Raw genomic sequence first — 132,441 nt, 5'->3', positions numbered from 1 at the left:
TCACCTAGCAAGTGCGAGACCCTGGGTTCGATCCTCAGCACCACATAAAAATAAATAAGTGAAATACAGGTATTTTTTTTTAAAGTATCATGTTTAAAAAAAAATGTGAAGTTGCTAGGTGTGGTGGCACATGCCTGTAATCTCAGCTGCTGGGAAGGCTGAGGCAGGAGGATCACGAGTTCAAAGCCAGCTTCAGCAAGGGCGAGGCACTAAGCAACTCACACAGATCCTCTAAATAAAATACAAAATAGGGCTGGGGGTGTGGCTCAGTGCCCCTGAGTTCAATCCCCCATACTGTCCCCTTCCCTGCAAAAAAACTATGACATTTGCGTTGGTCCTTCACTTCAATAGGTTTAAGACAGCCAATGGCTGGATGTAGATATTCAGCTTCATCTGGAAGCAGCTGATTGCCACCAATACCCCCCAAAAAGAGTGACTTATTCCGTTTGAACATACACTGCTATAAGGAAAAATTTAGAGGCTATTTCAATTTTTGTGGACCCTATCTTAAATAATTAATCAGTGGCATTAAATATTATGATACGCAAAGAGCAGCAGAAAGTTTTGTAATGCTAAAGCACCACAGGCATTGTATTGACTATGTTTTCTTAATTTTTTTTCTTTTTGGCACCGGGAATTGAACTCAGGGGCTTTCAACTATTGAGCCACATCCTCAGCCCTATTTTGTATTTTATTTAGAGACAGGTTCTCACTGAGTTGCTTAGCAACTTGCAGTTGCTGAGGCTGGCTTCGAACTCACTATCTCAGCCTCCCTAGCCGCTAGGATTACAGGCGTGCGCCACTGCACCTGGCTATTTTTCTGTATTTTTGATACAATTAGAAGCTTTCTGACTTGAGGAATCACTTCTCCCAGGGTAAAAAATTCCTAGAGAGAGCTGGGGTTGTGGCTTAGTGGTAGAACACTTGCCTTGCATGTGTGAGGCTCAGGGTTCGATTGTCAGCACATTTAAAAAAAAAAAAAAAGGTATTGTGTCTATTTACAACTGAAAAAAGATTTTAAAAAATTTCTTCAGAAAGCATATTTAACTTTTCCCTATGCAAAGCAACCGATCCCTTGTCCATAGCCCTCAAACATCTCCTTTAATTAGACCTCTACCATCAGGGCACTATCCTCTGCCCAAAGGACTTCAAGCCAGGGGCTGAGATGTAGCTCAGTGGCAAAGCACTTGTCTTGCAAGCTCGAAGCCCTGGGTTTGTTCCTCAGTTCCAAAGGAAAAAAAAAAAAAAAAAAAGAAGACGACGACTTCAGACAAGGTTCCAGACAACTGAAGATTTACCCTATAACCTTGGGGCTAATGAAATTATACAAACTATGCTGTTCTAAATTTGTATTGATTTGTACCACTTGCTTACCTTACTCATCGATCCATGATCCATTTGGTGAAACGAAGAAGGTGATAAAGGTTCCCACCCTCAGTTCCCCTCTCTGCCTGTTCATCTCATTTAGGCACTTCCCTGGCTGTCCCTGTGAAGTGCCATGCCTCCCTTGTCCTGGGGATCCTGAGCATTAGAAAACGGAAAAAACGGGAGTTCTGGCTCAGCAGTAGTGTGTTCATCTAGCACATACGAGGCACTGGGTTCGATCCTCAGCACCACATAAAAGTAAATAAATAAAGGTTAAAAAAAAAGATGCAGTCATCGCCTTAAAAAAATTTTTTTCCGTCCTTTTTGGCTATCATTTTTGAGTCTGTGTCTGCGTTATATCTGCCCAAGTCAAATTCTGTGTATATTGTTAGAACAATTGGGACAATGAGCCAGGTAGTTGGAACCAGGGATGATGAATTAAATTCTTCCATTGCTCTGGGCTTTATTGTAACTGGCCCCACAGACAGTGGCCACTGCCTGACAAGGTACCGCTGGTGTGCGCAGGCTTGCTGGTTGATGGCTACTGATCATGTTGTTTCTTATTGAGTATTGCACTATTTTCCCAACATCCAATTGGGTAGCTGGAATAGCTGAGTCCTCCCTGAAGTGCTGCTTGGAGCTATGCTAGAGTACACATAGTCCAGGCCTAGAGGAATGCCACTTGTAGCATGGCACAAGATACAGGACCATCTGCAATGCCATGAAGCATTCCAGGAAAATGCTAAGTACTGGGATAGCCCAGGGTGAACCATACACAAGAAGACTCCCCTAGAGAATGACTGCTCAAAGTATCTGACTGCGGAACTTCAATGCTTCCAAGAAAGTTGCTTATTTTGTTTGTTTGTAGTTGTAGATAGACAGAATGCCTTTATTTGTTTATTTTTGTATGTGGTGCTAAGGATCGAACCCAGTCAGTATTAAGGATTGAACACTGCGCCTCACGCAAGGCAAGCGCTTTACCACTGAGCCCCAGCCCCAGCACGTTGGCTATTTATTTGTTTTATCCAATACACCTGATAAGGTACTTACTAAAACAGGTTTATATTTACAAATACATAACTCTTGCAACTCAAAAGCTTCTCTATCAAAAACTTGAGAGTCATTCATGTAATCAAGAGTGATAAAGCCTTTATCTCCCAGTCTCTCTGGGAGGATAGGATCCTAACTTAGAGAACCGCTGCTGTCTTTTTTTTTTTTTTTTTTTTTTTTTGGTGCTGGGGATTGAACCCAGGGCCTTGTGTTCCTTCTTTCTTTCGCATGGAAGTCATGTGTTTGGAAACATTATGCATTGTATATACTTAAATTACAAGCCACCTGCTCACATTTGTTTCCTGCTTAAAAGACTGAAGAGTCAAAAGTTATCTAACTTGCCGGGCATGAAGGCGCACATCTGTAATCTCAGCAGCTGCGGAGGCTGAAGCCAAAGGATTGCAAGTTTGGGGCCAGCTTGGGAAATGTAGCGAAACCCTGTCTCAAAATATGTTTAAAAGCAGCCAGGCACGGTGGTGCACGCCTGCAATCCCAGTACCTTGGGGGACTGATGCATGAGAGTAAAGCCAGAGGATAGCCAGCCTTAGCAATTTAGCGAGGTTCTGAGCAACTCAGCAAGACCCTGTCTCTAAATAAAATACAAAAGGGCTGGGGATATGGCTCAGTGGTTACACGCCCCTGGGTTCAATCCCCAGTACCCCCCCCCAAAGAAAAATTACATGATTTGGTAAGAATCAAATGAAAGAAGAACATTAAGCTCAATATTCCTAGAATTAGAATGAATTCTAGAACAATACAAGAGTTAACAGCAGAGGTAGCACAACACCTGAAATCTTACTCAGGAGGCTAAAGTAAGAGGATTGCAAATTTGGAGCCAGCCTGGGAAATGTATGGAAAGCCTGTCTCAAAATACGTTAAAAGCAACAGGTGGGGTGGCCCATGCCTGCAATCCTAAACAGCTCAGGAGGCTGACTCAGGAGAACCAAAAATTCAAACCCAGCTTAGCACTTAGCGAGACCCTGTCTCAAAATAAAAAACATAAAAAGTGCTGGTGATGTGGCTCAGTAGTTAAGCGCCCCTGGGTTCAATTGCTGGTACCAAAAAAAAAAAAAAAAGGCAGTGGCAGCAGAGGGGCGCATTGTTGGGGATGTAGCTCAGTGGCAAAGCACTCTTGGTTTGATTCCCAGTACTATTAAAAGAGTTAGGGAATTATATTACTATGACTAACAATACTAAAATACCGGCTGGGGATGTGGCTCAAGCAGTACCGCACTCGCCTGGTTCGATCCTCAGCACCACATAAAAATAAAAATAAAGATGTTATGTCCACCGAAAACTAAAAAATAAATATTAAAAAAATTCTCTCTTGGGGCTGGGGATGTGGCTCAAGCGGTAGCGCACTCGCCTGGCAAGCGTGCAGCCCGGGTTCGATCCTCAGCACCACATACAAACAAAGATGTTGTGTCCGCCGAGAACTAAAAAATAAATATTTAAAAAATTCTCTCTCTCTCTCTCTCTCTCTCTCTCTCTCTCTCTCTCTCTCTCTCTCTCTCCCTCTCTCTCGCTCTCTCTTTAAAAAATTCTCTCTCTAAAAAATAAATACTAAAATATATATTAACATGCCAGCACTGACTAATAAAATATACTACCAATCAGTATCTCAATCAGAAACAAAACTTTCTGATGTTGAAGAAAATTCTTAAGCCTTTTTCCCTTGCAGTTCTAATTTGGTACAAATGCTCTAACTTAGAACATTTAGGTCCTGAGAAATATGACAAATCTGTCCTTCTATGCTCGCTGCTGCAACTACTGATGGTTTGTCTGATTTTTTCCTCAAGGACAGTTCGTAATGTTGATTTGTTTACAGTAATAATTAAACTCATATATTGACCTGAAAGACACCATTTCATTCCTTACAAAATTTTTATTGATTCTAAATTATTTATAACTACTATATAAAAGTATGTATGCAATTTCTGTGTCAGCCATTTGAGGACTTTCATGCAAAATATAAGCATCCTTCTGATTTGCAACATACTCTAATAATACAAAGGTAAAATAATTTTCTTTCTTTCTTTTTTTTAAAGAGAGAGAATTTTTTGACATTTATTTTTTAGTTTTCAGCAGACACAACATCTTTGTTTGTATGTGGTGCTGAGGATCGAACCCGGGCCACACGCATATCAGGCGAGCATATGCGAGCACTCTACCGCTTGAGCCATATCCCCAGCCCCTGTAAAATAATTTTCAATAAATATTGTCCTTCAACTTTTACGGTATCTCTTGGGATTCAGTGTCAGAGTTCTGAACATACATCAAATCCAAATTCGTCTCCAACAACTTGAGGATATCTCCCACTGCAAGTTGGACATTTATAAAATCCTTTTATCAAGTGTTTCAAGCAACTGTGTAACTGTTACTGCGACAACTAAAACATGTCCACTATGAAAAGGACTGCCAAGCAATCCTGCGAAGTGAAATCCTTCACTGGATGTACTCAGATTTAAAGCACCTGAATTAAGTAGCACACTATCAGAGCAAACAGCACGACGTAATGCTAGTTATTTCCAGTGGCTCTTGGCTCATCTTATAGTAATTTCATGACCATCTAATTTCACATCAACTCGGAAAGAACTAACATACATAACCTACAAACAGAAGAATGAGAAATTAAACTCCATTTATGTATGATGTGTCAAAAAAAAGGTTATGTAGAAACAGGAAAATATTTATGACCCATTGTAGTATAATAATATATACTTTATAACTACGTATAAATAAATTGAGTGAAAATGGAAAGTAGTGAGCATACATAAAAGAAAAGAATTGTTGTAGTTGGGTAAAAGTATTTTTTAAAATAATTTTTTAATGGTAGTTGGACACAATACCTTTATTTAATTTATTTATTTTTATGTGGTGCTGAGGATCCAACCAAGGACCTCGCATGTGTGAAGCCAGCGCTCTATTGCTCAGCTTACCCCAACCCCGCTTTTTTTGTTTTGTTTTGTTTAACATAAAATCATTCATTAAAAAAAAAAAAATTCTCTCTTGGGGCTGGGGATGTGGCTTAAGCGGTGGTGCACTCGCCTGGCATGCGTGTGGCCGGGGTTCGATCCTCAGCACCACATACAAACAAAGATGTTTTGTCTGCCGAAAAACTAAAAAATAAATATTAAAAAAATTATAAAAAAAAATAAAATAAAGATATTGTGTCCACATGAAACTAAAAAATAAATATTAAAAAAAAAAGACGTGGGCACAGTGGCGCATGCCTGTAATCCCAGCGGCTGGGGAGGCTGATGCAGGAGTATTGGAGTTCAAAGCCAGAATGGCAATGGCAAGGCACCAAGCAACTCAGTGAGGCCCTGTCTCTCAATAAAATACAAAATAGGATTGAATATGTGGTTCAGTGGTTGAGTGCCTCTGACTCTACTCCCAGGTACAAGAAAGAATGAAAGAACAAAAGAAAGAAAGAAATCTGTCATGGACATTCCTGGAAACCCACATAAAGGGCACTTGTTTCATATATTCTTCCAAAATCAAACTCAGTTTCCAAGCCCGTAAAATGTACTCCCAATTCATTTTATATGGGAATCTTACAGTTTTTCTGTTCATTGTGGTGCTGGGAATCGAACCAAGGGCTTTTCACATGCAAGGTCAGCTCTCTACCAACTGAGCTATATCCCCAGCTTGTGTTATCTTTTTGTTATAATTTAAAGGAAGCATTTAAGCAATCACCACTAAAAATCAAAGGTGAATTCACAAAAAGGTTTTCATGGCTTTTGTAAATTGATATTTATCAATTCACCGTGAAAGATATTGCAACGGGTACAAATGAACAGCCAGTGGGAAGCTGTGCGAGGGGCCAAGAGTGAGGTGGGAGTGCAGAGCCCCTGCCCTCTCTGATGCCACAGTCCAGGCACCCCTTGCCTTCAGCTGTACCTAATTGCCTTAGCACATCTTCACTTCTCTGACTCTCCCAACCCCTTTACTCCCTTTTCTCTTATACTCCCTTTAAAACACCCAAATTACCCCTGTTCAGATCATAAGGGAGCTCCGTTCTTTCCCCGATCAGTAGTTACTGGACAAAATATGTTTCCACTACTTCGACTAATGCCATGCTGTGTTATCTTTGACACTTTTCTGGTGTCAAACTCGGTCTGAATCAGAACTACCCTCGGGACCACGGACCTCTCCGCGCACACAGTGTTCGCTTTGGTACCTGGTAGGGAGCCCGACTCCCAGTCTAGTGCTCTGGACAAACATCCACTGAAGTATGGTAAGGAAGGATTTTGATTCTTACCATTCTGGGTGCCCAACATGAGGCTGGGTTTGAGTACTAGGCTTCTTCTGAAAGGTACTTCTGGAGCTAAAGTTCTTTCTTGGGACCCTAGTTTTGAGTGGGATTCATTCCCTGACAGGCTGAACCACATCTCTAATCCTTGTTATTTTGAGACAAGTTCTTACTAAATGTCAAGGCTGGCCTCAAACTTTCGAACAGACTGTCTTAGCCTCCTGAGTCGCCGCTGGGGTTATAGGCACTCAACACCGCACCTAGACTAAAAAACGTTTTCCAGCCTCCTTATGAGGTTTTTCTGTTCTCTGTACACGATCTAGTTTCTCTCATGGGAACTTCTCAGCCCCTCAGGCTCAAAAGAGTCTGGAATCCCTGTGACAATATGCTTCACCACTATATTCGCAATTCTTTCGTTTTCTTTCTTGTTGGCAAAACTTGGAATTATGATCACCCTTCTGGGGCTCCTGATATAAACCCAAATAAACCCACTGAAGGGGAGACTTAGAGCAAAAACAAAACAACAAAAAAAAACAAACAAACAAAAATCTCAGATACACAATTTATTTCAACTAGTATGAGGAAGTTTAAAAAAGTCGGCTTATTTATCCAAACTTCAAAACTGTTGAGGCTTTTTTTAACAATTTTTAAATCGTTGACAGACCTTTATTTTATTCATTTATTTGTATGTGGTGCTAAGAATCGAACCCAGTGCTTTACACAGGCGAGGCAACTGCTCTACCACTGAGCCACAGCCCCAGCCCTGTTGAGGTTTTTAAAGCATATCTTTGGACACCATTTTCTGACTCAGTAATACCTCAGAAACCCCGTATTCCACTCCCAGGTCTCTCCTGAATCTTTCTCTCCAAGGATGTCCTTCACCAACCAAATCACTAGCTCCTCAATTCCTGTAACTGTAGGATTTACCACCAGACCCCCACCTCCTAAAGGAGAAGCCTGGGTACAGCAGGCACCAGCTCCCAAGCCAGGCTGAGAGAAGAAATAACATTTAAACCTTGGTCTAGGTCCAATTTATATGCCACCACCACGGACTTCTAACCCCCAAAGGGCATGAAATAAAAAACTTAATTTAAGGTTGTTCTGGGGGCAAACTTTATGAGATTAACTAACCTATATCAAACTTGTACACATATTGGTGGGACCTAGAAATGCCTCCGTCTAGTTTGAAAAAGCCCAATGTACCGCCATTTCTTGGGAACTTCAAGGGTCTCAAACTGTCCCTGACTCCCAGCAAGGAATGGGGGAACTGAGTGTCGGGGTGCATGCCTCTAATCTCAGCAATTTGGGAGGCTGAGGTAGGAGGATCACAAATTTAAGACCAGCCTCAACAACTTAGAGAGACCATGTCTCAAAATAAAAAGGACCAGTGATGTATTTCAGGGGAAAGTTCAATCTCTAGTACCCACTCCCAAAAAATGAGGGAAATAAGAGAAAAATCATTCGTTACCACTGGATAAGTAGTGACCTCAGGGTCCTCCCCAACTGTTGAGGACTAAGGGATTCTGGACCTAGTGTCACTATTGCACACATTCGTTCCAGTGGTAACAAATGATTTTGGAGCTCACCATGGGTTACACTTTTTAAATTTTTCTAATTGTTTTAATTGCAAGAGCAGAAAGGAAGCCAAAAAGGAGCAGCAGGTAAAGATAAATCTTGAAACAAACAAATGCAAGCCAAAGGGAAAAGAGACTAAAGGAGGATTTCAAGTTTGAGGCCAGCGTTGGCAATTTAGCAATAACCCCTCTCAAAATAAAAAAGACTGGAAGTATAGCCCAGTGGTGGAGAACCACAGGTTCCATCCCCAGTACAAGGGGGAGGAAAAGGGAAAAGGAGAGCAAAGGGAAAATAGGTTGAAACGGCTAACCAGGAACTGGAGACTTTTATCTGCAGAAAATAGAGAAAGCAAAAACAAGGGAGTGCAGCTTCTGTTGAAGCAGGAGAAAAAGAAGCCAAGTATGATTAATATTATATACCGTATCTAATCAATGGTTCCCCATTTCTCTTCTGGTGGAATCCAGAGTAATGCTTTTAGCAACTGCTTTGAAAATACACAAGTAGTTCTGGAAACATTTTTTGAGATGGAGGGAAACATTTTTGAAATGTTCTATTGTTCAAGTTTTAATTTTTTTTTTCCAGTACTAGGGATTGACCCCTGGGCCTCACAAATGCTAGGCAAGCACTCTAACACTGACCTACATCCCCAGCCCTTCTGAAAAATTTCATTTTATTTTGATACAGGTTGCAATAAGTTGCCCATGCGGGCCTTGAACTATGATCCTTCTGCTTCAACCTCCCCAGTAACTGAGGTTACAGGTGAGTGTCATCATGCCAGCAAATACTTTTTTAAAAATCATTCATTGTTATTTCATTTTGATACAATCAGAAAATAGTGAGATATTAAATTATAGGCAGCTTGAACTGTCTTGGGGGTCCTCTTATCATTCTATGGGAGGATAGTGATGGTATCGGGCTTATTTCTTATAATAAAAAGCTGTCATGAATTTTTTATTTATGTCACTGCAGCATCCGTTTTCAGTGTAACTTAGACTTTGTCAAAAGCAGGGCTCAGTCACCATTGACGGTTTCCACTTTTCAATTTCCTCCAAATTCCTGAATGTAGCTGATCTGGATATCGGCCTTATACAAGCATCTCCTAGAGACCACTGCCCTATAAAACAACTGATTACTTGACTTGCTCCACTGATCCCTACACCTGGCCTAGACTGTGCCTCAATGACCACCTGAGTCACGTCGTGCCTCCACAGAATTTGCACTGCTTCCTCTAAAACCAATCAGAACTTTCCATGGGAAACTGGCTTGGGTAAAACCTGGGACCCAACAACCCCTGTGTCGGTCAAGCTCTTTCTTGCTACTCACCCGCTGGTTGAACACGTGTGTTCTAGATGGCTCCCCCTTCCCAGCGGCTCTGCGAGGTTTGCGAGGCTTTCTCCCTGCGCTCCCCTCTTCTCTTCTCTCTGGGATCTGCAATTAATACAATGATTTTATTATTTCATGTGCTTTGTTGTAGTACCTTCTGTGTTACACCTGAATCAAATTCTCCACTGGATCAGGGCTCTCCAGAGAGTGGCTATCTTTATAGGAATAAACTGGACAAAAGACAAGAGCTACAAGGACATTGGCCAATACTTACACGGACTCAAATTTCTGATGGTTTGACTATCTGATTTACAATTATTTTTTTAAACCTACAATGGTGGGACAGCAATGCGCACTGGGTAGAAACTATACTTTATATTTTGAATTTAAAAATTTCCCCAGGCTAGTGATATGCAGCGTGATCTGTTCTCATAATGCTGGGTAGAGCAGCAAGCCGCAGCTGTCAGCCAGGCGACCACGAGGGAAACAAGTGATACTCTACAGTGTGCTGTGTTGCTAAGATACGATGTTTGGCAGAATGGGTGTGTTAAATGCATTTTTTACTTACATTATTTTCACCTTATAAAGGGTTACTGGAACATACCCCATCATAAATCTAGGGACATCTGCATAAACAAGACTCCTTCAGGAAGGACACCTGGTCACGGGTCAGACACTTAGGCATTAGGTCAGGTTAAAGAAGTATTCTGTGAGAAGCATTGTAACACCCACAACCACCTCCCCTGGAGCCTGCCAGGGCAGGGTTAGACTTCACAGCTCTCTCTCAGAACCAAATTAGGAGATACATGGCACGCCAAAAGGGTTGTGATCACGAGTGCACAACAAAATATCCCTGGCTTGCCTATGGCCTCCTGTGGGGCTCTGCCATAAGGATCCCGTGCCCTGCGCAGGGGAGCAGCCCTGCACACGGAGACCAGTTTTTCTGCCTTACATACAGGCTATATGGTACCTCTGCTGCCTGTTGCCTGCCTTGTTCACCCTAAAGTGTCACTGTTACCAATATGAGAGTAGGTATCTCTTCCAAAGAAAGCAAAACAACTCACATTTCTGGTCTAACAAGGAAAATGGACCACAGAGAAGCCCCATTGACTAAAGACAGGACTAAAAACAGTATCCTCTCCTCTTTCCACCAGAAAGCCAACTAGCCTGGATCAAATTGCAGGGGTATCACCTCCAACCAAAGTAAAACAGGAAGTTAATTCCCATAGCCAGAGAACAGGCAGATGTCTCCTGTGACCGCTGGGCAGGACCGCTGGGCTATGTGCTCTAACCTCACTGAGAATAATCTCACCACAGGAAATCAATGGCACCGCCACAGGGGAAATAAGGCTGAAGACTGCGGTCTCTATTTGGGGGCTTCCTTCGCTTCTGTTGCTTTTTGTTTCCTGACCGTAAAGAGGACACGCTAGAGAAGGAGGCCGCTGACTACAAACAGGACCAGTGGGAACCAAAAATGGAGCCTTCTGCTCACAACGGGGGTACCTAGTATCACTAAAAGTATAGTAGATGAACATTCAAAGAGGGGAAATATTTTAGCCACCTAGAAGTACAAGTCACACTAAAGGTTTTTTTTTTTTTTTTTTTACTTTAAAAAGAAAGAAAAAGAGCCTATCCTGGTGGTGCCCACCTGTAATCCCAGCAGCATGGGGAGGCTGAAGCAGGAGGATCGTGAGTTCAAGCCAGCCTTGGCAAAAGCGAGGCGCTAAGCAACTCAGTGAGACTGTGTCTCTAAATAAAATGCAAAATAGGGCTGGGGATGTGGCTCAGTGATCCAGTGCCCCTGAGTTCAATCCTCAGTACCAAAAAATAAATAAAAAAGAAAGAGAAAAGAAAAAAAAGAAAAGGCAGGGCTAGGGGTATAACTCAAAGGAACAACACTTGCCTAGGATGCCCAGGATCCTGGGTTCAATCTCCAACACCTGAAAAAGGGTAGAGAGACTAATAATCTTGCAGTTGGAGGCTGCCCTACGGAGATGGGCTTGGGACATCAAGTCACTCTCGCTTCACATTTCCTCCTACTGACTAGAGACATAATTGAGAACGACAGCTTCAGATGGCTAAAAGCCTAAAACGAAACAAAAAAGGAGAAAGAAGATGTCAGTCAGGTGACCTCAAAACCAAATTCAAAAAATATATATATGTACAGGAACTCCAGTTGCGAAATCGGTTAGCGTGCGGTACTTAAAAGAATGTATATGTATAATACAAAAGCATACGGAATGGAAATATGGAGACACAATTCTGCAATTAATTGTTGTAAACACCTTTTTCTTTTAGGGGGGATAAGCCCGAAGCATTTAACCACTGAGCTAGATCTCCAGCCCTTCTATTTTTTTTTTATTTGAGACTCACTTTATTTGTGTCTCACTAAATTGCAGAGGATGACCTCAGAATTGTGATGTTCCTATCTCACCTCCCGAGTTGCTGGAAGTACAAGCATGTACCATGATTCCCAGTTTGTCTTGATCATTTAAAATTACTCGGATTCCCATTATTATTATTATTTTTAGTAGAACTGTTTCCTAAAAAACTTCTCCTTAGCCAGGTGTGGGACACCAGCAATTAGGAGGCTAAGAGAGGAGAATCGCAAGTTCAAGGCCAGCCAAGGCAATTTTGTGAAACCCTCAGCAATATAGAAAGACTCTGTCTGAAAATTTAAAAAATGAAATGGACTGGGGATGTAACTGACTGGAAAAGCATCCCTTGGTTCAATCCCAAATACCAAAATAAATTAATATTAAGAATAATAGGGGCTGGGGATGTGGCTCAAGCGGTAGCGCGCTCGCTTGGCATGCGCGCGGCGCTGGGTTTGATCCTCAGCACCACATACCAACAAAGATGTTGTGTCCGCCGAGAACTAAAAAATAAATATTAAAAAATTTCTCTCTCTCTTCCTCTCTCTCTCTCTCCCTCTCTCACTCTCTCTTTAAAAAAAAAAAAAGAATAATAAAAAGAGCTGAAGATGTAGCTAAGTGGTAGAGCACCCCTCAGTTCAATCCTGAGTAAAGCAAAATAAAGAAAGTTAGTTAGTTAGTTAGTTCTGCTTGTTCTTGGCTCTCCCTATAACAAGCAATAGCTCTGTGAACAATTAAAATTTTGAACATGTAGTGTATGTGATTAAATTGTGAATTAACAGCTGACCGACATTTGAAGATATTGATAATCAATATCTAATCTTAAAAAAAATCTGTCTCCAACTTTTAGACTAGAAAATAATGGGGAACCATTACAAAAGAATCACAACTTCATTATGAATGTGATGACAGCGATTACAGAGACTGAGGCAGGAGGATCCCAAGTTCGAAATCAACCTTGGCAATTTAGCAAGAGCCTCGGAGACTTAGGAAGACCATATCTGAAAATAAAAATTTAAAAACTCAGTGGTAGGGCTGGGGATGTAGCTCAAGCATAGCGCACTCGCCTGGCATGCGCGCGGCGCTGGGTTTGATCCTCAGCACCACATACAAATAAAGATTTTGTGTCTGCCGAAAACTTAATAAATAAATATTTTTTTAAAAAAGCCCAGTGGTAAAGTGCCTCTGGGTTCAATCCCCAGTACCCCAAAAAATAAAAATGAGTAAATAAAACTTTAAAATCCTGAAAAGAAAGGATGGCGAGCAGTCCTAAATTTGTACCACTCCTTTACATTTCTTTTCACAAATTCTTTCCCAGGATAACCACAGTCGCGGCTCCTGTGCACCAGTTTCCATCCACCATTTCCTGCTCTCTGCCTATTCATTTCACCTAGGCACTTGCTAGTGCGGTCTTTATGGTGCTGTGCATCCAGGGTCTAGCAGAATGAAAAGCTTCTTCCTTCCTGGCAATCATGTTCATGTATGTGTCTTACCGCACCTGTTCAAATCAAGTCTGCAGGACGTGGTTAGAACAATTGGTGCAGTGGGCAGTATAATCGAACCAGACAGAGATGATGGTGTTTCCACTGCTCTGGGCTTGGTAACTGACCTCACAAATAGCAGCCACTGCCTAACAGAGCCCAACTGGTGGGGCACACTTGCTGTTCGATGGCTACTGCTCAAGTGGTTTCTTGTCAGGCATGTAGTACTTTCCCCACATCAATTCACGGAGTTGGAAGAGTTGAATCCTTCCAGAGCTGCAACACAGTATCCCTATATGGTACCCACACTCAGTCCCAGCCCTGCAGAACATTGCCTGAGGTATAGCACTGCTGCCTGAAGCGTTCCAAGGTATTAGAAGACAAAAATAGGGTGCGCAGTTCCTCCAAAGGGTTTGGAGAGAAAAGATCCAGGGGCTACACTCCCCAAAAGAGTCCAGGCTGTGTATAGTTTAGCTTACCATACAGCTGTGCAATAGGGTACAAAATTCGATAATCCAAACAGTTCCATGACCAAGCAGGGAGAGACCTAATCTCAGGCCAAGGCAAGAGGATTGCAAGTTTGAGGTTAGACTGTGCAATTTAGCAAGAACCTGTCTCAAATTTTAAAAAAATACTAATAAAGGTCTGGGTATGTAGCTCTGTGGGTAGAGTGCCCAGGATTCAATCCACAGTACCAAAAAGAAAAAAGAAAAGAAAAAAAGAAAAAGAAAAGAAAAGAAAAGGAAGGAAGGAAGGAAGGAAGGAAGGAAGGAAGGAAGGAAAAAGAAAAGAAAAAGAAAAAAATGCAACAGATCCAAACTCCCTCCAGTGAGTGCACAGAGGTGCATGCCCCCTTCCACATAGTTTGCTCTATACATCTTTTCTGTCTGTCCTCAAGTTCTATCATTTGTAATAAACTGGTAATCCAAGAAGTAATTGTTTTCCTGAGTTCTCTAACCTGATACAGCAAACCAATGAATGAAATGAAAGGGAATACAACTCTGTGGTAGTGCACTTTCCTAGCATGCAGGAAACCCTGAGTTCCCACACCATCACCAACACCACACACATACACACACACACACACACACACACACACACACACACACACACCACAGCTCAATGGCACGCTACTAAAATCTTAGTGACTCAAAAGGCTGAAGCAGGAGGATCACAAGTTCAAAGCCAGCCTCAGCAATTTAGCAAGGAAGGATGTCTATCTCAAGAATGTGAGGGTAATCTGGCTGCAACATCTGTCACCCCTTGATCGCCAGGGTTGATTTGGCCGACCTTGCTGGCCAGGTAGGTATCACCTTCCTCCCTCACCGCTCCTAGTGCATCCCTCCCAAAGCTGCGTGCTCAGTTGAAGAGGACGATCTTCCCTGACACAGGAGAACCATTACTCGGTCGAGGGTATCCCATAGCTGCACTCCCCTGCTAAAACCACCAAACAAGCTCCAAGGAAGACCCTGTCTCAATTTTTTTTTTTTTTTAAAGAGAGAGTGAGAGGGAGGGAGGGAGGGAGAGAGAGAGAGAGAGAGAGAGAGAGAATTTAAATATTTATTTTTTAGTTATGGGCGGACACAACATCTTTGTTTTGTATGTGGTGCTGAGGATCGAACCCAGGCCGCACACATGCCAGGCGTGCGCGCTACCGCTTGAGCCACATCCTCCACCCCTGTCTCAAAATTTTTAAAAAATGGGCTGGGGATGTGGCTCAAGCGGTAGCGCGCACGCCTGGCATGCATGCGGCCCGAGTTTGATCCTCAGCACTACATACAAACAAAGATGTTGTGTCCGCTGAAAACTAATAAATATTTTAAAAATTATAAAAAGGACTGGGGTTGTGGTTCAATGTCCCTGGGTTCAATCTCCCGGTATATATTAAAAAAAAAAAAAAAAGACTGAAAGGACAAAAACCTCTTTTAAAGCTGGGCACAGTGGTGCACACATGTGTTTGGGAGACTGAGGCAGGAGGTTGTACAATCAAGGCCAACTGGGGCAACTTAATGAGACCCTGTCTCAAAATAAAAATTTTAAAATAGGTAGGCGCTGGGTGTGATGTAGTCCCTGCTACTAAGGAGGCTGAGACAGAAGGATCATAAGCTCAAGATTTACGTTATAGCTCAAGGCTGGAGATATAGCTCAGTTGGTAGGTAGAGTGCTTGCCTCATATGCACAAGGCCCTGGGTCCAATCCCCAACACAACAAAAAAACATTGGGGAGTTAGCCCAGTGATGAAACATTCCTGGGCTCAATCCCCAGTACTGCAAAAACTGAAAACAAAACATACTGGGATGCTAGGTGCGATGGTGCATGCCTGTAGTCCCAGCAACTTGGGAGGCTGAGGAAGAGGACCTCAAATTCGAGACCAGACTCGGCAATCTGGATAGAGCCTCAGCAACTTAGTGAAAGCTTGTCTCAATATTAAAAAAAAAAAAAAATTAAAAGGACGGAAAATGTAGCTTGGTGGCATAACACTCCTTGGTTCAATCCCCAATACCGCCACGCATCCACACATACCAAGTCTGGGGATATCGCTAGCACAGAAGGCCCTGGTGCAATACCTGGTGCTGCAAAAACAAAACAAAACAAAACAAAAAAATTACAAAAGCAAAACAAAAACAAAAAAGGAACCACTTCTGAGATCTCTTAACTATATGTAAATAATTTTGCAAACTGGGGCTGGGGATGTGGCTCAAGTGGTAGCGCGCTCGCCTGGTATGCGTGCGACCCGGGTTCGATCCTCAGCACCACATACCAACAAAGATGTTGTGTCCGCCGAGAACTGAAAAATAAATATTAAAAATTCTCTCTCTCTCTCTCCCTCTCTCTCCCCTCTCTCACTCTCTCTTTTAAAAAAAAATAATAATTTTGCAAACTGTTTACAGCAGTAATTGTATAGTAACTCCCAGTTTTTATCTCTTGGTAATGCCAAAGGCATCACCTCCAACACTCTACCTTTTGCTGTGCGACAGGAGGTCATCTTCAGAGCTGGGACCAATAGACTGAATAATAAGCCGCATGGTAGAAATCGATCTTAACATGATTCTAGGCATCTTGATTATAACCAGCATTTTGCTCACCAGCCGACCCTTGCACATATCACTAATCCTATATGACAAAATTAGGATGGTCAGCTAAGGACAGTGTGCTGGCCAGTGATGCCTGGACTGTTTCTTAACTGATATTGTACATGATAACGCTTTTTCAAAAAGACCAGGTACATATCCGTTGCCGCAGCCCACCTTTGACTAGCTTAATATATAAACTCCTTCATCCTGCTGTGGGGCACAGGGGTCTACTTGTCTTGCTGCCAACCAAGACATGTTTCTGATCATAATCTCCAGTAATTGCACTGGTGCTATCATGAATCTATCTGCCTTCTTCTTCACTCTCGAGCACCTTGCGGCTGGTTTTTCTAAAACCAGCACACCATGGGAACGCTACACTGAACACGGGAGGATGGAGCATTTCGGCTATTTAATTTGAAGTTGGGAAAACGAACAAAACAAACAACAAACAAAAAAACACTAAACGAACAAAAAAACATGAGCAGTAACCATCAAGCAGCAAGTCTGCCTACACTAGGGATTCCCTGTCATGCAGCAGCTGCTGTCTTCGTAGCCAGTTGCTAAGCCCACAACATTCAACGAATCACTGTCTCTGTTTTGTTCCAGTTACCCAGCTTGCTGTGCCAATTGTTCCAACCATGTACACTGGACTTGGTTTAAACAGGTATAACAAGACACACAGATATGAAAATGATTTCCAAGATGAAAGATTTTAAAATTTAATATGTTCGTTTCATACTTGATATTAATCATTTTGACCCAGAAACGAAAGTCTAGTATTTGAGGACAATACAAGTGATCTTCTGGATCTAAGGTGTAGCTCAGTGGTAAAATACTTACCTAGCATGCATGAAAACTGTGCTCTGAGAAAGCCTAGTGGCATGAGGTCCTGAGTTCACTCCTCAGCAATGTTAAAAAAAATAAAGTTTAAAAAATTTCAAATTGAAAATTATTTTCTTTTTTTAAAATTTTTTAGTTGTTGATGGACCTTTATTTTTATTTGCTTATTTATATGTGGTGCTGAAGCTAACACAATGCTTCATGCATACGAGGCAAGTGCTCTACCGCTGAGCTACAACTCCAGCCCCATGAAAGTGATTTTCTAAAGGTCATTAAGCATGGTGGTTCCTAGAAAAGAAGCACATAGGCATATGTCAACAATGTCCTTATAGTCTCAATACTTTAGATGACTCAAAAGCCAAGTGCGTCATCAGGTACTCAATTTCAAAAACCTACTCCGAAAATTACCTTAGTGCCTATACAAGGGATACAATATAACTTCAATGAAACATAATGCAAGTGGTTTATTTCCTGATGAGGGGTTGGGAGAAACTCAGTAACAAACCACTTGATACAATAAAATTTCTTTTTAAGGGTTCTACTTTTAAAATAGTTTCCTGTATCTTTATTGTTAACAGTAGACTTTTTTCAAAAGCAAAACAAAATCACAAAGATGAATCATCTTTGTCCAAAGAATGATTCCTATGTTTAATAACTCTTGGGATTATTTGTTCAAAGGAAAAAAGACTGCAATTCTAAATTCACCTTTAAAAACATCGATGAATTGTCATAGTAATCGTTGTCATAGATATCTTGAGTTGAAGAAAAGCTGCTTTTGCTTGCATTCAAAAATGACAAAAATTTCATCTGGGGATATAGTGCAATGAAAGAGCACTTGTAGCATGCAAGAGACCCTGGGTTCCATTCCCAACACTACAAAAACAAATAAGGTTCTGGAGAGAAAAATCACAAGGGCCAATTATTTCTTTCTTTTTCTTTTTTTTTAAAGAGAGAAAAAGAAGAGAGAGAAAGAGAATTTTTAATATTTATTTTTTGGGGGGCTGGGGATGTGGCTCAAGCGGTAGCGCGCTCGCCTGGCATGTGTACAGCCCGGGTTCGATCCTCAGCACCACATACAAAGATGTTGTGTCCGCCAATAACTAAAAAATAAATAAATAAATAATATTTTTTAAAAAAAAATATTTATTTTTCAACTTTTGGTGGACACAACATCTTTATTTTATTTTATGTGGTGCTGAGGATCGAACCCAGCGCCCCGCTCATGTCAGACGAGCGCACTACCACTTGAGCCACATCCCCAGCCCCAAGGGCCAATTATTTCTAAAAAATGTAGCTCTACCATACTAACCAGGAAATTGGGGGCTGGGGATGTGGCTCAAGTGGTAGCGCGCTCGCCTGGCACGCGTGCGGCCCGGGTTCGATCCTCAGCACCACATACAAACAAAGATGTTGTGTCCACCGAGAACTAAAAAATAAAGATTAAAAAAAAAAAAAAAACAGGAAAATGGGACTGAGAGGCAGTGTCCAAGAGGTTCTGTTGAATTACCTGTTTCTTTTCATTTTAGAATTTACTTATTGAACAACATCAGCGTTGAACTTTTTGTCAGTATAAAGCAAATCCTTTTCTCCAACAGGTTTTCCATGCTGATATTGTGCTTAGGTAGCAATTACGGGTCCTGAATTATTTCCCTAAGATGGATTTGGTAAGCCTACATTAAAGAAGGCTGTAATATTGGCTAATGGCTTATTCAAGCCTGCCATTAGCAGTCAGAGAACGGGACTTCTCCCTTTACCAAGCCATTTCTAGACTTTAATCTCTTTGAAAATGTATGTTTCAGAGAGGAGAGAGATCAGGGGACCATGCTTTGATAAAGCTGGACGGGAGGTGCAGTTGTTCAGGGACTGCGCGCCACCTCCCCTCGAGCTGGGAGTTCACCTCACCTAGGTTTGGGGGTCCAGCTCACCTAGTTACAAAAGAAAACTGCGCTCTGAGGTAGCCTGGTGGCGCAAGGCTATATTTCCAGCTACTTAAGGGGCTGAGACAGGATGGCAATTCCGAGGACACTAGAGAAGACGATGTGGCGAGTCCGTGTCTCAAAATAAAAAATAAAAAAGAAAGACTGAGGATATAAAATAAAAAGAAGGAAAAGGAAGAGAAGAGAAAGGAAAACAAAAGAAAACTGCGCTCTGCAGCGCCTGGCCCGCACCGCACACGTGGTGAACACAGCGCGGATCAAAGCGGGTGACCCCTCCCCACCCCCACCGTCGCACACAGCCCCTGGCGCCAGGTCCCATTGCACCGAGTTCGGTCTCCGCGACCTCCAAAATTCACTCCTGCCCCCGCTCTAATTCTTTCCAGCTATCCAACCCACTTCCTTTACCATAGATAACGGGCCCCTTTCTAGGCACAACCGTGTGTACTCGCTGCCCAAAGTCTCACACAGACGTCCAGGGCTCATTATAAATCATGTCAACAGCCTACTTATCACACCTAGGGGGAGGTTAGACCAAGGAAAGCGACTTAAAATTGCAGTGATCAATGATTCGGTCATCGTGCACCCATATAAATCCTGGAATCTCCAGGTTGGTGAGCACGTGGAGGTCCGGTGGAGTCAGGACAGGGCCCTGAAGTTCTGCAGTTCCAACATGTGGGCATTTCTTCCTGCTGTCTGTTCCTGAGTTCTGTCCTCTGTGACAAACCAGTCATCTTGTAAATAAACAGTTTTTCTGACGACTCCAAGCTATTTTAGTAAACTATGGAACCTGAGGGGTAGTCATGGAAACCTCTGATTTGTAACCTGGTCACATAAGCACAGGTTACAGCCTGCGGCTGGCATCTGAAGTGGGGGTTGGGGGGCGGGCTGCCTCCCGGGACTGAGCTCTTAACCTGTGGGGTCTGTACTATCTCCAGATAGACGGGTCAGAATTCAGTATGACAACCAGTTGATGTCCACTGAGAATTGAAGAATTACTTGATATAGGAGAAACTCCCCAGTCTGGTGTCAGAAGTGAAACACTGAGAATATTGTGAGAGTATAGAAAGCAAGCTGTCTTTTCCTATTGAAACTGAGTCCCCATAACGAAATTAACATTTTTTTTTCCTCTTGTAAGAGCCTGAGTCATTCTCCCTTCCTAGTTAAAATTTAAAAAGCTAAGAGCACATCTTTTCTTTCGAAATTCACGCAGGCAAAACCTGAATGGACCCCTGCTAGCTTTACTATAGATAACACCTCTGATGCACGGTCACCATGGTAACGGCTGTTTTAAGCTTTTCGTTAAGGATTTTGAGGAAGAAGCCTGGTCTGGCTCAAACTGGTTGAAACCGCTACTCCTTCACCTGGACCTGCAGAAAGTGTCTGATAGACGTCCTTTTGACATCATACGGCCCCAAACTCCACCCTCAGGTCAAGTAGTCGCCATTTTCTGAACGTGCAACATATTAAGAGCCCTGAGGCTTGTCTATGCACGTACAGACTAGTGGGTTTTTTTTTTTTTTCACCTTTTCTTATTCCCATTACCTTTTCCAACACCTTTGACTACCCTGTTTTTTTTTCCATCCTATAAATACAGCTAGACCCTGTCCTGGGAGGCACATTTGACTCCATGGATTCCCCCCTCCCCCGCTCTGGCACCTTCTGAATCAAATTCTTTCTCTTTTTCAAAATTCCTCCCCTCTGGGATGAGTGTTTTCTGAGCAGCGGGCAGAGGACCCTGGCTCAGAAACATTGCCAAACACTTGGTGTGACACAGCAAACAATTACTGTAATTTTTTTTCCTATGTCCACTTGTCCTTCCTTTCCCTAACTTTCTATATTTTTAGTGTCCTTGTATTTCCTATTAGTTGTAAATATTACTATGCTTTTTTTTCTCCCCATGAACCCAACATAGATACCCATCAAATATAGTAATTACTTGTACCATACAGGTTTTTCATTCCAAGTGAATCTTGTTTCACTGTGATCTGGGGAGAAAACACATGAATAACCCATTCTTTTTTAAGAATTACATAAAAGAGTCCATGTAAGTGCCTACACAGTACCTGGTTCATAAAAAGAGTTCAATAAATGTGATATAGTGTTTTTGTTGCCTTACTTGATTACTCATTTAATTAGGTGTATTATAAAATAACACACACTACTAGCAATATGACCTGTTGAAAGGTTTGCAAATTCTTCAGCTTCTGGCTAATTTAATGATCAATAGCTCTGTTAACAGAGCACTTTTGATAATATAATTTGTGTGTGTTTGTGTGTGTCTGTGTCTGTCTGTCTTCTGGTGCTGGGGATTAAACCCATGGCTTCAGGCTATGCTAGGTTCCTGTTCCACTACAGAGCAACAACAAACCCTGTTTATTCCGGTTAGTTTTGATAACGATTTTGATTTATGTTTAATCTAAGAGAAAAGATCTGATAAAAGAAACTGCCAAAAGCAACAAGCTAATAGTTTTCCTGCTCTTACAGTAAAGCTTCATTGTGCTCTTTTTTTTTCAAAGTAAGATATTCTGATCTTGTGATAATGCTATAGCAAAATAGTTTATTTATTTTCCATCAAATGATTCCGTATATGAGTTCATTTCTCATGATAAATATCAGTACATTAGTCAAGCTTCTTGCTATGGTCTCCCTTGACCCGCTGTAATCCAAATGGTTTGAGAAACGATTAATTATGTGCCTCATCAAGAGATATTCTGTCTGGGCCCTCTCTTAAGTTTGATGAATACATCATTCACTGATTGCCTGAGAAAAATGTAAAAGGGAAGAAATGGTCATTCTGTAGTAAATCATTGAAGACCACCCAATCAATCTGAAAAGATTCCACATAATAGCTTGAGAATCATCTTTTTTTTTTTTTTTAATATGAAACACTTCATGAATTTGCGTGTCATCCCTTCTCAGGAGCCATGCTAATCTTCTCTGTATCCTTCCCGGTTTAGTATGCATGCTGTGAAGCAAGCACCCATCCTTTTATTTAATTAAGATTTTATTTATTTAAGGCTAAAAGAAATGAGCATGAATAATCTTGTAAATTTTCTAGTGAAAGTTAAAACGGTGAGATACTGTCTATAATTATTTTCTTTCCTCCCTGTGTTTTGAGAGAAAAATTACATTTCTGAGGAAATAAGAAAACACCACTTTATGTAGTGTTTGGTTTATTATAATCCTTCTCACAAATCAAGCAGTTTTAAGTGTGTACTGGATTCCCTCTTCCCCAGTCAACTCCCTGAAAACAAAAGGCAGGGAAGGGAGACACTTCACATTTAGATGTGAAATATCTTTGGAGAGCCAGGCATTCTTCCTGATCAAGAAATAAAGAGCTTTTCTAGGGTCCTCATATAGTCTTCTAAAATTTTCTTAACTTCTAGGTCATCGTATATAAGGATTTATAATTAAATATATATTTATGTGTGTGTGTGTTAGTAATGATAAAATCACTCTAGAGGTGAATGTTATATTTTAAGTACAGTTGATCACATGAAAGTCCTTATGGAGCAGAATAACATTGAGACAAAAGGTCATGTGTAATGTTAAAAATAGAATTAGGGGGCTGGGAAGTAGTTCAGTGGTGGAACACTTTCCTGGCACGTCCAAGGCCCTAAATTCAAACCCCAGTACCAGAAAAAAGGGGGGAGGAGCCGGGCTGGGCACCACCCGCTGGTAATCCCTGCTACTCAGGAGGCTGAGATAGGATGACAGCAAGTTTGAGGCCAGCCTGGGCAACCTATGGATATCCTGTCTCAAAACAAAAAATAAAAAGGGCTGGGGATGTAGTTCAGTGGTAGAGTACCTCTGAGTTCAATCCCCCATACTGCAAAATAAATAAATAAATAAATAAATAAATAAATTCAATTGGTGATAGAATAGTTTATATCAATTTAGCATCTTTTATAAGTTAACCATACAATTTATTTGACAAAGCTTTTATTTTGTGAACTGGCTGATGGTGTTGAAATTAAGGAGGAAAAACACCAGCTCTTCTAAAGGGTAAGTTTGTGTTTGTTTTTTTCAATTAGTTTTACTTATGTACTTTCTTGCAATACTAGAGATTGAACCCACAGCATCATGCATGAGAGATAAGCCCCCTGCCACTGACCAATATCCCCAGCCACCTGTCCAGTTATATTTTTCGATGTTATATACCTAAATGAATTCTTCCCTGACCTTCACAAACCTATAAAGGTTTGCTTACCTTTATAGCTGAAGAGCCTAGTACAGTGCCTCATAAATAGTAGGGCTCAATAATATTATTTCACTGACCATAAAGATTACTCAGTGAGTTTTGGTAAACAACATTCATGCTGGGCACAGTGGTACATGCCTTTAATCCCAGTGACTCAGGAAGCTAAAGCAGGAGGAACAAAAATTTAAGACCAGCCCCAGCAACTTAGTGAGACTGTGTCTCAAAATATAAAAAGGGTTGGGATATGTAGCTCAGTGGCAGGCAGCACAAACCTGGGTTTAATCCCAGTACAAAAAAAAAAAAAAAAAAAAAAGATAAAACCCAGCATTCATGCCCACAGAGAATCTGCTCATAACTAACATTTATTTTTGTATCAGAGGCAAAGGTGGATTGAATGAGGAGGGAAGTAAAGTTCTTATTATCATCAAATCCATAAATTTCTGGGTTCCTCTTAATTATAAAGGCGTTAAAAGAATGTTGAGAACCTGGGAAAGTTAGCCTCATTTTTAAAAGATGTGTAAAATCTGTTCAGCTACTTCACTAGACCAAGACTTTGATTGACAACAGATTCCATTTCCAGGAAAAAGAGGGTGAAATTTTCTCCAAACAATTTTCAAGAGCAAACAATTTCACTATAAACTCTTATGGTTGTCCAATCATGAGTTGCTTATAATTAAACCCAGTTTACCTGACTACATTCAAAAGGAAGCAAGTAACAACCATGCCTAATTACATAAGTTGCATTTAACACATTAGGTAATACTTAACATTTCCTGAGTACTTGTTAAATACAGTGCAATGCTAAGCAACTTCTCATGCATTTCCACAGTTAATTCTCACAGTACTGTGAGGTACTATTATTATTTCCAAGAGGTTGGACATCTGGAAAAGTGGCAAAGCCCAGGGTTATGTGTGCCTCCAGGGCCTGCCTTCTTCACCCCTCCACATGGTCTCTGTGATAATCGCCTATTACAATGCTATCTGCATTAGTGAACTGTGAGAGGCTCATGGACAAGGAGTACATTCCACTTATCTTTGTACCTCAAACTGGAGCAGAGCGCTAGAGACTAACAGGCGCCCAGTCAATGCTGAGTGGATAAAGCAGCATGTGCTTTCCCAGTCATCAAAATTATATTGGCTGGGAGTGGTAGGGCACATCTGTAATCACAGTGACTCTGGAGGTTGAGGCAGGAGGTTTGCAAATTGGAGGCCAGCCTGAGCAACTTAACAAATCCCAGTCAAAATAAAAAATAAAAAGGGCTGGGATGTAAAGCTCAGTGAGTGGTAAAGTGTTACTGACTTCAATCTCCACTACTGGGGGAAGAAAAAAACACCAATGACAACAAATATCCCCCACAAAACTATGTTTAATATGAATTTAATGCTAAATATATTTATATACTATGTAGAAATAAAACAAAGAAGAAACATTTATACAATGACAAATGATTACATATAATTCAATACATGTCTTTTTACATGTATTGAATTATTAATACATGTTTTCTCTTAAAGCATAAGAAACTACCATTGTATTATGTCAGACATAGTCAAAGTCTTGTGACAGTAAATTTTATGTGGTACAACCTAATAAATAAAAAGCTATGTCAACTCTTAGCTATATAATTAAGCAGAATGTTCCATTACCAGACTTTTGGTTCATCATTATAAACTGATAAAGAGAAAATTTTACGATAAGTTAAGGATTTCACATCTATATGGCACTTTCTCCTACATTCAACAGTCAACATGGACCTAATTTTATATTCAATTATTTTTCATGCCATTAGAGAAACTTTGGTCTTAATGAAAATTCAACCAGGCATAATATGTCTTGGACTTGACTTGGATTCTCTCTCTTTTCCAAGCGGCCAGGCTGCATACCTCTTTCATCAAGTTCCCCCTGTTTAATATTAATTCTGCCTTTATCCCAAACCCTGACCCACTCCATAGTTTTCCTTAAGTACTTTAATGTTAGATTACATGTGTTTATAGTGACCACCTTTTGAATAGCATTGGTCTGTACTGTATCTAATTATTGCTTTCTATTGTATCTAATTATGTAAAGCTTTGTAATGGAGGAACTATCCCCAGTTCACTGGGTTATTATATTAGGTGACTGGTTGACTATGGACACTTAATAATCATTTTGTTTTTCAAAACATCAAATGTAAAGAAGGCAAGGTGGCACATCCCTGTAATTTAGCTATTCAGGAGGCTGAGGTTGGGGGATCCCAAGTTCAAGGCCAGCCTCAGCATCTCAGGGAGACTCTGAAAAAATAAAAAGGACTGGAGATGAAGCTTAGTGGTAGAGTACCCCAGGGTTCAAATCCTAGTACCACAAAACAAAACAAACACAATATCAGCACTTCAGAGTGTAACTCTGATACCATTTTAAGCACAGGTGGGAGCTTTGCTTCTGCATGATTTCTAAGAGAAGACTGTGGCTCTCCTTATGGAATTATTTATGTGATGAACTTTATGAAATTAATTACTGCCTTTGTTCCACTTTGCTTGGAACTTTGTCACCTAGGAATTGCCTTTCAGAGGTGTCTTCTAATGATAATATGTTGTGATTCTATAATATCCTCCTAAAAACATGCTGTTGACCATTCCAGGGTTGAAAAGCATAAAACATGGATATTTTTAATTCAGTAACCCTGGTAAAATTAGCATTTTTAGAATTTAAATGTAGCCTAAAGTCATCTTGATCCCTAATTTCATCCTGCACCATTCTGTCTTACATCAGGAAGAAACCATTGTAAATCATATCCAACATATTTTTGTTGTTCCTGCTGACTTGTGAGTTGTTCCCAATCATTTGCCAGGTTTAATTTGTGAGAAGGATGACAAGAAGGAGAAGATTATAGCATAATTGGCTATGTCCACAGCTGAAAAGCCATCTGTTTCCCACTTGTGGTTCAGGGTGATTATACTGAGAGCTGCCTTTTACATTAGGTAGCAAGACAAAGTCCCTTCTCAGATACATATTAGAGAAAGTTCACACCATATCTACAACTTAGGGGAGCTCATTTTATATCCAGTTGTAGTTTAGACTTCATAATACCCCTGGTACCATCTATTTTTAATTGACTTATATTTGGGTGGTGGGAAAAAAAACTGACTTAAAAAAAAAAAACAGAATTTGTGCCTTTCCTTAGAAAAATACAAAAATAAAATACAAAAGTTCTTTTGTTAATGTAAGTTCAAAGATTGTGGGCAATTTTTTAACATTTAAAATTTTTTAAATAGTTGAAAAACTCTGATCTGTGTTTAATTTCTTAAGGGTTTTACAATTACTTAGTTCCTAAGCAGCTATTGGAGCAAAAATTGTTCCGACTGTAAAAATATGTCACCATTCTCATGATGGAAACCATTTACTTTTAAAAAACAATGAAGGAAAAAAAGAAAGAAGGAAAAAAAGACTACCTAAGAAGAAGGATGACAGAAATATAATGAAATAATAACTAAACTTAAGTCACAAGAAAGATAATTAATGGAAAAGGAATAAAGCAAACCTAGTATTTGCCAGATACTTTCCCCATATTATTCAGTAAAGAGAGACTTATCATTACTAAGTAAACTGAAGCACTAACACCACAGAAATAAAAGATCATAAGAGATTACAAGCAGCAATTATGTGAGAATAAATTGGATAACCTAGAAAAAATGGATAAATTCCTAAAAACATTCAACCTACCAAGACTGAATCATGAAGAAATAGAAAACCTGGACAGACTAATAAAAGCAAGGAGATTGAATCAGTTATCAAAAACCTCCCCCAGAACAAAAGCCTGGGGTCCTAGAAGATGATGTCAAGGGTCAATTCTATAAAACATTAAAAAAAATTAACAACAATACCTCTCAAATCCTTCCAAAAGATTGAAGGGAAGAGAACAGTTCCAAACTCACTTTTTGAGGCCTATATTCCTCTGATACCAAACCCACACCAAAGGCAATACAAGAAAAGAAAATTATAGGCCAATATCCCTGATGAATACGGATACAAAAAGCCTCAACAAAATACTAGCAAATCTATTTCAGTAATGCATTAAAAGGATCACATACCAAATAGGATTTCTCTGTCAGTTGCAAGGACATTTCAGTATACCCAAATTAGTTAACGTGATATATCAAATTATCAGAATGAAAGATAAAAATCACATGATCATCTGAACAGATGCAAAAAGAACATTTGACAACATTCAACACCCTTTTATGATAAAAACTGTCAACCAACTGAATACATAAAGTATTGACTTCAACATCATGAAGACCACATATGAAGAGCACACAGCTAACATCAATGGTAACAAACTGAAAGTTTTTCCTTTAAGATCAGGAACAAGGCAAGGATGCACATTTCAGCCATAGCAATTAGACAAAAGAAGAAAAAGAGATAGAAAAGAAATAAAAGAAATCCTCAAAAACAGAAAAGAAATGTTTGCAGATGATACTACCTTACATGTAGAGAACTTTAAAAGAAAGATTCCACTAAAAAACTGTTATAATAAAAAACTTCAGTAATGTTTCAGAGTACAAAAATCAACATACAAAAATCAGATGTATTTCTATATACTAATGCTATAGTTTGTATCTGGAATGTCCTCTATAGGCCCATGGGTTAAAGGCTTGGTCCCAGCTTGTGGTACTTTTGGAAGGTGGCAGAACTTAAAAAGAGGTGCGGCCTAGCAGAAGCACTTAGGTTGTTGGTCGCATGTCCTTGAAAAGGATTATAGGATACTGGTCTCTTCCTCTCTCTCTCTTTGCTTCCCAAATGCCAGGAGGTAAAGCAGCTTTTTCTATCATGTGCTCCCACTTTGATGGACTTACATTGCCATGGGTCCAAAAGCAACAGAAACAGAAACCTCCAAAACTATGAATCAAAATAAATCTTTCCTCTTTTTGTATTGATTTATATCAGGTATTTGTTATAGAAATGGAAAAACAACAACCAGAAACTATCCCAAAAGAAAAGCATTTCCATTTACAATAGTATACAAAAAAAAAAAAAAAAAGAAAGAAAGAAAGAAACCCTTAGTAATAAATTTAACCAAGGAAGTGAAAGATACAAATTACTGATGAAAGAAGGTAAAAATAAGCCATATTTGCAATCTCAACTAATCAGGAGGCTGAGGAAGAAAGATTGCAAGTTTAAGGCCAGCCTTTGCAACTGGGTAAGACCCTGTCTTAAAAAATAAAAAGGACTAAGGGTGTATAAAGAGCCCATAAATTCAATTCCGAGTCTCCCTGTCTGTCTCTGTCTCTGTCTCTGTCTCTGTCTCTGTCTCTGTCTCTCTCTCTCTCTCTCTCTCTCACACACACACACACACACACAAATACAAATATCCCATATTTATGAATTACATTGTTCAAAAATGTATCAAAATATCCACCCCAAGAGATCTTCAGAATTAATTCTATGATTCACAAAGGCATTTTTTACAGAAATAGAAAAAAAATCTAAGACTATAGGGCTTGGGTTATAGCTCAGCGGTAGAGTGCTTGCCTAGCATGTGTGAGGCACTGGGTTTGATCCTCAGCACCATATAAAAATAAACAAATAAAATAAAGGTATTTTCTGACAATCTACAACTACAAAAAAATTTTTTTAAAAGAAAACTACTAAGACTGTAATATAAATAGTCAAAGCAATCTTGAGAACAAAGTGCAAAGTTAGTGACATCACATTTCCTGATTTCAAAATATATTACAAAGTGACAGTAATTAAAATTTCAGAATACTGGCATAAAGACAGACATATAAACAATGGAACAGAATTGAGAAATGAGTTATAAGCTCATATATATATATATATATATATATATATATATATATATATATATATACAGTCAACTGATCTTCAACAAACATGCCAAAAATACACAGCAGGGAATGGATGGCCTGTTTTCCTGAAACCCGTTGCTAAAGGTGTCTGGAAAGCAGGACATCCACATGCATAAAAATGAATCTGGGGGCTGGGGCTAGAGCTCAATGGTAGAGCACTTGCCTAGCATGTGTGAGGTACTGGGTTCAATCCATAGAACCACAAAAAAGTAAAGAAATAAAAAATAAAGGTATTCTGTATATCTACAACTAAAAAAAATTTTAAAAATGAATTTGGACTCTTATCTACACACCATACACAAACATCAACTCAAAATAGTTTTAAAGACCCAAATGTAAGGGGTTGCAGTTGTGGCTCAGTGGTAGAGCACTTGCCTCGCATGTGTAAAGTACTGGGTTTGATCCTCAGCACCACACAAAAATAAATCTATAAAGGTATAAAAAATGAGGTGTTACTATATTTTTTAAAAAGGACCTAAATGTAAGACCTGAAACTGCAAAACTCCTAGGAGAATCAGAGGGAACATTAGCCTGGACAATGATTTCGTGGATATGATACAAATGTACAGAAAATGAAAGCAAAAATAAACAAGTGGGACTGTATCAAACCAAAAGCTTTATGTACTGTAAAGGTAATGAAAAGGTAATCAGTGGAATGAGAGAAAATCTCCAGCATCACAGAAAATAAATAAATAAAAATAAGGAAATAAAGGAAATCCTCTACGTAAAGCAACCTATCAATTCAATGCACTTTCTACCAAATACTAATGACATTCCTCACAAAATTAGAAAGAAAAATTCTAAAATTCATGTGAACCACAAAACACATGGAATAACCAGAATAATCTTGAGCAAGAATAACAAAACTAGAGACATCACACCATCTACTTCAAAATATGAAATAAAATATACTACTGAAAAGGAATATTCCACCTTCTGTGTTATTTATCGCTAATCAAATTAAAAAACCCTAATAGTAAAAGTATTAAGGACTGCAAGACTGAAGAAAATAGGTATTCTCAGATGCTATTGGTGCCAGTCTAATTGGAAATGACTTCCTAGAGAGGAAATTGACACTGTATTTGAAACTTTAATGAACCTTTTGACCAAGAAATTCCATTTCTGAGACTTATGTACAACAATTTTCACATGCACTGAGAAATACATAGTAGTGTTTTTTTCCTCTAACACTGCAATTGGCCAGGTGTGGTGGCACCTTCCTGTAATCCCAGTGATTCAGAGGCTGACAGGAGGATCACAAGTTCTAGGCCAGCTTAGTGAGACCCTGCCTCAAAATAAAAAATAAAAAGGGCTGGGATGTAGCTCAGTGGTAAAGTACCCCTGGGTTCAGTCCCTGGTACTGCAAAATAAATAAAATACTATTTGTAAAAGAAGAAAAAAATCTATAAAGAATCTAAATGATTACAGTAAGAAAATGGCCAAATAAAATTGTGATATATCCATACCATGGAATACTATCCAGTATTAGATCAAAGGTCCGCAAATTATGGTCCATAGGCTAAATCTGGCCTACAGCCTGGATTGTAAGACCCACAACTAAGAGTATTTTTCACACTCTTAAATTATATATATGTATATACATATATATATAATTTTTTACAGCAAGCTTCCTGACTGTTTTTTTGTTTTTGTTTTTTGTTTTTTTGTGAAATTATCTTTTGCCTTGCTCAGTTGCACTTTATTTGGTCTTACTGGGGGCAAATGTAAGCTGCAGCATTGCATTTATCCCAGTAACTTTCATTTTCACCACCTCTCTCATATGTACTCTTTTAGACTCAACTAATGTCTTACTATTTTTATTTTAGTATAAAATATTTTATCAACTTCATCGAAGAATATTTTATATATAATACCTACAGTAATTTAAAGAATTTTGTGGCTCAGTGGCAGAATGCTTGCCTAGCATGTGTGAGGCCCTGGGTTTGATTCTCAGCACCACATAAAAATAAATAAATAAAATAAAGATATTATGTTCAACTAAGAAATAAATATTTTTTTAAAAAAGAATTTTATATACAGATAAGTTTTGACACCAGGAATACCATTGTTAAATTATAGAACATTCCCACCACCCTGAAATGTTTCCTCATGCCTTTCTGCAGTCCAGTCGTCGATGTGCCTTGGCTCCAAGTACCTGCTGATCTGTTTTTTTTGACACTGTAGATCAGTTTGCATTTTCTAGGGTTCTATATAAATAGAATCACCATGTGTACCCTTTGGGTGTACCTTTGCTCAATCACTGTTTGATCTTTATGTCCTAACATGGAAAGATTTCTAAGCAAAGTTATAGATTGGTATTGTTGTATTTATTTATTTTTTAAAATTCTTAGATGTGTGTGTGTGTATTCCTACACATGCACATTAGAAAGACTGGACAAATAGTTTACTATTTTAATAGTCGGTGATTTCCTCTGGGAAATAATGTGAGAACTGAGAGGGTTTAGGGGAACATTCCCTTTTTACTCTACAGACTTGTTTTGTTCTTATCTTCCACTGATGTATTACTTTTATAATTTAAAAATCATAAAAACCAATAATAAGGGCCAGGGTTGTAGCTCCGTGGTAGAGAGCTTGCCTAGCATGCATGAGGCACTGGGTTCAATCCCCATCACCACATACAAATAAACAAATAAAATAAAGGTATTGTGTCTAACTACAAATAAACAAACAAAAAAATAATAACAATAATACTTAAGCAAGGTACTATAGTGCACATGGCAGATTAACCCTCAATACCATTGGAATCTCTCTCTTTTCTCTTTTTCCAGTACTTGGGATTGCATCCAGGGCCACTTTTACCACTGAGCTACATCTGAGCCCTTTTTGTTTTATTCTTGAGACAGGGTCTTGCTAAATTGTCAAAAATTGCCTCGAACTTACATTTCTGTGTCAGCCTCCCCAATCACTGGAATTATGGGCATGTACCCTAGCCATTTTAATTTCTTTCTAGTGTGCTTTCTACTATTGGAGGGAGTGAAAGATTAAACACACACACACACACACACACACACACACACACACTTATATCAGACTACTTTGTGGCTAGAGTTCTAGATGTAATGTGGGTTCCTCAAATCAGATGATTAAGTGGGAGCCTCTCCCGCTCCCTCTCCCTCTCTCTTTCTCTCTCTCCCCTTCCTTCCCTCCTTCCCTCCTTCTCTCTCTCTCTTTCCTATTTCTATTTTTAAAAAGGTCAATAGAAAGAAGAGTCTTCCCCATGCAGGAGTGAGCAGCTCTTGGCACTCACTCCGCCACCTAGAGGCGGGGTAGACTGCAGCAGCTGTGGCAGATTCTGAAGTGGTGGTGGAGGAGGCCAGTTTCTATTCGTGATGGCTCTTGACTGGATCAGTAGTGGGATGACCATGACCAACAACTGTTGTGGCAACTTCCCAACTCAACAAATGGCTTCCTGAAAATAGAATATGCAGCAGTTCCCTTGGTGGCTTGACTGCAGCGTAAGCACTCAGCCTAAGAATGTTTCTTTAGCCCTCCAAATTGTAACTCCTTTCCTTTCTAAACCAGCTTGAGTAGATTCAGTTCTTTAAAAATGAACCCCAGTCAAAACAGTAACCTACATAAGTCCTAAATCAGAGGGTCACAAGAGTAAAGAGGGAATTCCAAAGAGGCCAGATACATTCTTTCTAATACAGCAACATATGAAGCAGGATTCTTATTTTAGAGAAGAGAAAATAGGCTGAACCAGGTGAAGTTCCTAGGTCGAGGTCATACAATGATTAAATAGTAGACCTGGAACTTGAACCCAAATCCTTCTGGGTGCAAAACCCATGTTTCCCACACATGTGAAAGCATGAATGTGAGTTTGGTGATCATGTTCCTCTGGTGAAATATGGAAGCAGTGGTGGCTGTGGTCTTTCTAATCATTGCTCTTCTCTCTCTCTCTCTCTCTCTCTCTCTCTCTCTCTCTCTCTCTTTCTCTCTCTCTCATCTTTTTAAGTAAAAATCCACACACAAATAACAACAAGACAGAGGTTACATGTTGGTAGCTTTACTTGACTCAGGGGCATTTCTCTTCTTAAAGTACACCATAGTCTTTAATTTAGGGGAGAAGTCCAAACCCTATTGAGAATTTGATAGAACTACAAATATATTCTCCAGAAAAAGTGCACATTCACTTTTAGGGAATTTATGTACCTAAGTTAAGAACATACTCATTAAGGAACTGGGGATATAGCTCAGTGGTATAGCACTTGCATCACATGTGCAGGGCCCTGTGATAACCATTATTTCTTTAAGCTTCACTGAATCCTAAGGTTCTAAGAATCTATATGATCATAAAGCAGCTATCTCTGAACTCCATTCTGCCAAATAACTGAGTCACATCATCTCTCTAGTGAACTGCTCTTAGTTAAGATTCATCTCTTCAGATTCTAGTCTTCCATCAATGTGTCAAGAAGCCCTTACTGGGCTGAGGTTGTATCTCAGTGGTAGAACATTTGCCTAACATGCATAAGGTCCTTGGTTCTATCCTCAGTACTGGGGGAAAAAAAAGAAAGAAATAATATCCTTCACTCTTCCCAAATTAAAAAAAAAAAAATAACAGACTCTCCAGTCTCACACAGTGTCCACCACCAGGCTTTCCCTTTATGGGCAAATATCCCTTTGTGCCTGGCTTATCTATGAAGATATTAATATGCCTCTACTTGGTTAAATCCAGCTTTAATGTAATCTTAATATAATGCACATTCTCCAGGCCACATTAAGCCTGGAGGTTACAAATCATCAAAATAGAAATCACCTAAAAGGAGAGCCTAGGGACTGAGGATGTAGCTCAGAGGTACAGTGCTTGCTTAGCATGCATGAGGCCCTGGGTTCCCTGCACTGCAAAAAATATAAAAAAAAAAAAAAAAATTAAAGGAGAGCCTAGATTTCATTCTCATGCAGTGGGACACCCAATCCTCCCTCAAATTTCTCCCAAATGGTGCTGCTTGTCTCTGGCAGATACCTCTAATGCATCATTGAAGCATCTTCCATTTGCCACACTCCATGGCATCAGTGCCAGAGCCTGCTAAGCAACCACACCGTCTCGAGGCCTTATGTCCTTTCTGCTTTATTCTATGAGTAAATTCATCGCATCACTGTGCCCACTTTCTGCTCAACAGCAGAGGAAAATATCCTTCTGGATGGAAGCAAATGTACTTAGAACCAGTCACTTCTGCCTTCCAGGGGGCCATAGCATATGTACAATTCACATGAAGGGGCAAGAAATTTCTTCACTCTCTCTATCTGTAAACAGACGTTGGTGGTGAAGAGAGGAAAAGGAAGATTGAAATCTCAAAGATACAGCTCTTTTGTATTGCTAATCTGTATGATATAGAGTAGGTGGTTCATTGTTTTTGCAATGACATTAATGAGACTTCACCTATAAGATGAAAGACCTGACAAACTAAGAGAAGGCAAAGAATTTAAATCATTAGCAACTCAGGAAAGAAAAAGGGTAGGTATCTTAGTTTTCTCAAAAAGCAGCCCCCGAGGAAGGGCTTCAGTGTAGGCAGTTTGTTTGGGAGGCGTTGCTAGGAAACAGAAGCGAGGGGGTGGGGAAAGTGAAAGGTGGGGAAGGATATTAGTGAAGGATTACTGCTGTGAGCAACCATGGCTCCGTCTTGCTGGGGACCCTCTGAGAAGCAGTGTCCCATGTTATAGAATTGTCCCACTAGGAGCCTGGGAGTATATTATTTAGCTACCTATTTGTGACCCTTCTAATTAAGGCCTAGTATTGAGGCACTAAAACTCCCTGCCCTTGGCCTGGAGTTTCAGAAAACCCTTAATGAAGCACTTAGGGCCTTGAGGTAAGATATGGTCAGCGTGCCTGATAACTAGTCACCAAACTGGTAGGTGACCTTAAAGTGGACAGGTGGTTCTGTAGTGAGACAAAAAGACTCTTCAGTGGAGGCTGAGCAATATTGGTGCTATGATACAATTTCTGGGCTCCTTAATATTCACTCAAATCTGCCACATGTATAAACACCTTACATGGGGGGCATCACTGAAAGAAGGCAGAAAGCCCGGCATGGTGGTGCATCCCTGTAATCCAGCGACTCAGGAGCCTGAGGTAGTAGGACTGCAAGTTCAAGGCCAGCCTCTGCAACTTAGTGAGGCATGCAACTCAGTGAGATCCTGTCTCAAACTAAATAATAAAATGGATGGGGATGTAGCTCAGTGGCAAGAGGAAAAAAGGGCAAAAATCATTGTGCAAAAGTGAGTTCCCAAATGTAAGTCACTGAAAAAGAGAATAGCCAAGAAAGCTAAGAGAGATAAACAAGGGTCAGTGGGAGCAGGACACAGTGGTGACAAGCTACTGAAAGATCAGGGTGCTTTCAGACGAGGCATCCAAGTAACGTCTTTTGGCCCTTTTCTTTTTTTTTTTTTTTAATATTTATTTCTTAGTTTTCCGCGGACATAACATCTTTGTTGGTATGTGGTGCTGAGGATCGAACCCGGGCCGCACGCATGCCAGGCGAGCGCGCAACCGCTTGAGCCACATCCCCAGCCCTTGGCCCTTTTCTTGACTCACAGAGGTTAATAGTGAACAACTCTTGCCATTTTTAGTTGATGTTTACTGCAGCTCATTCTCCTAGGACTCAGGAGTACAACCAGGAAACTGGCACAGAGGGCAGGCTGAGTAACATACACTATGATACTGTCCTCAAATTTTGCCTCTCTTGTCCCCAATACTTGCTCACTCAATGTCTTTGAATCAAACCTATGAACTTCAATTCTTCCTCTCTTAAAATGATTTCTTGCCAGCACAGTGGCTCACACCTGTAATATCAGCAGCTCCGGAGGCTGAGGCAGGAGGACTGTGAGTTCAAAGCCAGCCTCGGCAACTTAGCAAGGCTAAGGTTCTCAGTGAGAGCCTCTCTCTGAATAAAATATAATAAAGGAGTTGGGTATGTGGCTCAGTGGTTTAAACACCCCCAGGTTCAAGTCCCAGTACAAAAAAAAAAAATTATTTTCCATGAGGCTTCAAATGCAAAAAGATCAACCTCCTCATACACATCAGCCCTCCAGATCATGCCCAAGTAAGTCTGAATCATGGGATAAGCCAAGTTTAGGGCATGGAGCAGAGATGCCTACTATAAACTTGCTGGAAGAGTGGATGGCATCAGCCCTCAGGTGACTGGCTAATTGCTGCCTCAGTGAAATACACCACTGTGTTAGCAGTTCCACCAGTACTCAGACACTACAGTGAGCCAGAAGAGCTGCTTTTCTGTGCAGTGGAAAACAGTTGTAAGACAAAGCCCAGTCCTCTATAGCACCGGCCAGGATTTTAGGCCATAGGCAAATTAATCACATTCCCACACAGTGAGGCTCCACAGAGGGAAATCTGGAGAGCTGCTAAGTGGGAAACAAGAGAACAAACTCATCAAGGTTAAGGCAGGGAACAAATTCCCTGTCCCGCCTGAAGATGGGGAAGGAGTCCTTAGTATTCTATCATGCAAGCTTCTCAAGAGTTCCCAGGCTTGGGCTGAGTCAAAGTTTCCAGCCACTTAACTTTCCTTCATAGTATTCTTTGAGTGCTTAATCCTCTACAGACTTAGCCCTAAGTTTGGAGCATCTCATCATGCAGTTGTCACACTGGCCCCAGCCTTTCCTGCTCTAATTTTAGGGATGGAACCTGGACTACCTACTGCTAGGAAAATCATGTTGACTGGGAAGGAAGGGCCGGGCATCATGATCCTGCCTAAAGGGGAGCTATTTTTAACTTTCATTCTTATGAAAAGATAAGTAAAAACCTTTTTCTGGAAACCCAGAACAGAGGCCTAACCAGAAAGAACAGATGCAGGTACTCAAAGAACAAACACAGCCATTCCTGGTAAAAGCCCACTTTTCTGCATAGGAGGCACAAAGAACTGTGAGACACAGAAATGAACACACACACACACACTGGATGGCATTAACTTGGCCATATCACCAGTGTCTTGCTGATTGAAAGCTACTGTCAGAATCCATTACATATATATCTTTTACATTTTGTTATATTAAAAAGTATCCCCAGTAGAACATGGTGGTGCTTGCCTGTAATCTCAGCAACTCAGGGAACCAAGACAGAAGGATTGCTGATTTGAGGCCAGACTACACAATTTATCAAGACCCTGTTTAAAAAAAAAAAAAAAAAAGGTGGGGCTGGGGAGGCTGGGGATATAGTTTGGTGATCTATTGTCCCTAGTTTCAATGCCCAGTACAAAAATAAAATTTAAAAAGTAAAAATAAATGGGTATGGTGGTGCATGCCTATAATCCCAGTGACCAGGGAGGCCAAGGCAGGCGGATTGCAAGTTCAAGGTCAACCTCAGCAATTTAATGAGGCCCTCAGCAACTTAGTGAGATCCTGTCTCAAAAAATAAAAATAAAAATAAAAAAGGACTGCAGGGCTGGGGCTGTAGCTCAGTGGCAGAGTGCTCACCTAGCATGTGTGAGGCACTGGGTTTGATCCTTAGCACCATATCAAAGTAAACAAATAAAAAAATAACTAAAAAATAAATGGCTAGGGCTATGGCTCAGTGGTTAAGCGGCACTGGGTTCAATCCAATAAATGAATAAATATTAAAAAGTCTCCCTAAATCAGATGGGTCAAGCTATGTTGCAATAATAATCCCAAAATGTCAGTTGCTGAAAACCAAGGGCTATTCTCACTTTCTTTTTTTTTTTAATATTTGTTTATTTATTTTTTAATTGTAGATGGACACAATACCTTTACTTTATTTATTTCTTTTTATGTGTTGCTGAGGATCGAACCCAGGGCCTCGCTCGTGCTAGGCGAATGCTCTATTGCTGAGCCACAATCCCAGCCCGTATTCTCAATTTCACTCCACATTAATCTTACCTTGGATAGGGGATGTGCTCCCCCGTTTACTCACTTCAGGAGTCAGGGAGAGGGAACAGACACTCTCAGAATATTGCCTGTCTCTCTGACAAGGAGAAATGGCAAGGAGAAAGAATACAGTGTTATTGACTGAATTCTGAAAATTTAATAAAAAGAACAGGCATCTTCCTTCCCCATGGGATCTCTTTCCATTGGGTGGAGGGGGAAGTCAGCAAGCCAACCTCTTCCAAATCCCTCTAGTTACTATTACTATTTCTATTAGTATCTCTCTAGCTCTTTAAACATATTCAGTGTCTCCATTCGTCCACCGCTTTCCTCTAATGACTGCTCAAACCGTTTGTTCTGGCTTCCTTCTTAACAATTCAACTGTAGATGCCCTTACTAAGGTCACCAATGACTTCCTTGTTGCTTAAACCAAGAAATACTTTTCCCTTTCTACCCTACTGGTCATCTCTGAAGGACTTCAGTCTGACAGCTGTACCATTCTTTAATACTTTTTTGTTTAGCATTAGGACACTCGATTATTTTTAAAACCAGGTATCATTATGATTAAAGCCATAAATACTTCTGTGTTTGTTAACAAGAATGTCTTTAAAAAACATAACCATCTTTCCATTATTACATCTGACAAAATGAATAAGGACTCCTTTATTTATGTCATTTAATATCCAGTACTAAAATTTCCCTGGGAGCTGAGGGTCAATGGTAGACATTTGCTCAGCATGAACAAGGTCCTGGGTTGGATCCCTGGCAACACACTTTCACAGGTTTAACCCACCTCCCTTTCTGCTGGCTCTGCTGCCACCATGGCACCTTTGAAAAAGCTGTCACAGGGGCTGGGGATGTGGCTCAAGCGGTAGCGCGCTCGGTAGCGCGCTCGCCTGGCATGCGTGCGGCCCGGGTTCGATCCTCAGCACCACATACCAACAAAGATGTTGTGTCCGCCGAGAACTAAGAAATAAATATTAAAAAAAAAATTCTCTCTCTCTCTCTCTCTCTCTCTCTCTCTCTCTCTCTCTCTCTCTCTCTCTCTCTTCCTCTCTCACTCTCTCTTTAAAAAAAAAAAAAAGCTGTCACAAAGGAGGACCAAAAAAAAAAAGTGCCAGGCACAGTGGCCCATACCTGTAATCCAGCATCTCAGGGGGCAGAGGCAGGAGGCAAGTTCAAAGCCAGCCTCAGCAATTTAGCAAGGCGCTAAGCAACTGCAACTCAGTGAGACCCTATCTCTAATAAAATACAAAATAGGGCTGGGGATGTGGCTCAGTGGTCGAGTGCCCCTGAGTTGAATCCCTGGTACCACCCCCTCCCCACAAAAAAGTGGGATCTGAAGTTCCACCTTGATTGGTACCACCCCATACAACAAGATATTGTGGATGCTGCCAATTTTGAGGAGTTTCTCCAAGAGAGAATCAAACAGAACAGAAAAGCTGGGAATCTTGGTGGGAGGGGTTGTGACCATCCAAAGGAGAAAAAGCAAGATCACTATAACATCTGAGGTCATTTTTTCTAAAATATATTTGAAATATATCAGCAAAAAATATTTGAAGAATAATCTACATGACTGGTTGCATGTAGTTGCCAGCAACAAAGAGAGTTACACATTATGTTACCTCCAGATTAACCAGGATGAAGAGGAGAAAGAGGAGGAAGATGAGGACTCAAACTCTTTTCTGGAATATTTTGTATAAGTTCTTGAATAAAACTTGGGAACCAAACAAACAAACAAAGACAAAACAAAAAATCCTCCCCAAAATTTTCTTGGATTATCTCAAAGACATTCAAGATTCAAACAAAATCTATACATCAGGGCTGGGGATATAGTTCAGTTGGTAGAGTGCTTGCCTCACATGCACAAGGCCCTGGGTTCCAACCCCAGCACCACTACCAAACAACCAACAACAATACAACAAAATCTATACATTGTATCCAGTTATAATGTCCCTTAAATTTCTCTTATTTTATAACAGTCCCTCCCCTCTCCTTTCATTACCAGGGATCCTTTGAAAAACGACTGATCATTTAGAATGTTCACATTTTGGACATGACTGGCCACTTTCTCTAAAATGTCATTTAACTTTTCCTCCATCCCCTGCATTTCTTGTAAAAGTGATAGTTAGATTTAGAGACTTGGTTAGGTTGGTTCAACTTATTTTAGGCAAAAATATTTTGCGGGCAATGCTGTATACTGTATATTATATCAAATCAAAGAGGCATAGAATCTCTGGTCATCCACTTTCAATGATACTAAGATTGATCAGGGGGTTCGGGTTGTAACAACCTAATTCCTCAATGTCAAGTTCCCCAACAACCTTTAATCTAATTATTTTTGCACCTACTGAACATCCATTATTATGTCCTAAAGGATTGCAATATGCTGATTTTCTAAGTTCATCATTTTCCCTATGATTATTAGGCAGAGTTTTTATATAATAAAGAACACTCCTTTCTAAATTATTTGGTTATCCTGTAATACAGTGGTTCAGAAAATTCAGGGAAGATACTTAATTCTTTCCTTATTACCAGGGTAATGAGACTAAGTGAGCAATGATGCCCTAACAACTTCCAAATCGTGACCAATGAGTTTTTCCTTAAATATCATTATGAACTCAGAGCTTTTAAATATCTGATGGGTTACAGTAATTATTTATCTTGGTCTCTGTCCAAAATGTTCTTTTCAGACCAGAGGAAGACTCTTGGGGATAGCTCTTTTGCCCTTTTGATTAAACCTATAGCAGAAGAGTACTGACCTCATATAATAACTGGATACAATTGTATATTTGCTGTCATTTTCCCAAGGAGCTATGACAGCTTCTTGAAAAATATGGATATCTAGAGACTATAATATAGCCACTGTTGGTGTTCACTGATATTGGTTTTTTGTTTCTCCTTAGTGCCTTGAAGAACAGAGCTAGAATGCACTTTTTTTTTTTCAGTTATAGATATTGAACCCAGGGGTGGTCTACCTCTGAGCTACACTCCCAGCCCTTTTTAATTTTTTATTTTAAGACAGTGTTTCAGTAGGTTGCTGAGGCTGGCCTTAAATTTGTGATCCTCCTGCCTCAGTCTCCCAAGTCACTGGGATTACAGGCTGGAATGTTCATTTTAAAAAGAGAAAAATAATTTTGAACTCATTCTTATATTTCCAATTCAAATTTAAAATTACAATGTGTTAGCTTAACCTCTTTGATTTTCATACATTATGTCTTTATTGTTACACTGAATATCTTCATTCTGAATGATTTTTAGCATGAGCTTTAATTTCACTGTATTTTTAAATAAATCTGTTTCAAAATAATAATACCAATATTTCTACTAAAAACAACTACTAATTGAAGTTTTCAATTTCTTTACCATTCTTTTGTTTCACAAGGATATATAGGATAAATTCTCTATTTTAAAGTCACTTGAAGTAATTGTTTCTCTCTATGGATCTGCTTCACACTTGATATGTATTTAGGTTCATTAGTTTCAGTTTATTTTCAATTTTTTAAGGAATGTCATCTTCATTTGATGTTTGTTCTTTTAATTATATAGAACAAGTATAGCTACAAGGATAAAAATTATTTACCAGGGCATAGTCACAAAGACCGGCCTAGCCTCAAATTTCTGATCCTCCTGCCTCAGACTTGCAAGTAACTAAAAATACAGGAGTACAGTGCCATGCCCAGCTTTTAACTTATTTTTATTTTTATTTTTTTAACTTATTTTTATATAAATACACACATATACATACATTCCATCTTACTAAAAAGTAACACATGTAACAATTCTGAACCCATCTCTTTTTTTGCTACAATATATCTTGTTGAAAAGTGTACATAAATAGTATATAAAGATATTCTTTATTCCTTTTCATCTTCAAAGACTTCATTGCATAGATGTACCATAACCTCTTTGATTTAGGTGTGTCTCTTATATACAACATAGAGTTGATTGCCTCATTTTTTACTGTAACAAACATTTATAATTTCTGAATGTAGTTACCAAAAATATTTCCATTTCAAATTTAAATCATTGTTGGATAAGTGGGGCGGAATTACAGGAAAGTAGTAATTTTACCCTTTGTTGTTTTACACATCACATAGGACACTGTGGCTGTACAACAGGATGTCTGTGACACCAGCACATCCAGGACACTGCTAGCAATGTTCAGAGAAGCTTCTCCTAAATCCAGGGAGAATAAATGTTAGAAGAGACACATATACCTTATCTGGGAGCTGTTGACCATTTTATTGCTCTTTAACAGTTTAACTAAAACCAGTATGAGGCTAAAACAGATTAGACCAATAAAAGACCCTTCTTGGCATGTGAACAGTGACCTCACTCAGATGTCATGCTGGCAGTGATGCCCACCTGAAAGTTTCAAAGTGTTCTATTAATCACTAGTCACCTTCATATTACAAGTTGAGGGCAAGGTCCTTGCCGATGTTTTCACCATTCAAAAACTTCAGGTGGAGCTACTGAGCTCATTCCTACTCTGCACTGATACACTGATTGTATCAATAGCAAATAGGGACAGAAAATAAGGAGATGGTGAGTCAAGCTGTGGGCACCAGTCACAGCCACTTTGCCCTGTTCTACATTCTGCCAGAGCATTGGATGAGAACATATGCAGTTCAGAACTTGAGCACAGTGTACAAGTATATAACTTCTCTCAATTGCAGAAACATAATAGCAAAAGATTACAAATTTGGTACTACCTGGCACTGTCTTCACGTAGAAGCCTACATCTTTTGTGCTTCTCAGTCCCAAAAAAGCTATGGATTTTCCTTTAGGCTTTACTTTCTCCATCACTCTTTTTTTTTTTTAATGTCTTTAGATGTTGATGGACCTTTATTTTATTCATTTATTTATATACAGTGCTGAGAATCAAACCCAGTGCCTCACACATGCTAGGCAAGTGCTCTACCACTGAGCCACAACCAGCCCCTCTCTGTTACTCTTGAGCTGAAATCCTCTTGAACACTGAATCTGTCAAACAAGTTCATTTTGATGAACTATAAAAATGACTACCCCTGTTCTCTACTCCCTGCTTCCCTTGGCGGTAGACCTAAATTAACAGCTACGAAGTGAGTGATCACTTGTGTAACGGCATGATTTAGGCAAACTGATTTATGTGCTTTCTTTTCATTCCCAGTTTACAGCATCTCTGTAAGGTAGAGGTTTCACTCAGTTAAGTTTCCATTGTTTTTTTTTTTTTTTTAATTTTAATATTTATTTTTTAGTTATTGGCGGACACAACATCTTTGTATATGGTGCTGAGAATCGAACCCGGGCCGCATGCATGCCAGGCCAGCGCGCTACCGCTTGAGCCATATCCCCAGCCCTCCATTGTTTAAAAAAAAAAATAATACCCAGGTTACCTCACCCAACAAGACTTTTTTTTTTTTTTGTAATAAAATCTTATATGATGAAGTTGTAATTATTTTTCAAGGGATTTAATATATTGTGGTGTAAATAAATTGCATTTTGGTTTTATGAGAAAGAATAAGGACATATATATCTCTCCAGAAACCAGATGTTTGGAATTAGAAGGTTGATGGCATTACACTTCAATGCCTCAAGAATTTCAAGGTTGAAATCTTTAGGATTATAGACTCCCCCCCCCCCCTGCAACTGTTCTGGGTATTGAGCCCAAATGTGCCCTATCACTAAGCTACCTCCTCAGCCCTTTTTATTTCATTTTTTAAAATTTTGAAACAAGGTCATGCTAAATTGCAGTCTGGCCTCAAATTTGCAATTCTCCTGTCTCGGACTTCCAAGTAGCTGGATTACAGGTGTGCACCATCACACCCTACCCTAAGGAGAGGAGCTTTAAAAGCCCAAAGACAATCAATCGTAACCCATCCCCCAAAAAATATGTGTGTGTGTGTGTGTGTATATTCACTAACAGTCTTTTAAAACATCTTTTAAACTAATACACAAAAACATAAAAACGGTACATATTTATGTAGTATCATGTAACATTTCAATACATATATATTTTTTGAATTAAAAATATTTTTTGTAGTTGTAGAGGGACAGAACGCCTTTTCTTTTATTTGTTTATTTTTATGTGGTGCTAAGAATCAAACCCTGTGCCTCAATACATGCTAGGCAAGGCCTCTGTCACTGAGCTGCAGCCTCAGCCCTATTTGACAGTGTTTAAATCAGGTTAAATACATATCTTCTCAAACATTTATCATTTATGGTAAAAAAAATTCAAAATCCTTTCTTCTAGCTTTTTGAAACAGACATATATTATCGTTATCTATAATCATGTTAATAATTGGCACTAGCTCACCAGTGCTAGTCTATCTAACTATACCTTAGTATAAGCTGATAATTTGTCCCCCTCCCTCCCTCCTACTCTCCCCAACCTCTGTTAACCACCATTCTGTTCTCAACTGCTATGAGATCTACTTTTTAGATTCTGTATAGAAGTGAGATCATGCAGTCAGTACTTGTCTTTCTGTGCCTGGTTTATTTCACCGTACATGATGATCTCCAGTTCCATCTATGTTGTCACAAATGAAAGAATTTCATCCTTTTTTAATGGCTGAATGGTATTCCACTGTGTAATGTACCTCATTTTCTTTATCCATCCATCAGTTGACGGCCACTCAGGTTGTTTCCATTTCTTGGCTATAGTGAACAGTGCTGCAGTAAACATGGGAGTGCAGATGTCTCTCTGACATACTGATTTCATTACCTTTGGATACATGCCTAAGAGTAGGACTGCTGGATCATATGGTAGTTCTATTTCAATTTTTTTGAGGAATCTCCACACCGTTTTCCATAATGGCTGTACTAATTTACATTCCCAACAGTGTGCAAGGGTTTCCTTTTCTTCACATCCTCATAGCTCATGTCCCCCCCAACCCTTTGTCTTTTTGAAAATAGCCATTTTTATCAGTTAAGATGATATCCCTCTGTGGTTTTGATTTGCATTTCCCTGATGATTATTATTGCCACTTTTTGATAGCTAGGATGACAGGAAAGGAAATAAAATATCATGTATGCTCTTTTTATTATGCTGTAAGGTGTCATATATTTGTGTTCATTGGTGAGGACTTGTGGACTTCAACTGAAGCTATACACTTACAATTCTGCTGCTCACCTTCTCTAGAGGATACAAGAGAAGCTTTCATTTTTCCATTTCCATATGTCTTATAATTCAACAAAAATTTCTTCTCATCTTCCTTCCTGAATCTCGTAAAACTTAAATGGAAAATATTAAATAATTCAGTAACAGGGCAAAACTAAGCAGCATGCTGACATGACAACATTTTTAAAAAATAGAGTCTTATTATATTAAATATGTCTCATTATTGTAATTACACTGCTACAAGTACACTGGATAACACACATCACGTCATTATTTAATTTTATGGAAAATCTTGCTAAATTGTTGACAGAAAATACCAGATTCTGTTTCTATTTTGCCTAAATCGCAGCCTGTGCTAGAATTTTGTATTTGACTTTAACATTTCTTAAAATGTGTTTATCCTTTAGGATACAACTTGATAGTACTTTATTTCAGTATAAGATGGATCAGTAATTGCTTAGAAGCCTAGTTTGATAGCACCAAACTTTTGTGTTCTTGGAGAGCAATAAATTTGCCTCTTTTTAAAATGCCTTGAAGAAAATCTGTTGAGAGTAATATTATACAGTCATTAAAAGCATATTTTTGAGTATACTGACATGAAAAATACTCTAGGTGTAAGTAAAATTGGTAGGTTATAAAATTCCATGTACAGGGGCTGGGGTTGTAGCTCAATGGTAGTGCGCTTACCTAGTATTCGTGAGGCACTGGGTTCGATTCTCAGCACAGCAAATAAATAAATAAATAAATACATAAATAAATAAAGGTTCATCAACATCTAAAAATATATTAAAAATAAATAAATAAAATTCCATGTTCAGCTTAATCTCACTTAATTTTTTTTTCTTTTTGGCAGGAAAGGGGGGAGTACTGGGAATTGAATTCAGGGGCACTGGACCACTGAGCCACACCCACAGTCCTATTTTGTATTTTATTTAGAGAAAGGGTATAACTGAGTTGCTTAGGGCCTTCTAAATTGCTGAAGCTGGTTTTGAATTCACAATCCTCCTGCCTCAGCCTTTCCAGATGCTGGGGTTACAGGTTACACCACCATGCTCAGCTAAATATTTTTAAAGTATAGAAATATACCAAAATGTCAAGACTGGTTTCTCTAAATGGTGGAGTTTAGAATGATTTTTTTCTTAATTTTTCTAAATTTATTTTTTAGTTATCGGCGGACACAACATCTTTGTTTGTGGTGCTAAGGATCGAACCTGGGCCGCACGCTTCCAGGCGAGCGCGCTACCACTTGAGCCACATCCCCAGCTAGAATGATTTTAATTGTTATTTTATGTTTGTTGAGATAGTGTCTCACTGTGTTGCTCAGGCTGATCTCAAATTCATGAGCTCAAGTGATCCTTCCACCTCAGTCTCCCAAGCAGCTCAGATAATAGACACACACCACCAGACCTGAAATCCATCCCTTTTTTGTTTCCTAAATGTTCTATGATAAATATGCAACTGTTATAATTAAAAAGGGTTATGATTTTCTTTTCTTTTTTTTTTTTTTTCCAGTGCTGGGGATTGAACCCAGGGCCTTGGACATGTTAGGCAGATACTCTACTGCACAGCTATACCCCCAGCTCTGAAAAAAAAAGTTATTTTAAAAGCTACTTTCAGTATGTGGATGGACGAATGGGTAGTGGTGCTTTGATGGCATAACATTGATCACAGAACAATAAGGCTAAAAACAGCTAATGTGTCTTTCCATGCACACTTTCAGTTTAAAGATACCCAGAATCTTCAAAGTCTGTGGTAAAAGTAATGTCCTGGGCCACAGGAACTGCACCTGAACCTCTGCCATTCCAGACAAATCAGACTACCTCATCAGGACCAGTTTGTATCCTCTATCTGCATTGCCACTGTGCCTTCAATCCCACACTCCCCTCCATTAGATGGCTGGCTAGCCCTGGGTCTTTCCACAGCCTAATGCATCAGTGGAAAGCTTTTAAATATTCAGGAAGTAGTTTAACAAGCACAGGGTATCAGATTGGCAAGGGAAAAAGTTGTAAAGATCTGTTTCATGATAATGTGAAGGCTGAATTACTGAACTGTACATTTAAAAATGGTTAAGATGGTAACATTCATGTCTTTTTTTTTTTTTTAACTATGGTGTTTAAAAAAAGTAAAGTTGGGGCTGGGGCTGTGGCTTGGTGGTAAAGCGCTCGCCTAGCACATGGGAGGCACTGGGTTCAAACCTCAGCACTGCATAAAAATGAAATAAAGCTTTTGTGCCCACCTGCAACGAAAAAATAAAATATATATATTACAAAAAAAGTAAACTTAAAAATATTCAGTTCAGAGGACTGCAACACATAGAAAAAATCCAGTGGACCTGAACATATCTTGCTGAGTTCATGAAGTGGGTCAGAATATACCACTCCCAAACATGAAACTTTTACGTAAGGATTATTTTGAATTAAAGGCAATTAAGAAATAGCAAGGATTGAGGATGTGATAGGCTCTTGCCTAACATGTGTGAGATATTGGGTACAATCCCCAGTACTACACACACAAAAAGATACTTTATTTTCCTGAATTTCAAATATATATAATGATTCCAGAAAATAAAAATAAATAAGTAATATATATCTCCAGCACAAAAAAAGTCAAAGTACAGTGGCACATGCCTGTAATCCCAGCTACTCAGGATGTTGAAGCAGGAGGACTGCAAGGTTGAGGTCAGGTTTGGGGGAGTGGTGGAAAAGATTATTTATTTCTCTAACCGATTTTTTTTTTTTTTTTTTAAAGAGAGAGTGAGAGAGGAGGGAGGGAGGGAGAGAGAGAGAGAGAGAGAGAATTTTTAATATTTATTTTTTTAGTTCTCGGCGGACACAACATCTTTGTTGGTATGTGGTGCTGAGGATCGAACCCGGGTCGCACGCATGCAAGGCGAGCGCGCTACCGCTTGAGCCACATCCCCAGCCCTCTAACCGATTTTTATATCTAACAATTTGACTATAGACCACTTTGTTACACAATGCTATAATAATATTCTATGCAACTGCTTAGCAATTAATAATTGAATTTTTAAAAAGTGGATGAAATGTCTGCAGAAGGTACATTTTATCAAGTACTAATTACATCATTGCTATGTTTTTACTCCCTGATTCAATCTTTAGTTTTGAAACAGATCATTAACAAAAACGATTTTAAATCTTAAAAATATCACCCACATTCAGTAGAAAAAAAATTAAAAATGCATCTAAAAATCATTTTAGATGCATTTAGATGCATCTAAAAGTCATCTAAAAGTCATTTTAGTCTAAAAATGACTAAAATTTACATTTGTGAAATAAAAAATAGTACAACTTGCAGTACTCCCTGTTAAATTTTAGTACTCACTAAAATTTGCAGTACTCACTCTTAAATTTTAAAAACTAAAAACCCCAAGTGATAACATGGAATAAAGAGGAGGAAATCCCTGAAATCCTGTTTTTCATCTCTTTTGGAGGGGATACTAGGGATTTAGGCACCAGGGGTACTTTACCACTGACCTACATTCCCAGTCCTTTTTATTTTTTTATTTTGAGACTAGGTCTCACTAAGTTGCTGAGGGTCTCCCTGTTAAATTGCTCGGACTTGGCATCCTCCTGCCTCGCCTTCCTGAGTCACTGGGATTATAGGCATATACCTCCAATCCTGACTCTGTTTCTTCATCTTTATGGTGATTGTGCAATCACTTTGTATTTTAAATCTTTTGTGTAAATGCAGGCATATGTAGCATCACAGTGGGAAGACAAACTACATCTAAGATCTGGAATGCTTATCAACTTGAATTTGAAGGAAACCTAGCTAAGTCAATGTAAGGCACTCTGTGACTGAGAATATTATTGTCAATAATATTCAATGTAAAAGGCATTGTCTAGGAGCTGGGGTTGTAGCTCAATGGCAGAGCACTTGCCTAGCGAATGTGAGACATTGGGTTCAATTCCTAGCACCACAAAAAAATAAATAAATAAAATAAAGGCATCTGTCCATCTACAACTACAGAAAAAGAAATTTTAAAGGCATTGTCTACCAACAAATAAATAACAAAATAAGAAATATTTTTCAAAATATTTTCAAAATAAGAAAAATCAACTTTTTATAAAATGTCTAGTAAAAATAAATTGCACATAAAATTAAAATTCCCAATAATCAAGCAATTGATCAGAATTTAAACCAACAAAATATCTTTGAAGGGAGGAGTTTTTCATCACATCATGTTCAGAAATGTTGAAACATGGTGATGATCAAAAGCAGAAGGACTTTAGCTGTTTTTATTATTGCTTTTAAATCCCCTACAAGCTGGGTGTGGTAGCACATGCCTCTAATCCCAACCTCTCAGGAGGCAGGCAGTTTGCAAATTCAAGGCCAGTCTGGGCAATCTAGTGAGACCCTATCTCAAAATACATGGGCTGGGGATGTGGCTCAGTGGGAAGGAAGGAAGGAAGGAAGGAAGGAAGGAAGGAAGGAATGAATTCCCTCCATCAAGTGGACATCCTTTTATCCTTTTATCTCCATATCTCCACCTGGATGGACTACTTTCTTCCTTTGGTATACCACTATTCCATAGTTTAACTTCTTAAAGTTGGTTTTGTTAATTTTGTCGTATTTTATAATGCATTTACATTTTGTTAGGAAAACATTAAGGAATCATTTTTCTTTTTCTTTTCTTTCTTTCTTTCTTTTTTTTTTAATTGAACTCAGGGATACTCAGCCACTGAGCCATATCCCCAGCCCTATTTTTTATTTTATTTAGAGACAGGGTCTCACTGAGATGCTTAACACCTTGCAGTTGCTGAGGCTGGCTTTGAATTTGTGATCCTCCTGTCTCAGTCTCCCAAACCACTGGGATTATAGGCCTGTGCTACCGCATCCGACAGGAATCATTTTCTTAAATGAACAAAGCTAAAACCTAAAAATTTTTAAGTAATAAAAATGAACACTTAATGACTTATCTGTGTACTTGAATTTCTTAAATGGAACAAATTCACTGGAAAAGAATTAGAAAGGGACACAAGTGTGGAAAATGTAAACTGTTATAGGATCCAGATGATGGTCCACGAGTGAGCAAGGCAGGGAGAAAGACATGGTGCTGGGAAACAATGCCCAGCCCAAAGTGGGCAGGTGACATGGGGAAGGGCCACTGTTCTACTACTTCCAACCATATCCTTGCCAGGACAGGAGCCCAGTGTACCCAGACCTGCTAAATTTGTTGAGGAGTTGATAATCTAGATGGCAATTTAAGAGTGGATTTGGGGAATGGATGTGGCTTGGTTATACAGCACTTGCCTAACATGTGGGAGGCTCTAGGTTCAATTCCCTGAAACACAGAAAGAAGGGGGTGGGGAATCCTTGATTTTTTAAATGTTGGAAGTTAATTCAAATTCTAGAAAACACTGCAGAACAAACAAAATACATCTACAGCTGCAGTTCGTCCCCAGGCTACCAATTCCCTAATAAAAAATGCAAAACTAGCAGCTGAACCAGTTTAAAGACGTTGAGAAAAATAAGCTTTCTTCTCGGATCTTTTTCCTTTCCTAAAATGTGATGTCTTAAAAAAATTCAGACAAATTTATATCGGATACAAAATTATTGCAGTTTAACAAGAAAAGTAGCATAATTAGGGTAGGTAGCTGAGAATGGCCTGAACTCCCAGAGCAGTCCTTACTCTTGATTCAGGGCCAAGGATGGTGTCACCAAGATGCCTGCTGACTAACTGATGTACAACAGATTTATTTAACCACTGGCAAACCACATTTCCTTTTCCAGGGCAATAAGTTAAAAGAGTATTTACCTCCCTTGGTTAGAAAGGGAGGAAATACTTCTTCCTCCACTCAGGGCAGCTGCGACCAGTTCTCCCAGAGAAATCATTAAACCTCAAGGATTCGGAGCCCAGAGCCCCAGGACTAGGCTGCAACAAGCTGCCCTGCCCCCGAAGCAGGAACAGGCACGCACGTTTGGAGAGGTGAGTGTTTGTTTGCCCCCCAAAGCTTCACCCTCCTACTCCACCACCCCCAGGCATGTGAGTCAGTAGACTGTAGGTAAGAAAGCCAAACTAAATCCTTTTATCTGAATCTCATTTGAATTGGCATTTGGCATATTAAAAGTGAAGGTTTATTCAAATTAGAGAGAAAAATAGAAGCTGTTCTCCACATTTCCGCAGGGAATCAGAGCTTCGTGTATCTTGGTGAAAAAAGATGTAGAGGCTGTCTTCTAACAGACACCTCACCCTACCCCCCCACCCCAATATCCTCAAGGCTCAATTGCTGCAGGGGGTAATACAGAATTAAAAGCAGGAATTAGGATAAGGCTTTGTCCTCAGCGGCCTTTAAGAATTTTCTGCTTTAAGTGAAACGCCCCTTTATGGCTGGGTTGCCATGGCTTCTCGCTGTGAACCCCCAGGGCCACTGAGTCTGCAACTGTGAATCCATTTCCATCCCTGGGAAAAGCTTTACAAGGTTCCAGCCTCACTGTGCAACCAAATAAAGGCCCCCAAAGCTAATCTCTCGCCCTGCCCACCTTGAAGAATCAGGCCCAAGAAGGGCTCTTATACAATAAGATAGTTATCTCCCCTTATGACAAGAGGGAAGAATTTGAAAGTGACTTTCCATTCTTCACAAATCAACTTCTTTGAGAGAAAATGTCCCTTTGTATATCTCTTTTCCAGTGCTTATGTTCTGGTCTGATTTTTTTTTTTTTTTCAAACAACAATAGCAAGATTAGACATGACCATTAACAAAAACTAACATGACCAAGTGTATTCTCCCAAATGTCTATTTCTGAAATTCCTATCAGAGTGTTTGGGGCAAGTATGCTATTTTAACATCAAATGTGAGAAAGAACAGTGATCTCCTTTGTCATATCAAAAGCCAAGTTGCAGACCCTATTTTTTTCCTGGTGGAGTTGAGATGGGGGGAGAGGATAATCCATTTAAAAATAGTCCATCTTGTTCTAACTTTTAAAGCTTCACAGGTTAATACAAATCTTGCAGTGTATAATACAAATTTTGCAGTGTATTCTAAAGAATAATTTTCTAATAGTGAGATTTCAAACATCAGTGGAGAAAAACTATCTTTATGGAATGGGAGATCCTGTTCCCCAAAATATTATGATAGAATTTCCCTGAGCACAGTTGGTCCTACGGATCTGCACATGCACACATACTTTCAAATAACTTGCAATACTAACCATAACAGGCTTCAGAACTCAAATGATTTAAAAAGAGGTGAAGCTATCATAAAATCCTTTATCCTGTAGAAGTTACTGCTATCCCTTCCTTCTATTCGTTCAGTTTTGTAAACATCTCTTCTAGCAAGGAGATGGAGAACTCAATGGGTAAGCCTCTTAAGAGAACAGTTTCTGGAGTCAGAATGCCTGACATTAAACTCCAACTCTACCACTTAGAGTAGAGGTTCTCTTAACAGAGTTCCATTTAACTTGAGTTACCAGATAACCAATGTCCCAAACAACTTGGCTCATGATTATTGCATCCTTAATATTTGGGGTGGCAGATAGGTTATCTCTAGTACACCTGAGACCTTGGCTACTTTTGCACAACTGATCAACTGCAAATCATGCTTAATGACTGTTCAGGAGAGCTCTTCAAACTTACAGCAAACTGGAGTGCACACCAGCAGAGAGATTTTTATGTGCTGTTCCATTTATTTATTTTTTCACAGGCTAATTTCTTTTCTTTCTCCCCCATCCCCAATACTAGCAATTGAACCCAGGGATTACTGAGCCACATCCCAGTCCTTTTTATTTTTTTTTATTTTGAGACAGGATTTCTTTTTAAATTGCTGAGGCTGACCTGGAGTGTGCAATCCTCCTACCTCAGGCTCCTGAGCTCTTGGGATTACAGGTGTGTGCATCACAGTGCCTAATTTGTGGGCTAATTTCAAAACTAAAAAAGCACTTTTCAACTCTGTTGTTTTGGGTAATGGCTACACATCAAAATAAGAATGCATGCAAATTCTTGTGTTTCCACATGTACTATGCTTAAACTATGCTTCACAATCCATGTCATTTCTTTTATGCTTTCTCTGTTCTTTGTTACTTGGTGCTTCCTGCACTATCACCAAAAAGGAGAAAAAGAAAAAAAAGAAAAAACCCCTCAAACCATGTTAAATAACCAAACATTTTGAAATCCTCTTTAAAATTGCCTTTTGTGGATGAAATTGTGCTTTTGTGTAGTTACAAAACATAGAACTATTAATAAATATTAATAATGCTGATGCAAAGGAGTGGAACCAGCAGACAGACCTAACTACCCCCTTCACTGACCACATCGATCCTCAGAGACTATTAATAGTGTTTATCTCTGTTGAACCAAGGAACTCCCCAGGGGCAAGAGTGAGAGCACATACATCCTGCAGGGCAATGGGATACTTTTAGTTTGAAAAAGTGCATTCACCCCCTACCTCCCAACCCCCACCATGAGAATTACTGCTGTAGAATTTTTAGGCAAAAACAAAATCCTGTGCTTCTCTGGCAGCTGACCTTTTTATGGCCTAACAATGTTCAGTTTCAAATATCACATCGTGAAGCTGATATTAACCTTACAAAAATCAAGATAGTTCTGCAGGCTCGCTAAGTACCCAGACTTCTCATCCCTCAACTTTCAGAATTCTGAGTCTTGCCTCAGGTACATGGATGTGTCAACATTTGCCAGGGCCACAGAACGTGAGTGACAAGGGATAAAAATCAAACTTTAATTTCCTCAGTGTTTGTAAAGTTCTCTCTCAATGTATCTGTGTAAAGAAATCAAAAATTAAAATGTCCAATTAACTAAAATGTGATTTCATTTTTTCACTGTCAGAGCACCTAAAACCCAGCGCACTGAACAACTCTCCTTTGACAATTTAAGGCTTCTTTTCATTCCATTGCTGCTAATGTAACTTGACTTTTCATAAGCAAAAGCCTACCCAGACAAAGGAGGGAAGGGGGAGGGGGGAGGCTTCAAATCCCTGCTTTTCCAGCCTGCAGCAGGGCAGCTAATAGGGATGGTTTCCAATCATGAAACAAACCTGTTACACAAACATGCTAAGCAAAATAATTAATTTGTACAGTATGTCCACTGCTTACTTTTTTTCCTGGAATACATGATGAATTTTTTATGAAGGGCGGCGGAGGAAGGGAAGAACCACATTCAAAACTCAACATCATTCTTTTCTACAGTGTCATTTGAAAAGCCAGATAAAAGCGGCATGAGGAGGCTGGAAAAAGAGTGTACGACTTAGCGGTTCAGAAAACCACCCTCCATTTCATTCTGGAGCCCGGAGGTTACACCCAGGCATCACAAAAGCTTCTTTCCTCACAACATTAACTGGTAAGTGCTTTCGTGTTTGTTTTCCCAAACTGACACAAATGTAGCTGACCTGATGAGGATTCCTGCAAATGATTTATTTACAAAACAGCATTCTGACTATCAAATGACAAAAAAGGAAAGGACTCCTGATAGTTTACAAAATGCTCTGTCTGCAAATTTGTATTTTTGGTCTTGCCAAAAAGTGTTGAGGACGGATCATACAGGACTGACTACAGTGCTGATGAATCCTAAAGCATTAAAAGACAGAAAAAAGAAGAAAAAAAAAGATGATTGCTGGGGTGGGGGTGGCAGTACAAAGAATGTTCAGTAATTTTCTCAGCTCTTACTGAGATAATAACAACTCACAACTCATAAACTTGGGTTTTAAGTAGTTGTAATCCTTAGTCAAACATCAGTTGTGGAAAGCTCACTATAGAACAACTAGGAGAAACGGAACTCAGAGATGGAAACTTGCATTACCTTTTTTAGGTTACATGGTAGAAAAAACTTTTTACACTGACTTTGTGTGCTTTCCACACCCACCCGCCGCCTACCCCTTTTGAAAGATTAACAGCTTCTGGTTGATTTACTCTCCCATTTCTTTGTTCTTCCTGCAATTTTTGACATTTCGTTATCAATTACCCTTTAGAATTGATACCTGGGTTTTACTCACCACTCTTCTGTCTTGGAACTCTTTGGGGAACCTTATGTCCCTGTCTCCTCCTACTCTATGCCCCTGTCTTCTCATCTTGTAACTCTGGGTGGGTACTGTGTACCCCATTACTCTTGTGTTAATACACTTTGTGACACCATGTGCACCGTGTGAGTGTGATGGAGCTTCACACTGCAGGAGGGCTCTACACAAATGGGACCTGTGCCTGGTCCCATACACAGCACTCTATGCAGCTGGGACTGTGCCATGTCCCATATGGAGCCTGCCACTCTGTAGCTAACGGAGGGCTCAGCTCTTCTAGCTCCCCAGTTGAAGGCTGAGAAAGCAGGGCAGTACCCGACAAAAAAAAAAAACAAAAAACAAAAAACAAAAAAAAAAACACCACAAGCAACAAGAGCACCACACCAGGAGTGCCCTCTCAGGTAGTGGCCACTATCAGTGGAGGCTTACTAAGCCCAGCGCCACTGGAGGATAATCATCTCTGTGCTCGCTGCTCAGAGCTGTTCTGATCACATCCCCTGGGATTGATCTGACCAGGTATGGTAGGACACATACGCAAAAACAATTGCCAGGAAGAAGAAAAGTGTTTCATTATATGCAGGGTCCCCAAGACACAGGAGGCACGGCACCACACAGGCCACTCAGGGAAGTGAGATAGTGAGCCGGCAGCAGAAGGAAACACAGTGGGTGGGAGACTTGACTGTGGTTTTCTAGGGAATGAATGGGCAAAGCAAAGTAAGCAAGCAGTATAAATCTAGGAATGTTCTCGGTCCCTAATTTTTTCTCATGTTTTTAAAAACTGTAGTAAATAACCCTTAGTGCTGGGGTTGTGGTTCAGAGTAGCATGTGATAGGCCCTGAGTTTAATCCCCAGTACCACCAAAAACAAAAAAAAATTTAAAAGGAAAAAAAAAAAAACACTTTATAGTTATCATATTAACCTTTTTTTTTTTTTTTTTAAGTATCTAGGGTCATTTTACCACTGAGCTACATTCCCAGCCCTGTTTATTTCTTTTTAGTTGACAGGATCTCACTAAATTGCTCCTGCTTGCCTCAAACTTGTGATCCTCTTGCCTCAGCCTCCTGAGTTGCTGGGATTGCAGGCATGTGCCACCGCACCTGGCAACCATATTAACCGTTTTTAAATGCACAGTTCAGTAGAATTAAGCAAATTTACATTGCTGTGCAATCAGTCCCCAGAACGTTTCCAGCTTACAAATTTGACCTTTATAACTAGTCAACCCGGATTCTCCTGCCCTCTCCCCACTTTCTTTAAAAAATTTTTCTTTAGTTATAGATGGACACATGCCTTTATTTACTTATTTTTATGTGGTGCTGAGGAGTGATCTGCCTGTAAGCCACAACCCTAGCCTTTTTTCTGCACCTCTGATTCTGTCTACTTTCCATCTTTCAGGAATAGGAGCGGGAGGGAGGTATTTGTCCTGATCTCGCTGGTTCTTTGTGTTGAGGGCCCTCCACGTTGTTTTTCACAGCGGCTGCCTGGTTTTACATGCCCACCCGGAGTCCTCTTGGGCAACAGCTTCTTCATGTTCTCACCACCTTCTTGTTCTTGTTTTCTTGTATAGTTGGGGTGTTACGGTTGTGCTGGGGATCAGTACACATGAATTTCGATTTGTCCACAGTTTTTAACATACCACACTGAATATTAAGCAGTCATCCAGTCGTGATTCTTTTCTAAATAGTTCCCTATTATTTTCCTCGCCTAAAAGTTGGAGGCATATTTTCCTTAAGATTGGGATACTGATATCAATATCTTCAAATATTGATCAGCTGTTAATTCAGAATTTAATATCATACAGGTTCAAATTTTCAGTTGTCCACAGCGTGCTAATGTGTATTAGGAAAATAGGATTTGCATGATCAAAGATGTAACGGAGCACACACAGCTGTGACAGGCAAGCAGAGGTTTTCTTCAGGAAACAATTCTATTAAAAACAATGTGGGGATGCAAGTAATTTAAAATGTTCACGACACATTAATCGCAGGATTGTGGCTCTGAACTGCCATTTTGTATACTTTTGTTTTATAAATATAAATTTCTTCAAATTTGGTTTTGAGGTTACCTGACCAACACTGTCCTCCCCACACCCCTCTTTTTTTTTTTTTTTCCTTTTTTCTTCCTGTCTTGTTTTAGGCTTTTAGCCACTTAACAGTTCTTATATTCTGTTTCTGGTCAGAAGGAGAAAATGGGGAGTGGGGAGCAGCAGTGGAACTGGCGTCCCTAGGCAATGGCTTCTTCTTCCACCCTTTTATTTCCTTTTGAGTAAAATCTTTAGAACGGTCTAGGCAGCTAAAATACATTTCCTTGTCTCACTGGATGATTGCCTGTCATGCTCGGGGTAATACCAAGCAGCTCCTATGTGAGCAGAAACCTCCATTTTCAGCTGCCACTGGCCCCATTTGTAGTCAGCTGCTGCCCTCTCTAGAGTGTACTCACTGGATTTAGAGGGACAAAGAACTATAGAAGCAAAGCAAAGGCCCCAAATGGAGACTGCGGGTTTCAGCCTTATCTCCCCTTTGCTGGTGCCACTGGTTTGCTGTTTTGAGATCATTCTTATCTAGGTTAGAACACATACTCCTGCTATGACTTCCTGCTCGGTGGTTCCCTTGATATGGGAATTAATTTCCTGCACATTTTCAGTCCTGAGCCTCCCTTTGGGTAGAGGTAATAACCTTGCAAGCTGATCCAGGCTCAAGGGTCCTCCTTCTGGCGAAAGGTGGAAGAGGACACTCTGTTTTTAAAAGTCCTGTCTTGTCAATCATGCCAGGGTGGTACATTCTCCTTGTTAGGCCAGAGGTGTGGGTCACTTTGCTCTCTTTGGGAGGACTTGGTGCTGAAACTGGCAACAGTAACTCTTTAGGGTGGACGCAGCAGGCAACAGGGTAGAGGTGCAGGGCAAGTGTTTGATTGACAGAACTTCAGCACTCAGAGCTGCTTCCCAGCACAGTTAGGACTCCTGGGAGAGCCACACAGGAGGTCAGGGTATTTTGTTGTGCCCCTCATGGCCATAACCACATACCCTGCTGGCTACGCCATTTTATCTCCTCTGATTTGGTTCTGAAAGTGAGAGAATAAGACCTAGCTTTGCCCCTACCAGGGATCCAGGAAGGTGGTCATGGGTGTTACAGTGCTTCACACAATATTTCTTTAGATTGACCTAATGTCTGAGTGTCCAAACTGTGACCAGGTGTCCTTCACAGAGGAAGCTTCTTTGTAAAGATGTTCCTCAAATTATGATGGGGTTACATCCAGATAAACCTATTGTAAGCTGAAAATATCTCATGTTGAAAACAGATTGAATTACACCTCGCCTGCAGAGCATCGTAGCCTAGCAACGCAGCGCACTGCAGAGTATTGATTGTTTCCCCTCGTGATCGCAGGGCTGATTGAGAGCACTGGCTCCTTGCCCTGCCAAGCATCTCAAGAGTGCGAACTGCTGCATATTGCTCATCCAGGAAAAGATCAAAATTAAAAAGACGAAGTAAGGTTTAGATTAAATGCATATCACCCACCATCTTAAAATCGAAATTCTTAAGCGGACATATAAGTTTGGGTCCATAGGTACTGGCAGATATCTTTGCGGCTCTGGTGTGTCTTTTGTCCAGTTTATTCCTATAAAGACATCCCTCTCTAAGACAGCCTTGACCCAGAGGACAGTGTGTCAGGTGGACTGGTCAGGTGAGACACAAAGGAGGCAGCACAACAGTGCATATGAAATAATAGGAGCACTGTATTAATTACAGATCCCAGAGAGAAGAGGCCAGTGAGGGGAGCAAGCCTTGAAGAGCCAACAAGGGGAGGCTGGTATAATACACATGCTCCACCAGTGGGTGAGGAACAAGAAAGACAGCATGAGGGACCCAAAGATTGTTAGGGCCAGGATTAACTCAAGCAGGTTACCTATGTTGTTGTTTTTTTTTTTGTTGTTGTTGTTTTGTTTTTTTGTTTTTGGTGTTAGAGATTGAACCCAGGAGTGCTTCACCACTGAGCCACATCCCAGTCCTTTTTATTTTTTGAGACAGAGTCTTGCTAAGTTGCTGAGGCTGGCCACAAACTTGCAATCTTCCTGCCTCTACCTCCCTAGTCAAAGAATTATAGGTATGGCTACCACATTTGGCTCCCATAGGGAGTTCTAATCAATGGGTTTGGAGCAAGCAGGCATGAGGTCTGTGGAGGCGTCACTATGACTCACAGGTGTTCACTGTGGCACACTATGACTCACAGGTGCTCACTGTGGCATATCTGCACTGCCTGTGGGGTCTTGGGGGTTAGTGTGGAGAATTAAGAAGGTTGTAACTACATATTCCATAGGGAGGTGGTATCCAGGAGATGGCTGTGTAAGGCACATATGTAAATTGCGCATGTTGAGGAACTGAGAGGAGGTTGAGAAGACAGTCACAGCCTCCAGAACTCAGTGTCACATAGTTTCTGATTTTAAACAAACATCAAAAAACTACAACCAAGAAATGATTTCATTTCTTGTACCTCAAAAATGGGATGAGATGGGAATTTTTCAGTCTTAAAAAGATTACTAGACTTAGTAAGACTCCGTCTCCAAAAAAATAAATAAATAAGTAAATAATGATAATAATAAAGGGTTAGGGATGTGGCTCAGTGCACCCCTGGGTTCAATCCCAGCACAAAGCAAACAAATAAACAAAACAGTTTTCAAAGCTACTTGTTTTGTATTTACAAATATTCCTCTGGACTGTACCAGAAGGAAAACAGGGACTACGAGTATATAGTTTTAATCAGACTTAGCTTCCATTGCTTTATCAGAAGCCAGACTCCCCTCGTTTTCAGTTTCTCCGTTTTCTGCAGGTAATTTTCCAGTTCCTTGGTTTGTCATTTCAGCCTATTTGCCTTTGCCACCCTTTTCCCTTCTGCTTGCACTTTGCTGTTTGAAGATTTATCTTTTCCTGCTGCCATTTTTGGCTTCATTTTCACCCTTGTAGCTGACAACTTCGCAGTTCTCTTAGATTCTTCTTCACTTCCCCTTCAAGTACTGTCCTCCTGAGCACTGATAGCAGGAGGGCTATTGAGTGCCTGCAGGCGCCATTTTATATCAGGGACTTGCACATCCAGAGATTTCGATATCCAAGTAGTCCTAGAATCCATCTCCCTCAGACACCAGAATAACCATCTTCCTAGAGAACTCTTCTCAGTTTTAGTATTTTTACTGGGCAATCACAGTGACCAATGTACCAACCTATATACACTAACGAATCCCAAGTTAAAACCACAAGTGCTATTCCATTTGTACTTACAGTCAACTAAAAAAAATTTCAGGTTACAACAAAAAATATACTTACATAGGACTTAACATTTTTCACTACCCCCCTTTTCTCTCTCTCTCTCTCTCTCGCTCTCTCGCTCTCTCTCTCTCTCTCTCTCTCTCTCTCTGTCTCTCTGTAGTACAGAGGATTTAACCCAGCCCCTCATACATGTTAGGCAGGTATTTTATAACTGAGGTATATCCCCATGCCCTTTTAAAATTTTAGTTCGAACAGGGTCCAAGTTGCTGAGACTGTCCTTGAACTTGGGATCCTCTTGCCTCAGCCCCTTGGTGTGCCGACCCTGCCAGCCCATAATATACTTTTGATGACTGGGAAAGCACATGCTGCTTCATCCACTCAGCTTTGACTGGGCACCTGTTAGTGTCTGGCCCTCTGCTCCAGTTTGAGGTACAAAGATAAGTGGAATGTACTCCTTGTCCATGAGCCTCTCACAGTTCACTAATGCAGATAGCATTGTAATAGTTGAATACCACAGAGACCATGTGGAGGGGTGAAGAAGGCAGGCCCTGGAGGCACACATACCCTGGGCTTTGCCACTTTTCCAGTTGTCCAACCTCGTAGCCTCTTAGAAATAATGATAGTAACTCACAGTATTGTGGGAATTAACTGTGGAAATGCATGAGAAGTTGCTTAGCATTGCACTGTATTTAACAAGTATTCAGGAAATGTTAGGTATTACCTAATGTGTTAAATGCAACTTATGTAATTAGGCATGGTTGTTACTTGCTTCATTTTGAATACAGTTAAGTAAACTGGTTTTAATTATAAGCAACTCATGATTGGACAACAATAAGAGTTTATAGTGAACTTGTTTGTTCGTTTGTTTTGGGTGGGGTACCAGGGATTGAACCCAGAGGTGCATAACCACTGATCCACACCCCCAGCCCTTTTTATATTTTATTTTGAGACAGGGGTCTTGCTAATTTGCTTAGAGCCTCACTAAATTGCTGCAACTGGCTTGGAATTTGCAGTCCTCCTGCCTCAGCCTCTTGGGCTGTTAGAATTACAGGCATGCACCAAAGCACCCAACTTGTTTACTCTTTTAAAATTTATTTTTGCATACCAAGGGTAGAACCTAGGACTTTGTACATGCTAGGCAAGTATTCTACCACTGAGCCACATCTGGGACTTGTTTGCTGTTGATAATAATTTGGGGGAAAATCTAACCATCTTTCTCTGGAAATGGGACTTACTGTCAATTGAAACTCTTAGTTTGCACCTGTTAGTGTCTGGCGCTCTGGGATGGCACACATCTGTCATCTAGTGATTCAGAAGACTGAGGCAGGAGCATCACAAATTAGAAGTCAGCTTGGGCAAGTTAGCAAGACCTTGTCTCAAAATAAAAATAAAGAAGAGCTGGGTACAGTGGTACACACCTGTAATCCCAGCACTCTGGGAGGCTGAGGCAGGAGGATTGCAAGTTTGAGGCTGGCCTCAGCAATTTAGCTAGGTGCTAAGAAACTTAGTGAGACCCTGTCTCAAAAGAAAGAAACAAAAAGGGTCTGGAATGTAGCTCAGTGATAGAGTGGTCCTATTCAATCCCTAGTACCATGGGGGATGGGAAGATGAGGTGGTCCTGGTCTAAAAATGGCTGAAAAGATCTAATTTATCTATCAGGAGATGGGCTGGGTTTGTGGCTCAGGGTACAGTGCTTGCCTAGCATATGTGAGGCACTGGGTTCGATTCTCAGCACCATATATAAATAAGTAAAATAAACATCCACTGACAACTCCAATATTTAAAAAAAATATTTAACTGATCTCTCAGGAGTGAGGCTAACTTTCCTAAGTACTCAACATACGTTTAACCCCTTTTATAAAAAAGAGGAAATGAACTCAGAAACTAATTGATTTAATGATATTTAATGACTTCAGCCTGCATGGTGGCACAAAACTGTAATCCCAGCTATTCAGCAGAATTCCAAGTCAAGGCCAGCCTGGAAAAATTAGTGAGATCTTGTCAATAAATAAATAAAGACTACATTAGCTCAGTGGTAGAGTACTTGCCTAGCCTTGGGTTCAATCCTCAGTACTGCAAAGGATATATACACATACACACATACAAACTTCAATGCCCTTCATAATCCACGTTTGCCTCTCAGACAAAAATAAATGTTGGCCAGATGCTCAGGGCCATAAATCTTTTTTTAAAAAATCCACCGAGTAGTCTTTCAATCAATCCGTACATATTATTGAGCACTACTATTTTACAGGCACTGTGCTGGTTCTAGGGTTACAAAGAAGGGCAAAAATCACTGACTGGCAGAGGAGACAGACATTCATCAAATATGCATTCAAATATATTAGTGAAGAGTTTAGAGCAGGACCCTGATTTAGACTGCAACATAGGTTGGTATAGGTCAGAGAAATAGCATCTAAAAATACAACTTACCCTTTAGAAAAACTGGCATTTTTATCCTTGATTTTAATACCACCAGCAAGTTCAGGATATAGAAATTTAGTCAAATCGGTTATATGATTAACTTATGGAAGATGATATATATATACATATATATATTGATATATACATACTTTTTTTTATCACCCAATCCTGTTTTTAATATTACACATGACCTTTCCATTAGTCATTCTGCCCAATATGAGCTTTCATTTCAGTGCACACTTAAAACTGCTTGTCTTGTAGGAAGGATTACAATATACCAAAGAGCATTTAAAATGGTGTTTTCATATTTCCTCGGAAATGTATTATTTCTTGCAAAACAGAGGGAGGGAAGAAAATAATTATAGAAAAATATCTTGCCATTTTAATTTTCACTAGAAAGTTTACGAAATTATTCACTCATAACTTTCAGACTTAATAAATTTGAATTTTTTAAAGGACAGTTTTCTAGCTATCATAAGTGGAATCTGCTCAAATTGTTTAGATGATTTTCAGTGATTTCCTACAGAATGACCATTTGTTTCCTTTTACATTCTTCTCAGGCAACCAGTGAATAACGTATTTATCAAAATTTACGCAAGGCCCCAGACAGCACTTCTTTCTTGCTGAGGCAGATAATTGATCAGTTCTCAAGCCAGCTGGACTGCAGAGGGTCAGGGAGACCATAGCAAGCTTGGCTATGTTGTACTGATATTTGTCACAAGAAAAGAACTCATCTACAGAATCATTTGATACAAAATAAATAAACTGCTTTACTAGAACATTATCACAGGATCAGAATGTCCTCCTTTGGTAAAAAAAGGAATGAGCCCAGTGTAGCTTTACTGTAACAGCAGGAAACCATTATCTTGTTGTTTTTGTCTTAAGGTTAAACATAGATCCAAATGTTACCAAAACTAACCACAAATATTATCATCAAATAAGCTCTCTGATCAAAGTCATTGATCATTAAATTAGCTGAAAGCCCAAGAATTTGCTACCTTTCAACAAAATTATAAGTTAGTCATGTGGATGATTTCACAATCCACCCAATGAACGAACTGAATAAGGCCAGATGAATATAAAATCACATTTATCGAACTCTTACTGTGGCACTAGTCTAGGCCGCTTAAATATACTATTTTTTTTTTAAGAGAGAGTGAGAGAGGAGAGAGAGAGAGAGAATTTTTAATATTTATTTTTTAGTTTTTGGCGGACACAACATCTTTGTTGGTATGTGGTGCTGAGGATCGAACCGGGCCGCACGCATGCCAGGTGAGCGCGCTACCGCCTGAGCCACATCCCCAGCCCCAAATATACTATTTAAATAGGCAATTTTTTTTTTTTTTTTTTGGTAATGGGGAGTGAACTCGTGGGCTCTTAACCCCTGAGTCACATCTTCAGCTCCTTTCTGGATTTTATTCAGAGAGAGAGTCTCCTTGAGTTGCTTAGGGCCTTGCTAAATTGCTGAGGCTGGCTTTGAACTTGTGATCCTCCAGCCTCGGTCTCCTAAGCCCCTGCGATTCCAGGCTCAGGTGAGCCACCTTGCCCGGCTCACTGTAAATTAGGGTTCAGTCCCACAAGACTGACCATCCTGTCGCCCCACTTCCGCTGCCGGCCAAGGTTATGACCCGGTGATTATTTACTTTTTGTCATTATCATCGCTTTTCAATTTGATCGTAATTATTGTTTTATTGATTTCCTTATTTATTGGTATGGTACTAAGGGATTGAACCCAGGGGTGCTCTACCTCTGAGCTACCCCTCCAGAGCTATTGAAAACGTTTATCTGGAGACCGGGCCTCACCTAGTTGCGGAGGCTGGCCTAGGCCTTCCGAGTCGCTGGGCCTAGGCGCCCTGGCACCTCGCTATGTCCGGGTATGAACCGCGGCCTCTCCACGGCTTCCGTGGCCGACTAGGAAAGCTGGGAGTAATCAGGGAGACAGTGTACTTACAAGATGACTGGTTTGCCACAGAGGACACAACTCGGGACCCCAACGGGAAGAGACGTTCACGGTAAGATAGTGGAGGTGGCGCGCGGCCTGCCTGGCGCCACCACCACCACCACCACCGCAGGACCTGTTCACCGACCCGGAAGTCTGGGATATTTATGGCTGCACGAAGCTGAACACGAGTCTTTCGAGTTCAAGTCACTCTCGGGTCAAGCCCTCCCCCTGAGGTGGGGGTGGGTGCGCTCCGTAGGCCGTGTTCAGGATTTATCATTTATGCAAATTAGCGCTGGACAGGTGCGTTGGACTTTGGGCAGCGAGGACAAGGTGGTGCCTAGAAAGGGGCCTGTGAGGTAGGGGAAAGGAGATAGGCTTAGTAGCTGGAAAGAACCAATGTGGGGGTGAGTTTTGGCAGCAGCAGCCATGGCACAGGGCGTGATGGGACTAGGTGACATGGCGCCAGGGAACTTGGCGCGCTGGGCCGTGCGCAGCGGTGGGGCGGGGCAGGGTGCCGTCTGCGGCTTCGGTGGGCGCGTGTGCAGCATGGGCCAAGGTACGGCAGAGCGCAGGGTTCTAACCAGGTGAGCTGGACGCGGCACCCCAGACCTGGGAGAGGGGAGCCCTCCATAGGAGGAGGAGGTGGCGCGTAGGCCCCTAAAAAACTGCACATCTCGTCGGGCTTTATCAAAGCATGGTCTCCTGATCTCTCTCCTCTCTGAAACATGTATTTTCAAAGAGATTAAAGTCTAGAAATGGCTTGGTAAAGGGAGAATTTCCATTCTCTGACTGCTAATGGCAGGCTTGAATAAGCCATTAGCCAATATTACAGCCTTCTTTAATGTAGGCTTACCAAATCCATCTTAGGGAAATAATTCAGGACCCGTAATTGCTGCATAAGCACATTATCAGCCAGGAAAACCTGTTGGAGAAGATGATTTGCTTTGTACTGACATAGAGTTCAATGCTGGTGTTGCTCAATAAGAGAATTCTGAAATGAAAAACAGGTAATTCAGCAGAACCTCCCGGACACTGCCTCTCAGTCCCATTTTCCAGGTTAGTATGATAGAATTACGTTTTTTAAAAAAAGAAATAATTGAATAGTAGTCATAGTTTTCTCTTCAGATTCTTCCAAACTTTATCTTGAATATAAACAAAATAAAAATGACTTCAACTCAAGATACCTATGACTACTACTAATATGAGTATTCTCCTGTGAATTTAAGTGTGAACTTAGCTTGTTATTGTTTTTTGCTTTGAATAAACACTCAAGAGTTATTCAGTCTAGTTGCAGGGAATTATTCTTTGGGCTTAAGATGATTTGTTCGATTTTTCCTTGTCAGAGATAAATGTATGATGAACAGAAAAAATATAGGAAACTATACTAAAAGTAGAATCTTCAAAAATAAATTTTATTCTATCAAGTGGTTTGTTATTGAACTCGGAGTTCCTTGCAAGTTCCTGGTCAGGAAATAAATCACTTGTGTTATACTTCAGTGAAGGTACATTATATTACTGGTATAGCTGCTAAGATATTTTCTGACTAGTTTCTTGAACTTGAGTGCCTGGTGACATCTTTTTTTACTTTTGAGTTACCTAAAATATTGGAACTGTAAGGAGAGTGTTGACATATTCCTATACCCATCCTTTCTATGAACCAACATACTTAACTTTAAAAAATCACTTAGGGGGCTGGGGATGTGGCTCAAGCGGTAGCGCGCTCTCCTGGCATGCGTGCGGCCCGGGTTCGATCCTCAGCACCACATACCAACAAGAATGTTGTGTCTGCCGAGAACTAGAAAATAAATATTGAAAATTCTCTCTCTCTCTCTCCTCTCTCTCTCTCTCTTTTTTTTTTTTTAAATCACTTAGGCTGGGCGCAGGCCTGTAATCCCAGTGGCTTGGGAGGCTGAGGCAGGAGGATAAGGAGTTCAAAGCTAGCCTCAGCAATTTAGCAAGACCCTGTCTGTAAATAAAATATAAAAAGGACTGGGGATGCGGCTCAGTGGTTGAATGCCCCTGGGTCCAATCCCCAGTACCAAAAAGAAAAAAAAAATTACTTTTACTTTCCTCAAATATTAGACCTTTATTTCTAGAACAAAATTAATATCAAATATGAAAGAAAGAAATTTAAAATTGTTCATTACATAATTACTGCTGTATGCCATTTGTGTCCAGAAACAATTTATAAAACAGTATGGTCACTGCCTGCAGTGGTGCAGTCCTGTGATCCCAGTAACTCTGGGGGCTGAAGGAGGAAGATCATAAATTGGAGGCCAGGCTGGACAACTGTCTTAAAATAAAAAATAAAAGGGTTAAGGATGTAGTACCCCTGCATTCAATCCCCAGTACTACAAAAAAAAAATGTATTTTGATACATGTATACACACACACATACACACACACAGTGTGTGTATGTGTGTGTGTATTATATATTGTCAGGGTCTCAGAAGTGTTTCTCGCCCTCCCAGTTCCACCACTGATTAAATAATAAGTAAATGGAAAAGATGCCATAATATAAAATAAGCTTAGAACAGACCAATATTTTACAATTGAAAGAAGATCTTTTCCTTCTTCACTCCCTTCCTCTTTCTCAAGGACAAAGAAGAGGAGAAAAGAACAAGAATGTGGACTATATGTCCAAGTATGTGTTTTCTCTTCTTTCTAATTATGCAAACTGAAATATGAAGGACTTGTTGGGAAGTGAAAGTTCTGTTTCTTCTAAAATTGGACAGCTGTTGGGCATTGCAGTGTTTATAACTTTCTCTCACAGATGTTACATTTTATGAAATATGACTCATAAGGGTGTTACTTGTATCTTTAGATGGGAAGAAATCCCTGAGGGCTCCATAATTACGTAAGTCAGCTACACTCACAACCTGAAATACTTGAAGCAAATATTTCTTGGAAAAAGAAAAGAAAAAAGAAGGGGGGGGGGATAACAAGACTTTGCTGTGCTTAAATGAAACAGAAAGACTACTAATTTCAGATTTTTTCCCCCCTATGGTAGGAATAAGGGAAAGAGTATATATTTTTGTTTGGGAGGTTTCATTTTCATTTGAAAAATGTTTTTAATTTGTGTAAGCTTTTTGTTTTGAATTTCGGTCCCTATTCTTGTTCCAAATGTGCCAAAATTTTGAAAAACCTTATTTAAGGACATTTCAAAAGAAGGCTTTGCATTTCATGTTTATTATCAGTGCTTTAATATAGGCATTTCATTAATCACCAATACTTTAAGTATATACATACATACACATATATATTACACAAACATATGTGTATGTAAATATGTACATAGTATATATAAAATATAAATACAAACATTACACACATGTGTATATATGTATATGTACACACATTCGGAACATTTCATAATGATTAGTCAGTTTTTTTATTGATATTTATTTTTTAGTTGTAGTTGGACACAATGCCTTTATTTAATTAGTTTATTTATTTTTATGTGGTGCTGAGGATCGAACCCAGGCCTTGCACGTGGTAGGTGAGCACTCTACTCCTGAGCCACAGTCCCAGCCCCCATACTCAGAGTTTTTGCAGATACTAAGTACCAGTGTTTTCTAGTGAGTATTGATTTACTCCAGACAAAATAACCAAATATGACTCCATTTTCAGAGATGTTGATACCATCAGAATAATTCACCCAAATTACAAAAAATGGTAATACTTAAAATTGTGCACATTATTTTACCATTTCATGAAACTTCTTAAACTTATTCAAACTTTCCCTGTGTAAAAAGACTCCTCCAAAACTGCATGATAACATTAAATTACAAAATTGAATTTGGAAAAATAGGGAGTTATTTTTCTGATTTTGGTATTAAGGTTTTTAAAAATCTGTTTTAAAATATAGTGAGGAGTGTATTGAGACAGGTGATGAAAAGGAGCTGCCAGTTGATGGATTCAACATTTCTGAGAATATTAAGTTACATAAAGGGAAGACTTCAAGAGCAAGGATATATTATAAATAAGAGTTCTTCTGCAAGATGAGCAGATGGGCAGTTCTTAAGTCAGTTGTATACACGAGAGGTCTTTTTGAAGAATGCTTGTTTATAGAATTTTCTGCAGAATAGAATCAGTGACCCCCGATGATTCATTTATTTTTTTACTAAAACTATATTAGAGTATCTGTGCTTTTCTAAAAGCTCATCCACACTGTAATTTAGACATCTAATTTTCAAAATGTATTCAACATTGACTACTCTATCTGCTTCCTTAAGTCCCTTTACAAGTCTCTCAGTAGAATTATGTTATTATTGTTGTTTAGTTGGCTGAGATATTCTATATTCTTCAAGACACCATTATGTTAGTTAAATATACAAATTAGTTCTCCTTCAAGTCTACTGAGTACCCCATTTTCATCAAAATTTGTGAAATTGGACACTACTTTAACATCTGGATGATAAATAGAAACTCAATGCATAACTTCCTCTAGTAAATCACTAATACCAGCCAAAAATGTGCACACTTTGTTTTTGGAGCTTATCCTAGAAATTATCATACCCTTCTTTGAGTAAAACATCAGATTTTTCTGTAATTTATAAAGTTCAGCTTTTTGGTATAGCTTGTTCAACATGAAAACTATGTGATTTAGTGTACCATTGTAACACCCAAGCATTCTTCTTTTCTACAGTAAGCATACAATCAACTTCAAAAAACATGTTGTTGTTTCTTTACTGGTAATAACCATTTCAACACTCATCTGTAACTGGCTTACAATTGTCAATGATATTATAACATGTTATGCATCTTTTTTCTTTTATATCCTGTCAAAGTCCACTGTTTAAAGTTTGGCAGCTTCTCCTCTGATAAGATCATAGATGATTTCTTCTACTCTTGTTGGTTTTTCTTGCAATCTGAACTTTTCTGAAATTTTGGCACCATTTTCACATGTACAGTAGAATTTTGATTATTCGCTTCTTGGTTATCCAATATTCATCTCCATCATTTTTTTTCTGGCCCATCTTTCTCTTTAAAATATATATGTATTAGACCAGCACCACCCCCAAACATAGCTAGAATGTACATGCTGTCCTCACTATGACTGTCCTATTAACAAGGCTGTCTTATGCCTCCTGGTCAGAAAACAAGAGGACACTATTTGTGGCTGCAAGCCTCCAGAGCATGTGATCCATGCATGTACTTTGGAGCTTGAAGACATTTTCTGAATGTCTACTCAGTGCAAAACATTGGATTGGTGCTACTTAGAGGCATAGAAAGTAATAAAAGAGCTAGGATACATTTTCTTATCATCTTTGAGTTTCTCAGTTAGCTTAGGAAAGCCTAAGGACAGAATCTAAAAATTTAGAACTAGGGCTGGGGGCATAGTTCAGAGGTAGGGTGCTTGCTTGGCATATGTACAACCCTGGGTTCAATCCCCGGCATTGAGAGGGGAAAAAAACAAAAACAAAAAAAACAGGCATAGTGGCACCCTTATGTAATTCCAGCAACTAGGGAGGCTGAGGCAGAAGGATTTTAAGTTCAAGGCTAGCCTCAGCAACTTAGTGAGGTCCTAAGCAACTTAGCAAGACCCTGTGTCAAAATAAAAAATGAAAGAAGAGTTGGGGATATGGCTCACTGATAAAGCACCCCTGGGTTCAATTCCAAGAAAGGAAGGAAGAAAGGGAAGGAGGGAGGGAGGAAGGAAGGAAGAGAAATCTCACAACTTCAAGGCTAATCTGGCAATTTAGTGAGACCTATCACAAAATAAAAAGGGCTGATGATGTAGCTCAATTGTAGAGTAGTACCACCCCACCCCCGCCAAAAAAGTTTGAAACTTAATGTCTTTTACATGTATTTTTTTATGAGCCACCTGGTTCTCAAAGTGGGAAGGTGAGTTATCCAAGTTACACAGCTAGTGACATTCAGAACCGAGTCCTGTAGTTCAGTGCTTTTTCAACACACTAGATTACTTAATATTCTTGGATTTCCGTGGGTTCAAGTGTCATGGCAAGTTAGAACTAAGGTAGAGCAGTTTGAATACACTGCACTTAACCACCCAACCTCTCTTGTCTCACCCCAGTCTGCCCTGGTTAGACAGTCTGAACTTTTGGGAGTACCCAAGGGGAAAACAAACATGGAAAGTATTCTCTTGGCTGGGTTAATTGTAAGCAAGTCCCTGAATGTGTAGAGAGAGAGAGGTGCAGAGGTTTAGAGATGGATCACAGGCCTTTGTCCAGAATAGTGTGCTGAGATAAACTAATTTTGATTTGTTTTAGTAAGAATCTGAGTCTGAAGAATGTTGGTGGAAACTTGAGATGTGATATTGGGTCATACTATTCTCCAGAGGGTGCTGTTCTGGTAATGAAACTGGTTCCTTTTAAGGACTTTGTTAGGTAGAGGACAAAATGGATTCCTCTGAACCCCACAGTGGGTTTTGATTAGTGGGCTTTGATCAGAACAAGAAACAGTTAAAAGTTTTTTTCCCTCTTTGATTTTCTTCTCTCTTATTATGTCATGTGTCTCAAGTATTAACCCAGATAGATATGCAACACTTGAAACTACCCTTGACATTAGAAAGCTAAGGAGAACTGGTGATGGTGGTGGCACATGCCTGTAATCCCAACGATTGAGGAAGCTGAGGCAGGAAGATCACAAGTTAGAGGCAGCTTAGTGAGACCCTGTCTTAAATTAAAAAATAAAAAGGCCCAGGGACTTAGGTCAGTGGCAAAGTGCACCTGAGTTCAATTTCCCTTGGGAAGGGAGACACCAAGAAGAAATCTCATTGGGGTCCCAGAGGAAAGGACAAGTCCTTAGGCAAGTACAATCCAATGGGTTCATATGAGATTTGGGTTACTAAAAGAGAACCAAAGGGCATTTGGAATTTAACCCTCTGAGGAGTAGTAGTAACGCGCAGTTGCCTGAATATCTTCACTTATTTCTCAGAATCCAGTTGCCAAGGGCTGGAAGGGAATTGGGTTAGGTTCCTGGCCTAGAAATTTGGTTCTTCTAAAGTCATCTTCAATGACTTTAACAACAGAGTCAGAAGCAGCCCCAGGAATAGAACAGATCCTGGACAATTCAGGACCTCTGACACAGTACTAACAGAGTTGTGAGAGGAGGGTCAAGTTGAAAACTGTTTTTTAAGCTAGCTCCACTGGGCCTGGAGGTAGAGGTGGGAAGTAGGGAGTAATGAAAAAGAATCTAAGAAGAGCCAGTCAGTTTCTGTTCCTTGTATCATCCTGAGCTTCCTCCTGCTAGTCATTCTCATTTGCACTGAAGAGTCGTGTTTTGTTTTGTTTCTTCATTCAGTCACAGGTGCAGTTCTAGAAAAGGAAAGTATATTTGTTTTCTAAATCCAGCATCATTCTCAGAAACTCTACTGCTTAAGCACCCTTGAAGAAGGGTTCTCATGTCTCAGATGCCTAGTGGTTAAGAACACAGGCATTTACCAGTTTGGATAAGAATTCTAACCATGCCAATTTACCAGCTGAATGGTTTTTGTAAGCACTTTAATTTTGATAATCTTCAATTTTCTAATCTGTAAACAGAATGAAGACTCAAAAATTATATTATCATAGATTCTTGCCCTTGGAGGAGGATGTTAAAAGCCCCCTTAGTGTGTGCATTAGTGCCTTCTAGCATATCCCCGCCCAGCAGCTCCCAGGCTGGGTCTGTATTTCCATGGTGCCTACCCAGCACAGTGGGTTCTGTTTAGTTTATTGGGGGATTGGTAGGCCCTTAACTTTCAATTTTGAACAAAGTAAAGTCTTGCGTTATCTTTCTTTCTCTAAAGTTTCTTTAGGTACTAAGGATTGAACACAGGGTCGTGCACATGCTAGGCAAGCCCTTTCTCCTGAGCCACACCCTCAGCCCCTAAATTCTTGCTTCTCTAAGCCAAATTTTTTCTACTATACTAAAGTTTTCTGCCTTAAAAAAATCAGAATAAATGTATTACCTTTTCAAGTATCCGAAGAAAGCTATCAAGCCTCTTAGGTCTTTCTCACTGGTTGTTTCTACCATTCCAACCAAGTCGCAATATCAAGGCCCTTCCTTCACTTTCCTGAGTCTGTCCTTTTGCACTGCTTCAGTTTTCCATTGGTCTGAAAGTCTGTTTTGCAGAATTCAGCAAAACACTCCTGATATAGCATAGTCATGAGTAAATGGAATGCCACAGTGGCTAGATTTGTTTTCATTACCATAAAATAATTAAAGATGTTTATGATAAATGTCCTTAAGCCCATCACGATAATGAATCTGGCTGCAAAATTGTCTGGTTATGAACAATAGGCATGTTTTTACAACTTGTGCTTTAGTTTATCTTTCAGTTCTATATTTTATCCCATACACCCTCCTACCCTAGGAGAAAAAAGGCCAAAATATGTTCAAGAATAATCATGTATGAATGCAAGGAAGTTCTAGAATTGTCCTTTCTCTTCCCCCTATATTTTTGCTGCTGTGTTGAAGCTGCATTCCTGTTGCCAAAAAAACAAATTTCCTTTCCACCCCCTTCATCAAGTTCACTTTGTATTGCCCTGGATGATGCACAGTATTGTTTTTGAAGGGACTTCAACCTTGATATATTCTGCAGGTTCTTCAACTATTGTTCCTTTTCCTTTAGGAGAATAGCCTTCTCTTTATTTAAGACAGGAAATATCTTGATGTAAATTAAAATAAGAATATAAGATTGCCAATTCAGTTTCCACCCTAAATTCAGTATTCCCTTTGGATTTCTATAAATGTCATTAACAATATGTGATTGAGAACCAAAACATCTTTAGTGCCAAGTAATGATGAAATAGAAATATAGTGGCACAAACCTCCATAACGTGCCCTTGCCTTCTCTGGCACATTATTTTTGTGAAAGAACTTCAGATCATGGTTAAAGATTCTAGTCTCAGACAAGTGTAGTCATTGTTGAGACTTTTTAATTTTTTTAAAACCATGAGAGGTAGCTATTTGTGAGAAGTTATATAATCTGTTAGGTACCCTTCTTCGATCCTTGCTTCCAAAATTAATTCTTCATTGACATAACATTGCCTAGAAGAGACTATGTAAAATAAAGACATTGTGACCACCTGAAACAGAATAAATATTTTAAAAAAAGAGAGATGAAAAAGGATGTTCATATGGATGAACATACCCAACAACAGAAATTAAACAATTCAGATCTCCATTACACATGCCCTACAAAAATAAAATTACAGAAGTCTAGTACATCAAAGTTTTGAAATTCAGTGCTGACTTCTTATAAAAATTATTTGCGGGCTGGGGATGTGGCTCAAGCGGTAGCGCGCTCGCCTGGCATGTGTGTGGCCCGGGTTGGATCCTCAGTACCACATACAAACAAAGATGTTGTGTCCGCCAAAAACTAAAAAATAAATATTAAAATTCTCTCTCCTCCCTCCCTCCCTCCCTCCCTCCCTCCCTCCCTCTCTCTCTCTCTCTCTCTCTCTCTCTCTCTCAGAAAAAAAAAAAATTTGCATGCATAGAAATCCCTCTCCAAGAGAAATGCTGGTTTGGAGAAACTTCTCTCTACAATGACCACGGCTTTGAAACATTACATTATTGATGGCTGTGATTTTTCCCCAGACTCTAGATAAAATTTGCAGAGAAATGAGATGAAGATGTAGACTTTATTTCTTAGTCAAAGGTGAATAAATAGCATTTTGAAAAGTGGGGAGAAGGAGCTGGGAGTATAGCTCACTTGGTAAAGTGCTTGTCTTGTAAGCCCAAGGCCCTGGGTTCAATCCTCAGCACCAAAAGAAAGAAAAGTGGGGAGAAAAATATAGAGTTCTACCTTGTCCTATTTTCTCACTTCTCTTAGCCAGATATGGTGATGGATAAACATGGTATTTTGGGGATAGATGGAGAGGTCCCCAAATCAGATGGTAGGCATATAACAAATGTGTGAACTCCATCCAGATTTTATATTTTAAAAAATGTGAATGAAACCCACAAAAATATATTTCAAAATCTCTACTTAAAATCTTCTCATCTTTTTTCTGGAAGTAACTCAATGAAATGCCACTCACTTTCTACCTTCTCCTTTGTCTTCTTCTTTGACTCCTGAACTGGTAACAATCAAGCAGGCACTGAGTTGACCACCTTTTTTTTTTTTTTTTTTTTGGTACCAGGGATGTGCTTAATCACTGAGCCACATCCCCAGCCCTTTTCATTTTATTAAATTTTGAGACAGGTCTCACTAAGTTTCTTAGGACCTCGCTGAGTTGCTGAGATTGGCTTCAAAATTGCAATACTCCTGCTTCAACCTCTTGAGCCACCAGGATTACAGGGATGTGCCACCAAACTGATCACTTTTTGAGGACATCCTTCTGGGATGATTGTAGTAGCTCTGAGTTAGGCTCTATTACTATTCCTCTTTCACAATGAGAAAAGTAAGGATTCAAAGTAGCAGGTAGTTTGTCCAAGATCCCCCAGGCTGGAAGATGCAGGATTAGGATTTGTTGGAACACTAATTTCTAGCTGGTACATTCATACAACTGGTACATAAGTAGACAATGAATTTCCAAACATGTGCTGCCATCTTTTTTTTTTTAATAATAGGGATTGAAATCAGGGGCACCTAACCACTGAGCCACATCTCCACTTCTTTTTTATATTTTATTTAGAGACAGGGTCTCACTGAGTTGCTTAGGGCCTCAGTAGTTTTCTGAGGCTGGCTTTGAATTTACGATTCTCAAGCCTCAGCCTCCCAAATTGCTGGGATTACAGGTGTTCACCACCGTGCCCAGCATGTGCTGCCATCTTTTACTCAAATTGTCCAAGCATGGGAGTTAGACATTCAGATCATCTGGCAATTTCCTTTTATGAAGAGAACCTGATCCCATCATAATGAAAATAGATGTCATTTCATTTGCACTTGATTCAGTTGTATTTTTTTTATTATTATAAAGGAAAAACTTTCTCTCAATTTCACTGCCTTTAAAAATGGAATAAAACATTTGCGTACTTAAAATGCAAGCTTTCTGTCCCAGGTAGATTTTCAGTGCCAGCTCAATAAAAATGTTATTAGGGAGGTTATACTCAGTTCAGCTAAGCTTCCCGACTCTATTCATTTACTAAATCGATTTCTTTCAAATATGTCTCCCTCTGCCGGGTGGGTGGATCATGTCTGTAATTGCAGCCACTCAGGAGACTGGGGCAAGAGGATCACAAGCTCAAGGTCAATCTGGGCAACTTAGTGAGACAATGTCTCAAAATAAAATAAAAAGAATTGGGGCCAAGCTACAATAATTGTACTCTCTTGGTTAACCAGTTTTTCTAATCTCATGTCAACTAAAAGTTTTTGTAATTAATATTTTCAGCATTTTATTTGTTTTACCGTGTCTTTGAAAGAACAAAAGATACTGCTATTTAAAAGAAATGAATATAGGGCTGGGGGTGTAGCTCAGTGGTAGAGCGCTTGCCTAGCATGTGTGAGGCACTGAGTTGGATCCTCAGCTCCACATGTAAATAAACAAATAAAATAAAGGCATGCTGTCCGACCACAACTACCAAAAATAAAAATAAAAAAAAGAAAGAAATGAATGCAAATTGTTGACTGCTTATCCTAAAAATAAATAAATAAATAAATTAAATAAAAAGGGCTAGGATGTAGCTCAATGGTAGAGCATCCCTGGGTTCCAATCCCCAGTACTACAAAAAATAAAAAGCATCCAAAATAATCAAATATGTATTCCTCATCCCCGTTCTAACTCTTTACTGTAGTAAGTCCTTCCATTTTTATATTTCAGTTGTGGAAATTGTCACCTACCTGATCACCTTACTTCTAATCAAGTTCTTTTCTAGTCTGTCTCCCAAACTACAACCAGATGATTGTTACAAAAACAGATTCAGCCATGTCACTCCCTGCTACAGATATTTTTGTTTACTTCCAACTGGCAGTGGAATAAAATACAAACCCTTAACCATGACAATCAAAGGCCTGCATCATCAAGAACACTCCCTTTTATGTTGTCTCTTTTCCAATGAAACCAAAATAATTTCTTTTTTTTTTTGTACTGGGGATTGAACTCAGAGGTGATTTACCCCTCAGCTACATCCTAATACCTTTTTGTTTTTTATTGTTTTGTATCAGGGATTTCAACCAGGGGCACTTTAACCACTGAACCTCATCCCCAGCCCTTTTTATTTTGAGATAGAGTCTCATTAAGTTGCTTAAGGCTTCACTAAATTGCTGAGGCTAGCTTTGAACTTATGATCCTCTTGCCTTAGCCTCCCAGATCACTGGATTTACAGGCATGCACCGCTGCACCTGGCTATCTTTTATTTTGGACAAGGCCTCACTGTGTTGTTTAGGTCCTTGCTGAGTTGCTGAGGCTGCCCTTGAAACTTGTGATCCTCTTGTCTCAACCTCCTGAGCTGCTGGGATTACAGGCATGCACCATTACACCCAGCTTCATTCTTCATAATACAACAAACAGTATTTTTTCCTTTGTCTTAATGCCTGGCATTAAGCAGTAAATGATATTGGAACTGCAAATAGAGAAAATGCTTCTCTGCTAAAGGATAGGCTGTGCCAGGGCTTGAGGCAGGAGGGTACAATCAGATAGTCACTGTCCTACCACCTCCCAAACAGCAGGAAGGGTATTACCATCTCATGTTCAGTTTCAAATTAAACCCCACTTTGCTCCCCTTGTAAAATATTGCTGTGCCTCAACACCTTCTAAGCAGGGATCATTCATTCAGAATGCAGCAAAATACTGTACTGGTGCCAGACATCTCGAGTACATTCTGGGGTGTGGTATGTAGTTTATTTCTAATTGTTGGCAGAAAACACTGAACAATATTCCAAATACCCTATTCACCCCCACCACAGCACACACACAAACACATGTGCTTTTAAAAATATCTTTCTTCCTTCAGAAGATAACCCTTGAAAAATAGGTTGCAGACCAAATATGTTTGCTGGATCATGGATCTGTGGTTTTCGCCAGTTTCTCTCACATGTCAATAGATTCTTTCTATTCATTCTTGTTATCCACTAAAAGGCAAAATACATGTTCCTCCAAGGACTTCTATGGTTTTAACAGGAGATACATTCTTGAGTTTTTCCCAGGGTTTGTGGGGAGCCCTGCACAGGAAATTTACATAGGCAAAGGTCAGCAGCATTTAATATTTCTCTGTCAAAGTAGGTTAAAGCCAAAGTTTCCCTAAGATTCTGTTAGGTACACATTTTTGCAATGGTCCATGAAAATTCATCTAATTCAACACTATGGAACTAAACCTCTCTGCATTCACCAAACATTCTGCCAGAAGGAATTTTGCATTTTGTCAAGGTAGATGAACAAAATGTTTTCCTCTGTAGCTGAGCCTCATCTAAAGCCACATTTAAAAGTATGATGATGCACATTTCTACCAGATGTCTTTCCCCAAAATCATCTGGATTTTATAGACTGTCACTACACTTTGTGCCAGAACTCTTGCAGTATAATTTATTTGTTCAGGAAAATGTTTTCAGCTTTACCACCTACTAAATCTGAATAAATCAGAAACCAATTTGTTTAATGCAATAAATACTGTTACACTCCAGAACTGGACAATTTGAGTATCTGGATCAACATAACTCAGGAATGTGATAATTTGGGTCCTCATACCAGCTGAATCCCTGAAGTAAACATGTCGCTTCTCATCACAGGAGTCTAAGCACTGACTTTTCAGATTCCTAAACTTGGCTCTACACCAAGCCTTTTCCACACATTTCTAATAGGCTTGGGTGGACCCACTTATATACATGTCCACAGTGCAGCTTGGCCATTATTTAAGTGACTCCTTGGAGATTTTTATGATCATGAATATATTAGCCTTTATTTCAGTCAAACTTATTTATTTGCTTTTCAGCAGCACATATGGTTTAAGACAACTACAGTAGCTATTTCCTATTTTCAGTCAGTCAGGTCTAAAAGCTTCATCCTGGCATTGTTATTATGCTCTTCCAATGAGAAAACTGATGTCTCAATAGAAAGTCACTGCCCGTCAGGACCACTTGACCTTTCCTGTTTAATGAATGACAGTGTTTACTTGAAACCCACATTCAATAACCACAGGTGGTGGCACACACTTGTAATCCCAGCTACTCAGGAGGCTGAGGCAGGAGGATCACAAGTTGGAGGCCAACCTTAGCAACTTAGAGAGACTCTATCTCAAAAAATAAAATAAAAAGGACTGGGAATGTAGCACAGAGATCGAGCACTCTTGGGTTCAATCCTGGGTACTACAAAACAAGTAAACAAAGAACAAAAATCTAGGTCTAAAGATACATATCCATTTACTATCCACTTTAATTTCTGATTACTGCCCAACACAGCTTCTTTCTATAGCCCAGACATCTCTCTAGTCTACCTCTGAGACTGCATTCATAGTTCCTATCACCACTCAAAAAATATATGTATGTGTATATATCTTTCTGTATCTCCACTTGATTAAATTGAAGAAAATTTTCCCATTTTCTTTCTGTGTATTTTTTATCCTTCTTCTCTTATTCCATCAATAATAAGCAGATATATATAACACAATGTGATTGATTATAAGATAATAACAATTTATGTTATTCTATTTTATTTTCTTGAGATGGAGGTCCCCAAACCTGGCCTGGAACTCTTGGGCTCAAGTGATGCTCCTGCTTCAGCCTACTGAGCAGCTGAGACTATGGGCCTATACTACTGTGCATGGCCCAATACCAATTTTTTCTTTTTGGTACCAATGTTGACTCCAGGGGTGCTTAACCACCAAGCCACATTCCCAGCTCCTTTTTTTGGGTCCTGGAGATTGAACTCAGGAGCATTCCACTACTGAGCCACATCCCCAGCCCTGTTTTGTATTTTATTTAGAGATAGGGTCTCGCTGAGTTGCTTAGCGCCTTGCTTTTGCTGAGGCTGGCTTTAAATTCGCTATCCTCCTGCCTCAGCCTCCCTGGCCACTGGCATTACAGGCATACACCACTGCACCTGGCACATTCCCAGCTCTTCTAAATTTTTATTTTTAGTCAGATCTCACTAAGTTGCTTTGGTTGGCCTCAAACTTGTGATCCTTCTGCATCAGCCTTCCAAGCCACTGGTATTACGGGTGTGCACCAACATGCCCTGCTTGATACCAATTTTTTTGAGGAGGAGTTACCAGGGATTGAACTCAATGGCACTTGACCACTAAGCCACATTCTCAGCCCTATGTTGGATTTTATTTAGAGAGAGGGTCTCACTGAGTTGCTTAGTGTGTTGTAGTTGCTGAGGCTGGCTTTGAACTCTCCATCCTCCTGCCTCAACCTCCCAAACTGCTGGGATTACAGGCTTGCACCACCACGCCCACTGTGCCTGGTCCCTATACCAACACCAATTTTTTGTTTTGATTTTAGTTCATTTGAGTTCTTCCTTTTTTGGGAAGTGGAGAGTGCTTAAGATTAAATCCAGGGCTGGAGATGTGGCTCAAGCGGTAGTGCGCTCGCCTGGCATGCGCAGAGAGCTGGGTTCGATCCTCAACACCACATAAAAATAAAAAATAAAAAGATATTGTGTCCACCTAACAAAAACTAAAAAATAAATATAAAAAAAAAAGATTGAATCCAGGGGCCTTATACATGCTAGGTGAGCACTTTGCCACTGAGCTATACCCACAGTTCCTAGTTTGTTTGTTTGTTTTTTGGAACTAGGGATCAAACCCAGGGCCTCACACATGCTAGGCAAGTGCTCTACTACTGAACTATACATCCAGTTCCCTAGTTTTAATAGTTTAAAAACATCTCCATAGGCCCTTAAATTTGGCAGAAATGCACAAGGTAAGTCTTTCTTTGTGAACCACATTTTTTACTTTAAGGTTGCAAATGTTATTTTGAGATTGCATTATCACACACTTCATTTGCATTCCCTCATATATACAAGATCTTAAATATTTTTTTTTAACGGTACTGAGGATGGAACCCAAGGCCTCAGACATGCTAGTCAAGTGCTCGACCATTGAGCTACCTCCACAACCCTCTTAGTTTTTAAAATTTTATCTATCTATCTATCTATTTATCTATTTATTTATTTAGTGATTCTGGGGATTAAACCCAGAGCCTTGTGCATGCAAAGCAGGCACTCTATTAATTGAGCTATATCCCCAGTCCCCTCTTAGTTTTGTTTTTGTTTTTTTTTAACAGTTTTTTTTCCCTTAATGTTTATAAAGTACAGTGTTAAAGATTATAAATTCAATTGTTGGGCTGGGGATGTGGCTCAAGCTGTAGCGCACGCCTGGCATGCAAGCGGCCCGGGTTTGATCCTCAGCACCACGTACAAAGATGTTGTGTCTGCCGAAAACTAAAAAGTAAATATTAAAAATTCTCTCTCTCTCTCACTCTAAGAGATAACATAAATTATCAAAAGAAGCTAAAATTGGAATATTTTTTGTGAAATTTACCAATGTTTAAATCAGAGCACCTTTTCAGCCAAATTAAATACACAGACCACGAGTTTGCAATCTCTATAAAGCACAGTTGCTTGGTAGTCAGTCGGATGAATCATAATAGGCTGAGCCAGGACTCCAAGATGAGAGTACCCACTTGGAAAGAGCAGATACAGCTGCAAGAAATAGAAGAAAGAAGTTCAGGCTGAGATTAATATAATAAGGGTTTCTTAACCTTGGTTCATTGACATTTGCGTCAGAGAATTATTTGTCGTCACTAGCTGCCCCTTATAGGATATTTTGGAGCACCCCCGCCCCTACCCACTCTTTGACAGTAGCATATCCCCACCCATTCTCCCTTGTGGCAATCAACAGTGTTTCTAGACATTACCAGATATCCCCCTGCAAAGCAAAATTGCACTGGATTGAGAACCACAGGTGCAGATTTGGAAGCCATAAAGCATGAAAATTAGTATCTAGGAAATGGGGTAGCATGTGAATGTTCTAACAGGGTGCAGGGGGCACAGAAGCTTGGAGCCTGGGAGGCAGCAAACTAGCAGAGGCAAGAAATGTGATAACAGAGGTCAAGGTTCTCCAGAGGACTGGCAGTCCAAAACTGGAACCTAGGAATAAGGAGCAGCAATAAGACAATAACCCAGTTGCCAAATTAGAGGATAAAGAAGTGGGAGCATGGGTCAAGATGTCTGCCAAGTTAGTTACACTCTGAACAGGGAACATGGCTGAGTTCAAGTCTGGGACAAAGCACAGCTTATAGGTAGGAACTGGAAGACCCAAGCTGTGGGAATCTGAGCAATACAATGAGGCAGGGACAGTCATCTAACCAGTGATGACAGGAAGCAGGATGACGGATATGCATGGGGGCTTGTTATTCCCTCTCAAGGACCAGGAAGGTTGTCACAGCTGCAGAGAACAATTCTGGTCCTGGATGCTGGTTCATTATTATATTTCTACATTATTATATATTTAATTAATGTCCTTTATGTTATTGTAGTAATAGAAACCCAGGAAAGTGAGGGATTTGTCCATGACATTTTTTCCCTGAGGCAGGGGTAAGAATTGTCCCATTTCTCATAGCCAGTCTGCACTACCAATTGAGAAAAGGTTGAAGTGAGAATCTCTGGAAAGACCTCTGAGTAGCACCAAGTCTTGCAATTATCTCCTGGGAGCAAGAACTGAGCATTTATTGTTCTGTATGGGAAAAGTCCAATTTGAGAGTTTTAATGTATAGTTTTCTTCATCACTGTTGAAAATCTCAAAGTCTGCCCTTTGTGTCTCAAATTGGCAGCTGGGATGAATGTGGCCCAGAGCTGTTTTGTTTTAAATCCATAGTTTAAAAGTTAGAAACCTTTCACATTAAAAAACATAAGCCAGGCATTGTGGTGCATACCTATAATCCCCGAGACTCCTGAGGGATTAGGCAGGAGGATTGTAAATTTGGGCTGTGTAGCGAGTCCTTGTCTCAAAATCAAAAAATAAAAAGGGGCTGGGGATGTAGCTCAGTGGTAAAATGCTTGCCTAGCATTTGAGAAAGCTCTGGATTAACCCCCAGTTCCAGGAAAAAAAAAATGTAACCTATTTCTATCTATCTTCAAAATAAATGTAGACTCCAGTAATTTCTTACCACCCTTACTGTTACCACTCTAGTCTAAGTCACTGTTATCTCTAGCCAGGATTCTACAATAATTTTCTAACTGATCTCCTGATTTCTATGCTTTCTACACCACACATAATAGTCTCTTGTTTTTGTTTTTTGTTTTTGTTTTTGTTGTAAATGGACACAATACCTTTGTTTTATTTACTGAGAACCAAACCCAGTGACTCACACGTGTTAGGCAAGTGCTCTAACACTGAATCCCATAAAAGTCTCTTCTAAACATAGCAGAAACAGGCATCTTTCTATAATACAAATCAGATTTATCTTTCTGCTCAAAATCCTCCAACAAACTACAAGTATTTACATGATCTCGCCTCTCACATCCTGTTGAACTGTTTTCCTTCTGTTTGTCCTTTGCTCATTTTTTTCTCACCTCATTCTAGATGTACTGACATCCTTCTGTTTCTGGAAAACATTAGATACCCTTCTGTTGGAGGGATGGCGGTTCCCTTTGCCCAGAACACTGTTGAAGCCTTTGCACTTCTCTTTTCAACAGTCCTACTCAGTCTACCTTATTGAAAATTAAAACCACTCCCATCTCCTTCATCCTGTCCTGTCTTTCATCTTAACACAGATACAATTTACTTTTTTTAAGACCTATATGTGAAACAGTATTACAATAATTTACTTTTTTATTTTATTGATTGATTGATTGATCGTAGTACTGGGGATTGAACCCAGTGGTGCTCAGCTATCACTGAACTACATCCTCAGTTCTTTTTCTTTTGAGACAGAGTCTCACTAAATTGCCAAGCCTGGTCTTGAACTTGGAGATCCTCCTACCTTGGCCTCTTGAGTAGCTGGGATTTCAGATATGCACCACTGCACCTGGCTTATGATTTTTATTTTTAATTTTATTTTTAATTTCTGGGGATTGAACATAGGGACACTTGACCACTGAGCCACATACCTAGCTCTATTTTGTATTTTATTTGGAGACAGGATCTCACTGAGTTGCTTAGCACCTCACTTTCGCTGAGGCTGGCTTTGAACTGGCAATCCTTGTGCCCCAGCCTCCCCAAACTGCTGGGATTACAGGCGTGCACCCCCGTGCCCAGATAATTTTTATTTTTTTACTATCTATCTCTGCCTGCTAGAATCTAAAATTTGAAAAAAAAATTCTTATTTAATAAAGAATCCTAACCAGCTAGAATAAGGCCTGAAAAATGTAGGCACTTAGTAGAATTTGTTGAATGAATGAGTGTTCAGGATTCAGAAATGGTGGTTGCTATTTCTGGATTCTGTGATGGGCTGGATCATGACTCCCCCAAAAACAATTTGATAAAGTCCTAACCTCCTAATGTACATACATGTCAAGGAATGCCAGTTTGCCATTTACCCACCAGAAGAGGCATGAAATAGATTTTCCCTCACAACCTTCATAAGGGAACAACCTTGATTTCACATTTCTAGCCTCCAGGCTGCAAGATAATACATTTCTGATATTTTATGCCATCTGGGAACATACTTTATGATGCTCTGTTAAGGTAGTCCTAGGAAACAAATAGTCTTCAGACTAACTGAGGTGTAAGGGAGGTTTGGAAACTTAATCAGATCTGGAGGTGCTGCTGTAAAGGAACATACAAACAAGGAGTAATAATTAAACAAGAATATGCCCTTAAGGGTTAACTAAATCTGCTCAAGAACCCCATAGGATAGTTGAATTCTACCTTCTTTTCTTCTGCTTTAAGTCATAGGGAAAATTCTAGCATGTATTTTCCATGAAGAATTCAGCTGGCCCAGAGGCTCAGGAGACTGAGACAGGAGGATTGTGAGTTCAAAGCCAGCCTCAGCAAAAGTGAGGCCCTAAGCAACTCAGTGATACCCTGTCTGTAAATAAATTACAAAATAGGGCTGGGTATGTGGCTCAGTGGCTGAGGCTCCTGAGTTCAATGAGGATAGCCAAAATAAAAATAATAATTGTTGGGAAAACATATAACGGCAGCAGCACCCCAGAGAAAAACCCCAACATGGCGTCTAACGACCCTCTTTCTCCTCTTTTTTCTTCCACTGCCAATGTTCAAACCCCAATTCTTATTGGGGCTAAGGTGGGAAGCCTTAGCCCCAATAAGAATTAACTTCTTGGGCTCCAGAACTGACATATGGAAGAGCTTGCCAATAAACGGGCGACCTGTTATCTACCTCAGCCCTGCTACCTCTCCTTAGACCTATATAAACCCACAGCCTTTTGTAATAAAGCGGAACCTCTCCGGTGATCTGTGTCGTGTGGTGTCTCCCATTCATAGTGCGGTTCGGGGTCTTCCAGTCTTACAATGATTCAGCTGGGCAGCATTCAGCTCCTCTTGAGGCTTTGTCTCCAAGCCTAAACTGATCCTTGAATTAATTTATTCATCTGCTTTCTAGAAGATTAGGATCTTCTCTGGTACAAGGCTTTGTTTGAAGGGATTCTGTTCATCCTCAAGATATTGCCCCCCCATACCCCCAGGAGAATTGGAGCCGTGTGTTCTACTTCTACCCAAGCCCTGTGATGATCATGCTCTCCAAGCAGGGTCAGTAATGATACTGGAAGAGGGAGACTCCTGGCTTTGGTGAGGATAGTCGTTGTGAGCTATTAGGGATTTTCCATGGGCTTTTCTTGAAAGAAGGAGGTTCCTTCTACTTGCCATTTTGTTTTATAAGGTAGTTCAAACCACCACCTGGGCTGTTTGGCTGCAAAATTCCTAATAGCCTAAAAGAACAGGTCATAGACACCAGGAAGATAGCCATGTTCTAGTATGCAGTGAGCTGGAAGAATTTGTCACTGGGGAGGATCAGCTACCAGAAGGAATGAGAGGGCAGAGTAAGATCCCAGGTCTGAAAGAACAGAGCAGCAAAGACAGAAGTCAATTCTTGTTCAGTGGAGTAGGAAACTTGAAGGAAATGATTTGGTGTCAAGGAATAAGTCAGGATCGTGGGGATAGAACTGTGAGTAAAGGTTCCAAAGATTCTGGCAATGACATTGATTTAAGGGTAAACTCAAAACGCTCTCCTGAGGCTTTAAAATTATCTTGGTTCTGAACAGGATTTGTAGCAGAGCCAAACACTTATTAAGCATATATTAAATACCTCTTATATATTAGAACTTGTGCTAGGCACTGTGGAGTACAGAGATGATAGGCATTATTTCCAAGGAGATTCCAGTCAGTAGTGGAAAATTTTAAAATAAATGAATGACAAATATAGTGTGTGAAGTGTGATGAAAGAAGCATGACAGAAGAGGGGAATGATGTAGTGGTTAAGAGTTCAGGCTCTCGGTCCAACAAATCTAAGTTTAGATCCTGCCTCTACAATCGCAGTTTGCATGATCTTGAGAAAGCGTGTCTGTTGATATTCTTTCTTATAATTGAGAATAATAGTAGTTTTTACCTATTGTATAAGATTCTTATGAGGATCAAATTAGATCATACATGCCTGGCAGCTAGTAAATTTCCAATAACATTGATTATTATTTACAATAATAATAATAATTATTATAATTTTCTGTAGGAAAATAATGTCAGGAAATGGTTCCAAGGCAAGGTGGCATTTGAGTTGAATATTGAAGAACAAAAGGAAGTTGGCTGGGCCTAGGAGGAAGCTGTTGAATTGCTTTTGTTTTTAAATTATGCCCTGCCAGACTCCTCAAAAGATTTTAGGTAAGATAATGAATTCAATGATAGTCAATTGAATTCAAGATGCCTGTGAGTAACAAGGGATTTTTTTTTTTTCTTCTCCGCACTGGGGATTGAACCCAGGGTTGCTCTACCACTGAGCTACATCCTCAGTCCTTTTTGAGACAGGGTTTTGCTAAGTTGCTCAAGGCTGACTTGGAACTTGCAAGCCTCCTGCCTCAGCCTCCCTTAGAAGCTGGAATTACAGGTGTTCCCAGTGACACAGGATGTTTTGATCTCTTCATTTTAACCCCTTCTACAATCCCAGGTCTTACATAGTTGCTGATTTTTAATTGTAGCTTCATACATGAATACAACTGTTAATATATCTTTCACTTGATTTTTAACACTGCAGATAAAAATAACATAAAATTGAAGATGCCAGTCCAGTATTTTATTTTGATTAAAAAACTGACATTTGGGCTTAGTAGTAGAGTGCTTGCCCAGCATGTGTGAAGCATTGGGTTTGATCCTCAGCTCCGCATAAAAATAAATAAATAAAATAAGGGTATTGTGTCAAAAAAAAGAAACTGACATTCAAGACTTCTTGGGGCTGGGGATGTGGCTCAGCGGTAGCGCGCTCGCCTGGCGTGCGTGCGGCCCGGGTTCGATCCTCAGAACCACATACCAACAAAGATGTTGTGTCCGCAGAGAACTAAAAAATAAATATTAAAAAAAAAAAAAAAAAGACTTCTTAACCCAGGAAAACTGACTTTGTTTACAAAAGAAAAGGGGCAGCAAAATGAGAACACTTTGGTAGATGTATTAGATTAATTTGGTATGGGCCAAAAAAGTAAAACTGATAAAGAAATCTTTGTGTCAATAACTATAGAAAATAATTCAAATTAATACAAAACAAAGGAATATCAGTAAAAAATATTTAGCTGAGTGCCAGTAGCATTTGCCTGTAGACCCAGCTCCTCAGGAAGCTCATGCAGCTGGATCACAACTTCAAAGCCACCCTGGGCAAATTAGCAAGAGCTTGTCTCAATAAAAAAGGGTTGGAAATATAGCTCAGTGGTAGAGTGCTTGCCTATCATCCACAAGACCCTCATTTCAATCCCCCATACAACAAAAAAGAAAAAAAATCATAACTTAATTGCATTCTACAGGAAGTTAATATAGAAATTAAGTGGTCAAAATTAAATTTATTCCAAAAGATACTCTTTGGCTGGGCATGGAAGTGCATGCCTGTAATCCCAGCAGCTTGGGAGGCTAATGCAGGAGGATCATGAGTTCAAAGTTAGCCTCAGGAACTTGGTGAGGCTCTAAGCAACTTAGTGAGAGCCTGTCTCTAAATAAAATATTTTAAAAAAGGGGTGGGGATGTTGCTCAGTAGTTAAGTCACCCTGGGTTCAATCCGTGGTACAAAAAAAAACTTTGGCTGAAAAGTCATCTATATTAATATAATTCTAACATGTTTGCATTCATAAACAGAATCAGAACATCCTTGGGTGCAAAAGAGTGGATCAGAATCTTCAGGGCTTACCTGACATTCCAAGTGGATGAGCCTCGAAAGCAGTTGGAGTTCTCTGTCTACAGTTTAAGAAATCAGAGATACAAATCCAGATTTGGAACTCATCACTGTGTAAAGTATTAATCTGTTTTATAAGTGTTTGTTGAATGTTAAGATTCTCTTTAGTCAGATCTACAAGCATTATGTATAGAGGAATTGCACCTGTAGAGTCAGCCATTTTAATTTAACTCTTACTGAATACGCAAATGAACTCAAACAGCTTAGAGAATGATAATTGGAGACACTGAGGCCTACCAATGCTTGGGCATTGCAAAGTCGTCCCCCCAAATAGAATATGTTTGGTTATAAGATGAAATATTTTTATCTTTATGTTTCTAATAATTCACTGAACTTTTCTCATAAATATATTTTTTTTTCCTTTTAAATTTGTTCCCATAGATTTCCTCATTCTCCACCCTACCAAGATCATGGAAGATTTAGAGGAACCATTATTTGAAGAATTTGATAATTATTCCTATGCCTTGGAATATTACTCTCCAGAGTCTGGTATGGAGGAAAAAGTCCACCTGGGAATTGTTCACTGGATCTCCCTGGTGTTATGTGGTTTAGCATTTGTCCTGGGAATTCCAGGAAATGCCATTGTCATTTGGTTCACAGGATTCAAATGGAAGAAGACAGTCACTACTCTCTGGTTTCTTAATCTAGCTATTGCGGATTTCATTTTTGTTCTCTTCCTGCCCCTGTACATCTCCTATGTGGCCATGAATTTCCACTGGCCCTTTGGTATCTGGTTGTGCAAGGCTAATTCCTTTATTGCCCAGTTGAACATGTTTTCCAGTGTGTTTTTCCTAACGGTGATCAGCCTGGACCGCTATATCCACCTGATTCATCCAGTTTTGTCTCATCGGCACCGAACACTGAAGAACTCTCTGATTGTTATTATATTGGTCTGGCTTTTGGCTTCTCTAATTGGCGGTCCTGCACTGTACTTCCGGGATACTCTGGAGCTCAATAACCACACTCTTTGCTATAACAATTTCCATGAGCATGATCCTGACCTCACCCTGATGAGGCACCACATTCTGACTTGGGTGAAATTTATTGTTGGCTACCTCTTCCCTTTGCTAACAATGAGTATTTGTTACTTGTGTCTCATTGTCAAGGTCAAGAAGCGAAGCATCCTCAGCTCCAGTAAGCATTTCTGGACAATCCTGGCTGTGGTCATGGCCTTTTTGATTTGCTGGACTCCCTATCACCTGTTCAGTATTTGGGAGCTCACTATTCACCACAATAGCTATTTCCACCAGGTGTTGCAGGCTGGAATCCCCCTCTCCACTGGTTTGGCATTCCTCAATAGTTGCTTGAATCCCATCCTTTATGTCCTAATTAGTAAAAAGTTCCAAAATCGCTTCAGGGCCTCAGTTGCTGAGATACTGAAGTACACGCTATGGGAAGTCAGCTGTTCTGGCACAGTAAGTGAGCAGCTCAGGAACTCTGAAACCAAGAATCTGTCTCTCCTGGAAACAGCCCAATAAGTTTACTTTTCTACAAATCAGTACCAGGTTTTTGTGTTGGTCCCTTGACAAATGCTTCCAGTTTAAATTTGGTTCCAAGATTTAGCACTGACCATGTTTTGTTTTGTTCATTTTGTTGACATCATATTTTTTGTGTGGATATAAAACTTAGAAAGGATATGTACAATGTTTTTTCTGCACTTAATGATCTGTGTCATTCTTGCTAATTATATCACAGTGAATTAATCATCACTGTTGAAGCAGTATTGTTTTTATCTTAACATTTTAAAGACCATAATTGTTAATATTAAGTGACTAATTAAAAAACGTTAAAATGTTTGCTTAAATCCATTTTAATTTTTACAAGTAACCTATTAGACATATTCTTAACATACATGTATACTTCTTTATGTAATCTATTCACATTTGTGAATTAAAGTGACAGTTAATTTTAAATTTTTGTTCCAATTAACCACCATTACTCAATAAACTGCTCCAAAATGTAGTTGCTTAAACAGGAATTATCGTCTCACAAACATAAGCATCAGGAATTCAAAAGCACAGAAGGGAGGTTTGTCAGTGCTTTGCCGTCTGGTGCCTCAGCTGGATTTGGTTGTGCAAAAGGCTGAGGCTTGGAACAGTTGAGGTCTGGCTGAGCAGCTTCTGTCTCATCCTTTCACTCCCCATACAGGGACCCCACCATGGCTCTTCAGAGTGGCCAGAGCTCCAAAAGCCAATGTGGAAACTTCTAGTCCTTTTAAAGGCTATGAATGGAACTAATACAGTATTACTTCCATTGTACTTGATTGGTCAAAGTAGGACTAGACTGGCTCAGATTAAAGGTGTGGGAACACAGAGCATCCCCTTCCCCCATCTCTTGATGGCAAGCGTCAAAAAACGTGTGCCTAAGTCTTATCTCCTGATAAAATTGTTTTTGAAAAATTCTGGATATGTGCAAGTGTGTAGATTAAAAACACTTGACATCCGGATGGTGGATAGGCAGCCCAGTTCCACTGTAATTAGAGAATGCTTGAGGATGTAGATATTTCTATAGTCTGCTCCTACAGGTATAGACACCAATATGAGATCAATATAATATACCTTTAGGTCAGCCTTCCATTTTTTGTGCACTTACACAATCCTCAAGCTCTCTCAAGAAAACAAAGTGCTGCCCTCTGGTGGCTCTTTTGTTACTAATAATCTGAAAATTTCCCCCTTGATTTTAGGTTTAGATATATTATCTGATTAAATCCTCTTCATAATGAAAATTTTTTCACACTTTGGTACTCACAACATAAAATCAGACTGAAAGGAAAGAGCACTGAGGATTTTTTGAAGAAACTGACCTAAACAAATCATTTTAATTTCTTTGGTTCCTGTCTAAAAAATGAGACATTCAAAGATAATTTCCACTGGGTACACACCTATAATCTCAGTGATTTGGGAGGCTGAGGCAGGAGGAAAGTTTGAAACCAACCTCAGCAAGTTAGTGAGACCTGTTTCAAAACAAAACAAAAAAAGGTGGGGAGGGATATGGCTTAGTGCTTAAGTAATCGTGGGTTCATTCTCTGGTACCAAAAAGGGGAAAAATCCATTTTCCAAGCTGTACTTTTATAAAAATTAGTTAAGAAAATACAAATACCCACATATACGAATATATAAATCTAAGAATTTGTGTCAATTAAATGTTAGACATATCCCAAACTCAGCTGTAGGGGCTGGGGATGTAGCACAATGGTAGAAAGCATTTGCTTAGCATGCACAAGGCACTGTATTCAATACCCAGCACCACTGAAAAACCAACAAAAAACACCTATTGGGCTAGGGTTGTGGCTCAGCGGTAGAACGCTCACCTCTCCTCTCACATGTGAGACCTGGGTTCCATCCCCAGCACCACATAAAAATAAACAAAAATATTTAAAGGGGCTGGGGGTTTGGCTCAAGCGGTAGCGCACTCACCTGGCATGCGTGCGGCCCGGGTTTGATCCTCAGCACCACATACAAAGAAAGATGTTGTGTCCGCCAAGTACTGAAAAATATTAAAAAAAAATTCTCTTTCTAAAAAAAAAAAAATATTTAAAAACAAAAAACACCTATTTTCAGTACTTGACTAGCACGGATTAGCACTTAATATATAGCACTATTTACTAGAAGCAAAAGGTTGATTTCCAATCCCTAGTAAAACACACCACTCCCATATTCAAGCACCTTATGAAACTTCCAAAGAAAATAAAGCTTATCTAGTTCAATTAGGAATCACTTACCTATATATAAATGTTCCTCCCAGGGCACAGGACACATTTCAGATTACATGACAGGTAATAAGTTCTGTGAGGGGCTTGGGTTGTGGCTCTGGTAGAGCACTTGCCTAGCACACGAGGCACTGGGTTCAATCCTCAGCACATTAGTATCGACAACTAAAAATATCTTAAAAAAAAGGTTCTGTGAGGTGTGGTATTACACCTCACATGCCTGCAATCCATCTTCCAGGAGGGTAAAATAGGTTTTCAAATCAGAAACAGCCTGGGCAATTTAAGACTGCGTCTCAAAAAATAGAAATGGCCAATAGGACTGCCCCAAGTTCAATACCCAGTACTGTTCCAAAAAAGATTTACTTCATAAAGGCATTATTTTAAATCTGTAACATATATTTACAAGTGCACTTTTCCGAACCCAACTTCCCCCCTCTAACACTAACATTTTTAATACTCAATGTTATTTTTGAGATTTGTCATCAAATCAATTTGAAGATGTTGGCTTATGCAGGGCATGGCAGCACATACCTACTTTGTTGGCCGAGGCAGAACTAAGAGTTCAAAGCCTGATGTGGCAAAAGCAATGTGCTTAGAAACTCAGTGAGGCCCCATCTCCAAATCAAATGCAAAATAAGGCTGGCATGAGACTCAGTTTAGGATGTGCGTGTGAGTTCAATCCCCTACACCCAAAAAATGGTCTGGGAATGTAACTCAGTAGCAGAGTGCTTGCCTAACACCTACAAGGTCCCAAGTTGGATTTCCAGTAACACAAATAAGGGCAGGGCAGAGTTAAACAGACTGTGTCATCAGCATGATACACTGCTGAAGACTTCACTAACAGGTACAAAACTACATCAGAATTGCTAAATATTTAATAAGAATGTTAAATTTTTATTACCTATTAATTACATAGCATTGAATTTCTTCCCTCAAAATGAAAAGGAATGCTCAAGAGCCAAGGGTAATCTTTCAAGCTTTTATTTAAGTGCAAGAATCCAGGATGGATTTTAGATCTTGTTAAAAGCAGCCACGTCCATGGACTGCACATAGTCCTCAAATGCAGTGATCCGTTCCTCCAGCATATCTGTTCCAACTTTATCATCTTCAACTACACACTGTATTTGAAGTTTTTTAATACCATATCCCACTGGAACTAGTTTAGCTAAAAAAAAAAATTAAGAAAAATCTGAAGTTAGAAAAGTCTTGTTAATGGGCATAGGTTGAAAATATATGCAAATTCCAGATTTCAACTTCAAAACCCAAAAATTAAACTCACAGGAACCCCAGACCAAGCCATCCGCTTGAATGCTCCTGACACACTCCTCTAATTTTGCCATATCCGTCTCATCATCCCAAGGTTTCACATCTAGTAAGATGGAAGACTTGGCGACAAGTGCAGGTTCTAAAAAAACACGAAACAGCATTATTTAAAGTAATCATGTTTTCACCATAATCCAAATATCAATTGGTTTTGGAAGCATGACGTACTTAGCCAAACATAACTAAACAATACATCATGTGTCTGTCACACACATGTGCCCACTTTCTCTTTGGCTAAGAAAGAGGCATATAATTGTATAACAGTTTATTTCCCACAGAGGAATGCCACAACTGCTACCATTAGAACAGCTGCAGACCAGTAGCTGTGGAAGTTTTATGAAAGGTTTTGAAACACTGACCTATTCAACAAAAGTGGAGGAAATTACTTTGAGGTCAAGTTTTGAAAAAGATCATTCATATTACTATGAAATGAATGAAGACAAATGACCTACTTTTGGCTTTCTTTGATTCATACTGTGCAAGGCGTTCTTCCCTTAGCCTCTTTGCTTCTTCACTTTCCTGTAAAGAAAAAAAATATATTTCACAAAGCTGGTTATTCCTCTGCTGAAAGCTGGAGGTGGTGATATCATCACAAGACCAGCTTTATCAGAAAAAAGCAAATCCATCACGAGCTCAGCCGAAAGATGGTGATTTGATTTTATTCATCATGTAACCAGTGTGAATCAATGTTTTAAAGGCAGATAATAAAAGCCAAGATTCAAATCCAGGTAATCTGGCAATAACATTCATACTTATACACAAAGATACACTGCCTATATATTTTACATAAAAAGTTGTCATACCTCTTCATCATCAGATCCAAAGAGATCAATGTCATCATCATCTTTGCTATCTGTAGCTCCACTCCCTGTGGTGTCTTCCACATTGGCAGGGCCATACTTTCCCAAAGCTTTCTTCACTCCTGGAAGGCTTGAAAAAAAATTCAATTCAATTGCTATTAGGTTGGTATAATGTCCTTTCCTGGACAATGTGAGATTTTATATTTATAATTGTATATAGTTAGGACCCTTTTATATTAAGAATTCACTCTTTACACATTTAGCACTACTGGAAAATTGAACCCAGGCCTTTAAGCGTAGTAAGCAAGTGCTCCGTCTCTGAGCTACAATTGCAGGGTGCCCTTTTAAATTTTGAGACAGGGTCTTGCAAAGTTGCTGGGGCTGGCCTCCACCTGCAAACCTCCTGCCTCAGCCTCCTGAGTAGCTGGGATTACAGACTTGTGCTCCTGAGCCGGGTTAGAATTTACACTTTAACACACTCCCAGGTAAACACTTTAGTAAGTCCAACTCCTCACCCAACAAACATTAGTACCATGTGAGATGTTATATTCAATACTCACTATGATTTACTCTTTCAGTATCAACATTTCTGTTTGAGATTTCATTAAGTATGCTCAGTTCCATTCTTAGTGAACTGGAATCCACTTCCCCAAACTTCCACCCTTGTTGGTAGTTTCAGAAGAATGGCCAAGGACTGAATGATTGAGCCACCCTCTCACCCCATCGGTGGCCCCCCCAGGTCAGGGTCGAAGCACATTGGCAGGGCAGTGTGGGGAAAAGTTGAATTGCTGCTGTCCATGTTCTACCTGTTCTGTGAAAAAATGCAGGACTTCAGTCTCTTGGCCTTCTAAGATTACAAAAAAATTTAGCTTACAATATACCAACAGGACTAAAGTAGCCTGGGTCCACTTTTGTCATGTGAAAATCCTGATTAAGCTTATAAAGCAGTCTTATTCTTCAGATAGATACAAAGATACTTTTACCTGGCTTTTTCCTTTTCATAAGACTTGATGTGATTATACCAACGTAGGGCATGGCACAAGTCCGCAGGCGGGGGGCCAGAGACGGCTTCAAATACTGCCACATCTGCTTGTGATGGCACATACCTGGCAAAGATAAACAATTATATGTTTTTAAACGACACAAACATCAGAAAATAAATTACACAGCTAATCAGTCAAGGTAATTAATGGGATATCGCCCACTTATTAGCGAGATGAGTTGCTTAAGTTTTTAAATTATAAGCTGCTTAAGATCAGAGACCATCTGTTTGGTTAAACCACGCTATCCGGACAAATACCTGCCACTTCGGTAGATCTCAAAAGTCTGTGCTCTATTTACAGGCTAACACTTCCTAACTTAGAAAAGAGGTAGAATACAAACTTGGTTGAATCATGAAGTGGAAATAAAGCACATTTTGACCTTTACTCTATTATAACATCGCCCTCCCTGGAGGCGGTGCTCGAGCCGTCCCGGGGTCTAGCCTCCTTCCCCCCTGCTCCTGGGGTGGCTGCGCCACGTGGCCCCGGACGCCCGGCACCAGAAGCTCCCTAGCCGCCCCGCCTCGGCCGGTCCGCTCACCCCTCGATGTAGCTCTTGTCCGCCAAGTAATCATTGAGCACCTGGAGGCCGGCCGGGCTTTTCAGGTCTCCGAAACCCATGGCCTTGTCTGTTACCGGTAGCTGGATAGCAGCGGAGGAAAAGAGCGCGAGAGGTCGGCGCCTAGCGCTAAAAGAGAGAAAAGGGCCCCAGCCGGCCGGAAATTTCCTTATATAGAGATGGAGGCGTTTCCCTCCGCTGCACCCGGCTAAAGGTTAAAGGTCAAATTACGTTACTATTCACATTCTTCCACGTAAAAATTGGGGAGTTCTGAAGTTCTGAATTAAATGGCCCACAAGTGGTCCGCGCACATTTCGGTGTCTTTGAAAATAAATTAACAGAAGGGGCATTTCTTAAATTCGTACCTCCGCGGCTTCCAAAAACTACAGGAACCGCCCCTTGAAATGCCGGAGATGACGGAAGGCGCTAGGTCTCAAGGTTCCGGGTACTTCCGGCGGAACTGCAGGTCCAAGTCGTCTGCCCCGCCTCTTCCGAGCCCTTCGTCAGGTTGACGGGAATTGCCGAATTTAACCGAAATGTGAAATTATCGAATCAGGGTTTCTGGTCCCTCTTGACTTTCCGTTCACCAGGCCCGGCTGACAGAATTAGCCGAGACCGCCATCCATATTGGATAAGTTGCCGGGTCTCCGAGGGGTCAGTGTGGGCCGGACACTCCAGCTGAGCAGCTGCAGCGGCTCCAGGCAGAAGGTGAGGTAGTGTTTAGGTGAGAAGGCTGAGTGATCTCGGCCAGAGTTTTATTTTTTGACGGGACTGCCTTATGTGGCCCAGGCGACTCGTTCTCCTTTGCCCTTGACTGGGCACCGCCTCCCGCCCTGCCGCCTTGGGAACCCCTGAGTTCCGGCAGGTGAGAATGTTAGTTTTGGTTTCTGGTCCGATGGAGCAGAAAGGAGGAGGAGGGTCCGGAGACCCTCTGAAACGCTTGCCTGAATGCGGGCTGGTGAGCGACCTCTCCACTGCAAGGAAAATCAGGAGTAGGCGATTTTGTTCCTCGGAAAAGCACCTGGGTCACAGTGATTTGGGCCTAAAGGCTTAAACATTTCCCGCAAATTTCCATATGCTGCACCCGGAAGAGTACGTTATTACTTAGTCGCTGTTGCTTAGGCAACTGTTAATGCCTGTGATGGTTGTTTTGTTTTGTCTACTAACCACTTTGGGTAGCAGTTTTTATTCCTTTTCCTGCCGCGGAAACTGACAAAGGACTTTAAAAAGAGTTAGCGTAGGGTCGCATTTATAAACACAGTTACGTTATTGACAAGTTCTTGGGTTCTAAACCCATTTCCTGTAAGATCATGGATCAGACACAACTCTCTTCACCCGTGAACTGAGAATATGGAAAATGTAACGGGAATTGTTTTTGATGAATAAACATCAAGTTCCTTTTTGTTTTTGAAAAATGTTTCTTTTCATTGAGTTGTGAATCATTACATTCAGCGTTATAAGCCTGCAAGAGCACCTGCACTTTTTAATTCCAGACAAGTGGTCTCTAAATTACAGCCAGAGATTGGAGACGTAGTTCACTTAATAAATAGTTCCTGAACATGTACAGTAAACCAGAAGTTAGTCCATAAAGAAGAACAAAATGGGTTATATGGGTGGGAATTTATCAGGAAATTTTAAAATAGGCTGATGAGGAAAGCCTGAGAAAAGACCTTTAAGCCAAAATCTGAAGGATGGGGAGGGACCAGAAAGATCTGAGGGAAGAGCCTTTCAGGATGAGGGCAGGTATAGAAAAATGTGGAAGCTAGGAAACCTGCGAAGAGGCTATTGAAATGGTGCAGGCAAGAGGGGGATGGTGACTTGGAATAGGGTAATATTTTGGAGGGAGAGAACTGAATGGGTGCAGAATATGTGGTGGAGAAGGTGGAGTATTATAGTCCCTATGTGGAAAAATGTCGGTTCTAGTTTTAGAGGTGATTGGTCATTAACATTTTCCCAACAAAAGTACAGTTTTCCTCTGTATCTGCAGAGTCCACATTTGCAGATTCCCCATCTTCAGATTCAGCCAACTTTGGATCAGAAGTATTCAGGAAAAAGTTTTGGAAAATTTGAAAAAACAAAACTTGAATTTGCTGTACACAGAGCACTAAGTTGCATCCAGGAGAATGAAGTAATGTGTAGGCATACCCTGCTATAGTCTTCTGCTGTTTAACAGATCTTTAGTCTGTCTCCATAACTTATTTGTTTGAGCACTTTCCACCTCAAAGTGACTTGATCTTACCCATGAACTCTAGTTAGGCCTCTAAAAGGATAACTGTCATTATTCCCATTCCTATCCATAGATAAATATGTTTGAAGCATATTTGCAACAGAAGTGTTGCAAATCTGTATTTCTTATGTTGGAGCTATGCAGTGTTCCATTCGTTGCTGAATGTTCAACAGATAGGCTAATTCACACTACTTTTATATTGTGTTACTCAGATTCAGCAAATTCAGGTTTACTTTTATATGTCATCAGTAGTTTTTATTAGGACAGATGCTACTCGTTTTGGAACTTGGTGATAAGACCATTTGGTCACTGTTTTTGTAAGGGCACTGTGCTAGGACTTCAGAAAAGGGAAAGATCAAATTCCTTGCCCTCATAGAGCTTATACTCTAATGGGTACTAAAATTGATACCTAACCTGCAGTTAAATAAGTGGAATAATAAATACACACACACAATGGGTATTGGTAGTAAAGGAGCACAAAGGAAGAGTACTTCAGAACTGATTGTCAGTGCCCAATACAGCCTTAATTCAGCTTTCACTGGCAGTTATTGAACTCCTAGTAAGAGCATATTGCTTAGGAAGTATTATTATTCTTCTTTGGCTCTGTACATAAAGAACTAGAAACTGAGGGGCTGGGGTTGTGGCTCAGTGGTAGAGTGCTCTCCTAGCATGCACGAGGCACTGGGTTTGATCCTCACATACATGTAAAATAAAGATGTTCACCTAAAACTTAGGGAGAATAAATACTTTAAAAAAATAGAAACCGAGTTGCCCAAAATTACTGGAATGTAACATGTGCAAATTTATTATGGAATTTATGAATTATTGTAATTGATAAATTAGTGAAATTAAACGAGATCTGAATGAAATTTCCTATTACATATCATCTATGATAAGTTTGCAAAATTTTTGTTTAAAATGTATATATGTTCTGTTTTCTAGTAGTATTATTGCAACTATTGAAGGTGTTTCACTGTTCAGATATTTTTGTTGATACATTATAATCACATGATTTTTATTTTAATACCTTTAAAAATTCCAATGAAAAATGATGGGTTTAGAGCCTTAGCCTTTATTTTACACATAAATGATAATGTGAGTAAAGAGAAAGTTCATTGCATAACCTATATGACCAACTGAGTACAAAAAAGAACTAAAAAGAGTGCAGGTACCTTTTCTGTTCGCCCATGTGTGTCTTTATTCAAGTGGTAATGTTTATATAATCCATCCCCATTCATTTTGGTAATTCAGTAAAACGCAGGGCAGCATGTCAATTTAGCACTATTTATTTTATTTTATTTTGTTTTAGTATTGAAGATTTAACCCGGGGCACTTTACCACCAAGTTACATCCCCAATACTTTTAATTGTTTTTTAATTTTGAGACAGGGTCTTGCTGACTTTCTAGGGTCTTGTTCAGTTGCTAAGGCCAGCCTTGAACTTGCAGTCCTCCTGTCTTAGTCTCCTTAGTCATTGGGATCACAAGCATGCACCATTACACCCAGCATCTTATGCACTGTTGACATTTGGTAACTATTTTCAAGGATTGTCCTGTGCATTGTAGGATGCTTAGCAGCATTATGCCCTCTCCCCACTAGGTGTCAGTAGCTTCTTCCCAGTTGTGAAAATAAATGTCTCCAGACCGAATTGCCAAATATTCTCTAGGAAGCATATTGTCCCTAGTTGAGAACCACTGTTTTAAAGCTTACTTTAAGCCTTGAGGATAGGTACTGAAGATAGAGTTCATCGTATAATGAGAGTATGCAAACATATAATTGCAAATCTATAAGGTAAATGTACTACTTAGCACTGAAAACAGATCTTAAAGACACAGAGAAGACTTGCTTGCAAACTATCTCAGTATATTTCAGGAGCATTTAGGAGGTGACTACACTTAGAACACACACAATGATAGAATGGATGCTTGTAGAAAAGACAGAAAAGCTTTATTTTACACAGTGTTAATGATAAATTCAGTCATTCTTGTTTATTTTTCTATACTGTAGTGATTTAAATTTTATCTTTTCTTTGTGGTTATAAAGTAGCAAAACTGCCTTTTCCATAGTATTAGAAAGTCCAAATTTAGAGCTAAGCACGGTGGCACAAACCTGTAATCCAAGCAACTCAAGAAAAATAAAAGGGACTAGGGATGTAGCTCAGTAGTAAAACACCCCTGGGTTTAATCCCTGCTACCAATCAATCAATCAATCAATCAGTAAATAAATGAAATAAAAAACAAATTTATACACTAGCTACTCCTTCTGAGCTGATTGGCATTGCACAAATCCCTTAAAGTTTCTGAGATTATTATATGTAGAATTTGAGGGAAGGCAGGAGTGGCTAAGGCAGGAGGATCACAAGTTCAAAGCCAGCCTAGCAACTTGGTGAAACCCTAAGCAACTCAGCAAGATCCTGTCTCTAAATAAAATATAAAAAGGGGCTGGGGATGTGGCCCAGTGGTTAAGCACCCCTTGATTTAATCCCCAGTACCAAAAAAAAAAAAAAAAAAAGAACTTGAGGGAAAAATTTAATATCAGGACTTGTAAATGCTTAATGGCATATTATATATGAAGTGCTACAAAACAGAACTAAAAAGTTTGTAATTATGTGGGTTTTTTTCCCTATAATAATATAACTCTTTGTTTTATTTTTAGCAATATGTTAAGGATACCTGTTAGAAGGGCCTTAATGGGCCTTTCTAAGTCTCCTAAAGGATATGGTAAGTTGTGTTTTGTTTTTTACATTTGTGTATATGAGACTTTATCTTTGTAAAAATTGGTCTAAACCTTATACCCGTAACATGTTTTAAATAAAAATAGTGTTTACTTCAGCAGCATGTATACTAAAATTGGAACGAGACAGAGAAGATTAGCATAACCCCTGTGCAAGGATGACATATAAATTTGTGAAGCATTCCATATTTTCATGTATGTACAATATGTCCAAATATACTCTACTGTAATATATATCTAAAAAGAAAAAATTTTAAAAATAGAGACAAATTATTTAAGTTGACAGAATAATTTTCAGAATAAAACTGTGGGGGGGGGGAGCATAGTGGTGAAAGCCTATAATTCCAGCAGCTTGGGAGGCTGAGGCAGGAGGATTACAAGTTCAAAGCCAGCTTCAGCAACTTAGTGAGGCCCTAAGCAACTCAGCAAGACTTTGTCTCTAAATAAGATATTAAAAAGGGCTGGAGATGTGGCTCAGTGGTTAAGAGCCCCTGGGTTCAATCCTTGGTACCAAAAATAAATGAATAAATAAAAGTAGACAATCGTACTTTGATATTCAGGCTTGAAAAGGCTTTTTTCCCCTAATTCAATATTAAAAGTTTATATCTAGAGAAATAAGAAATAAGTATGAAATGAAGAAACATTTTGAATGCAGTGTTTATGTGATGTTAATTTTTCACCTCATTGTTTTGATGGTCAGTTCGAACCACTGCCACAGCAGCAAGCAACTTGATTGAAGTATTCGTTGATGGTCAGTCTGTCATGGTGGAACCAGGGACTACTGTCCTCCAAGTAAGCATATATTCTAATTCTTTATTTTTGTGAGTGTGTTCTTCAATTAAAAAAAAAAAAGTAATTCCTTTATATTGTTTATTCTAAAAAAAAAACCCACTACATATAACAACATTATATGACACTAGTTGGATTTTCAGTTGTGATATTTCAAAGTAAACTATCATTTATATGTGTTTGACAGTCTTAGTTAACTATGGTGGTAGTTCTTTTGTTTCACTTCTGCCTTCCAAATGATACCCATCAAGAAATTTGAAGTTCTCTAAAATAAACTTTTGGTTACTATAGGTAAGTGGGAAAATGTAACCTTAGTTTGTTGTGGGCCTGCTTGATGCTTTTAACTTTCATGTAACTTGAATTTTAATAATTTCTAGGAATGTGTCCTATAATGCAGGTATGTAGATGGTGGAATATTCTTGAATTCATGCCTTAAATACTCAATGTTCCAACTTCCCCCAGAAATATAACAGATTTGGTCATGAGAAGTGATGCTTCATTCCATCTGCAGATCAGCACAGAACTAAATGTTCATTGTTTATTTCAGCAGTCATTTCTAGATTATCTGTGAGGCATTGATACAAAGCACTAAATATATAACAAAAATATGTTCAAGGTGCAATGGAAAGTATTTTGGCATAGAATAGGTGGTAGCAGAAAAAGATGTCAGGGGCATCTCACACAATCCCTGAGGAAGTTTTAAAGGATGAGTAGGTATGTTTATATGTGAATAAGGACAATGTGCATTTTCTGTGGAAAAATAATTAAGGCAGATAACTTGTATTTAGGAAGCCTCAAATAGTTTGGTATTGATAAAACATGAGGTATATGTAGGAAATGAGATAGCAGAAAATCAAGGTATGAGGAGGGGTAGGGCTAGTCATGAAATAAAATGTTTGCCAATTAAAGAGCTTGTTGTTGGACCTTTGGAAAATTTGAAAGCTAGTAAGCACTTGAGGGCTGGGGATGTGGCTCAAGTGGTAGCACGCTCGTCTGGCATGTGAGCGGCCCGGGTTCGATCCTCAGCACCACATACAAAGATGTTGTGTCTGCCAAGAATAAAAAATAAATAAATAAATATTAAAATTTAAAAAAAAAAAAAAGAAAGCTAGTAAGCACTTGACAATGACTGTAGAGGATGATAGTTTGGAGAACAGCAAAACCAGTGTGGGAAAAGGAAAAAAATATCTTGTATTTATGAAACACTAAATTTTAAAAAGCCTAAAATAGATAGTAGTAGTGGAATTGAAAACAAGAAGGATGTATTCAAGGGATAATAAGACACAGATAAACAGGCCTTTAGACCTGATAGAGAACAGGAGTTTTTTTGTTTGTTTGTTTAAATGGGTTTTTGTTTTTTAGCTTATTTGTATGTAGAACTACATATTCAAATGCCTATTTAAGTCTGAAGTTTAGAGAAGTGAAATATCTGGACTATGGCTAAAGGTTTAAGTTTAGTCATCATGTAGAATGTGAGCTAGTATGAAGGCTATGACAGTGTCTCATTTTTATACCTGCTGCATCTAGCACATTTTTGTGGACTAAGTGGTTAAACACATTTTCCCTAACTAAATAGTTAAAAAATTGAAAGTTGATAAGATTAGAGTGAGAGCAGAGGATTGAAGAACTAGTGTAGAGGAAATCTGAACATGTTTATAGACTAATAGAAGAAGGAACTTGCAGAGAAGGAGGGTAGTAATTGGTAGAGTGAAGCTAATTCCTCTCTCTTGGCAAAAAGAAACTGGGAAGAGCTTCAGCTAGTGTAAGAATGTGAGTCCTGGGCTGGGTATATGGAGCCAAAGACAGAACTAGATAATAGCCAGCTAGATGATGTGAGAGGTATCTCTAATCCAAAAGAAGGAAAGAAGGAAGTCCATATATGAAACCACTGGAACAGAGTTTAAAGGGGAGCCTTTGTAGACAATGCTTTAGAACATATGTGGGAAGTCAGTCTGAGAATACTTTATCCAGTTTCTCTTTCACATAAGATCAAGGCATGATGATGGGCAGCTTCAGCGCCAACAGGGGTGCAAATCAAGAATCAAAAAAGGAGGGTATCAGAAATGAAATAAGAATGGGTGAAGATACAGATATTTATGGACAGGAAAAATAAAGTGGCCTCCCCACCCCCTTCTATTTTGACAAGAACAGAAATGAAGTCAGATTATTCCAGTGCTGATTTTGGCGGGGGTAGGGGGAAATACTGGGGATTGAACCCAGGGATGCTTAACCACTGAGCCACATCCCTGGCCCTTTTTATTTTATTTTATTTTATTTTATTTTATTGAGACATGGTCTTGCTAAGTCGCTAAGCCTGCCTTTGAACTTGTGATCCCCCTTCTTCAACCTCCCAAGTCATTGAGCTTACAGGTGTACATCAAGACATCTGGCTCTAATGCAAATTTTTAAAAAAATTTGTCTTATAGGCTTGTGAGAAGGTTGGCATGCAGATCCCTCGATTTTGTTATCACGAAAGGTTATCTGTTGCTGGAAACTGCAGGATGTGCCTTGTTGAAATTGAGAAAGCTCCTAAGGTACTTAATTCCTATAATTCCACACCATTCTGTAGAAGGCAGAAAACAGTAAATCTTGCCACAAACTTTATTTAAAGTCAATACTGTCGTAGAGGAGAACTTAGCCCTGTTTACTTATTATCTGCAAATTCAATGTGTTTTTGGGGGAGGCACAGTTGACTTATTTTGTTTCAAAACTAGAAATACATTGATAGAAGTGCCTTATGAATCTAAGTGCCATATAATTGTAATGGGTCTAGAAATTAAATGTGATTTGCCAAGTAGCACATTTAAAGTGGTTATGTGGTACCATTTTCACTCAAGAGAAGGGTTGTAATGAAGAAGTTCACTTTGAGTAGTTTAATTGCATTTTGGTGGTTAGTAGCACCTACAAATGAAAGTATAGTTTTATGATGTTCTGTTTTACAGCAGAATAAAAAAAATGCATCAGCTATTAGAATATATTTAAGAAATAGAGTGTCTTAGTTTGTTTTGTTTTGCTATTTAAAAATATATATCTGAGACTAGGTACTTTATGATCTTTTTATAAAGAGATTATTCAGCTCACAGTTGAGATGCTAAAAGTCCCAAAATGAGGCATTCCTGTCTGGCTGCCTTTTGCTGAGAGGATCTCTGGTAGCTTCATAACCGTGGCAAAAGAGGAAGCAAGAGACCAGGGTGGGGTCTCACCTTGCTTTTTATAATAACACACTAACTGGAACTAATCTACTCCTCTGAGACCTAACCTCAGAGACCAGCATTAATCTGTTGGAATTCTATAACCTTCCATTAGGCTCTACCTCTTAAGAGGTCCCTCCACCTTTCAATACCATTAGTCTGGGGACCATGCTTCCAGCACCTAAACCTTTGGAGGATAAATCATGTCCAAATCATAGCAATATCTTAATTGTTTATAGGAAGAATGTGAAATACCAGATTATCCATATTATAACAATGAAAAGTTGGAAAATTCTATCTGGAAAAATATTGTTTTTTGCTTGTTTATTTTTTAGTTTTTAGTTTTAGTTGGACACAATATGTTCATTTTACATTTATGTGGTGCTGAGGATCGAACCCAGTGCCTCATGCATGCTAGGCGAGCACTCTACCGCTGAGCCACTACCCCAGCCCCATGCTTGTTTTTGAATATATAACTTAATGCTGTTATGTAATTTAATGTTAAATATAGATATGAATTTTTCTGTTGAAATTCCAGGTTGTAGCTGCTTGTGCTATGCCAGTAATGAAGGGTTGGAATATCCTGACAAACTCAGAAAAATCTAAGAAAGCCAGGTACTTTGTTGTTATTAATGTAGTAGACTTTCTTAACATGATATTTAGACCTCCCATTGACTAGAAATTTAGTATCTAACTCTGAAGAAGTTGGTATGCTTGGCTTATAAAAGTAATGGAGATAAGTACACGTATAAGGAAGTCAAGTCAGGGATTTATGGAATTAACTTTAAAATGGAATCATCATTTAAGACCCTTGTTTAGTAACTTGCTCAAGTTGTGATGAAAAAGAATTTAGATTTAATTTAGTACAATTATTATTAGTAATCGTACTAAATTAAATCTAATTTAATTTTCAGAAGCCCTTTCAACAACTTTTAACAATATATATACTTATATATTGTTAAAAGTTACAATTTCCTAGATTCTCTAGTGATATTTTATTCAAGACTCTTATAAACAGTTTTCAAATTTTGTTTAGTACTTCCAGAATGATAGTTACATTTGCATTTCTTATAATGCATGTAAAATCATTACTCCCTGTATAAGAAAAAGTTTATCTGTGAAGATAAGTAGCCTATAGGTAAACCATTCGGAGTGCTAGTTTATTTATGGCATTTTAAAAAATTTATTCTTTTTTAGATATACATGACAGTAGAGTGTATTTTGATGTTATGTGTTTCAATTTTTCATACAGAGAAGGGGTGATGGAGTTCTTACTAGCCAATCACCCATTGGACTGTCCCATTTGTGACCAGGGAGGCGAATGTGATCTGCAGGTATTTAGTATAGTTTTTAAAATCTTTTTGATTCTCTCAAGTTTTAATTTCATTGATAGACTTAGATTGACTCTTTTGTCTGCTTAAGGATCAGTCCATGATGTTTGGAAGTGATAGGAGCCGATTTTTAGAGGGTAAACGGGCTGTGGAAGACAAGAACATCGGGCCATTGGTAAAGACCATCATGACTAGATGCATACAGTGTACTCGATGCATCAGGTAATTTTTTTCTCTCTTCTGTAATATTATTGTAAATGTTCACAGAAGTTAGTGGAATAACAATGGAAAGGAGGGCAATTTTTGTTTAGTGGGGGAAGAAGGCTTCTGGTTTTAGTATGCCAATAAATGGGCCGGGCACGTTGACACACTCCTGTAATCCCGGTGGCTTGGGAGGCTGAGGCAGGAGGATTGAGATTTCAAACCCAGCCTCAGCAATGGTGACACTCTAAGCAACTCAGTGAGACCCTGTCTAGAAATAAAATACAAAATAGGGCTAGGGATGGATCTCAGTGATTGAGTGCCCCTGAGTTTAATCCCTGGTACCAAAAAAAAAAAAAAAAAAAAAAAGGCCAATAAATGAGTAAATTGTTCACTTTCAATTAATATCAACTTAAGGTGAATTTAAAAAGTAAAATTGAACTGGGTATGTGGTGTATGCCTGTAATTCCAGCCACTTGAAAGACTGAGGCAGGAGGATCACAAATTTGAGGCCAGCATGAGAAACTTAGCAAAACCCTGTCTCAAAAAGTTAAAAAAAAAAAAAAAAAAAAGACTCGGGATATAACTCAGTGTAGAGTGCCCCTGAGTTCAATCCCTAGTACTACAAGAAAAACAAAAGTAAAAAAGTTAAATAAAAATTAAACCCTACAAGTATTCATCCTAAGATAACTTGTTGAGCTGTCTGCCTAGGATTTGTACAGTTTTCTGTTTGCATATTATATCTCAATTAAATGCAAATATTTATTGAATTGTCTTTATTCAAGGACTGTGCTCACCACTGAAAATATACTCATGGCTTTTTAGTGTTTTGAATATCATATTCTTTGTGACCATTAACAGGAAAAAATTTTCTGGACTCAACCATTTGACAGCATATTTTTATCTTACAGGTTTGCAAGTGAGATTGCAGGAGTAGATGATCTGGGAACAACAGGCAGAGGAAATGATATGCAAGTTGGCACATATGTTGAAAAAATGTTCATGTCTGAATTATCTGGGAATATCATTGATATCTGCCCTGTAGGTGCCCTAACCTCTAAGCCCTATGCCTTTACTGCACGGCCTTGGGAAACAAGGTATTGATCTTTGACAATTTGTTTTTTTAATATAATTTATTACTGTTCAAAGAATGTTCAGTGTCATTTTCTTCCTGAGTGGTTCTTTTTTTTTTTTTTTTTAGTTGAACATAATATCTTTATTTTTATATGGTGCTGAGAATCAAACCCAGAGCCTCACCCATGTTAGGTGAGCACTCTGCAGCTGAGTCACAACTGTAGCCCCTCTTCCTGAGTTTTAATTATTTTGTTTGCTAAGTTTTTATTTGTTATTTTGTTTGTAAAATCATTTTATTGGAAGATAAGTAGTTATATTGAAGGATAGGATGAATCTGTGTAAATTAATTGTCACTTTCTTGAAAATTAATTCTAAAGTACTTATTTACAAAATTATTTTTTTCACACGTTCTTTCAAGGTGTAAAATAGTCTTGATACTTTAAATTTATAGTCTCTTATTGTACATTGTTTTCAACCATGTAGAAATGTTATATTTTATTTAACCATCTCCTGTTAGTATATGTTTATTTATTTTTTAATTTTTTTCTTTTTTGTAGATGTAGATGGACAGAATGCCTTTATTTTATTTATTTTTAAGTGGTGCTGAGGATCGAACCCAGTGCCTCATGCATGCTAAGCAAGTGCTCTGCCGCTGAGCTACAGCCCCAGCCCCTAGTATATGTTTAGCTCGTTTGTAACTCTATAATTGTAAATCTGTAAAAAACATTGCTATTCTGATTCTTTTGATAAAACCAAGAAATGGAGTAGGTAGATAGAACAGGTGAGAATATTTTTAAGGTTCTTGAAATGTATTAAAAAAATTTCTCTCCAGTTTTTATTGTTGTTTGTGAAGAGGGATTGAACCTATGGACATTTACCACTAAGCTCCATCTCCCATCCTTTTTATTTTGATTTTGATGTAGGGCCTTGCAAGTTGCCAAGGCTGCCCTCAAAGCTGTGATCCTCGTGCCTCAGCCTCCCAAGTCACTGGGATTATAGATGTGTACCACTGTGCCTGGCTTATTTTAAAGTTTATATTTTTCAACTCCAGCTCTTTAATTTCTGAGTTCGTTTGTTGTTGCTTAAAAAAATAGTTTCTGGCTGGGCAGAAATCACAAATTTACAAGTTCAAGGCAAGCCCAGGCAAGTTAGTGAGAACTTGCCTCAAAATTTAAAAAATGGGCTGGGTATATAGCTCAGTGTAGAATGTTTGTCTAGCATACATAAAACTCTAGATTCATTCCCCAGTTCCACAAAATAATAATAACAATAATAATAATTTCTCTTCTTACTGAGAATCTCTTGACTCATAGTTGTCATACTTCTCCTTTAATTCTCTAAATGGTTTTCCTTGAATGTATTTTTTTTTTAAATTTTTTTTTTAGTTATAGATGGACACAATATCTGTGTTTTGTTTATTTATTTTTATGTGGTGCTGAGGATCGAGCCCAAGGCCTTATCCTTGCTAGGCAAGTGCTCTGCCACGAAGCCACAGCCCCAGCCCCTCCTTGAATGTATTTTAATATTTATTTTTATGTGCATTTTCTTAGAAATTGCCTGTGTCAGCATAGCTTAGTAGTCAGATGATTGTGCTCAAACAATGAGCCAGTACGACTTCCATCCTCTGCCAATGGGTGGATAGAGGAGCATATTCAAAGTTCAGGCCATTTTTCAAGTCAGACCAGCTATGATAGTCAGCTTTTGTTTCTGTAACAATCTGAGCTAATCAACTTAAAAATTTTATTTGGCTCACAGTTTTGTAGGTTTCAGTCCACATTTGGCTGGCCACATTGCTTCTGGGCCTGTGGTGGAGCAACACATCTTGTCAGGATGTGTTCCCATTAGACATCACCTCTTAAAAGTTACATTACCTTCCAATAGCACCAAGGACTGGGAACCAAGCTTTTAACACATGGGTCTTTGTGGGAAACTTTCCAGATCCAAACTACAGCACCAGCTTTTACTTTGTCTTGAGTCTTCTGAGTCTCCGTGTTGTCCAACAGTGTTTGAATAGTAAGGCCCTCTCTCGTGTCAGAATGGTTGCCCCAGATGACTACAACCTCACCCTAGTGCACTCTTGATGCTCATGAGCTATAAGGACCTCCAAGATACCATGTTTACAGGCAAGTTTGCCCCTAGCTCCAAATTGTGTAATCATATATTCTCCCTGTCCCACCCTGGAAGAAATTCCAGATGGTGAAGAGGGGGATAGGTGTTGCACCAAATTAGACCTCTACAGATTTTTACTGTTCTTACTCAAAGCAAAGCAAAGCATGAAAAACAGATATGGCATGGTGGCGCATACCTGTAACACCTATAATCCCAGCGTCTTGGGAGGCATAGAAGGATCGAAAGTTCACAGCCAGCCTTAGCAATGGTGAGGCTCTAAGCAACTCAGTGAGACCCTGTCTGTAAATAAAATACAAAAAAAAAATAAATAGGGCTGGGGATGTGGCCCAGTGGTTGAGTGTCCCTAAGTTCTATCTCTGGTCATCCCTCCTCCCTGCCCCCCAAAAAAGCGTCTCACTCTGTTGTATGCTTTTGGTAGATGCCTTAAAATTGTATGCCTTTTCTGAAATGGTGTGTTGTGGTTTTTTTGTCAATTTTTTTCTAGCTTTGGTTTTGCTTTTTGGAAGGAGAAATATATTGAGCTCTTTAATTAGCTATAGCCAAAAATTCTGCCCTTGTTATTTATTTTGATGCTCAAGTTGCCCCAGATTTAGCTAGTTGTAGCCCTTTTAAATTGACTTGTGTGGGGGCTGGGATTGTGGCTCAGTGGTAGAGTGCTCACCTGGCATGCACAAGGCACTGAGTTCGATTCTCAGCACCACATGAATGTAAAATAAAGATATTGTGTCCACCTAAAACTTAAGAATAAATATTTTTTTAAAAATTGACTTCTGTGTCAGAGAGTAGGTTTAAAGGCTTCATTATTACATTAGGAATTTATATGATGTGTTCAAATATGGGCATACTTTATTATTGTAATTCCTCTGAGTTTCATTTTTTTTTAATAAGCACTCTACTGACTAAGCTATATTCTCAGCCCTGATCTGTAATCTTTTTTTTTTTTAAATTTTTTATTTATTTTTTGGTTTTCGGCAGACACAACATCTTTGTTTGTAGCTGAGGATCGAACCCGGGCCGCACACATGCCAGTTGAGCGAGTTGAGCGTGCTACTGCTTGAGCCACATTCCCAGCCCCCTGAGTTTCTTTTTTTTTTTTTGTAAAACCAGGTAACAAAAATTGTTCTTATTCTCAAAATGAACATAGTAAATATATGTTATTTTCTCAGAAAGACAGAATCCATTGATGTAATGGATGCAGTTGGAAGTAATATTGTGGTTAGCACAAGAACTGGAGAGGTAATGAGAATTTTGCCACGAATGCATGAGGACATCAATGAAGAATGGATCTCTGATAAAACCAGGTATATGCCATTTGGTTTTCCTTAACTTTTACAATTGATTTAGAATAAATTTTATGATAATTTTTTATGAAAAATATTTGTAGCCAGGCGTGGTGGTGCATGCCTGTAATATCAGCCACTCGGGAGGCTGAGACAGGAGGATCACGAGTTCAAAGCTAGCCTCAGCAATGGCGAGGCACTAAGCAACTCAGTGAGACCCTATCTCTAAATAAAACACAAAATAGGGCTGGGGATGTGGCTCAGTGGTTGAGTGCCCCTGAGTTCAGTCCCCAGTACCTCTCCCACAAAAAAAGAAAATATTTATATTTGTAAATTAGATAATGAATATATACTATTGAAATCTGAGCTTTTATGTAGAGAATGGGACAAAACTGGCATTAATGGTCCTAGGTTTATTGCTGGCTTTTGTGTTAACCTGGAGAAAAAAATTTTTCCCTCCCACATGGAGAAAGTGAAGTAAACTAAGATAGTTTTTCAAGGTATTGTTCATTGGAAAAAAGAAGCTAAATATAGGAGTTTGCACAGTGTGGTTTTGAAAAAATATCTAGAGGTACTCAAGTTTTGTAAGTAATGGTTTAGGGGCTGGGTCTGTAGCTCAGTGGCAGAGCACTTGCCTTGTATGTGTGAGGCACTGGGTTCGATCCTCAGCATCACATAAAAATAAACAAAATAAAAATGCTGTCCATCTATAACTACAAAAAATAAAAAAGATTTGGCTTTTCAGCTATTGTATTTTGTTGTGTTGTAAGTTTAAAAAATTGTTTAGCTAATTGAAAAGGTTTAAGTGATGTTCATAAAATTATCTACTAATTCCTCTCCAAAAAAATGTAGAATAGTTATTTGTTTCTAGGTACTTATTCTGTTTGATAGTTAACCTATCTTGTATTTAAATAACATTTCTTGTAGATTTTAAACTTGAAAATTATATTTGCCTCTTCAGCAAGATTCTACAAATGAAATGGTGTGATTTCTGTTGTCTAGATTTGCCTATGATGGGCTAAAACGTCAAAGACTTACCGAGCCAATGGTCAGAAACGAAAAGGGACTTTTAAGCTATACTTCCTGGGAAGATGCACTGTCTCGTGTAGCCGGAATGGTAAAATAGAAATATAGAATAAATACTGTGTGATTTTTCAAGAAACATTTTTACCAAACAGAGGGTAGATATGTCTTCCTTTCATTCCTGTTACCAAGATTATAATTGATCGCTTTTCATTTGATAGTTTTTAAAAGCCATGTGCTAGATGTAATGCTAGATGTGGTTTACAGACCACTGACACATGATCCCTACCTTCCCACAATGTTATAGTAAAGAAATATGCATAATTAGGCAATTATCTTACACTGCTATACGTAGTTGTACCAGGACTAATATGAGAAAGACATGGAGAGGGAGGCCTAACAAATAGTATATCAAGATGCCTTCTTAAAAAATGAAATGATGTCATGTGCAGGAAAATAGATGGAACCTGAGAACATTATGTTAAGCGAAAATTAGCCAAACTCAGAAGGTCAGGGGTCATATGTTTTCTCTCATATGTGGAAGCTAGAGAGGAAAAAGGAAAAGAAGGTGGTAGGGGGAAATCTCATAAAAATTGAAGGGAGATCAATAGAGTAGAGGAGTGAGACCAGGAGGAAGGCATGGGGAAGAGAAAGGGAAAATAGTGGGGAATAATATTGACTATAGTTACATTATGTGTATGTACAGATATGACAGCAAATCCCATTGTGTACATCTATAATGCACCAATTAAAAATAAGGGGAAAAAAGATACCTTCTTAGAGAAGGTGATTTTTTGTGTAAAGTCAAAGAATTAATATGAATCTAAGAATAAATACAGAGCAAACATGGAAGGGCTAGGGTGTTACTCAGTGGTATTGAACATGCTTGTTGTACACAAAACCTTAAATTTTAATTCCAACAACAAAGTTTAAAAAAAAAAAAGTGGGGGAAATGATTATCTGGCCCGAAAAAGCAACATAGACAAAGGCCTAGAAGGAATGGTAGATAGTTAAGAAAATGTTGCATTTAAAGTATTCCTGACTCCACAGTCTTCATTCTCCAGATCTCATTTTGAAGCCCTTTTATTCCTACATATAAGATAAACAGTGTCCATTCAAGCGGAGTTCTTAGGCTTGGCCCCACATACACCTCTGTTGCTTCTCATATTTAAATAAATTACTAATCAGTGCAGAACTTTTTAGTTAGAAGTTTGTTACATTTTTTGTATTTGAAAATGATTGTTGTTTTATTGTCTGAATAATTCATTGTGGTCTCCGCTGACTGTAGGTTTCCTGGTGATATCCTTTTCATCCATCTCTAGTTGCAGAGTTTTCAAGGCAAGGATGTGGCAGCAGTTGCAGGTGGCTTGGTAGATGCTGAAGCCCTAGTAGCTCTGAAAGATTTGCTTAATAGAGTGGACTCTGAAACCTTATGCACTGAAGAGGTCTTCCCCACTGCAGGAGCTGGGTGAGGATTATGAAGCTATGTCCAAGCTCTCATTTTCCATGTTAGTTAATGTTATGTAAACAAAGTTTTTTTTTATGGTATCAATGACTTAATAATGGATTCTCCACAAGATCCACAAATTTATTTTCATATATAGACCAAAGTCAGACCAAGAACTATAGGAGATAGCAGGTTCCACTTATTAATAAACATTAGAAATTTTAATTTAGAAATACTTCTTAAATTTTTTATCTGAGAGTGCCATGAGACTGATGATGTGGGACTATTCCATGGTCTTTCAGCATCTATTAGCTTTAAAGTAAACTTGTACTTTATTGTATTTCTAGCACAGATTTGCGTTCCAATTATCTTCTTAATACTACAATTGCTGGTGTAGAAGAGGCAGATGTTGTCCTTCTGGTTGGTACAAATCCACGTTTTGAGGCACCACTATTTAATGCTAGAATTCGAAAGAGGTGAGTAATAATATTTATTCATGATTTTAAAAATATGACATTTTGGGCTGGGGTTAGGCTTTGCAGTAGAGCATTTGTCTAACGTGTGGGGCTCTGGGTTCGATCCTCAGCACCACATATAAATAAAAATAAAGTAAAGGCATTGTGTCCACCTATAACTAAAAAAAAATTAATAATGACATTTTTCTGGTTTTTATATGAAAAATGATATTTTAGTTGATTCCTACTAAGTGTTAGTTGTAGAGAGACTCCAAAAGATAATTGAAGACTATTTTCTAACAGGTTCATCTTTCCTGTGATCACCATTACCTCTGATCTTTTTATTTATTTTGTTAGCTTTCTATTTTGAAATAATTTCAAGATGCTTAAAGTGGTCTTAAGTGAAGTTAACAATTTGCCATATGTGTTTTATGGTACTCTTTCTCTGTATGTATATATGAATGTAATTTCTAAATCATCCAGAGTTAAGTTGTAAACATGATGTGCTGAATACCTCAGTTTACATTCCTTAAATACAAGGGGCAGTCTCTCTTTTTTTTTTTTAAGATATTTATTTTTTAGTTTTGGGTGGACACAACATTTTTATTTTTATTTTTTTATGTGGTGCTGAGGATTGAACCCAGTGCCCCACACATGCTAGGCGAGCACTGTACCATTTCAGTCACAACCCCAGCCCAAGGGGCATTCTCTTAATCAAAAATTTAGTATCGATATAAAATTGTTACTTAATCCACTGTTTACATTCAAATCTCACAAAATTTTCCTTAATCACTTTTTTAAAAAAATATTTATTTATTAGTTTTAGGTGGACACAATATTCTTACTTTACATTTACGTGGTGCTGAGGATTGAACCCATTGCCTCTTGCATTCTAGGCGAGCATTCTACCACTGAGCCACAACCCCGGCCCTCCTTAATCACTTTTATAGCAATTTTATTTTTCCTGTCAAGCATCCACTCAGTAGTGGTGAAACACTGCAGTTAGTGTCATTACCTTCAGGACCCCCTCGCCCCCCCACCCCTTGTCCCTTGCAAGAATGTAGGCCATGGACTGGGGATGTTGATCAGTGGTAACAGCATGCATGAGACCATAGACTCGATTCCCCAGCACCATAAGGAAAAAATAATAAAGGCCAGTTATTTTGTAGAATACTTTCTCATCCTCATCTTTTTAACTTATATCTTAAAGATGTATAAATAAGGAACCATATTGTTTAAACTGGGAAACTGTTAAAAGTGGGAGTGCTAACAGGATAACAAGTAAAAATTATCTTAAATAATATGTGGTCAATAGTATGTGGTCACTGCACTTATAATTCTCTTTGATGCAAGTAGCTGCATAATTCCCTGCTATAAGGAATAACTAAAATGACTTAGTTTATTTTCATAAAGTATATTTAAATGTCCTTAATGAGCAATTAAGAAATAGTTGACCCTGTCATGTAAATATTGCCAAATAAAAACCTTAGATCAGTTATTCTAAAATTAGTCTTTGTTCATAGCTGACATAGTTAGCATTCTTGTATACCATATTAATGTATTGAATTGTCTTGGCATGTGTTTTTATAGCATTCTTTTTTGAAAGGTATATCTGTTAAGTTTAAATGTTCTGTGAGTTTGTGCTTTTAACATCTTCTTTATAAATAGAGGTAGGACTTGGTATTGATGAGGTCAAAGGCTTTGCTTCACTTATCTCTCTAAAAATAGTATTATTTTTATTTCAGCTGGCTTCATAATGACTTGAAAGTAGCACTTATAGGTAGTCCAGTGGACCTCACTTACCGATATGACCACCTGGGAGACTCCCCTAAAATTCTGCAAGACATTGCTTCCGGTAGCCATTCATTCAGCCAGGTGCTTATTTATCTACTATTGTTTGTTTTTAATTGTTGCTGTTTTTTAAGTTTATTGTTTTTGTAATATCAACATGTGATTATGGTTAAAATTATTAGCAATACAGAGAAGAATATGGAAGGAAGTAAAGCACTGGGGATATAACTCAGTGGTAGAGCACTTGCCTACCATGTGTGAGGCCTTGGATTTGATCCCCAGCACTACCAAAAAGGAAGAAAAGCATTATCCAGTGTCCTCCTCCCCATCCCCAAACAGTTATTGATGAAACATAATCATTGCTCTGAGAGAGCTAGATGGATGAATAGAAAAGCAAACAAAAAGGAGATCAGAGTGTACATGCTGTCTTTATTTACTAGGGTTTAATGTCTTTGAAATTATTTGGAGAGAATTGAAGTAAAATTGTATCAAATTTGAAGCTTCAAATCACTCTACCACAAGAATGGGTGTGATCGTGTGCATATGGAGGCTGCCTTGCATCCTGGGAACACTCCTGTCTTGGCCTCCTGAGCCACTGGGATTATAGGCGTGCACCACCATGCCCAGCTGTCATTGTTTTATAGGACATAGTATGCCTTCAGTCTGAAGATCCATGGTTTTCTTTATCTTAGGATTTTTGTGAATGTATGTGTAGTGGTGGTTTGAAAAGTAAGGCGTTTTTGTTTGTCATATAACCAGAGATCTAGAGGTAAGCACTTGAATGGTTATGCAAGGATATCATCAAGAAGGAGCCTTCCTGATTTGCTCTATGCCGCTGTCTGGGCTGGGCACAAGATCATGAGCCACTCACAGCTTTGTAGATTCAAATAGCAATTCTTTATTCCCGAACTCACACCGGCCCTCTACAAACACATTCTGGGGAAATCCAAGTTCTGCCGCCGCACAATTCACCTCCCAAATACTTTCTCAATCCCAGGAGAACTCAACAGGGAACTCAGGCAGCAGCATATGCCCTATTCCCAGCAGGAATCATCTTAAACCTGGAACTGCCCTAAACCCAAATTGTCTTAAACCGGGAAAGCCCTAAACCCAAGGAGTGGGATACTTCCTAAGACCTGCAGGATACACCCTAAACCTGGATCCACCCTGGTCCTTGAGCAGGGTCACCTTTCTCAAACACACATGCAATGTCACAGATGGCTGGCATTGTGGCTCAGTGGTAGCACCCTCACCTAGCAAGCATGAGGCCCTGGGTTCGATCCTCAGCACCACATAAAAACAAATAAAGGTATTGTGTCCAACTACAACTAAAAAAAAAAACAACAACACAGAAAGCCAGGATAGAACATGCCTATAATTCCTAACTCAGGAGGCTAAGTTAGGAAGGTGGAAGATTTGAGGTCACTCTGGGCAATTTAGCAAGACCCTGGGTCAAAATAAAAAAAACTAAAAGGCTCAGTGAGTGGTAAAGAACCCTTGGGAATCAGTCCCTATACCTCAAAAAGAAAAAAAGAAAAAAGAGGATGGGGATCAGAGTGAATTGCATATTCTTTACATATTATTTGTCCTGTATTCTTGGGATACCCTATGTTCCTAGGTTTTTGGCATTCAGAGTTACTCTGGTATAAAGCAAAACCCTTGAAATTTTAGGTATCCTGCATTGTGATCTATTGATCATTGGGTTCCCTACCTCCTCCTTTCTGTCTGGGATGTAAGACACAATAGGTATGGTACTTTAGTATGGTTTCTCCTGCTCTTTAGTACTATCTCAATCTGTATAGGGATATTTCCCAGTTTTTCCTGGGACCTGCCCATGCTCATTCTGACCAAAGGAATTTAGCTAGGATTTTCATTCCTAGTGCTACTTGTATAAAATCTGTTTTATCTGATATTTATTCAGCTGTTTCACAGTAGCATTGGCTTTTGATGAAACTAAATATGTTTTTGTTTTGTACTGAGGATTAAACCCAGGGATATTTAACCACTGAGCCACATCTCCAGCCCATTTTATATTTTATTCAGAAAAGGGTGTTGCCGGAGTGCTTAGGGCCTCGATAAGTTGCTGAGGCTGGCTTTAAATTTATGATCCTCCTGCTCAGCCTCCTGAGCTGCTGAGATTACAGGTGTTTGCCACCGTGCCTGGCTAAGTATGGTTTTTATTTATGTCTGTATATTGACTAGCAAATCCAAGACATTCTTCATGTTAAAACTAAACTTTGAACAACGTATTTTCAATGCGCATGTGATTAGTAGTAGTTTAAAATCTTAAGTTGTTCTTCTTTTTTTTAATAGGTCTTAAAGGATGCTAAAAAACCAATGGTGATTTTAGGCAGTTCTGCACTCCAAAGAAATGATGGGGCAGCAATTCTTGCAGCTGTTTCTAGCATCGCACAAACGATTCGGGTGACTGGTGGTGTTGCTGATGATTGGAAAGTTATGAATATTCTTCATAGGTTTGTTGAGTAATTATTTTACATACTATAAAATCCAAGTAAATTTGTGTATATGTACTCCTGATACCGTCAACATTGAACAACCTCATCCCCATTACAGATGTTAAATATGAACCATTATTGTCTGTGTAAGGAGAACCCAAGATAATAACTAATGTATGTTGGTGCATATCTTTAATCTCAGCTACTTGGGAGGCTGAGGCAGGAGGACTGACAAGTTCAAGGCTGCCTTCTGTAACTTAGTGAGACCCTGTATCAAATTTTTAAAAAATAACAAAAAGGGGCTGGAGGGTAGCTCAGTGCTTATCTAGTATGCTCAAGGCCTGGGGTTCAATACCTAGTACTGCAAAAAAGAAAAAAAGAAATAGCAGTGAGTGTGGAAAAATGAGAATATTTTAAAATATGTATCATATTTGCTACACCTTGGTTCAAAAACTGCAACAAATCTTCTGGCTTTGATGAAAATGTAAGCTAACATGAGAATTACTAAAAAGTTTTTTTCTTACTGTCCATAATACAGGTTTTAGAAAAGTTGCAAAGAGAAGAAATTGTGCAAAACTGGAAGTGACCTTTATTACACAATCTAGAAAATTACAATTGTTATTTTAGTGCCTTTTCTTTGGGTCTTTTGTGTGTGTGTGTAAGTTTTATAGTTGAACTCGTACCATGAGTACAGTTTTATGTTCTGATTTTAACTGATTTTCATTATCAAATAAGAATTTCCTCCTACGATTAGAAGTTCTTAATACTTATTTAATATCAGGAATTACTATAAAATTTTTAGCTGTTTCCTTCTTTTTAACATGTACTGTTAAAAATACTGAATTTTAATAAATAATGCAGTGGGGCTATAGCTCATTGGCAGAGCGTTTGCCCCACATGTGAGACACTGGGTTCAATTCTGAGGGGCTGAGGGCTTATGTTTAGTGGTGGCTACTTGCCTAGCATTTGTGAAGCCCTGGTTTCAATCCCCAGCAACAGTGATACAATAAAGTTAAATGCATAATAATTCAGAACTAACACAGATACTTCTGAACTTTATAGATTATTTTCTTATTGGAGTATTGTTTTTTGGGTTTTTTTGTTTTTTTTTTTTGTATGTTCGTTTGTTTCTTTATCAGTGCTGGGGATTAAACTCAGGGATGCTCTATGATCAAGCTATATCCCTAGCCTATTTATTTATTCATTCGTTCATTCATTCATTCATTCATCATTGTTTTTGCAATGCTGGGAATTTTAAAAATTTCTTTTCATTTTTTTAAATTTTAATTAGTTATACATGACAGTAGAATGCATTTTGAACAAATGCAGCACAATTTCTCATTTCTCTGGCCGTACATGGTGCAGAGTCACTCCAGTAGTGTTATCATGTCATATATATAGGGTAATAATGTCTGTCACATTCTACCATCCTTCCTAATCCCACAGCCCCACCTCTCCCTTCTCTCCCCTCTACAGAAACTAAAGTACTTGCATTTTTCCTTACCTCCCTGCCCCACTAAGGATCAACATCCGCTTATCACAGAAAACATTCAGCTTTTATTTTGGGGGGATTGGCTTATTTCACTTAGCATGATATTTTCTAGTTTCATTCATTTACCTGTAAATGCCATATTTTCATTCTTTAAGGCTGAGTAATATTCCACTGTATATATGTACCACATTTTCTTTATCCATTCATCTGTTGAAGGGCATCTAAATTGGTTCCATAGTTTAGCTATTATGAAGTTAGCTGCTGCAATCATTGATATGGCTGCATCACTGTAGTATGCTGATTTTATACCTTTGAGTATAAACCCAAGGTGTGGGATAACTGGGTTAAATGGTGGTTCCATTTCAAGTTTTCTGAGGTATCTCCATACTGCTTTCTATAGTAGTTGCACCAATTTGCAGTCCAACCAGCAATGTACGAGTGTACTTTTTGCCCACATCCTTGCCAACAATTATTATTGCTTGTATTCTTTTTTTTTTTTAACATTTATTTTTTAGGTGTAGATGGACACAACACAATGCCTTTATTTTTACATGGTGCTGAGGATCGAATCCAGGTCCCACTCGTGCTAGGCGAGCACTCTACCCCTGAGCCACAATCCCAGCCCTTGCTTGTATTCTTGATTATTGCCATTCTGACTGGAATGAGATGAAATCTTGGAGTAGCTTTGATTTGCATTTCTCTAATTGTTAGAGATGATGAAAATTTTTTTCATGTTTGTTGATTAGTTGTATTTCTTCTTCTGTGAAGTATCTGTTCAGTTCCTTTGCCCATTTATTGATTGGGTTATTTGTTGGGTTTTGGGGGGTTTTTTTGATGTTAAGTTTTTTTAAGGGCTGGGGATGTGGCTCAAGCGGTAGCGCGCTCGCCTGGCATGCGTGCGACCCTGGTTCGATCCTCAGCACCACATACCAACAAAGATGTTGTGTCCCCCGAGAACTACAAAATAAATATTAAAAATTCTCTCTCTCTCTCTCTCTCCTCTCTCACTCTCTCTTTAAAAAAAAAAAAAAAGTTTTTTTAGTTTTTTATATATCCTCAGATAGATTAGTGCTCTATCTGAGGTGCGTGTGGTAAAGATTTTTTTCCCATTCTATAGGCTTGCTAATCACATTATTGATTGTTTCCTTTGCTGAGAAGAAGCTTTTTAGTTTGAATCCATCCCATTCATTGATTCTTGATTTTACTTCTTGTGCTTTAGGAGTCTTGTTAAGGAAGTCAAGTTCTTGGCCATCATGAAGATTTGGGCCTACTTTTTCTTCTGTTAGGCATAGAATCTCTGTTCTAGTGCCTAAGTCTTTGATCCACTTTGAGTTGATTTTTGTGCAGGAAAAGAGAGATTTAATTTCATATTGTTACATATGGATTTCCAGTTTTTTTAGCACCATTTGTTGAATAGGCTATCTTTTCTCCAATTTATGTTTTTGGCGCCTTTGTCTAGTATGAGATAACCATATTTATGTGGGTTTGTCTGTGTGTCTTCTATTTTGTACCATTAATCTACATGTCTGTTTTAGCACCAATACCCTTTTTGTTGCTATTGCTCTGTAGAATATAGTTTAGGGTCTGGTATTCGTCTGGTATCTCCTGCTTCATTTCTTCTTACTGAGGATTGCTTTAGATATTCTGGGTCTCTTATTTTTCCAAATGAATTTCATGATTGCTTTTTTCTAGTTCTATGAAGAATGTCATTAGGATTTTAGTTGGAATTGCATTAAATCTGTGTAACAGTTTTGGTAGTATGGCTATTTGTGCATGTGCGTGCATGCGTGCATGCATGTGTGTGCATGTGTGTGTGGTGTTGGGGATCTAACCCAGGGCCTTGTGCATGCGAAGCAAACACTCTACCTACCAACTGAGCTATATCCCCAGCCCCAGGATGGCCATTTTGACTATATTAATTCTGCCTATCCAAGAGGCAATGCTAGGAATTGATCCTAAAGGTTCTTTATCACTTAGCTACATCTCTAATCATTTTTATTTTCTGAGATAGGGTCTCCCTAAATTTCTTAGACTGGCCTCAAACTTGCTTTTACTCCTGCTTCAGCCTCCTGAGTAGCTAGCTGAGTAGGTATGTGCCACTGCTCCTGGCAACCCCTATTTCTTTTTTATTTTGAAACAGACTTTTGCAAAGTTGCTGAGTAACACCTTTCAATTTGTGATCCTCCTGCCTCAGCCTTCTAAATGGCTGGGATTACAGGTGTACAATAACTTGCCTGGCTCTTAAATTTCTAAAAACTAAATTAATTAGGGCAAACCAGATAAACATTTCTGAGGCTATTGATATATGCTTCTAACTTATTTTTAAAAGATTATACCAATTTATAGGTTCTTAGAATATCTATTTTTTTCAAGAAAGTTAGCAATAACAACTAGATAAAAACAACCATACTATTCAAAATAGTTATTCTAGCCAGGCCCAGTGGCACATTCCTGTAATTCCAGTGACTTGGGAGGCTGAGGCAGGAGGATCACAGGTTTGAGGACAGCATCAGCAATTTTGTGACACCCTGTCTCAAAAGAAAAAGGGCTTGGTGATAAAGTGCTCTTGGATTCATTCAATCCCTAGTACCAAAAATAAATAAAGAAAGAAAGTTATTCTAAGCATCTTCCTTAAAAATATATTTTCTGCTTTTAAGAGTGTATTGTAGGGCTGGGTTGTAGCTCAGTGGTAGTGTACTCACCTAGCATGCATAAGGCACTGGGTTCGATCCTCAGCACCACATAAAAATAAAATAAAGATATTATGCCCACCTAAAACTAAAAAAAAAAATTTTAAGTGTATTGTAGGGGCTGGGGATGTGGCTCAAGCGGTAGCGCGCTCGCCTGGCATTCGTGCGGCCCAGCTTCGATCCTCAGCACCACATACAAACCAAGATGTTGTGTCTGCCGATAACTAAAAAATAAATATTAAAATTCTCTCTCTCTCACTCTCTCTCTTTAAAAAAACAAAACAAAACAACAACAAAAAAGTGTATTGTAGCTGACTATGGTGGTGCACACCTATAGTGTCAGTGGCTCAGGAGGGTGAGACAGGAGGTTTGCAAATTCAACACCAGCCTCAGCAACAGTGAGGCTCTAAGCAACTCAGTGAGACCCTGTCTCTAAATAAAATCCAAAATAGGAATGGAGAGGTGACTCAGTGGTCAAGTGCCCCTGAGTTCAGTCTTAAATCCTCAGTACATCCCACCCCCCAAAAAAGAGTACATTGTAGCCAGATACAGAATCACACACCTATAATCTCAGCAGCTCAGGAAGCTGAGGCAAAAGGATTATAATTTCAAAGCCAGCCTCAGCAACTTAGTGAGACCCTGTCTCAAAATAAAATATAAAAAGGGATGGGGATATGGCTCAGTGGTTAAGCACCCTTGGGTTTAATCTCTGGTATCAAAAAAGAAAAGTGTATATTGTATATTCATAGGAAAAGAATTCCATAAGGAGATACATTTATGTACTAGTGACTTTTTAAAATTATAGTTTTACCAGGGGTGGCTTCTAAATGTCTCCTGTTTTCAAAATCATCTGATTTTTCTGTAATGAATACGTTTGGCTTAATGTATTTTTTGTCTGTTGTACTGAATAGGATTCAAACTTAATGCAATTGTGGTTGGCATAAACATTTCCAAGGTTATTCCATTAAATATTCATGCCAGGCACAGTGGTGCATGCATGTAATCCCAAGAAGTCTAAGGCAGGAAGATTGCAACTTAGTGAGAACCTGTCTCAAAATAAAAAATAAAAAGGGCTGGGGATGTGGCCCTGGGTTCAGTCCCTAGCACCCACAGAAAAATATTTCATGAAGAGGTGGTGTCCTAAGCATCTTATATTTAAGTGGGTAGGGAAGGGTTTTTGACAGCATTGAATATAATATAAGCTAAGTATCATTCTAAAAATGATATTTAATTTTTTATACTGAAAACCCTCAAGTATGCTAAAATTTCATAATTGTCTTTAAGGGTTGCAAGCCAAGTAGCTGCTTTGGACCTAGGGTATAAACCTGGGGTAGAAGCAATTCGGAAGAACCCTCCCAAAGTGTTGTTTCTCCTGGGAGCTGATGGAGGTTGTATCACACGACAGGATTTACCAAAGGATTGTTTCATTGTATATCAAGGTAAGTGGTACCTGTGACACTAGAAACAGAAGATAATTATACATTGTGTATATTAAAAACTATTTTAGTAGATAGAACATTTTCTATTCTCGAATTCTGCATTGCCCCCCATTTAAAAAAAAAACATTATGTATATTATTATTACATGGTTGATATTTCTACCAAGAATTATTACTTGTTGATACTTAATAACTAAGAATTAGAAGCAACATAAATGTCCAGTGACAGGAATGGCAAAATTATGACATTCTCGTCCAGTGATTTTAAACATTGAAAGTCAACTTTGCAGACAGGTGCCGTGGTGCATGCCTGTAAACTCAGTCGCTTGAGAGGCTAAGGCAGGAGGATTGTAAGTTCAAGCCAGCCTCAGCAATGGCAAGGCACTAAGCAACTCAGTTAGCCTGTGTCTCTAAATAAAATATCAAAAAAAAAAGGGCTGGGGATGTGGCTTAATGGTTGAGTACCCCTAAGTTCAATTCCCAGTACTCCCCTGCCAAAAAAATGTAGTTAATTTCAAAGGGAAAACATTTTTATATAAACAGTATAAAAACTTAAACATATCACTTGAGTTCCATGTTACTGGACTTTTTTTTTTTTTTTTTTTTTGGTAGTACTGGGGATTGAACCCAGGGCCTTGCATGTGCTAGACAAGCATTCTACCACTGAGTTATATCTCCAGCCCAAGCTTTTCCTTTATTTTGTATATAAATAGCATAAATTTGTAATGGACTTTTTAGTGCCAAAAAAGCATTATATGATATTTCATATTGTATAATTCGTTTTATATAGTTATACCAAAATGCACAAACTAAAGTCTTGTTTCTAGTTCTTTCCAGACATAGGCATTGATGATGGGTTTTGGTTTTTGGTACTGGGATTGAACTCAGGGGCACTTGACCACTGAGCCACATCTCCAACGCTGTTTTGTATTTTATTTAGAGACAGGGTCTCACTGATTTGCTAGCGCCTCACTTTTGCTGAGGCTGGCTCTGAACTCACAATCCTCCTGTCTTAGCCTCCCAAGCTGCTGGGATTATAGTTGTGCACCACCACACTTAGTTTGATGATGGTTTCGACATGCATACATACTGCGTATCTTTCCTGTGTGTATATAAACATGCACATAGCCAGTGTGGTGGCACACACCTGTAACCCCAGCAGCTCAGGAGGCTGAGGCAGGAGAATGGCAAGTTCAAAGATAGCTTTAGCAACTTGGGAAAACCCTGTCTTAAAATTTTAAAAAAAGGGCCAGGAACTTAGCTCAGTGGTTACATGTCCCTAGGTTCAATCACCAGTACCAAAAAAAAAAAAAAAAAAAAAATGTGGACCAAATAAGTTCAAACTTTAGATAATGTAAAACTTTTCTTTTGTGTGTGTGTTAATGTGAACTGAACCTAGTCGTGTTCTGCCAATGAGTACCTCCCCAGAGTTTTGTTTTGTTTTGTTTTGGGTTTTTTGTTTTGTTTTGTTTTGGGTTTTTTGTTTTGTTTTTTTGTACTAGGAATTGAACCCAGGGGTGCTTAACCACCGAGCCAGATGCCCAACATCCCCAGCCCTTTTTTATACTTTTTTTTAGAGATGGGGGGTCTCACTAAGTTTCTTAGGTCCTCGCTAAGTTGCTGAGGTTGGCTTTGAACTCGCAATCCTCCTGCCTCAATCTCCCGAGCCACTGGGATTACAGGTATGCACCACCACACCTGGCTTCCCCAGCCCTCTTAACTTGTTATTTTGAGACAGGGTCTGGCTAAATTGCTCAGGCTGGTCTCAAACTTTCAATCCTCCTGCATTCACCTCCTGGGCTACAGATGTATACTACCATGCCAGTTTCCTGTTTCCAGTTTCTTTTTTGAATATATTTTTACTTTGGGCTGGGGCTGTAGTTCAGTGGCAGAGCACTTGCCTAGCATGTGTGAAGCACTGTGTTCAGTCCTCAGCACCACATAAAAAAATGATAAAATAAAAACATGCTGTCCATCTACAACTATTAAAAAAAATACTTCTACCAGTTTTATGGAATTGTTAATAGTTGATAGCATTTCAGAATACTATTTTCTTCATTTTCTACTTATGTCTTTTTCAGCATTAGAATATGGGTCAGTAGGTAGAATGCTTGCCTCACATGCATAAAGCCCTGGGTTTAATCCCCAAGTATTTCTATTCAATACTTTGCATTCCTCCACAGTTTCAGTCCAGCTTACTGATTTTCACTAAGTGGTACATCTGATCATTTCTGCCTTGTAAGCATGAACATACCCAGTTGTCCATTATATGTATGTGTAATATGTATATTTTTGTATTTACATAAAATAGTCTGGGAAGATTCATACCAAAAACTTTATAGTAATTTTCATAGGGAAGGGAGTTGGACTATGGATAACTTGGACTTGATTATACTATATTGTTTTCATATTAGAAACATGTGTAATGTTAGCCTAGTGTAATGGCACATTCCAGCTATTAGGGAGGATGCGGCAGAAGGACCACAAGTTCAAGACCTGTCTTGCCTGTTAAGCAAGACCCTGTCTCAAAATATAAAGGGCTGGGGGTGTAGCTCAGTAGAACATTCCTGGGTTCCATCCCCAGAACCACTATAGAAAAACAACAAAAAAAAAAGAGAAACACTTGTAATCTTAAAAATGGAAATTAATGGATGGATTTATAATTCAATAGCAAATGTTTTGCCTAGCACATATGAGACCCTGGGTTCAATCCCCAGCACTGCAAAAAAGTAAGATTAAAAACTAAAAATGGGAATTACAAAGGATTTACATTGTCTTTATATATAGAAGTGAACCTGATTTTTACTAAATTGTGGTTTGCTATTTTCCTTCTTATCACAGGACATCATGGTGATGTTGGAGCACCCATAGCTGATGTTATTCTCCCAGGAGCTGCTTACACAGAAAAGTCTGCTACTTATGTAAATACTGAGGGTAGAGCTCAACAAACAAAAGTAGCAGTGACACCTCCTGGCTTGGCACGAGAGGACTGGAAAATTATCAGAGCCCTTTCTGAGGTACTGTTTTTGAGGCATTTCTTAGTGATGCTACTTAAGAATACTGTACATGTCAGTTTGTTAGAAGATTTTCTTTTTGTTTTGTTTGCTGTTTTTTGTTGTTGTTTGGTTATTTTTTTGTATTGGGGAGTTGAACTCATGGGCAGTTTATCAATAAGCTACCTTCCTAGCCTTTTTTAAAATTTTGAGACAGTTTTGCTTTGCTGATTTGCTGAGCCTGCCCTCAAAATTGTGATACTTCTGCCTCCTCCTCTCAAGTTGTAGAATAATTTTCAAAGTCAATGATAATATCAATCTCAAATGCAAAGAGGATTTCAATACTATGCAGTATAAATATGGTCCGAAAATGGAGATTTGAATTTGGTGTTTTTATTATTTCATATTTCACCTAAAAACATTTGTTTAGCTCCTTTTACTGTAAAAAAAATCACATTTTAAAATAACACACTATTGTCTATACATTTTTTTCTTTGTTTTTAGTTATACATGGACATAATACCTTTGTTTAATTTATTTATTTTTATGTCGTCTTAAGGATCAAACCCAGTGCCTCACATGTGCCAGGCAAGCACTCTACCACTGAGCTACAACCCCAGCCCCTGTAAATTTTGTATGTGGTTAATAACAAGTAAACAGAAACATGTAGCTTTAGCATAGCATTGTCTTTTTAATCATTTATAGTGATTCTGTTTTCTTGTGTGTGCCCATGCATATGGGAATGTGCTGAAGATTGAACTTAGAACATTGCACATATTAAGTATTTACTCTACCACTAGCCTATATGCCCAACCCTTTTGTTTTGCCTTATTGGAGCTTGAATCCAGGGTCTTGTTACATGCACACTACCATTGAGCTGTATTCCAGCTCATTTTATTTTATTTTGAGAGAGGATCTGGCTAAGTTGCCCAGGGTGGCCTTGAATTTGAAATCCTGCCTCCTCAACTTCCCAAGTAGCTGGGATACAAGAATGTATCACCACACCTAGCCCAACCCTGAACTTTTTAATTAGTAAAGCTTTATGTCATTTTTGGCGATCTGATCTGTTGTAGATTGCAGGCATTACTCTTCCATATGATACTCTGGATCAAGTGAGGAACAGATTGGAAGAAGTCTCTCCTAATCTTGTTCGATATGATGATGTGGAAGGAGCTAATTACTTTCAGCAAGCAAATGAGCTCTCCAAGGTAAAAGTTTGCCAGGTGCCATTTTCAAAATAGTGTAACTACATGTGTAATTGTACTAGTTTTCAATACTATTGTTGATTTCTTACTCAACACCCCCCCACACTTTTTTTTTGCAGCTTGTGAACCAGCAGCTTCTTGCTGATCCCCTTGTTCCACCTCAACTAACTATAAAAGACTTCTATATGACAGGCAAGTAACTATCAACATGATTCTGCCAAATATGAAAGGCAAGAAGGAAAAAGAATCTCATTTAGCATTGTAATTATTTGTTATTGGTAGTATATGTAGAGGTTTTCAAATACCATAACTAATACAATCATGTTTTCTTATTGTATTATAATATTTGTTGTTTCTGAAATGTAAGTAAAAGTTTGAAAATTCCAAAAGTTAAAAGATTTTAAGTGTAAAGTTTTGTTGTTATAAGAAGAAATCATTGTGTAGCAGTTTAGGGAGAATATTTCAAAGTGATAAACAGCTGTAAAAATTTTTCTGATAATTTTAGTGAAGAATCAAAACATTTAAACATGAAATATGTTAAACAGTGCTTCTTTAAAAAAAAAAAAAGCCTGGAGTGGTGGTTCAGGCCTGTAATGCCATAGACTCAGGAGGATGGCAAGTTCTGGACCAACCTGGACAACTTAGCAAGACCCTGTCTCAAACTAAAAAATAAAAATGTCTGGAGATATAGGTCAGTGGTAAAGGGTCCCTGGGTTCAATCACCAATACTGTTAAAAAAAAAAAAAGTCAATGCTTCTGATGTAAATTGTTGGGAATGTATTTAAGGAATGCACACTAAAACAAAATTTGTTTTTTGTATCTCTGACAATAGTTGATATAACATCTAAGTTTTGAGGTAGTTAATATATGACTTTATTTTTTATTTTTCTGAGGCAGGATCACACTAAAGTTTCCCAGACTGGCTATGAACTCATTCTTGCCACATCAGCCTGGCAGTAGCTAGGATCACAGGCACAAGCCACTACATCCAGCTTGATTTTAAATAATTTTTTATCTAGGCTAGGGCATGGTGGTGCATGCCTATAATCCCAGTGACTCGGGAAGCTGAGGCAGGAAGATTGAAAACTCCAGGCCAGCCTCACCAATTTAAGAAGTTCCTAAACAACTTAGTGAGACCCTGTCTCAAAACAAAAAATAAAAAGGACTGGGGATACAGCTCAGTGGTAAAGTTCTCCTGGGTTCAGTTCCCAGTACCAAAAAAATAATAATAATAATAATAATGACAATAATAATTTTCTACCTAAAAGCATAGGTTTTATTTATTTATATAATTTTAAAATTTTTGGTGGTGTTGGGATCCAACCCAGGGCACCCTCTTGTATATGCTAGGCAAGCGCTCTTCATTTAGCTACAACCCCAACCCCAGGAGTGCATTTTTCTTTCTTCCCCCTCTTTTTAAAATATTTTTAGTTGTAGATGGACACAATGCCTTTATTTTGTTTATTTAGTTTTTTTTTTTTATGTGTTACTGAGGATCAAACCCAGTGTCTCATGCATGCTAGGCAAGCACTCTATCACTGAGCCACAACCCCAGCCCCAACATTTTTCATTTTTGATATAATTTGTACCTAAGATTCTTTTTTTCGTGTGTGTGTGTGGGGGGGTGTGAATTTCTTTTAACATTTTGATCAGTCTTTTTAGGGATGTATACCTTTTTTTTTTCCTTTCCTGCAATGTTGGGGATGAAACCCAAGACCTCAAGTGTTCTACCATTGAGCTACATCTCCAGCCCTCTTCCCCAGCACCTTTTTTTTGTACTGGGGATTGTATTGAGGGGTGCTCTAGGCTATACCTCTAGCCCTATTTATTTTGAGGCAGGGTTTTGCTACATCGCCTGGGCTGACCTCAAATTTCTGATCCTCCTGCTTTAGCCTCTCAAGTTAATGGATTATAGCCATGTGCCACCATGCCCAGGTCCTTATTTATCTTTCTGTGTGTGTGTGTGTGTTTGTATCAAGGATTGAACCAGGGAAGTTTTAATTATTCTATATTCCCATCCCTTTTTATTGTGAGAAAGAGTCTCATTCAGTTGCTTAGAGCCTTGCTAAGTTGCTGAGGCTAGCTTTGAACTTGCAATTCTCCTGCCTCAGTCTCCGAAGCTGCTGGGATTACAGGCATGCACCACTGTGCCCAGCAAGATTCATCTATATTTTTTAAAAACTTTTTTATTTTATTTTTTATTTTTGTGGTGCTGGGGATTGAACCCAGAGCCTCGTGCATGCGAGTCAAGCAATCTACCAATGGAGCTATATCCCCAGTCCTTATCTATAATTTTTTAATGGCTGCATATTGATATGTCTTCTAGCTTTTATATAGGTATTTAATTATTCCTGTGGTAGTTATTAAAAACATTTAGCCAATAAATCGGTTACATATAATTGCATAGAGCCTCATAGTCTTTTTTTGGGGGGGTGGGGGGAGGTTCCTGAATATGCATAATATTAAAGTTTTACTGTGTGCTAAAAAGTTGTATTAACTAAATGCTCATTTCCCTAATATCTTTCAGATTCAATTAGCAGAGCCTCACAGACAATGGCTAAATGTGTCAAAGCTGTCACAGAGGGTGCTCAAGCAGTAGAGGAACCATCCATATGCTGAAATATCTATTACCAACCCAAATTTGCAACAAGTAGTGAATGGACAATTACATTAGAGTAATGCCTCTCTTTCAAAAAGAAATCAAATGATGTAATATTTAAGGTTATACCATGCTTATTTGAAAATGATACTGCAATTATAAGATAATGTAGCAGTTTAAACTTTATGTATTCTGTGTAAACATTATGCATTTTTTTCTTTCATGTAAAAGCATTGATAATATTTGTGAAAAATACAAAGAAAATCCTTAAAATTTGAATTTTTTTGTTTTTTTTATTTAATTTTTATTTGTTCTTTTTAGATATACATAACAGAATTATTTTGACATCATACATACATGGAGTATAAACTTACTCTAATTAGGAATCCATTCTTGTGGTTGAACATGATGTGGAGTTACACATGTCGTTTATTCATACATGAACATATGAATATGTCCAATTCATTCTACTGTCTTTTCCATTCCCATCCCCACTCCCTTCTCTTCATTTCCCTTTGTCTAATCCAATAAACTTTTATCTACCCCTTGCCCCCTCTCCCCCCACCCCCACATCCCTGGTTTTATTTTCATAAATCATTTATGTTGTAAAGTGGGTAAAATGGAGACCTTCTGTTAAGTTCCATGGTTTTTTTGTTGTTTATGGTACTGAGGACTGAACGCACTACCATTTAGCTATATCCCCGGTCCTGAGCCCCATGTTTTTCTACTGCTACAGAAGATATAAGCATTCTTTCAAGCTGGATAAATGTGTGTGTGTGGGGGGGAGTAATCATATACTAGATCTGTATCTTGAACTAATAGTCATAATAATAACTGGTAATAATTATTCAGCTTTTTCTGGGTGACAAACACTCTTGTTTTACATGTATATTCTTTTTGCCTTGCTACAACCCTAGGAGATAGCATTGTTCTCTCTTTTACAGATGAAGAAATTGAAACCCAGGGATAATAATAGTTTGCCCAAAGCCACACAGCAAAAAAATGTTATAGACACCAGTTCTCTTTCACTCCCAAATCCATTATTGTTAACTGCTGTGTATAATTCCCTCCCATTGATAATCTGTTGTTACTCTGTGTGTATGTGGGGCAGGGTGGGTGGGTTACAGGGCATTGAACCATGGCCTCATACATGCTAGGTGAACACTCAACCACTAAGCTATATCCCTATCCCAATAGGTGATTACAGAATACATGTGGTTTATTATTTTTTTGTTTGTTATTGGGGATTGAACCCAGGAACACTTAACCCACTTAGCCACATCCCTAGCCCTTTTTATTTTTTATTTTGAGACAGGAAATCTCTGATTTGCTTAGGGCCTTGCTAAGTTGCTGAGGCTGGCTTTGAACAACTGAGAATCCTCCTGCCTCAGCCTCCCAAATCACTGGGATTATAGGCATATGCCACCACACCCAGGCTTAGTTTTTAAAATGGTAGTATATCATTGATACTTTATCTTTAAAAATTATACAAGGTTAGGGATATATTTTTTTAAAAAAATTAGGGAGGGGGCTGGGGATGTGGCTCAAGCGGTAGCGCGCTCGCCTGGCATGCGTGCGGCCCGGGTTCGATCCTCAGCACCACATACCAACAAAGATGTGTTCGCCGAGAACTAAAAAAAATAAATATTAAAAAAATTCTCTCTCTCTCTCTCTTTCTCTCTCTCTCTCTCTCTCTCTCTCTCTCTCTCTCTCCTCTCTCTCTCTCTCTCTTTAAAAAAAAAAAAGTTTCTCAATGTCCAGTTCAATTGCTCTTTCCTCTAAATCAGAGATTCGCAAACTTTAAATATATATATATATATATATATATATTAGGGAGGAGGGGTATTGGGGATTGAACCTACAGGCACTTAACCACTGAGCCACATCCCTAGCCCTTTTTAATTTTTTGAGGTAGGATCTCACCAAGTTACTTAGGGCCTCACTAAATTGCTGAGGCTGGCTTTTTTTTTTTTTTTTTTTTTTTGGTACCAATATTGAACCCAGGAGTTCAATCACTTAACCACTGAGCCACATCTCCAGCCCTTTTTATATTTTATTTAGAGACATAGTCTCACTAAATTGCTTAGCACTTCACTAAATTGCTGAGGCTGACTTTGAACTTGCAGTCTTCCTGCCTTGGCCTCCCCAGTCACTGGGATTAAAGGTATGTACCACTGCACCCAGCAAGGTTAGGGATTTAACTCAGTATGGTAGAGCCTGTGCTTAGTATATTCAAGGCCTTGGGTTCAGTCCCTAGCATGCACACACAAAAGAACTGTATGAAATAGGTGCCACAGTCTGACTGGGCACAAATAACCGAGCCGCCACGAAGCACTTGTATGTTCAAACAGCAACTTTATTGCCCAAACTCCA

The 132,441-nt window shown here is 39.0% G+C and overlaps 3 protein-coding genes, 4 non-coding genes and 1 pseudogene across 10 annotated transcripts; 3 read left to right on the top strand and 5 right to left on the bottom strand.

The window, feature by feature from the left end:
• Positions 1-22,149: 22,149 nt before the first annotated feature.
• LOC113186985 (U6 spliceosomal RNA) lies at positions 22,150-22,255 on the bottom strand. Its single transcript, XR_003301362.1, has one exon. It is a non-coding gene; the product is annotated as a U6 spliceosomal RNA (small nuclear RNA).
• A 28,790-nt stretch (positions 22,256-51,045) lies between these two features.
• Cmklr2 (chemerin chemokine-like receptor 2) lies at positions 51,046-89,941 on the top strand. 4 transcript variants are annotated; one of them, XM_026394587.2, is made up of 4 exons: positions 51,046-51,225; positions 54,438-54,588; positions 87,998-88,148; positions 88,476-89,941. In XM_026394587.2, the coding sequence occupies exon 4, from the start codon at positions 88,505-88,507 to the stop codon at positions 89,570-89,572; it is 1,068 nt and encodes a 355-aa protein (XP_026250372.2). In that variant the 5' UTR covers positions 51,046-51,225; positions 54,438-54,588; positions 87,998-88,148; positions 88,476-88,504; the 3' UTR covers positions 89,573-89,941. The 4 variants fall into 4 exon arrangements, with proteins under 4 accessions (XP_026250372.2, XP_077655403.1, XP_026250374.2 ...); XM_077799277.1 differs by lacking the exon at positions 51,046-51,225 and adding an exon at positions 53,050-53,121; XM_026394589.2 differs by lacking the exon at positions 51,046-51,225 and adding an exon at positions 54,247-54,327.
• On the bottom strand, positions 68,948-69,802 carry LOC113186961 (cytosolic 5'-nucleotidase 3A pseudogene; annotated as a pseudogene).
• A 2,827-nt stretch (positions 89,942-92,768) lies between the features above and the next one.
• Eef1b2 (eukaryotic translation elongation factor 1 beta 2) lies at positions 92,769-95,679 on the bottom strand. The gene is made up of 6 exons (XM_026394580.2): positions 95,508-95,679; positions 94,910-95,032; positions 93,930-94,056; positions 93,579-93,645; positions 93,083-93,208; positions 92,769-92,968 (listed from the first exon to the last, which is right to left on the bottom strand). The coding sequence occupies exons 1-6, from the start codon at positions 95,585-95,587 to the stop codon at positions 92,814-92,816; spliced, it is 678 nt and encodes a 225-aa protein (XP_026250365.1). The 5' UTR covers positions 95,588-95,679; the 3' UTR covers positions 92,769-92,813.
• On the bottom strand, positions 93,323-93,457 carry LOC113186987 (small nucleolar RNA SNORA41). The gene has a single exon (XR_003301364.2). It is a non-coding gene; the product is annotated as a small nucleolar RNA SNORA41 (small nucleolar RNA).
• LOC113186986 (small nucleolar RNA SNORD51) lies at positions 93,725-93,803 on the bottom strand. The gene has a single exon (XR_003301363.1). It is a non-coding gene; the product is annotated as a small nucleolar RNA SNORD51 (small nucleolar RNA).
• A 398-nt stretch (positions 95,680-96,077) lies between the features above and the next one.
• Ndufs1 (NADH:ubiquinone oxidoreductase core subunit S1) lies at positions 96,078-130,347 on the top strand. Its single transcript, XM_026394583.2, has 19 exons — positions 96,078-96,233; positions 100,406-100,470; positions 101,184-101,275; positions 103,699-103,806; positions 105,002-105,078; positions 105,716-105,797; positions 105,886-106,016; positions 106,907-107,092; positions 110,366-110,500; positions 111,482-111,596; positions 112,825-112,970; positions 113,297-113,425; positions 115,150-115,279; positions 117,509-117,669; positions 123,118-123,272; positions 126,113-126,288; positions 127,338-127,472; positions 127,589-127,661; positions 129,997-130,347. The coding sequence occupies exons 2-19, from the start codon at positions 100,410-100,412 to the stop codon at positions 130,086-130,088; spliced, it is 2,184 nt and encodes a 727-aa protein (XP_026250368.2). The 5' UTR covers positions 96,078-96,233; positions 100,406-100,409; the 3' UTR covers positions 130,089-130,347.
• Positions 100,570-100,676, top strand: LOC113186982 (U6 spliceosomal RNA). Its single transcript, XR_003301360.1, has one exon. It is a non-coding gene; the product is annotated as a U6 spliceosomal RNA (small nuclear RNA).
• Positions 130,348-132,441: the final 2,094 nt, after the last annotated feature.

Source organism: Urocitellus parryii, chromosome 1, assembly GCF_045843805.1.
Source record: "Urocitellus parryii isolate mUroPar1 chromosome 1, mUroPar1.hap1, whole genome shotgun sequence".
NCBI lineage: Eukaryota > Metazoa > Chordata > Mammalia > Rodentia > Sciuridae > Urocitellus > Urocitellus parryii.
The sequence above is the reverse complement of the archived record's forward strand: the minus strand, read 5'-3'. Positions and strand labels throughout refer to the sequence as shown.

Excerpts from the sequence above, each read along its gene's own strand:
- Cmklr2 (XM_026394587.2), top strand. The coding sequence starts at position 88,505 with ATGGAAGATTTAGAGGAACCATTATTTGAAGAATTTGATAATTATTCC.
- Eef1b2 (XM_026394580.2), bottom strand. The coding sequence starts at position 95,587 with ATGGGTTTCGGAGACCTGAAAAGCCCGGCCGGCCTCCAGGTGCTCAAT. Across the intron at positions 94,057-94,909 it reads TATGAAAAGGAAAAAGCCAG|CCTTCCAGGAGTGAAGAAAG; the intron begins GTAAAAGTATCT and ends TTTTTTTTCAAG. Across the intron at positions 93,209-93,578 it reads TGAATCAAAGAAAGCCAAAA|AACCTGCACTTGTCGCCAAG; the intron begins GTAGGTCATTTG and ends GTGTTTTTTTAG.
- Ndufs1 (XM_026394583.2), top strand. The coding sequence starts at position 100,410 with ATGTTAAGGATACCTGTTAGAAGGGCCTTAATGGGCCTTTCTAAGTCT. Across the intron at positions 112,971-113,296 it reads TTCCCCACTGCAGGAGCTGG|CACAGATTTGCGTTCCAATT; the intron begins GTGAGGATTATG and ends TTGTATTTCTAG. Across the intron at positions 123,273-126,112 it reads TTGTTTCATTGTATATCAAG|GACATCATGGTGATGTTGGA; the intron begins GTAAGTGGTACC and ends TTCTTATCACAG.